Source organism: Sebastes fasciatus, chromosome 23 (genome assembly GCF_043250625.1).
Source record: "Sebastes fasciatus isolate fSebFas1 chromosome 23, fSebFas1.pri, whole genome shotgun sequence".
Classification (NCBI taxonomy): domain Eukaryota; kingdom Metazoa; phylum Chordata; class Actinopteri; order Perciformes; family Sebastidae; genus Sebastes; species Sebastes fasciatus.
The window spans coordinates 17,223,007-17,350,892 of NC_133817.1; the positions used below are offsets into that span (position 1 = coordinate 17,223,007).

The window sequence follows — 127,886 nt, forward strand, 5'->3', positions numbered from 1 at the left end:
AAGATTTTAAACTACATGTCACAAAAATAACCTCAAAATAAAGCAATGCAATGGAGGGGTGCAGAGATGACGGATTTTTGTAGGCCAACCCGGAAGTTCAAATCACCCTGGGTTCCCTCAACAAAAACCCAACATGGTTGTTCAATTGGGTTTTGGATTATTGCATTCCTGTTTATGTAGTTGATTGCTTCTGTTACAGATGTTCCCGAAGAACCGATTTAAGTCTGATAGCTGAAGACATTTCTTGTTTTAATGGTGCAAAAAGATTTTGTAAAACACTAGCTATATTTCTTTACACACAAACTTAAAGTTATTTAGGAATAGCTGTTGCCACCCAATCCTGGACCTTCATGAATATGAGGTTACAGTCAAAAAATGGATCATATCATCAAGTTAAAAGAGGGGCTAAGAGGCATGACGAGTTGGGATGAGAACGTGTTGTGACGTGTTTTTTAGTGACGTTTGTGACGTGTTTTCCGACTCCTTTTACATTGTTTCTATACGTATCTTACGTACTTATTTTAAGCCCGACCATCCTAAACCTAAATGGTTTTGTTGCCTAAACCTAACTGCGGCTGTTACTGTAGATCTTTTGTGTGACGTAAAAATGATGCGAAAAGAGACGTACAAAATGCGTTCTCATGACACGCGGTATGTCGTTGTAACATCGTGCTATTTATACGCCTTCCCATGAGATCAGGTTGGACAGCCACTGTCCCTCTATCAGATCAGTGTCATTGACCTTCTGACTTTTTTTAAGTCCATGTTGCTGTGTGCTGATTGCCATCAAGTCAAAAAAACCTGCTCTTGACCCGTCTTGTTGTCAGGACCTTCAGTGTAGAATCCCTCTTTTGTTCCTTTTCCTTCTCAGCACCCGTCACAACACAACCTCCTTGACCCCAATCAGTCACGAGTCAAGCCAGCAAGCACTCTTACTCTCTGAATTTCTAAAAGAACTCCACACACACACACATGCTGCCTGCCTTTTCACGGCCCTCATCCTCCTTGACCCGTCTGCTGTGCTTGGCACCACGGCGGCCCATGAGATCAACTGCATATGGTGTCTTTCTACCTGGCTGACTGCGTCTATCAGGTTTCATTGCTGGAATCCCTCTCAAGTACGTGCAGTCCTTGGCTGCCTCCAAAACATACTTTCCAAGTAGTGAAGTGATGTTGTCTCCTCTATTTTATGTCTCATGCTGACAGATTTTTACTTGTAGAGTACTTGACATTTGCTTCACCCTGAAGACACATGGGACATCTGAAACTACGTGTAAGGGGGGAGAGGAACCAGGTACATCAAATTAAATTGAGGTCTACGCAAAGACTCAAGGACTACTGAAAGTTGTTTTCCCTATAACAAGGAAACACTTGTGTCTCCTTAAACACCAGTAATGCCACTATTTGGTCCTCATTTTTTGTCTTTGCAGTAGATGAGGACTTTCAAAACTGGTTGAAGTACCAGGATTTAGTGGTTACAGACCTTGTTGTAAAGCAAAATCAGATTTATCTGGAAGGACTTCAACTTTGTGCTCATGACACAAATGTCGCTCATGACACAAATGTCTGTTATCTGGTGAACACAACATGAACTTGTCAGATAAACGTCAGGATTTCTGTCGCCATATCTGTGTAAAAATTACTATTCAAAGGGACAACATGTAGTATTTTATGGGCATTTTTACTTCAGCGCTGTAAGGAAACATCCCGTTCATTTTTGTGAGTCTTTTTAAGAGTTGATCTTTACTTTACGAGTGGATACATGTGCTAATCTTGTGGTTCCCGGCCTTTTTGGCTCATGATCCCCAAGTGATTTTCTCTGAAGTAGTAAAATGATGTAGTGATTCAAAAGAAAAAATAAATAAAGATCAGAAGAAAGCCTGAAAAAGTAAGCATAACTTTGAACAAATGGTTTTCAGCTTTGCTTTTTTTTTGCTTATGATCTTGCAACCCCTCAGATTTGTTTTGCAACCCCATGTGGTGGTCCTGACCTCAAGGTTGGGAATCCCTGTTCTACATTGCTTACATTTATTTTGTCCACCCTTTCGGAGTTAAAAACAGTTTGTCACAACCCAAAATGAAACGCTTGGCCACAAATCCCAGCTCTTTCATTTACTTGATTTGTTTGTTTTCATTCTACTCTCATACGACTTATTTTTTGAATGTCGAACTTCAGTTCAGGCATTTTGCAAACTTGTGTCTGCAGCCTCGGGAGGTTCTGCTTTGTCGAGGGAGGGTCTCACTAACTGGTAAAACCTTTGTCCCACTTTCATAAAATCTCACTGCTCTGCCTCCTCTAGGACTCAATGATTGCTTTGTTTCTGCCAGCTGATGACTGAATATCAAGACGCCTGTTATCTGGCAAACTTGGGTGTTTTTAATTAGCTGTGCTTTGACCAAGTCCTCCGCTGCTCCCCAAGACAGGGAATAACTCCAAAACACTGACAAAAGGCGAGAAATTAACAGGGCTTTAGGGAGGACATGGGTTCTCTAAAAAGGAGGTGTTGAGCCAAAAAAGAAAGAGGCGCTTGCTTTTAGGGCCAGAAATCAAAAAAGGGGGGAAACAAAAACACACAACACACAACACACAACACACCCTCTCAGCCACAGTACTAGTGACCGTGTGCTCCAGCAGACTGAGGCCTTTTAAAAACTACACTCAGCTGAAGGCAATGTTTGGTTTCCATCACTAACGGGCAGCCAGCTGAGCCCGTTAGTGATGGAAAAACTGAAGGTTTTAATCCTCTAAAAGTCTGCTTTTTAAACTAGTATGATCGCTGGAACAGGAGGCTTTGTCATTTTGATTATTGCTTTATATATTGCAGACAGGAATCAATAAATAAAGTGATGCTTATTCATATTATTCAGCCACAGGGATGGAAAATGTGCAGCACACAGTAAAAAAAAAAAGAGGAATAAATAATTAAAAATATGTATAAAATATATTAAAAATAATTCATATATTTATACATATTTTATTGTTTCTGCTGAATTTTTTTTGAGTATATGTATCTGTTTATTTTCCAATTTTTGTTATTTATTTTTGTTTGTTTTAACCCAAATAACATAAATAAAAAACAAAATAAATTTCAATATTTTTTTTAATTCACTACTCAATTAACTCCAGTTTCATTCTCTTTTCCGAACAGTTCATTGCACAGCTGTGTCTGCGTCTACTTCTGAAGCTCTACTGAGCTCTTTACTTAAAACCGTCTGGTCCTGACTTACAACACGTACTGCGTCTGACTCTGTGACATTACAGGGTGGTACGTCTTCATTCCAGACATTCTCAAAAAGATCAGAGAGGGTAAAAGCACACGTAGTCTCAGGAAACCATGAAAATGCTGCGGAGTACTGCAAAAAAAAAAATCATTTTGGATCCCAAATGTTCTTGACTGATTATGTCAGTGGAAAGCAATTTGAGCGCTGACACCCCTGACAATGGCGTCAGTGTACAGAAAAAAAAGTTCCCTCTTAGCCTGTTTTCCACTGCTGCTGGTCCTGAAAGAATCCTTTCTTTCTCTCTGTGAACTACTAAACATGTTCAGTCATTATTTGACAGCAGTCTACTTCACTCCACTCAACTCTAGTAGCAAACAAAACCATTCGCATGTGTCTTCACACCTGTTATTGACATATAATATGTCTATTTATCTATTTTTTAACCCAGAATCCCCATTAGTTACTACCAGGGTAGAAACTACTCTTCCTGGGGTCTGTACAAAAACACTACATCACACAAATGTGTAATTAAAATCCAAATTAAAAGGGAAAAAGGGAACAAAAGAAAAACAAAACAATAAATCAACAACAAATAAAACTACTAATGACAATGGGGCTGGTGTTCTATGCAATACGGTATTTCTTTAAACTCTTTATAAAACAGTTTTACTTGTTAAATGTGTGATGGCAAACCCTTCCATGCATTCATTCCTCTGAGGGTAGTTAATCCCTAACAAACTGACAAGGAAAGGAATTTATCTTTGGCACTTTTGAGGGATTATATATTATATATATCATGTATGTGTAGATTTGAATCGATTAATCCCATGATGCTTTTGTCTTTAAATCTGGTCACCTAATTAATTCCATTACAAGAGAGCGAGGCTCTCCTCGTCAAGTAAGAAACCTGACCAACTCTCAGAGCAACATAAGCTGTGCAGAGTACAAGTAGGCTATTGTTAAAAAAGGATTTGGCTTCTTCAGAGCTTTTTTCCCCTCAAAAATCGAGGACTTTGTCACCAAAATAGTTCACAAAGTGGGTGAATTAGAGATTATGAGCTGAAAAAAAGAGGAAAGAGCAGAGTTTAGTTCCTCAAATAGAAAGGCTTAGGGGTTTTAATCTGAGGGCTAAACCGCTTTGAAAGATGTGGAGTTTATGAATATGAAAAATAAATGTTATGTTGGGAACAAAGTGGCACAATTTTCACAGATCAGAACTGAGTCTTTTCTGGGCTCCTCATTGGGGTGACTGAGGATCAGTTGTGTTAATGCTACACCACTGCCATCTGCAGGATATATACGCAGCAAACCTCTGTTTTCCTTATTTTACTGACCTGAAAAACATCTTTAAAGGAAACATAATCACATCTGAAAAGTGAATTACTTAGTATTTTCTGTCTTAGCCTTGAATTATATGAAATACACTTCTAGATATATAAAAAGGCCAGAAAACAGGAGAGAGAAAATCATACGAGTTGCTCAAAAGCAATTTCCTGTCACGTCATGCTACATTATGTAGTTGCAGATGCAGGCTGGAGAGCACAGGGAGACACGGGGAGAATCACTGACACAAAGCTGTAATTGCTCGCTTCATTAATTTGATTTAGAAAAATTCAACCACCGCCTGAAATCAAGTGAGGCCTTTGTAGATTTCCCAGTTGGGATCGGCTTCATTAGACAAAGTGGATCTCTGGGGGAATTTGCCTTTTTTAAATAAAAAAGTGTTTGAGCAAAGACCACCGAGGCTCTGAGGATGAGATCCCTGTTAGTTCCCCGCTGGTGAAATGTAATAAGTTCATTCACTCAAGTACAATTTTGACATACTTGTTTTACTTTACTTGTGCATTTCCATTTTATGCTACTTTATACTTCTACTCCACTACAATTCAGAGGAATTTACTGTACATTTTACTCCACAACTTTTATTTGACACATATAGTTTTACATTAAAAAAACACAAGATATGATGCAGTACTATACTACTAATCTACACAGTAGTATGCAAAGTATTTAAAATTGGCTCCACATTGACGAACTACAACATTAAAATGCTCTTACACGTATTTGTTAGTGATGAAAACAGAATAATATTCTATAACACTGTGAAAGGAGCCATTCTGTATAATGCGTGTGTTTACTTTTGATATTTTAAGTACAATTGCTGATAATACCTCTGTACTTTTACTAGTATAATTTTGAATTCAAGACTTGTTTCTTTTGTAATAGAGTATTTTTAGGCCATGGCATTTCTATTTTTACCTAAATAAAGGATCTAAGTACTTCTTCCACCGTTATTAGTTCCTACAGGAGCTATGACTTCACCTGTTTTTCATGTCATATATCTGACACACACACACTGTATCGTTGTGTGTCCCCTCTGCCCTGGCCTTTAAAGCCGTGTCTGGGAGGAGTGATTCTGATTGGCAGCCAGCCTCCCTTCTCCTCCCCCCTTCAGCTGTACCGCAGTGCAGCTCGTCCTGCCAGGTCCCCGCAAGGTTAACGCCACTCAAGGGCCTCAACGTCACGGAGAGGCCAGCTGACGGGTGAATGTACAAACCAAACATCCACCGGAACAGACCTCATCTCCCACACTTGATTGTTTAATTTGGTTTTAAAGAGGACCTATTATGTTTTTGTGCTTTTCCCCTTTCCTTTAGTGTGTTATATCGTTTTTTGTGCATGAAAAAGGTCTGCAAAGTTACAAAGCCTAAAGTCCACGGCAAAGGGAGTTACTCTCCCCCACAGAAACACTGCTCCTGAACTGCCTGAAACGCCTCACTTGAAGTCCCGCCTTTTCTTCCGTAACGTGGTGATGTCACCAGGTAACACTTTTGCATAATACCTGCCTAGTGGCTAGTTTGACAGGCCCTCAAACAAAGCTAGTTAGAGCGGAGCTGGAGCAGAGTCTGAAGAGTTTGTTTCGGTTAACCAATCAAAACAGAGTGAAACAGCTGACCAATCAGAGCAGACTTGGCTTTTCAGGAGGGGGGTAATGGGAGAAGAGGTGCTGCAGCACAAAGTAAAGCATTTTTTTTAACATAAAAGCATGTAAACATGTTCTAATAAAAAACCCAAATACAAGTATGCACCTAAAAAATAAGCGACATAGGTCCTCTTTAATATTGCACTCATGCACAGTAAGTTGGGTTTTTCAAAGTAAAAGCTCCAAAATGATCTTTAAACTTATACATATTGATCTTTGGCAGTTGCGCTAGTTTTTGATGAATGAGTCAACCTTTTCTCACACAGAAATCTCATCCACTGCACCTGTAGCATAGAGAGATATTTAAAGTATATTATTAGATTTTGCAAAACAGCAATTTGTCATCATATAAACGCCTGACCTTTTTTGTACTCATTTTAAAAAGGTAATAGTGATTTATTAGGGGGAAACAATTTATTACACATAATAATCAAGCAGTTTGTCTTCCTTTTTTTAAATCATAGCTGTTATATTTTGGCATTTTTTAAGTCATTTATTAATAAAGTTTCCCAGAACATAGTGAACAATAAGTTTAATTCAAAACAGTTTATTCACTAGCTCAAGTCAGACAGCAAGAAATCAGCTTGTTATTGTGCGTACAGTAGGAAATCACTCTGTTTAAAAATACATTTTATATACATTTATATAACAGTTCATTGGATTATCAGAAATAATGCGGTTGATTTGATTTTCATCCTTCACAATGTCTTTAGTGTGAATGCTTTCATTGTGGTTCTTTGTTTAATTAATGCGTCGCCTGAAGTGTTAAAATACACAAAACACACAAAACAGTATTCTCAACTGTTGAGCTGCCGCTACGGTAAAAAGCTACACAAACATAAAGAAATGCTTTACATTTCATTCATTATCTTTGCTAAAGAGACGTTTCTACATTCATGTCCGGTTTTCTGACCATGTTTGTCCACTAACAGCAGCACTAACAAAAACAAAATAAATGTACAACTTTAAAGCCATTTCATGGGACCTTTAAGAGAAATGTAGGCAGTGTTCACAATGTTTTATCTGCAGCATTGAAAAAACTACAGGTGGTCCATTACAGGAGGTGCATAAAGTGATTGTTGCCGTTATTGTCAACAGGTGAGTTAGTTTCAGATCTTCGGCTCAGTCGCGTCCAGAGTTCACAGCCTTTGTTGTCCTTGCATTAACAAAATCAGTTTTCCTGTAGCCACACTGTTGAGAAACAAAGTGTTGATTATGGACACTATATTTATGATGTATTGCAGAGAAGTTCTTGAAGCTGATATGTAATAGATTTGAATTTGTTTCACTTTAGTGCCCCCCAGTGGTGGTTTAAAAAAACACACTGTGACAACAACAACAGGCCTAAATAACAGATGACTGATTAGTTTTCTTCATGAATAACCACATTAGTGACTGCACACTGTGAACAAATAGAGTCATCCTTTAGGCTATTACTTATAAGAACCACCCTTATAATGCAACCTGCACCAGTCCAGCCTGTTCTCATTCCCAGGGCGTCAAATACCGAGGCTTTGTCATGCCCTTCGGCGTGCGATACCGACGCACAAGGCACACAACAGTCAGAGAAAGTCACGTGTTTACTGTGGCCGTAAAGTGACGCCAAGGGGTCCTGACAAGGCGTAAGTATGTGACAAGTTGGTATGAGAATGTGTTGACCAAACTCACAACGTATTGTTCAATGTATCGATATTTTTCATGTTGTTATGCTGTACAAAAATCTTATTGTCTAACTGAAGCAACTTAAAAGACGAGAAGAAGCGCATTAATTCCCTAGACCTAAAGAAAATCACTTTACCGCTACTATGTGTGCCTTGACACTTGCAAAAAACTGAAACTGTTTATTAATGCAGGCCTCATAAACAGCGCAGAGCAAAAATATGAACATCAAAGAGGCTGCAGGAACACATGCAGATAGGACGGCAACATGATGCGAGCGGCGTCTAAAAAGATGTCTCCAACTGTGCTCAGTGTGTGCAGACAACATCGGAAACCCAGATGAGTGACAAATACAGGAAATAAGAAAAGGAAAACGCATGTGTTGTACTGTAATGTGTTGCATGGATACAGTACCTTCTTGTAGGCTCCATGGAGATCGCTGTGTTTCCACATGGTGTGCAGCAGGACGCATGCTGCATGACCAGCTCTAGTTGGTCCAGAACTAGGATATTAGAAGTTGAAATTATTCTCTCCTATTTATATATATTTATACTGTATATGAAGAAACTACACATCAGAAGTTAGAGATTTAAACGTTATTACATTTTTCATAAGTCATCAAACAGGAAATTATTCCATTTCATAGAAGAGTTTTTCTGAGGAGTGGTTACGGTGAGCGCAGACTAACCCGTTGTCCTTGCTGCTGATGTTGATGATCTTCGGGAGGGCTCCCTGGTTGACGATGGCTCTGACGTGCTGCTTGTCACTCTGACTCAGGTTGGTCAGGGTTTGACACAGAGAAGCCGTTACCTCGGTCGGCAGGTCGGTGCCGGAGTCGTCGTTGGGGAGCATCCCCACCACCTCTGGCAACACCTGCTTCACTTCAGGAGGAGGAAGCAAATTAAGAAATTAAAGGCACAGTTCAGAGTCCAAATTGGAAACAAAATGGTCCGCAAACAAATCCTTTGTTGAGGGAAGTCTCTGATTTGAATGGGAACAGTTACCAATGTCAGGGTGCAGCTCCTGGTAGCGCGAGAGGTTTCTTATTAGCGATATGGCCATCCTCTTCACATTACTCTCTCCCTCCTCTAACATCTTCTTGACATGCTGAAGCCCATTTTCCCGTTGGACAATAGTGAAGGCGATGGCTTCAGTCACCTGCCAGGCCACAGAAAGTGTATCAAAAGTGTGTAATATATGTCTTAATACATGATAATAATAACTGATAAAGGTTGCTTTACGTCAATATTTTTTTGTAAACAGGAGTAAAACAGTGGAGTTTTGTTTTTTTAATTATGATCAGTTTTTCATCTACAACTCCTTTCTTCAGTTAACCATGTGAATCCCTGTACATATTGTCAAAGAAATACTCATTATGCTTTTACAATAATTTACTAAATTGTTGATTGAATTAGTAAATTAGTAAATTAGTCACAAACTACATCCACAAGTTTTAGATGCTTCCAACTCATGAATTCCTCATAATCCAGTGCTGAAATGATTTGTTATTGACAAATCAATCAACAGAAAAAGACAATTTTGTAAGCGTCTTTGAGTTGCTGAAAAGCGCTATAAAAGTTGAATTTATTATTGTTATTGTTAAAATGAATTGATCTTTTGAGATTTGCTTACTTTTCTTCATTTTAGATAATTATGTATACGTTCATATCCATAATTTTCCAAATGTCCCCACTTGTTTTTGTAATATCACTTCAACTTAGTTTCATTCATCAGTCAGAATGAAATGTAATCCACAGAGCAGGTGAATAAAATACAAATACAGTAGTAACATTTCTCAATAGCAGAGGGAATAGGTCTGTGAGTTCACCTCTAAAAATAAAACACAAAGCATAAATCTGTCCCGTCTCACCACTCCGTTCCCAGCTGTGATGTTCTGCAGCGCTCCGATGGCGGCCTCCTGGGTGTAGTGACGCACACTGCGGGCCATCAGTGACAGGTACATCCGGATAGTGATGGCGCTCCACAACCACTCTATGCCACGGGGGTTAGCCTTCTCCTGCAGCAGAGGGCACTGTCGCTCCAGATGCTGGGAAGAAGAAACAGATGATGAGCTGCAGCTGATTTTGTATCAGTGGGTTCTCTGGGTTCATATTGACAACAAGAGACAGCTATTATACAGCAGATTAACAATGACTGCTTTACATAATTTGCTTTGGTCTCATTTTGTTTTTCTTGCTCTTATACTATACTCGTACTCTGACCCACACACTAATAGCGTTGTCGTAGTACACGCACTTTTATTCCTTGGCTTTTGGCTCGGCATGAGAGTTGACTATTTTAATCCTTTTTCCTTTCCTATTGGTCTTAACGCTCTTGTTATTTTAATGTCCTGTTGGTTTTAAGTTGGTCTTAGTGTTTTGTTGTGTTGTTTTTATGTTTTTATATATAATTGTACAGCACTTTGGTCAACTTTTGTTGTTTTTAAATGTGCTTTATAAATAAATTTGGATTGGATTGGATTGGATAGTAGCTAGCAGAGCAATATCATAGTAGTAGGTTGGTGTCTGGATCAGCAAAAACATTGTTTACATTTCCAAACATACTCTGTAATGTGACACATTTCACTCAGAAATACAATAAATTACAGGACACAATCAAGTGGCATTATGGGAAGTGTAGGATCCAGTGTTTTTTGGCAATTGACTCATACTAGGGACTAAAAGTCAGGATATCTGCTGCATCAATTCTGACTGTTCTGTTTTTGTTTCTAGTGGAGTATCCCTTTACAAAAACTGGATTAGCCAGTTGGACAAAAGCTCCACACATCAACTACACTATCTGGCCAAAACTATGACAACTTCCACACACTTTGGTCTGGGACTGTTTTCATGGTGTCAGCTTAAATCCAAGTAAGGGAAGGCTGGTGATAATTCTCCGTGGGTCATTTCATATTACATGTAGTCATTTAATATGTTGTTAATATAAAACTATTGACTATATCAGCTGTAATGAAGCACTGCAACACTTAGTTCATAACAGCCGGTCTTTTTTGCTGCTGGCACAGACGCACCCGACAAAGCAGGAAATGTATCATTTTGCTTTGATGTTTCTCTCTCCCCGCTCATAATATAAGAGAAAGATAAATAAGATCGGCTTCTAAGAAGACGTTTTATGGCTGATTAAATCTGCAGCAATGCAGCAGTCTTCACAGAATATTGCTCTCAGATATATTATACCGCAAGAACATCTTTTGTATTGCCAATGTGGATTACTGTCCGGAGGGATTACCTCTGTGATCTTGGCACTGCGCTGGGCGAAGCAGCCGACAGCCTTTTGCTTGGGAGCCAAGTCTAGTCGAGATCCTCGGAGCTCTAAGGTGTACTTCTTAGGAAGCTCTGCCTCGACCTGATAAGATAGGTTGTGCAGGATGCAGGCGCAGTTCTCTGTGGACTTCAGAGCAAGATATGTAGATATATATCACATTAAATACAGTATGGCAAGTTGTTTAAATCACATAGATGCAACATGCTGAGACTCGAACGGGAGTTAAAGGTATAGGTCACTATTTATGTTTGGATTTTGGATCTTTTTAATCTAGTGAGAAGCAACATGATTTATGTGAATGACTTGACATGCACTACAAAATAGAAAAAAAGTAAAAAATACTATATATGAAGGCATCAATATATGTACATATATATAGAAATTCCTATGTTGCACTATAGATCAAATCACTGAGCAGTTTGTTGTGAAAGAGACTGTGAAGATAAATGTTTTCTCTGGATGGCGTATCGTTTTCATTTCACCTTGTCATCTGTTTTATAGTCGGCTACGGCTCCCCGGATGTAGTAGACCAGAGAGTCAATAAAATTCTCACACTCCCTCATTGCTTTCCTGCCATCTGGACCGGCGGAGCTCAGATTTCTGGAAACAAAAACAGTCAAAACAATCAAGGTAATGTGACATTTGTGTGTGTGTGTTTCAATCACATACGCAGTTTCCATTCCCACTGAAACCATGTTAGAAGAGTCAGCAGTGTTAATAGCAAAGAATTCCCACATTATAGTGAAACAAATAAACCCATGAAGTCCCCTTCTGTTAGCTGCATAATTGTAAAAAGTCAATGGATGCACTGTTTTGTGGATGTCAGGCCTCTCCAAAACCAACAATCATGACAAATAACAAAACCATTTTGATGTAATCCAACTTCCCCGAGGAGAATAAATACAATTAACATTCTGACTCCACACAACAGGTTTCTTTGTGCGGTGCTGAAATCTAAATCGGAGAGGAACTCATCATTTTCCTCCTCCGCAGGGACCTCACAAGGTTTGAGAACATGATTAGGAGAACTTGATAACATTGGGCCAGCGAGGGCTGAGTGATTTCAGTTCAGCAGAGCGGAGAGAAGAGAGAGCTCCATGAATAATTCAGTCGTTCACTCATTTGACCCGGCTGCTATAGTTGCCAGGGGAGCGGTGTGTCTGATATCTCCTGCTTGGTAAACAGAGAGATGATCTTAACAACTAAGCCGACAATATCATGCATAATCTTAGACCATAAATTGTGTGGTTTAACACAATGCCATGATAGTAGAGATATTGTATAAAAATAGGATTGGTGATTACTTCTATCTATTTTGGGTGACTAGGCTTCATGAAGCAGTGTCAGTTTTCATTTAGGCTTTATTTGATGCTGTAGTTAGTATAAAGTGTCCGGACGTCCCTGTTTGTCCGGGATTGTCCCGGTTTCAAGCGGAGTGTCCCGAGTCCCAAAAAATATCCGTAAAAAACACTAAAATGTCCCTGTTTTTAATAGTTACTACCAAATTGTCCTGGTTTTCACCAGAATTTAAATAATAGTTATAATATTACACTTGTTCAGCACTTACATAGATGTTTATCATGTTCCGTCCCACTCATTACTACCTAACCCAATATAAAAACATAATCAATGCATCCATCACGCGTCTCAATTCGATATTGATTTGTCTGTATGTGTGTCAATTAATCAATGTGTCGTTGTCAAGGCTGTTGCTATGATACTTGCGTCGCTTTCCTCGCAAACGGTTAGCTGTCATGCTGAAGAGAAAGTCGATCTTTGCTAAAGAGCTGCAGAATGCTCAATCCTTCCTTTATAATGTACAAGACAATGAAAATGCTGCGTTCTGCACACACTACAAGAGTGCATTTTCTGTCGTGCACAGTGGAAATGCCGATATAAAACATCATATTAAGATGGCCAGATACAGTATAGCAATAGCTGAAAGAGAATGTGTCACAGTCGACCATTTAGCCAGCAGCCTATTGCTTGTGCACAATGACAAATACCTTGTGTTTAGTTTGAAAAGGTATCTGACAATCAATAATTATATTACGCCAATGCAATCCTTGTGTTTTGTGTCAACTAGTATTATTATACAGTTTTAAAATAAACCATGTTTTGGTAGATTTTTGGGAGACAAAACATAATTTTTCGTCTGTTGAGGCGTTATATATGGTGTTGAATGGTGTGCTCAGTAGGTTTGCTAAGCATTGAAATAACTGTCACCCATTCTGATGAAAACGCCTCTGGTATGCAGAAACATACCTGTATACATGTGCGCATGCATGAACATGCGGTACCGGACTGGGGGTTTGAAAATATGCTCACCCTTAGTTAGCAGCCACTGAACTGATCATTTGTGGCTCATGAGGAACAAATTGCCAATATCACAAGCAACTAACAGGTATGATGAGCACAAAGGTTACATCTGCGGTGGCGACGGATGGATTAAATTAGTTGGCATTTATGACCGCCTTTAATATATCAGAAGACCGTAGATAGTTGTTTTTAGCAGGTTAACATTTATGATTTTGAATGAAATATCTTGACTATTGCCAATTACAATTAGTCCAATACTTTGGTTTATATGACCAAATACTGCAAAACTAATGACATTCCCATCAGTCTCAGCAGTACTTTGTGTTTATGCTACTTGATATGTTATACTAAACTGGATATTTCTTTAACTCATCTTCAAGTAGCGTCCCTGTTGTTTGTTTTCTTCTTTAAAGTATCTTTATGGGGTTTTTGCCAACAAGATTCGCCATAAATCAGGCAGAGTAATAGCTCTTTCCACAGAAAACGCAGTCAGTATTTCCTGCTTCTTATTACAGCAGGATTCAGATGAAAGATGATAACAGTTTACACCATGTTGAGAAACTGTTTATTCATAACTCAGCTTGGCAGAGACTGTATATTACTGTAGCTCTGCCATCTGTTAACTCTTGCCCTTTGAGATATCATAAAATGAATGCCTTATGCTGCACAGTGACCAAAACACGGGCTCTACTGTGCTTCATTTCCACTGCTGATGGACTGTAAACTTTTAACTTTCTTCATACATGCCATTCTGGTTCAAGAAAGTATGATCATTTATTTAATGTCTCGCATTGTAGAAACTCTCAAATTCTGTATTTAGTTTGGTAGGAGCTGTAGGCTATATGTGACACCAGTAGAGGTGTCCGTTTACTTTTATCTATTAATCTACTACAAAAGCTCGCTGGGTATCTGGTGTCGCAGCTAACAAAAGGAGCCTACCGGAGGCAGCCGGTGGCATTGTGGAAAGCCTCGTCGTCAGCGAGGAGCTCGTCTTTTGGGTTCTCGCCTTCAGAAAGGCCAGAACTGGGTACCAGGACTGACTTGGTGAGGACCGATAAGGCCTCTTTGGAGAGACGCTCCTTCAAAAGGTCATGAGAGGAGAGGTTCCACAAAAGACCTACGAAGTGAGATGGAAATAAACTTTATTATAGGCAAAGACATTTATCTCAACATTTTTAGCCAAAGGTCTAAAAAAACTGACCAGTAAGATGTCGTCTGGTCTCCACATCGCGGCTGCTCTTCAGCGTATGCAAAACGGTGGCCAGGCCATCATTTTCCTTCACCTCCATCTTGTTTTCGCTGCTCTGGTAAACAACATTACGTAGAGCCCCGGCGGCGACGCGTTGCACCTCCTCGTCGTCATTGCTCAGGAGCTGCAGGAGCTTTCCAATCCCACGGAGATAGTACACCTTAAAAAACAAGAGCGGATTACTGATTGACAAGATTCGGGATCTACGTAAGCAGTGAGAAGTGTTATACGATAATCATTTACCACAGCCATGTCACATATCAAAGACAGAGATATCGCTTCCAAAGCCGTAGCCAAATTAGATCATCTATTTTATTGTTCCAGCTAAACCCTCTCCAACTGAATCTACAACCCCATTCAACGTGTCTCAGAGAGGTCTTTGCCAAATCTAATGTTATGAGGTCGGACTGGGAAGGAGAAAGGCTTAAAACTGTATATTTTAAAGTCAGTTTTGGAACCAAAGTTTATTTAGTTTAAAACCCATCTGGATATACTATAAACAGTAGGATTTTATAATAATTCAACGTGGCTTATGTCTGTTGAAATGGAGCAGTAACGCCTACAATGAACAGTATCTGCAATATGCTGCAATAAGCTTCACCTTATTAAAGGCTTTATCATGACATTGTGGTCCAGAACTTAATCCTTCAGATCTTGTCTCATCATCTTGTCTTTTTTGGGGTCATGGATGTACGAGCTTCCTTTTCAGCTGATGCACAAAGATTCCCATGTTATACTAACAAAGCCATTTTGATTTTAAGGTTATATCCCTTTGATTACCTCTCTCATAATTGCTGCAAACTATAATTTGGTATATTTAAAATGTACAAACAGAAGCACGGGGGCTAAAAAAATGCAAATACTACCCCAAAGAAACACACTTTAAACCGTGAACAAATCTGAAAAAACCCAGTTTGAGTATTTCTATATCTCTCATGTGGTAAGCAAAGTTGTGTTTTACATATTGTTATCATCACTATAAAATGATTCCATGCAATGCATGTGATTAAAACATACCATCTTTTTAGCATCGGCGCTCTTGAAACATTGATTCTGTATGTGGCTGGCTGCACTTATCAGCGTGTCCTCGTTATCCTGGGTCAGCAGGTTCACGGCCCTCTCTAACGTCATCTCTGGAGGCTTGTTCTCCAACTTCCTGTGTGAGAGGACAGCCATGAATTAAAAAAATAAAAAATGCTCCATCGTCAAATGTCTCAAAAATAGGGTTCATGGCCTGAATAAAACACATCGAGACTAGAATATATGAATGAAATGATCTTACGGCATCATGAGTTTCTGTGCATATATCTGCTGAATGGGGGATTCTACATCCATCTGCCTCGTCATGTCCACCTCCATGCTGGTGACCGAGGGCGGGTATGAATTCAGTCTGCGGAGCCCCTGACCCGCCCTCCTGACCTGAGCCAACCAGGCCAACCCCTCCTCGGGCTGGACAGCACCGAGCATCATATCACCATTTTGTCCCTGCGCCGTTTGTCTCTCCTGTTTGACAAAACTTTGGTTATGATTCCAGCGAGAGCCATATTCACCACTTTGCCGAAACGATGCATTTGCAAGCCCAAGCTGTTGTGGTGGTGGTGGTGCTGCTGTCAGTCTGACTGACCTCCGGCGGAGGGTCCCGTGTGCAGTTGTGGAAGTGAGCGGCCGCGTCACTCGGGGTGCCTCTGAGAAGGCGTAGCGGTGAAATGTATCAAAACCAAGTGAGTAGTCCAGCAGAGGGCCCACCCTGTGTGACTGACTCGGTCCTGGGTGGGTGTACGTCCCATAACGGGAGGCGCTGTAATTGAAGCGTTGACTGCGAGGAAACTCTGGGCTCGGCGGTGGAGACACTTCCACCCTCCTGGATGGTCTCCGCAGATGGTGGCTTGATAGAGAGCGGTTGGTGAAGCTCAATCCATTTACCTGTGATAAGAAAAACACAATCCACTCTTCAATACAGCACATTGTGACCTCTTTATTCTGCTGGTACTCTCACTTTAAAGTCCTCTGGGAGGATTTTACATTTACACGGCATAATAGTCCAAAATGCACAGTATTGCCCTCTAGTTAACTGTACAAAACGTCATATATATGATGTATTAAAGTCTACTGTGACTGCGCTGCATCACAAAAACTGTGCATTTTATCAATAATATTATAATGTTTTTTTTGCATTTACACAATGGAAAACTTTTAGGATATATATATTTTTTTATTTAATCTTTATTTAATCAGGCAGTCTCATTGAGATTATGATCTCTTTTCAAGAGAACAGGAACACAATCAACAAAACAGAAACAAAACAACTACACAATAAAAAACTGATACAAGAATCATAAAAAAACATCAGATAAGAAAGCTTTTAAAATCTCCAAGGAGAATGCAAGACTCTAGTTTGAATGCAGTTTGCATTTCATTTAAAAACGTGCATAGTATCTAAAACCAGTTCTGCCAACATATACAATAAACACATCTTGCCACATCTATATGGGGCCCCGAAACTGACAAAATGTAGTAAAAGGTTATCGGACGAGTCAAAAAATATAACAATACATCAAAAAATAAAATTGTTAAATAATTAAAATAGGGTGTAAAAAGAAATGTAAAGCTTTATACGTTTCCTTTAACCTCCAATCAGTAGGTAAAAAAAGAAAAATTGTGTTCTTTTTTTTCCTTTACTGCTAATCAGTTGATAAATACATCAACTGATTAATGGTTAAGGAAAATTAAATACCCTTTTATTTCACCATTAATCAGCTGGCAAAACAAATAAAAACTTAATTTATTGTATTCTGTCAGTTCCCGGGCTCCATACATCTTGAGCTAACACTGTTAAAAAGTCACAAATTATCTATAATGTCAAGCTAAATGTGAGAACACGGTGATTCATTTGACCGGCCTGGTGGCTTGAAGCAGCAGCAGACTATTTGATTATATTCAAATTGAGGCGTACAATATGTCCATGCAGTTCTTTTATAATGAACAGGTACAGAATTCAAAGAGAGGACGACTTCAATATGGAAAGTATTGAACTGACAGCAGTTTTAGAGTATTTCAAAAGCAATCAGAACTGTTTTATCAGGGGAAAAGGACAATACGATCATTTTTTACCTTTTAGTGACACCTAAAGAAGAAGATAGATGCCACTAAATTGCTTGTGTGTGTGTGTGTGTGTGTGTGTGTGTGTGTGTGTGTGTGTGTGTGTGTGTGTGTGTGTGTGTGTGTGAGTGTGTGTGTGTTTGTGTATGCATGACTAAAGAGAGTGAGGTAAAAGAGTATCTTACCTTCATGTTTGGTAAATGTCCATCCGAAGCATCAAAGCTCTTTGCAGTGTTTTTCTGTAAATGGACACTACCTGAAACAAGTTAAGGGGGTTTTGTTAGAGTGTACTGTTTCACACTGTAATTACCTAAACGCATGGCAACACTAACATTTCCTCAGATCAGGGGGAATAACTCTCACCCTGCCTGAGCTACCAAAGTACAGTACACAAAGCACACAGTGCTGTGGGCGTTTGTAAACTGATGCGAACCAAATGACATCATTTGCATTAAGAGGGATCGACAAGAGGAAGGCATAGGGAGACCTAGGGAAGCAGAGAAGTGAGATAAAACAGATACTTTAAATGTATATTATTGATGCTTATCATTCATTGACATAATATCTAGTATTTACAATGTGAAGCATATTACCTCCCCAAAGGCCTAACAAAACACATTATTTCCAGACTCTATCTACCCAGCGTGTATTGTTGTTACAGGATGCCACATAACAAAAGAACCACAAGAACTAATTCAAATTAGTGTAACACAAATATGTTGTTATGAAACAATTAGTTGATTAGAGGATTAGTCAATCGACAGGAAATTAATCGACACCTCATCATTTCCTGGTTCCTGCTGCTCAAATGTGAGGATTTTATTTTTATTTTTTTACTTTTGATTGGACTAAACAAGACATCTTTCACTATTTTCTGTCTTTTTTATAACCAAACGATTAATCCAGAAAGTACGATTTTGCCCTCAACAGAATAATCTCAGACTCGTTGGCCGTAACATGATATATCCTCTTGTGTAAATACATAGAACATGCCTGTTAATAATATGCAGTGACAAGACTGAAATCAATGCTGTCCGGAAAATATAATTTGTTTTTAGGTTGTACTGGATTTCAAAGCTGACCCACATCTTTATTTAGGCTACCAATACATCATAAATACAGACGTGGAAAGCAGGCCAGTGGGTGACATGTATTAAATTCAAGCTCTGTCAGCTGTCACGTCCATCTTCCTTTAGGCGGATGAATGAAACTGCAGAAAAACCTGTTGGACAAGCAGAGACTACTATGTGGCATGCATTCCAGTGATGAAAAAATGCCTGCATTTAGTTTGAATGATAGTAGACAGAGGGCATATGCTGTCAACCGGATAGAGAAGGCCACATAGGGGTTTGGTAGTAATTAGCAGTAGGAATTAAGACCCCTTGAGAGAGTCACTACATCATTAACAGGACAGGAAATAAGAAAAATATTGTTGTGTAGTTTCACCTCTTCAGGCCTTCAATTCAAATTAAACAATCTGAGAGGTTTATAGGAGAACTGCTCAACTATACTATATTCAGATTTAACAGTTTTCTTAATCTCCTTGTATCATACTTTGCACTACTAACTTTTTTACTGCCTTTTTACTGACATGTTTTGCACTATGGAACTGTGATGCTGGAAACTTGAATTTCCCTCGAGATCAATAAAGTTACTATCTATCTATCTATCTATTAAACTATTGTTTAATAATATGGCTTGATTGTGTAATGAGACATAATTCAAGATAATTATGCTTTGTTGTCTATATGAATAGTGGGAGGTAGACATGTACCACACCATCTTTTGTTATTATCCTACAGGCAACAGGCTGATGATCCTTTCAGGTGTACAAGATGTATGAAACAGGAGTGTCCTGGTGCACATCTTTCTTGTTCATACCTGTGTTAAAATACCTGTGTAATTATAATAATCATGATAATAAGAAGAAAACTTCAAACTTGAGCATTACCATTTGATGACACAGTCCTTCTTGCCTTCCGTGCCAGTGTGAGCTGAACCTGCTGCTGAACTCGCAGACTCCTCTCGGTTGAACTCACCCTCGTCTCGGCAGGTAGAGCCAGACTGGTGTCATCCAGCACGAAGCAGTCCTGAGCAGGTAAAGCTGATTTAAAGAACAAACCGTCCTCCATGGTGGTGGACGAAGAGTCTAGTAATCCAGTCGCTTCATTGATGTGTAGCTGTTTCATCTGGGTTACTGTTCAGTGCTGCTTTGTTGTCCCTCTGATCATGAAAGGTGGGTCTACCTGCTGACGCTGAGGACGCTGAGCGGGGCGGAGCTACAGGTGACGCACCTGTCAGGTGTCAGGTGACGCTGCTGGCTGCTGGTATCGGTTAAAGCAGGGGTCAGCAACCTTTACTATCTAAAGAGACATTTTGGGCAGAAGATAAATAAATAAATCTGTCTGGAGCCACAAAAACATTTGACCATTGTGATGAAGGGAACACAGTTTATAGTCTAAGTATATAGTATATAAGTCTAATGCAGTGAGGGCCAAAATGCAAATGTACTACGGAGTATTAGGGCCACATTGAGGGAAAAACATCTGAGATTTACGGAATAAAGTAATAATTACGAGAAAAAAGTCGTAATATTACGAGAATAAAATCGTAATATTACGAGAATAAAGTCATAATTTTACGAGAAAAAAAGATAATAATAAAATTACTACTTCATAATATTACAGTTATTCATTTCCATGTTTATAAATCCAGAGGGAGCCACTGGAGAGGAGCTAAAGAGACGCATGTGGCTCCGGAGCCGCAGGTTGCAGACCCCTGGTTTAACGTCACTGAAGTACATTGTACTCAAGTACTGCACTTAATTTTGACGTAATTGTGATTTACTTTAATATTTTCTGCTACTTAACTGCATTTCAGAAGGAAATATTGTCTTTTTAAACACTTTTACATATATTTAACAGCTGAAATGAAAGATTATTTCACAGTTAGCTATAGGTACAATACAGTTTAAAATACCGTTATAAATTAATAATAAAGTACTTTTTTAAGTACATTTTGAGGATACAACTTTAGTACTTAAAAGGTTCTGGAAGCAGGACTTGTTACACTGAGTAATACTACAACTGTGTTACAGACTGTTACTTGTATTAAATATTACATTTTTAATTATTTTTAATTTAAATATTGTATTAAACTGTGGTATTCCTACTAATTTAACTTAAGTACAATATCAGAATACTTCTTCCACATCTAATTACAATGCTTTATTATAAACACCTAATTTGTCTGAGGCACACAAAGTTGACCTTTAACTCCTTTTGTGTATCAATATTTATTAAAAATTTTGCAAAGCAATGACTTTGGTGATCATTTAGGGGCAATATGGGTAGGTACTTCAAATGTTTTGTAAAAGCAACCACCTCATTTTGTAATGTAACACCTGGTAATGGTGATAAGATCAGATAAGATAAGATGAACCTTTATTAATCCCCGGGGGGAAATTCAGGTGTCAAAGCAGCAAAGCGCAGATACAGAGGTACAGGTGTACAAAAAGATTATAAAACAATAATTAGAAATACAGAATATACATAGTGAATGAAATTAGTGAATGAAAATAGTGAATATACATAGTGAATGGACATAGTGAATGGACATAGTGAATGGACATAGTGAATGAACATAGTGAATGGACATAGTGAATTGACATAGCGTGTACCGTCCGTCAATAAAAAAATTTAGTGTGCAATAAATAGATATAATATGTGCAGTCTATAAAATGGTATATGGGATGTAGTGTAAAGTAAGTTTAAAGTTTAAAGTGCATCAGTGGTTAGGAGAGGTGGTTGCAGATAGATGCAGATAGTCCAGATGTGTTTACTTTAGGAGTCAGTAGTTGCCTACATGATTAATTTTCCACACTGGACCACAGCACCGCCCTCTTTGGCTTGGGAGACAAGAGACAGTTCCCACCAGGTGTGTCTTCCCAGGGAAAGGAGCCAGTCTGTCTTTACACAAGTTGTGAAATGTTATTAGACCAACTTTTACTGCCAGACATTTATGATAGAGTCTATTCTTATTTGGCTAAAGGCCTCCACATTTGCACTTTGTGCTGTTGACACTTCAGCTGCTTGGCCTGTTTTTCATTTAGATGAGAACAAAGACTAACTTCTTTTCTATTATATTCTATTGTTAAGATGTTACTTCCAAACAAAGGCAGGAAGGTTCATGGTCAGTGTGTGTGTGTGTTGTACTTGTGGATAAAATTTAGTGAAATTATAGGAGGGACTCTCAAAATGTAGTTTTCCAGCTCTTGTCATCTGATACCGTGCAAACTCTCCAACACATAAATGTCAGCCAATAAACGTGTAACATCACAGATGCTAATCCCTGCTGAGAATGGGGAGTGTGGGTGGGAAGTGGCACACATCTTCACCCCGGGGCCCTGAAGCAGGTTAATCTAGTCATGACTCCAAAGCGATTGAAACACTAAACCTTTACATGTTTTGTTTGGCTCATCAGCTGCTCATTTGACAAGCTTTCTTTTTCCACTTTGCTACTTCTATAAACAAAACCGCTGAATCATTTTGCCAAACAATGATCCTTGCCAGTCATTTTTGCCTCATAGACAGTAGATTTCAAATAAACGAGAATTCAACGATAAGATTTTTCCCCTTTTAATGCAATCTTTTCTCAAAAACAATCTTTTTCCAGTCTTCAAATCACTTTCACGTTAAAACTTTTCGGTGCATAATATTCAAGACAGAAATGGTGAGAAATCTTTAGTTTGCTTTGAAGTAAAATGCTCTGGATAGATATCCGTGTGACATTACAGTGTGTTCAGTAGACAATCAAGCTGTCCACACATCCAGCGGTCATTTTAGTGGACGCTTGTGTCCAAGACATTTTTGTACATACATTTCATTTGTGGGATTCTTTATTCTTACTGTCATGCTTTACTCATAAATGGAGCATTCACAGATCAACATAGACCCAAGCATCAAACGAGGGTTTCAATAAGAAGAAGAAGAACTGAGCAGCAAAACATCAAGATGAATGGGTTTAAGTTAAATTGATGTTATTTGGACTGGTATAGTCTCATATGCTCAGTTTCATGATAAGCGGATATTAAAACCAGTATGGGGTGAAAAGAATAAGTGCCTGTGGTTCATTATAGTCATAATTCCAACAATGACGGATGCAGTCAATCTCTAAAAACACACTTTTTTTTCACATTATAAATGATTATATTCTGAAATTACATAACCTCTCATTAAAGTTGATCAAACAATGTTTAAGATCCTTATTCTTTTTCACAAAGCAGTTGGCCTAAAAATCGATGTAATACAACGTGACATCAAAGATTTATCCACCTGAACACCCAACTAATTTTTTCAATTTGGCACATCATATTTCACGTTCATCAACCCACAATAAAACACTTACATACACACACAGTCACACAGAGGTTTGAGGTGGTTGGAGACCTTATTTTACCCATCGAACAAGGCTGAAAGTATAGCTGGATTGGTGTTTTCAGAGTTTATGGTACTGGAGATAAGACTTTGTAATGGAGCGGCAAAGTTTTGAAGCATTAGTCTGGGTCACCGGGGAAAAGAGGAGATGTGTTTTACTCCTTTAGAACAGCTGGAATAAACAATAAATGAAACATTTGTCTGTAAAAAGCGTATGACAAACTATTTTTCATTGTCTTACCGAAGCTTTCCAAAACATTTCCCTGATCATTACTGTCCTGCCTTTATTGAAAACTGCATTTCCCCAAAATAGATGTTATAAAAACCCAATTTTATAATTTATGTCTATACTCAGTCTTGTGTATCTGACACACACAAGTTGATTAGCAAGATGCTTTATATATTTTGTAAAAAAAAAAAAAATGCATTTAGTTTACCCGACATCTCTAAAATGTTCCAGTCTGTAATTTCTTTGCCGCTCTAAACTTCCATACCGCCCTGACAAACACGTTGATTTCACCAGATCATGATTTTAAAATGCGTTCAATTCAACCATCTCTATTCCAACCAACCATCGCGTCCTAAACCCGTGGCACATTGTCATCGATACAAATATACTGTACATACTGTTCTCAGTGGGTTTTTTTTTTTTTTTCTGCCATTTGTACATTTGTTAAAAAATATAGAAAATATTAAAGAGAAATTTTACAGGTACATTCAGGTTAAAAACACGTTTCTCTTCAAAGCTATTTACAAATCTCTGTATGGTTACGAGTCGTCATTCAGCTGTCAACATAGGAGCGAGTGGGTGTCTCTTTTTACATGAGCAGAAAATAATGATCTGAAATGGGACAATTCAACTGACAATTTTTAGCCATTTTTCTTTGGATTTCCATCTTCATACTCAAAATGTAGATTCATTTAGAATATTTTTGAAGGAGCTTTTTTGCCTTTAATTGACACTAACTAGTGGAGAAGCAGACTGTAGACATGGAGAGAAAAACCTACAGGCAATGCCGATATTACATGGTATCCCACGATGCATCAAAAATTGCAATTGGAAAATATTGAAATTATCTTTTGAACCAGTAAAAGATGTGATGACCAAACCAATAGTAGATTATTCAAAAAAATAATCTGCAGATTAATCCATAATGAAAATAATTGTTAGTTGCAGCCCAAGGCGCAAAGTAATCTCTATTACAAGCAGATGGTGTAAAAACAATCATATCATACATGGATAATGATGTCATTTGGTGGTCGTTTTTTACCAAATTGCCTTGCAGCACCATGAGAGAACTTCTAAGTATTAATTTAAAGGAGCAGTTAACCCTGATTATTTTCATTTAAAGAAAATTCTTTAGAGATGAAATCAACTCAATTGTCCCTAGCAGCACGTACAGTAATACCTAAGGCAAAGATATCCTTTACACCGTTAAATACTTTCACTTTGACAACGTGGGAAACGGTAACAAAGGTATGTGGCTTTAAACAGTCAACAGAGCAGTTTGTTGGATCAGTCAAGGTCAGTGGAGTCGTAACGTCGGGGGCATTGGCTGAAGTTTAACTACGGACACAGCAGCGTCGTGTTAAAGGATATATCGAACGCAGCGGCAAGACTCAGATCCAGTTTTGACTTTAGTGAGGTATCAACTCGCTGACAGCTGGTGCACGTCTTTGACCTTTGACCCTGCCATTTACGACCACAAGCTATTTCTGTCATTTTCTATCTCATTTTGCTCTCTTATTTGTTTAAAGTAAATATGTAAAATATTTTGACTTTAGTTACTTCTATTTCAACGCCACCATCCATTTTTTTGCTTTATCATTTTAGGCCAATTTACTTAAAAGGTACAGTGTGTAGGATTTAGCGCCATCTAGTGGTGTGGTTGCAGATTGCAACCAACTGAGTACCCCTCCGCTCACTCCCTTTCACAAAACCATGGTAACGCCGTTCGCCTAAATCCTACACACTGGCCCTTTAAAGTTTAGAAAAATTATCAATAATTGATGATTACATGATGAAAAGAAAATCTGACTTTACTTTGAAACATATCTATGTTCAGGCGTCTGTTCTTTTAAATGAGATCCATGTAGCACATGACCTATGCTGTTATCATCATGGGTTGATGACTAGGACATTATTAAGTCTGGAAACATTCCCCATGTGGACGTGCTTTGGGGTCAATTCACTCTTTTATTGACTAGAAAGCATATCCATTCTGCTAAAAAGAAAGTAAAAATGACCGTTGGTGAAATAAAACGACCCGAATATACTGTAACATTCATACAAAGTTTCCGTAAGGCATTCCTTCACCAGCTGAGTCTGCAGCTTCAGCCTCATCCGTCTGGTGTTTGCCAGCAAAAGAAAAAGTGTTTCTTGAGATATCCACAGTTTTTTTCTGTTCAGAGACGTCTCCTGCTCCGTCACACCGAGTCTTTAACACAGTTCTGGTGATGGCTTTGGTCTGTCCTGCAGCTAAAGACTAGACATTATACATACAGGAGAGCCGACGACTCTGAAAAAAGTCATTAGATTCATGCAAGACTGTACAGACTTTCAGTGAAAAGTCCAAGCTTCAAGGACGAGGTTCAGGGTGCAGTCCTATCTGCGGGAGGAGCCCAGCACGTTGCCCGTCGAGGGCGTGGTGGCGGTGGCGCTGTAATGGGGGTAGTTGTCGTTCGGCGGCGGGCTCGGGAGGATGGAGTTCCCGTTGGTCGGGGAGCAGCTGAGCTGGAGCCTCCGCAGGTACTCGGCGTGGACGGGTTTGTGGCTCTGCAGCACTTTGATGGCCTCGTCCACGGTGAACCACTCCCGCTTACGTCCTGCAGAGGGAGACAGAGCGCAATGGATGAGTTCAAAAAGGAAGCTTTCATGCTGGGTCATCCTCAGATAGAGAGCCATAACATACAAATTCTATCCATTTTATGATTATTATTATACAGCAGACACACTTTTGTCCTCTTCCACAGGTTGATCTTACATTGGATCGACGCCATGGCTTCTAGTATAGATGCAATAAAGATAATAAGCTTCAACATGTTACTCTCTTATCTATAATAGGAAGAATTGGTACACTTTAATAACTGAAATTGGGAAGTGTAATGTAATTTTATCATATGCACATGAAAACATGGCATACATATAGTAGAAAATAATGAATGTAGCAGGCTTGTACAGGTAGAGGATGCTCTCCACTGAGGACATAACGTATTAAGGCTGGATAGTGGCGTCCAGGCTACTGACAGCTGTAATATACTGCAGCTCAGAACAACTGCAGCTACAACCAGTGGCCTAGATTTATAGGCACCTGTTGTCACCTCATACCCCAATACCCATATAGTCTCCTGGCCCTCACATAAATAAAAAACATTATGCTGTAAAAAGGTGAGAGAATGAAGAAAGACACACCACAGCATCTGCAAACATTCACAGGAAGGCGAAGGGAAAGTGTTACCTATATTGACAGAGTCCTCCCAGGCCTCCAGCGTTTCCGTGACCGTCAACACATAAACATACGTCCGGTGTTTCCGATCCTGGTTTTGCTTTATGGATCAGAAAGAAAAGGAAACTGAGTATTTAATGATCATACAAAACCATAATATGGTAATTTGTGCGTCTTATACGCTTTAATGTGCACTTGCATATGTATAATAAAGTGCCTGAGTGAGATAAAGCCGTGAAAGCTTACCTCAAACACGCCGAGCAGACGTCCTAGCTTGCCCTTCACGCCGGCCTGAGGAATAAATGAAAGAAAATCGTTCCAATTTTTTAGTGTACAGAACAAAACGGACAGCAGAGGACATTTCTTTGTGCGATTTTCTTAAAGTTCTGAGTGTCCTCTATTCAGTCACAAAGAAGAATAGAGGGTGGAAAAGCAGCGTTCAAACCACAGACTATATTCTGTGCCAAAACAATGGGTATTGTGTATTACAATCCAGTGTTTTTAAAGGGCTCTATGTACTGAACTCCACGGTAACCTCCCAGGCTTTGTTTTGATGTAGAGACGCTTGTCAAACACGTACCCAAACACAAGAATGTTCAGAATAAATCCCTGTGCCCAGACGGACATATTTTTGGAGTTGTCCTCTGTGACCTCACAGCTTCTTCGATTTATGTAGAAACTGTCAGCCGAGCTACAATCAGTGTATTGATTTCTATTTGGAAGCACGTATTGATCAAGACTTCCAGTAATTCTAATATTATCAATCCTTAGTGATGTCCCTTCACCTGAAAAAAAAAAAAAAACTGGCACGAATCCTGAAAGGATATTATAGCGGAAATGTAATTATATCACTTTCATAACACTTTAACAGTTGCTTTATCAATCCACGGGAATCAAATTACTGTCAAGAGGTATATGACATCTGTCCTTTCCCCCCTCGACATACTTCAGAGGTGTCACTCTGCCCCGCTGATGTGTCCAGCGGGTTGGGCTGCTGGGTCCGCGAATGCACTGGAATCCAGCGACGAGCCAAGTTTAGACCGCTGACGTGTCCGAGAACACAAGGTTCTCAACCAGAGGGATCTCTGGAATACCAGCGGGCTCCTCCGTCAGCCAGCTACTGACACCGCGGCCTTTCAAAAATCTCACCCTTAGCATGCACACTGCAGCCAACTGTCTGAACCATGCAGCTCCACTTCTGTCTTTTTTTTTTTTACTGGAAATGGACAACTGCAGTGACGTGAGAGAGTTGTGTGACCTCATTTGAGCTGGATTTCTAATAAAAAATAATGAATGGAATGACCTTTCACTATCCAAATTGCCAAATTTGCCATGTCACTCTCTGTAAAAATCATAGACTGTATATGAGAAGTGGACGTAGTCATCATGACGTCAGCCATTGGTTTGTGGACTGCCGTTTTGAAACCTTGAGTTCGGCATTTTGGCTGTCGCCATCTTGGTGTTTTGCAACCAGAAGTGACACCAGAGGGTGGAGTTAAGTACAACCGAACGCTGAATAAGACGTTGTTTAGTTGACCAAAATGTTACAACATTTGTTAACTTTCATGAACTGAAAACCAACTGTGAAAGGGTTAAAGTTGTAAGACGAAAACGCGGACAACTCCCAGACCGGACAACGTCGTGGTAGCGACCGGTCAATCACAAGGTAGCCACGCCCTAAAGCATCCCCTGCTTTATGGTCTATTTGACTCTAAATGGGACCTTAATTTACTAAATGAACATCATGCTGTATTGAAGAAGACTTGAAACTAGCGATTGAGACCATAAACTCATGTTTACAATGTTTACTGAGGTAATAAATCAAGTGAGAAGTAGGCTTATTTTCTCATAGACTTCTATACAATCAGACTTCTTTTTGCAACCAGAGGAGTCGCCCCCTGCTGGCTGTTAGAGAGAATGCAAGTTTAAGGCACTTCTGCATTGGCTTCACGTTTCAGAACCTGGAGGTTGCCCACTGGTAATACTGTATATATATATATATATATATATATATATATATATATATATATTATGTTTTTACTAATTTCACTTTTTTTATTGACACATATATAGATGAGAACACCCTTTAACAAAATCATACATCTTGGTTGAAACTATAGCAGAATGGGACGTTTTGTAGCAATAAATTAAAAATGATTCAGAAAATCCTGCAGTTTGAACATAGACAGTTGCAGGGACAGAGGACTTTTGCAACAGCTGCTATAATAACACCAAGACATTTCCTAAGAACAAATTCTTTACATGCTGTTTTGAATGCCTGTTATATAACGGACAGGTGGTCTTTGGATGTAAAAAGGGATATTTTCTGGTAGGGAACTGCTGTGTTCAACCATCCTTGAAGACTTCCTTTTTAATTCTCACCATGTGCTCATCATATTCATCTCACACAAAAAAAATGACCTCACATAGGTGTCGAGAGACAAAATTAATTCTTAGGTTTATTCACCTCCTCAAACACCTCTCGAACCGCGGCACCACACGGCTCCTCCTCCGGCTCCATCCCACCTCCGGGGACGATCCACTGGTCCGGGTGCCGACTGCTGCTGACCAGCAAAACCTACAAAAGAAAGCACAAGTTTTAAGAATTGTACAACATGTTAATTCCTTTATTTTTACCGTGAAATAAGGAGCGTGTGTCTTCATACGCCCCTTTAGACACAAATAAACATGTCACTGCAGGTGGAAGCAAGAAGTCCCTGTCTTTTCAGAGGAGCGTTCAATCACACATTGACATGAGATGTGACCTTTGACCCTTTAGACTCAGGTCTCAAGGACAGGCGGCTGATGATTGGTTGGCGCGGCCTCTGCTATTTATTCTCTGTTGCTGCTTACAGGATCCTAAATCCATCACAGCCTTCATAGCTTTAAATATTGAATCCTGACATGGTATAAATGGTCTTCGGATATGAAAATATGAGAATGATCCACACTAAAAATGGTACTTTACTTCATTTAAATTTCAACTGGTAATTTCAATTATTGTAAAATATCACACACAAACCTGGATAACAGTAGTTAAAAATAATAAAAAAAGAAGTAAGCTCATTCTAACTAGAACAAACGGAGGATTTTTGGGGACGACAGCATGTATCCGTTATATTTTCAGCGAAACATTCTCCTGTTCAATCATTTTTGGTATTTTCTTTCTCGGAGGCTTCACGTATCCGTCTACTTTGCCCACTGGTGGACTCAGGGGTGGGGGTGACCGCACCCCTTGGTGGCCTCATGGTAAAAACATGCAATAAAAGTGCCCTCTTGGATGCCCTTATGGTAGATAAAACATGATTAGGGGCCTTTAGGGTGCCCTTAAATGGAGAAAACATGAGAAAGTGCCCCCTAGGGTACCTTTCCAGTGGAGAAAACATGATTAAGTGTCCTCTAAGGTGCCCTTAAATGGAGAAAACATGATAAAGTGCCCTCTAGGGTGCACTTAAATGGTGAAAACATGATAAAGTGCACTCTAGGGTGCCCTTAAATGGTGAAAACGTGATAAAGTGACCTCTGGGGTGGCCTTAAAATGGTGAAAGCATGATGCAGTGTCATATAGGCTGCCCTACATGCTATAGAAAACTCTCTGCGCACCAACGCATGCAGCTGGTGCCATTTTTATTTCTTACGCCCCTGTCCCCTCAGACAGCCCGGGTCCGCCACCGAGTTTGCCAATAACATTTTGGTGATTTTCACAGAAGAAGCTTAATCAAAGCCGGCGTTGAAGCGGTGCCAACACGAGCAAACAATGCATGTAAACCAAGCATGAGCCACTCAAATGCTGTCGGTGCTCCCCCTAAGCGGCCTTGAATGCTGGGCTTGAATTACACTACAGTTGCAGTGTACACGGATATGTACAGATCAGATGCGCCCGTGTCTGCATTTTCTAGCCGTGTCCATATAGCAACCACAACAGACGCACGCACACCAGCTGTAAACATTACCACATTTGTATGGAGCGATTTCGCTCATTATTAAAAACACAGTCGTAATGATATCAACAGCTGATTATTAGTGGTTCAGAAATGATTTTATAATAATCAGCAATAATCAGTGAAGGTAAATGCATTAAAGAGAGAAAAGTGTGTTAAGCAGCTAGTGCGACATATGGTGACATTTAGCTCTGCCACCCATAATCTGCCAAAGGAGTCACTTAATCCGAACACAGCTTGTGTATATCTTCCCTTACGTTCTCTAATGGGATTGTGGCTGCAGCTACCAGGGCCAAACCGATTGGACGCCGGCACATGCTCGGGGGTTTTGACAGCGAGCGCTGTCGGCTGCCGTCTTTCCTCACGTGCTCGTTCACCCAACTCGGTCACCTGCTTCCATTCCAGACGACGTTGGTTAGGATGAAGGGCAGTGGGGTAGCTATACGGCGCGTATGTCAGGCATGGTGACGTGGATTAAGCGCCTGCACGCTCAGTAAACGTTTCCTGTAGATGAAAAGCTTCAAGGCTAACACACAACAGGTGTTGGTCCCATCAGACAGGTGCATGTCTGATATGGTGTACAGTAAGGGACGTGTGTTACTTAGAGGAAGGGGCATTTACACTCAGAGTGCAAACAGTGCTGGTGCAGAACATGACGTCTTCTCAGTAGAGTGCAGACTGTAAAAAATGTGCAAAGTCGGACCTTGTAACCTGCTCGAGTGAGCTCTTTGATGAACAGACTGAAGAGAGCTAAAACAAACTGAACTGTTGTCCTTTAAATCTGAGAAATTCAACTAAGAAAAAAGATGGTAATTATTCTATTGTCATATGCAGCTAGGGCTTATTTGCCGAAAGTCTGTTTCCATACAGGCTATTATTGTATCATGTACTTCCATGCGGGATGAGCTATTTCAGTGGTATGACATAATAAAAAATTAATTCTTTGTGTTTTGGATGAGATCTCCATCTCCATCCAACCCGCTGCCCTCGCTGTCTGGTCGTGTGTGTTGAGCTGCAGCCGGCGAGGATTAAAGGGAGATCGCTGTTGTCAACGTGTCCTAAGTCTAAAGTATGTGATGTATACAAAACAAAAGCCACAGAGCCTCCCGGACAGCGAGGACAAAAGCTGATTTCTGCTCTGCTTGTTCCATTTTTATCTTTCGGTTGTTGTTTGTCCGTCCTCAGACTATACACAGCACAGGCCACATTTAGTTTGGGTTTAATGAATTTAGGAATGTAGAGCGCTGAATCGACATATTACAAACAGTGTATAATTAAGAATTTGTTTCTTCACATGTGCGTCTGAGATGAATAACGTTCATAAGAGGGAGCGGCGATGCCTTTAAGCTTCAGCAGGACGAGACATTTGTCGTCACAATAAAAATCAAGCCTGCAAGCTTCTATTCATGTCTATAAGCACCAAATAACTCGGACAAGTTTAGTCAATTCATTGAAATGCAAGTATTTGAAGTTCATTAAGAGGTCAGCGCCCAGTCAGATGCACTGAAGTACCCCTTTGACACCTCCCATTGCTTTCAAATGAGCTATTTTGAATCGACTTTAAACTGGACGTTAACACTATTAATTATATAAAAGTGGATACTACAACGTTTTTTTCCATACAGTGAAGCTTTTAGCCATTTCAACCATAAATACATTGCTTTTAGTTGGCCATTTCAACTGTTAATCCATTATTTAGATAACTATTTTTTACCAGTTATCTGAGCTGCAACGATAGTCGACCGACGGGAAAATTATCGCCAATTACTTTGATAATTGATTAATCGTTATAGTCATTTTTCATGCAAAAATGGCAGAAAATTTGGTTTTCAGTCTCTCGAATATGGAGATTTTGTGCTTTTTTCCCCCAGTTTTATGTCAAATTAAACTGGATATCTTTGTGTTTTGGATTGACAGAACAAGACATTTAAAGACATCACCTTGGATTTTAAGAAATGGACATTTCTCACTATTTCCGGACATTTTAACCGGACGATTAATCTAGAAAATAATCAGCGGATTAATCGATAATGAAAATAATCGTTAGTTGCAGCCCTACCGTTATCCTTTTCTTTTATCAACTGTTTATCTATTACTTTTAGCTAACTTATAGAATACTACTTCAACCGTTTTTACACTACATTTACCAAACAGTGTATTCATTCCTTTTGGATATCTATTTCAACCATTAATACTTTTTGCTAACTGTTTATCACTTGCTAACTACTTTTCAAGCACTCTCAATCCTAACATGTAATGTTCAGGTGTTGAAGCCCACTTCATTTGTGGATATATATTTTTTAAAACAAATTGTATTTTCCATTTTGTCAAATTAATTTCACTACTCAAATACAAATCTTAATAAGAACCCCTCGTTGGGAATCACTGACTAAGAAGACGACACATACCCAGGACTTTACTCTCTCTGACCTTTCCTATAACGTTTGACTCCAGAAGAGCAGCATTGCCTTGAACTCCATAGGCGACAGTTGAAAGCGTGACGAAAAACCAAAACAAAATACCTCACACCGTCATGATACATAGGTCAACGGTCAGGTGACAGCTGAACTCTGAGCACAGAAACCCACTTATATTTGGAAAGAGTGGCAGGGTGAAGGCGAAACCCCACGAGGTAGGGAACGCTGCAGTGGTTCCCCGTGACATTTTACCGTTTTGCAGCTCACATCACTTCCCAGGGGGCCCCCCAGTATGCAAGAGGAGTCGGGCAAATTCTTTAACATACAGTAAATCTCCTCTGGAGTAATGAAAACCACTATGTCAGACTCATGTGACGTCAGCTAACCTTTCTCCGATCCAATAATCAGTCTTAGAAAAGATCATCCTTAACTCAATATCACAATTTGAGGTATCAGAATCTCCACTGGTAGTAAAACGCAGGCTGTCACGTGAGTCCTCTGGCATGGCCTCAACCAGGGACAGCAGGCAGCGATATTCTGGAGGACATTAACACCACCTCCTCCTCCTCCTCCTCCCCAATGAGGAGCGCCTGTAGCTGTCAAATAAAGAAGGCTCCAAATGCCAGGCCAGGTCGGGAGGAGAGAATGGTGGGAAGTCTAAGACACTCAAGTACACAAGTGTAGGGGGCAGAATCAATAGTGCTAAGACAGTAATATAGTCGTCACCTTATGCAGGTATCAACAAATAAGAGAGGAGTCGTTAACAGGGACTGTAGCAGGAGAAACTGAACACCTACGTTTCTGACTTTCTGCTGAAGCATCCACTCACACGGACATCCTCCTCCTCCTCCTCCTCCTTTCACGTTCTTACGTTACCTGAAGGCCACCCTAGTTCTGCGACATGCTTGAAAAGGGAGGGGGTGAGTTGAGGGGTTTTCGGTGTATTGCAATCCGCAACCTCACCACTAAATCCTACACACTGATCCTTAAGCATCAACACTGCCAAGAACAGTATGCAACACATAAGGTTGCTCCTAGATTGATGACACTTAACTTACAGGATGCTTGGTGTAAGTGGAAACAAGCTGCGAACATCGAGTCATGTTTCTGACAAATGTTGAGTCCAATATTCACTCTCTTTTTAGCTCTGTTTTGGTCTCCACCAGCTCCCAAAAGGGAAAGAATCAGGCTCTTTAGCTGCTAAATGATCCATTATGTTCAACTGCTAGGTTTTGTTTGTCTGTTTGGTGCTGAGGCCAGTAGTGCACAGTTTAGAGTTGCAGCTAACGATTACTTTAATTGTTGATTAATCTGTCGCTTATTCTCTCGATTAATCGATTACTTGTTTGGTCTACAAAATGTCAGAAAATGTGTTTCCCAAAGCCCAAGATGACGTCCTTAAATGTCTTGTTTTGTCCACAACTCAAAGATATTCAGTTTACTGTCATAGAGGAGTAAAGAAAATATTCACATTTAAGAAGCTGGAATCAGAGAAAAAAAATACTCAATTAATCAATTATCAAAGTAGTTGGCGATTATTTTAATAGTTGACAACTAATTGATTAATCTTTGCCGCTCTAGTACAGTTATTTTTTAGAGCTTTTTGATAAAAACAGCTGCCTGCCACTGCTGGAAACAACACTGATGAGAGCGGTGAGAGTACTGATCTATTGTTCATATACAAATACAAATATTGAAATTCCAGCAGCTTTAAAACCATAAAGCTTTACTTTGTTTTTACCGCATTCTGATTATTTCTGCGCAGCAACCAAGTGAGAAAGTTGTGATGGAATAATTTCACATAAAAACACACCCACACATTTCACTGTGAGCTTCACAATATCCAATCAGAATAGCTTTATATGTTTAAAAACACAAAGCCAGAAAAAAGATATAGGATCACTGAGTTTATTTGTGTTAAATTTGAATAAACTTATGAATTAGTAGACTTAATTTAATCTTTCAGAAACTCTAGGATTTCTTATTCAACTATTGGTTTCTGCAACCTATACCACTGCACTATAATGACGTAAGATAATTAAAGAAGCTCTCTTGGCACACACAGAGGCCCCGAATAACTCACATGCTGTTAATTTACCCAGGTGCCCTCCTCGGCGAACACCGCCATCCCTCTGCTGCTGCACTGTCAGGTTCCTGCTTTCCCCTGTTGGGAGTTTAATTGCTGTCATAGAGTACCTCGCCCTGAGGGCTCAGCTTTCTCCTTTCCTCTCCAAAACAAAACCGTCCAACAGCATGTATGGCTCTTATTTCACCACAGCTAGGTCTCCTGTGTCCAGGAACTGATTGTTAAGTGTATAGTCATGTGTTTAAGGGAAGTATTGATGACACAAAGCACCATATATCAAGCTTCTTTAGAAAGAAAATGACCATTGTTAGCACCCAAAGAGCACCAGATTGGTTTTCTCATTCTTTAAGCAGTGCCATCCACGTGAGTGCATGAGCAGACATGCCTGTCAAAGCCTGAAAATCCTGAGGGCCACTGTCACACCTACTCTCTTCTGTTGTCACAATCTGTCCTTTTCTGTGATTACAAGTCGTGAGAAAAGAATCACAGTGTTCAAACAAAATCTGCGGGCCAGAGCGCAGCAGTACAGGTACTAAGTTTTATAAAAACAAATTTAAAATCTCTCATTTTATATCACCGATTTTTAGATAATCTGTCATGGTCTTCACACGTAATGATGACATAACATCTGCACATGTGTGAGGGAGCGGATATACTTGTGTAAATCTTCCGATCTGTGTGTTGTCCAGCCAAACACTGGAGGGCTCAGACAGAGTGCCTCTCTGTGCCAGTCCTGGGCCACCAGACTGGGCTGTTTTGACTGTATATTGTGTAACAGTTTGTTTATGCTAAACTCAAAGAGGAGGCTAAATTTAGACGTGCAAGAATATGCCACAAAAACAGAAATATAGTCCTGATGTTTGGACTAACTAGTAATATGGATACATGACTAATATTAGTCCCAAAGGGGAACCAGTAACGTGGATAGTGCTGCTTGATCCAACCCTGGTCTAATGCACAGTTGAAAACTGCAGAACTTGAACGTGTAATTTTATATTAATTATATCAATGTGGGCTCTCTGGATAAATATATGTGGTCATTACTCTTAGCATCCATGTCTTGAAGACTGTGAGAGAAAGGATTTTTGATTGTGTGTGTATCCATTTGATAAAGTTTTCAGACTCACTTAGACTAACCCTTTTTTAAAGGCTGATTTTATTTATTTAGTTAATTTTCTGTAGTTTTTGCACAGTTTTGATTTGGCATGTGCATTTGTTATGGGTCACTGTTTTTTTTATTATTTATTTATTTTGAAAATGTTATTGTGTAAACTGCATCTAAAATAATGTGTGTAAAAATAAAAAATAAATAACTAAATACAGTGACTGAGCAAAAATCACATAAAATCAAACAACATATCTCACGTTAGCTCTTGTAACAAGTTATTATCTTGGGAATATCACAGCTAATGTATTTTTAATTAGGTTTAGGGTGGAAAACACTGCTTAAAAACGAACGGATATCCGCTTTAAACTGGATCTACAGTATTGTATATCACAGAGAAAAGTCTTTAAGACACAACAACAATAAAAGCCTGTCACCCATATATTCATTATTTACATGTGGAGGGCCCCTTTAAATCCTCCTCCTCCTCGTTGCTACGCAGCTGCCCGCTCAAGGCTGAAGGCCGGCGGGATGCAGCAGATACATGAATGGTCATGGATGATTTTACCTCCATGTCGTGTATTAAATGTGGTGAAGTGATAAATACATTTAATAACAGACTTGTGGCTCTTATTTGTATCTCTTCACGCAACACACTTCGATGTTAAAGCCGCTAAAAACGTGCAAACCTCGCCCCCTCGCTCTGTTAGTTTACAAGCCAGCAAGAAAATAACAGGAAGCTGGGCGAATGTGTCTTCACAATAAGAGCTTTGAGTTAACCCCAAATGCAGTTTTGTGTAGCACATGTGAAGAAATTAGGAAAAATGCTCTACAAAACTTAAATGTAAACTCCAAGATTTTGATTCCCTCTCTAACCAAAATAAATCTACTTGGAGAAAATAGTGTCATCGCCATAGAAGCCGCAGGATACGTCAGTGCATGTCACAGCCTAAGAGACAACCACAACTTAAACAACACATAATAGATGTAACTCACACTCTGCCTTTTATTTACCCTTCTACTTCATGTTTTTTGTTTTTTGACATTTATCCTTTGATATTGCAATATATTGTTCTTAACTGTTTTTTATTTGTTTGTTTGTTTTATTGGACACAACAAACATTAATGACTTCTTTATTGTTTTCTTCCATTTACATGCAAGATCTTTTTAAATATCTATATATTGTAATTTGCTTAATGAATTGTGTATATATATATATAAATATATATATATACACAATTCTCCCTTCAGGAGGAACTCAGGCTAGTAAACTCTGTTTCTTCTTTTAAATCACGCCTCAAAACCTACCTTTACAGGAAGGCCTTTTTATAGCAATCCCTTGTTTTAAATTTCATTATTGTTGACTTTTTGTACAAAAGTTTTATGTTCAACATTTTATTTTGGCCTATGTTTTTATTCTGTATTGTTTTTATCTTGATGTTTGCACTATTTTAACTTATGTAAAGCACTTTGTAACTATGTTTGGAAAGGTGCTATACAAATAAAGTTGTTCATTATTATTATAATATATGTTTTTTTTTCTTTTTATTTATCATTGAATTGACGCTTTGGCAATATTATTCACCTGACAGTCATGATCAATAAAGCAAATTGAATTGAATTGGAGGTTCTTAGCCAGGGTGTTTTACTTTGAAAGTCACCACCGGTACCGATTGTTATTAACGACGGCTACCTTGACAACAGCCTCTTTTTTCCTCCTCTTTCTCTAGAAGCTCCTCAAACTAGCCTGAACTGGATGGCCCAAAGGCGCATCAACAGCGGCAGCAAAACCAAAACCAAAACACTGTGACAGACAGAAACAACAGTGTAAACGCAGCTACACGTAGAAAGAGACGCCATACATCAAAACCCAGACGTATTATTAAACATAACTGTCTATTTTAATTATAACCATCCCCTGTAATAGTATGAATGACTGGAGATGACTATAGGCCACACAGGCATACACCTGGATACTCTTCATCCTCTCACCTCTTCTTCACGTTCATTCTTGAAGCACAGACACGCCGCTCGTTTCTTGAAGCCCTCTCCGTCGTATGTCCTGGTCTGGTTCGGTTTCAGCTTCATTGTGGGTTTATTCTGCCTCCTTTTTTAGATAAAAACCGGCAAAAACAAGAGAGAGAGAGTCCAACAACGCGTTAACAGCAGAGCCGCCGCATCGCTGCTGCTGCTGCTGCTGCTGCTCTCTGCATCCGAGATGGTCAGTGAGAAGAAGAGGAGGAGGAGGAGGAGGATGTTGGAGAGATCCCAAGGTACCCCGTCACCGGCAGACTATCCTGGATTTATGTTTTTCCTCGTCCAAGTCAAGGCTCCGGCTGCTGCCTGTGGTTTCTAGTGTGTCAGTGCAGAGAGAGATCTTTATGTAGCCTCCAGCCTACACAGCTCAGCCCTCCTCTGGTCACATCTGCGCATGGCCGCTGACTCAGTACAATGAACAGGCGGTGCTGTGAGTGTTAGATATACAGATCACTCCTCTGAGGCAGCACTGAGCTCATTGGTTGGGTTGGTCTCTCAGAGGGTGGAGCTACACTTCCTGGTTCAAAACAGTGAGAATAATAACAACATGCGTAATTTCTCCATCAGACTGGTGCTGCAGGGTTGGGATAGGTCAGGGGTCAGCAACCTTTACTATCAAAAGAGACATTTTAGGCAAAAATCTGTCTGGAGCCGCAAAACATTTGAGCATTGTGATGAAGGTAACACAGCTTATAGTCTAAATATATAGTATATAAGTCTAATGTAGTGAGGGCCAAAGAGAAAATGAGTATTAGGGCCACATTGAGGGGAAAGAAAATCAGAGATTTCCAGAATAAAGTCATAACTTTACGAGAAAAAGTCGTAATATTACGAGAATAAAGTCATAACTTTACGAGAAAAAAAGTCGTAATATTACGAGAATAAAGTCATAACTTTACGAGAAAAAGTCGTAATATTACGAGAATAAAGTCATAACTTTACGAGAAAAAAAGTCGTAATATTACGAGAATAAAGTCATAACTTTACGAGAAAAAAGAAAATAACACATCAAATTAATACTTTATAATAATATGACTTTATTCTCGTAATATTATGACTTTATTTTAGAAATCTCAGATTTTTTTTTCTTCCCTCAATGTTTTCCTAATACTCTGTCGCACATTAGACCTACAACAATGATAAATAAAAATGAAAATGTAAACAAAAAACAGTTATTCATTTCCATTTTTAAAAATCCACAGGGAGCCACTGGAGAGGGGCTAAAGAGCCGAATGTGGCTCCGGAGCCGCAGGTTGCTAAGAGACCCCTGGGATAGGGTGACCAGGGATGTCCCACTTTACGAGGGATTACACAGAATTTTTTTATCCTATTTGTTGTTGTCCCACATATTGAGATAATGTCCCCCATTTCATTGGTTCTAGTTTTCTACAATTTTATTTAGCAGACGCTTTTGTCCAAAGCGACGTACATCCAAGAGTTCGTACAACACAAGCAAGGATCTAGATAGGAGGGAACAACGTGAATAAGTGCCAACAACAGCTTCAAGTCTGATCAGTCACAGGCGCCGACAGGTAGTGCACAGAGGCAATGCACAGGGTGTTTAGAGGCAGATTTTTTGTTGTTGTCATCATCATTAACAACATCATCATCAATATCATCATCATGAATATCCTAATCCACATCAACAACATCCTCAATATTGTCATCAACATTATCAATAGCATCAACGTCATCAATAGCGTCAACGTCACTAGGTGCAGAGGTGCTGAATATGATGGAAACTACCACAAAGAAAAAGAAGAGCAGCTACAAGAGAGACTACAAGTGGGTGAAAAGCGACACAATTCATGTGAGTCTCAAGAAACAGAGCTCAAACAGGAGGAGCTCAAACCCAGCGTTTCAGACAGAGGGTGAAAAGAGGTGTTGCAGCACAGCCGGTATGAGAAAAATGAAGCGTTTTTTGAACATTAAAACATGTAAACATGTTCTAGTAGAAACCCAAAATACAAGTATGCACCTGATAATAAGCACAATAGGTCCTCTTTAAATAGACAATGTAACAATATGTATGCTACCAAGACCAAGCTTTACAGTCCAAGCATGAAATGTTAGTATTGCTAGAAAAACACCTACAGTCACACCTAGACTTAAAGCCAAACACATCAAGGAAGAAGCAGAAAATTAGTTTTCAAAATGTCACAGTAGGAAAAGCATAAATGGTGTAAATATTAAAGTTAATGATGTCTGAATTCCAAAATATGTTAACAATGCAAAATATAAATCATCACCGGGCCTCACCTCTCCTCAAGCTTTAAAGCCTCAGACTCAGCTCAATATTAATGCCATTCAAGGTTAACAAATAAAACCAGCCTCATGTATTTGTCATGATACAGTCAGACCATTACTTTTTTATTGTATTTTTATGGGAACTTTGTTTTGGGAGTTCCATGTTTGCACCTGCTCCAAACACACGTAATCGTGCCTCCTTTTATTTGCTAAAGGAAAATGATGGTGTTTTTTTTTATTCATTTAATAACTTAAGTCCACTGGCTGCTTAAACTGAGCTTTACAATGTTACTTGTAACACCTCCTGGATTCATGTTTTTGTTTTCTTGGGTCTTGGTTGTTTTTGGTAAAAGTGCACACAAGATCACGTACTACATGTTCTTCAGGTCATGGGATAGTTATATCTTATCCAGCGCGTTGGGAAATCAGTCAGCAACTCCCATCTGTCATTGAATTTACAGCATAACTGAGGTCATTTTCTGAGAGTGTCAGTGTGGAAAAAAGGTATTTACACAATCTTTTAATGTTCAAATGTATTTTTTAAATAAAAGCTGATGTTTTAACTAAGGGTCAGAGGTCCCAGTGTTGTAATGCAGCCTGTTTTAGGGGAAGTTGTCAGTGTGAATAAGCACCACTCCTAACTGCTCCCACTGACTAAACACATTAGAGGAAAATCTGTCTCAACTCATATCTGATGGCGCTCCCACACTGTCGCTGGTTTCATGTTAATAAACTCATATAATGTAAGGTGAATGAATAAAGCCATCCCAATATGTAGCTATACACAGGTGGGGTTTTAGAGACTGTGATTGCGCTGCAAGCAGCTGTAACTTATTAACTGATTGAACTGTTCACTGTTTCAGTGATGTAATTAATACGATGACAATCAAATGACACAGTGGAGCGTGTGCTTCTTCACCCTCAGTTCACCTTTGACCTGCAGGCTGAGGAGGAGCCACGTGTTGTAACTCCACAGATAACATCAGAAGCCAAATGAGCTCCAGGAGACAAAGATCGACCAGAAGAATGGGATTTGATCAAAGTGGGTCAAAGAGCGAGACAAGCTACTTGTTTGTGAAGATTATCAAGTGTTGTCGCTCAGCAGTTCTTTGTCTTATCTGACCGCCTTTCAGCAACTTTTAGACAGATTGCCACCAAAGGGATCAAAACATCTGCCAACTTATCTCCTTTGCACCAAATGTATTTTCTCTGAGACCTTCAACAGAGCATGAGAGATATGCACCGAACATATTGGTCTCTCATATCGAGGAAGGGTCATCAATTAACAATCAACACAGCTGAGGAGCTTGGAGATCTCTTAGATTACAACACGCTCAAGAAGGAAAACATTGAGTGTATAATTAAGGGGCAGATTTGAAAAGGGCCTAGCGGTGAGACATTTACATTTCCTATTTCTGATCTGCAAAGCTAGGAATTTAAACGTGGAAACAATACACCTTTTTAATCGTAGTAGATTATTGTTTTAAAGGGACTGTTTGTAAGAATCAGAAATTGGTTGTAACAGCGACACCTGTGGCCGTTAAGTCAACGAAAGTCAGCGTCCTGTTGCTCGCGCTCGCCCGTGTGCACGCGCTACCTGAATGTGAGCGAGCATCCGTCAAAGCAGTGAGGCGACACACGTCAGCTAAAAAAACACAATATCACTCTATATTTCACCTGCTTGGCAGCAATGTTAGCTGACCAGACTAAGGTTTCTCCATGAATCACTGTTGATCCTAGTGTTGGCTTTTCCTGCTTCAGCCTCCCGACCGCGGCCGGAGACAACAGGGGAGACACCGGCACCCGGTCGGAGAAGATAACGTAACTCGTTGCGGAGCCCCGTCACTTCACAAGACACAGGAAACCTCTGTTGGCCTGGAGGAGCTGCAGCAGTTATTTCTGCACAAACGTCCACTGTACATTCACTAGATATTCTCAGAGCTACGAAGTCTTCATGCACGTGAGGTGGAGCGAGCTGAGTGAAGGCAGGCAGGCAGAGGAGCAGAGAACAGCAGAGACTCCGGTCCTGGAGACCAAAGCTACGGTCTCCTCCGCGTCCTCCGACCGCGGCCAACACTGTTTAGCACACGGGCTTCACTAGATAGAACTTTGCGGTTTTGGTGCTTCCGTGTAGTTTGTGTTGGAGTCTGAGTCTGAACAGCGTAGCCACACGCGAGCGCGCATGGGAAACCGACCCGGATTGATGTATACGTGTAAGAAGTTACAAATAGTCCCTTTAATATTTCAATTCAATTGTCAATCACCTTTACCTAATTTAAAGAATTTTCTACAGACATTCATGATCCCCAGAGGATGAATCCTACTAACTTTACTGATCCCCTGACTTTTCCTCTATAGCGCCACCACGTGGTCAGCATTGGTGGCTTTTATTGAAATATCTCAACAACTACTGGATGGATTGCCATAAAATCTGGTTCAGACATTCATGTCCCCCTCAGGATGAATTCTAATAACTTTGATAACTAAACTTTGCATCTAGTTTCATTATCAGGTCAAAACTGTGGAAAAAAAGGTCCCCGCATGTTGACCCCAACCATTTTTCACTTTCCCCCCCCACCTGGTTGCACACATATCTTGAGTGAATGGTGGAGATAATTGCTCTCCAGATCAGCGTTGATGAAAAAATCACTACTCGCACAAGTCAAGTCATGTTATCACTTCAACAACAGCGGTCATCACGTGAATGTGATGGAAACACAATAAGCCTGCAGGTCACTGTGTTACTGGAAGTCATGCAGCATCATCATGTCGTTTTAGCAGGGTTATACTGGCATTACACTGATCTAAAAATATAGTAATCAAGTTAAAAAATACATCAAATAACAGATTACATGATGTAGAAAATTTATAAAGGGGATAAAGAATATAAAAGATAACATGATGGGCAAATGTTTAAATGAATAGAGGTAATGTTAGTCCAAAAGGAGATTGAAAAAATCTTATTATATAAGTGAGTCTGAATATTTTTGAGGGATTATTACGGGATTAGTACGATTTTAGAGGGTTGTAGTTTGTATCAGTGCGCTCAGGGTTAGGAAGAGATGTTCGAAAATTAATGTATTTATAGAATTGTAATGTCGTTTGCATATAATATATGATGGCAAGAGATTAATGACGGACTAAAATTAGACTCTTGCTCCCAAATATTACAAGTCATGTTACTAGCATCAGTCACCTCAGAGGAAAATAAATCTTAGCTGTCATTGTGCTACTTGAAGTGGTTTATCATCATCTTCTTGCATAGCGAAGGAAGGCAATTAAGCGGTCCCCTTATAGCCGAGGTGTGAGGGGGCTAGAAGTATCCGGTTTCTCCTGGCTCGCATCGGGACAGATGGAGGAACGACGGAGCCAGGACTGAACGGCTGCTTGTAATCGCTGTCTTCACTTTATCAGGAGCGTCACATGACATCTGCTCTCTGACATCACGACGGGCGCAAATGTAACACAGACTATTCACACAAATATGTATCCAGTATAATATACGGAGAGATCTCGAGTAGTTACATCTATCCAGATATCCTACACATACAGAAACTCTCACAGATGGAGTCTAATCTGCCTCTCCATTTGCCCGTGATCCACTCAGTGTTTGCAGCCAACTCCGATTACACGTATGAGCTGATTAGCTTACACGTAAGTCGCTTTTTTGACCTCAGCTCCGAGCCTTCAGACATGAGGCATGTGAGGGAATGGCTTCTTGCCAGACAGGGAAAATTTAGAGCTACAAAAAAGCTGTAATGTGTTGTAGAAATGACCTGTAAGCACTCAAACACACACAAAATAATGTACAAAAACACTGATGTGTTGAAGAAAAATATAGTGTATACAGTATATTGGAGACCAGGTCATCAACAGGTCATCACTACCTTTCTGCTCTGTCTATATCTAATGTACAACAAGCTCTACTGTGTATGTCTTACAGCTCATTATACATTAAATACAGACAGTGCTTGCCTTTGTCTAAAATATGGATGATACCTATGCCATCTTTTTGACTTTAGCCCCCACACACACACACACACACACACACACACACACACACACACAGGAGAAATGACTAAACAAGAATCAGAAGCTAATCACAAGTCGTGACCACAAGGATTCTTCCCAAACATGTGCTAATGCATATAAAAAAACAGAATACATGAATAAATGTCAATTTACTTTCACAAACGCTTTCTAACACAAACAATATAAATGTTCCAATCAAGATATAACGACGATGAAGCATCATTTATTCCCTCCTAAATTTAGTGCATGGATACTCATGGAGTAGCCATCAGGCTAATTTTAGATTGGGACCATCTGTTTTCCTGTAATATCTCCATTGTTAAACACTTCAGCTTAAAAATAAGCTTTAGTAAACTCAGCCTCCCTTTATATAGGCTATTTACTATGACAAACAAAGCAGCTGTTTGCAGGTGCTCGGGTTGAGGTGAGTGCTCTCATGGGATGGAGCTCATCCAGTGATGAAGTGAGCTCCTGACAGTCGGCCAAGGCTGCTAAGATGGATGTGAGCTGCTGTCACTGTTGAATATAGCGCCTGTGACGGGGCTTCTGCTAATGGATCTATGCCGTCCACTAACGTAGCAACAGAGTGCTCGGAGAACCTTTCTGCTTTGTCCTGAGACTCGTGTTAGCTTCACCACAACTTCAATTTTTAAGAAACGTTAATATCTTCAACGTTACTCCATCGTTGGTAACCCAATAGGCTGAGAGAAAGCAGTTGACGTTAGCTTACTAGCTAACTGGTAGCTCTTATCCAGGGTCAAAAAACCAGTAGGCCTATGACAGTCTTGGGTCAGGGCCATAGACTGTATATAAAGATGGACGACATGACAGCTCCCTAAAAGTGAAGCCAAAACATCTCGGTCGCCCCCTGGTGGCTGGCTGCAATATAGGTCATAAAGCCCACCTCCTCCATGTTAGCGGATGGGACATGGGCCAAACTAAAAAGTCAAAGTAGACGTCATTTGACGCCATAAAAAGGGGAATGAGAAGTCATGATTGGCAGCTGTGAGTCTCTCTCGCTAGCAAGCTGCGGCCGTGCTCAGCTCGCAATTGGTTCAGATGGGTGACCTCGATACCGCGGCTCCACTGCCCGATCACTACTGCACAGACTCTGGTACCAGATGACGTCAAAATCTGGCAGCTCCCGTATCCAGGATATTTTTGGCTTCACTTCTGTACAGTGGGAGGAAGTGGAGATGCGTCGTCCATCTATATATACAGTCATGGTCAGGGCTAGGGTAGACTAACTAATCGTTAGATAGCTATGTGGTGGCTACTCCTTCATGAAAAGATATACAGTATTTAGCTTTTCTCTGCACGTAGGACAAAGTGTGAAAATCTCATTTCAGCACCAATATTGGTCCATAAGCATTAAAGAGAGTGCAAAAGATACAGTTTGAATGGCAATAGTTGTCGAAAACCTTTCTTAGATGTTGAGTTTTGCCTATTATTAAAGAAAGACAAAAATATGTGACTGTTCAGTTGGCTAAAGTTTATTATTACATTATTAAATTTTTCAATTTTGTTGCTTAAATTCAAAGTCACAGTATTGTCAGTATTGTGCGCATAATGGTGACAGGTAGGTAGTAATAATTAAAACACATTTTCATTATCTTTATCATTACACATGGACAGGATTTTCAGTGTTTAGGAAATCATAAATACAACTATAAAAAGATTTTGTTACCAATACATTCATAGTATTTGGGATATTATTGTGCACTACTGTGGCCTCTCTCCTCCCGGACTATTTAAATGGTCAGCTCACCCAAATTACTACTAAAATGACTATTTTCTTCAATAAGCTTTGGTGGTATCTATCCATCCAGATAGTTCGCTTTTATTTTGTCCAGGTTTTGTATGTTGAATGGGTGACGGATGATGGTCACAGCATCTCTGTGAGATCACTGTCGAAAACATCTCACATCAACATCTCTTTTAACAGTTTATACAACAGAATAAATACAGGTGTCAAGGCTGCAGATGCAAACATGACAATAAGTTGGTTGTGAGGGCTGAAAGGACACAAAGGCTGCCTGTTGGTGCATATTAAAGCCTGTCATTATGAGAGCTGTGGATAAAATAGACTCAGCGTGGGTAAACATCACTTAAGGATGAATTACCTGGCGCAAACCAGAAAGAAAGGGACAAATAGGGTGGAGGTCACAGCTATCAGCAGGTTAATATACAAAAAGAGAATATAAATAAATAGCATATTAAAGAATATATGTGCAAACGTATGTTTTGATGACTTTACTATGACTACTATACTTTACTATTGTTAACTGCTGCTGCTCACACTGTTGAGGCAAATGTTACTCTAACAATGATGCCTCTGTCTCCATGAGGTAGAACAAAAACACAGACACTCTATAATCATGTGAAGATTAGGCTTTAAGGGGCATAAACAAAACCAGACAGTGACAGTGTGATTGCCAGAATGTGGGAAAGTTGTCTGAGACAAAACCCCACAGTGATGATGACACACGCAGGCTGAAAAAGATGTCATTCACCTTAACAAGTAGCTTAAAAACTGACTGGAAATCAAACTTCCACGCATGTATGACGGCTGCTCTTAACAACACTGAGGAGGAAGTGCCTTGATTGAATAAAAACAGGACATCTCTTTCCAATTCCTCTAAGAGATTTAGACTGCACTGCTCCAGTAAGACACTTATGAGAGACGAGGTTAACCTTGGGGTGTTTAACAGAGGAAACAAACAACAGTTAAGTGCTGCTGTGGGTAACATGAATGAAAGGTTTATTGTTGTATGCCAAAAGCTTTTATAAATAAAGTGAGTAGTCAGAAGGTGAAAGGAAGTTCAGTTTTACACCTTGTAATGTCTTAATCTGATATAGAACTTCAAAAAGAGGCCAACTGTACAAAAACATAGTTTACTCACATATAGGAAGTGACAGAAAATGTGAGCAGAAAAAGAAAATGTTTGGCTCAAGAGACCATCATCAGTTCTGACACAAAAGCAAATGCGGGAAAAAAATCTATAAGTCAATCAATAATGTGTGTTCTGACAGGCCTGATGTTGTTTTTGCCCACACACTGAAGGGCAGGAATTAAAGTAGATCAAACAACTACTTTATATCTGCCCTTACGGCATGTGGGCAAAACAAACAGACCTGTCAGAACACGCGCTATTGAACATCTTATTGCCAACAGAAGGCAAGTCTCACATGTAGGATACCCAGACAGTTTTAAGGAGCTTGGCACCCAGTCTCAGTGTGTCTTCTGCTGTCATTCAACAAATTCATATTCGCGTCACAGACTCAGCCATAGTAGGGATACTGTACCTGAAGGTACTGCCATATATGACCATTGCTGTAGTCTTTTTCCCTTTTCTCCAATTGAATGACTGTTTGTTGGCCCATGGGGACTCATTTGCTCTAGTTATTTTAGTTTATATATATTTCATGGAACTACTTTTTATGTAAGCAGAACATATGATTTTTTGTTTTCTGTTTGTGTACTTCTTAAAGTATGTTATTGTATACTTTTTTGCCTCTTTTTGGAGTTATTTTTCTTATAATGTGCATGTTCCTCAGTTTTTTCCTGGCCATGCAAAGCATATTATTTGTATATTGTTGGATTGAAAAGACATATGGTAATTGCTATTTGAAATATCAACTCTCTTTTACCGTGGAGGACAATATTTTATCGTGGTAATGTTAGTGGGGATCTTTATTTTGGCAAATTTAAGTGCATGAAACCCTATACTTATATATATATTTGAACTATTTTTATTTAAATATAATAATCTATGGGGCTAGCTACCCACGGCACAGTTTAGCTGGTAAATAGATTAATTAATTTGTCAATATTATTTATGTTTAAAGGTCCAGTATGTAGGATTTAGTGACATCTACTGGTGAGGATGCAGATTGCAAACCAACTGAAAACCTTTCTACTCATTCCTCCCTTTACAAGCATGTAGGAGAACTACGGTGGCCTTCAGGCTCTCTCTAGAGCCAGTGTTTGGTTTGTCCGTTCTGGGCTACTGTAGAAACATGGCGGTACAACATGTTTGGACTCTGTGAAGAGGACCCCGCTCCCTATGTAGATATGAAGGGCTCATTCTAAGCTAATGAAAATGCAACAATTCTTAGTTTCAGGTGAGTTTTAGTCATCTTTACTCATTTCTAACAGTAATCATTTTAAAACAGAGATAACAGAACCAATGAAACCTAAAACAAGGTACAGTAGAACAGAGTTGGAAACTGCAAACTTGAGATACAGGTTTTCCATCTGACAGTTACAGTAAGAACATTGCACCACAGCGTGACACAACCTCACACAGCTATTTAACACTGCAGCAAAAATCCTCCCCATGTCGACGTTGATATGTCTCAGCGGCCGTCTACAGTCTTTTCCTCATCCCATCCCTTCCCTGAGGTGTGGTGCTGTTTTATGAATGAGCTGTTATGCAAGAAAAAATGACCTGAATACAGACAGACAGAGGGGGGGAGAGAGGGACTAAAGTACTGTATGGCTGCAATTCAAGTGACATCGTTGTGTTGCGAAATCACATGATTCATTTTTGTTTGCTGTGAATTAGGTCACATCAGGTACTATTATAAATATGTGTTGTATTTGTCAGTGTGATCACGCTAAAGCTGGAGATTCTCTGGTGTTTATCAAGATGTTCGAGGCATAATTATCATAATGACCTGATAACAACCAGCACTGACTCTGTGGTTATCCCATCTGTGCCAGACGATGTGACAGCGTGCCAAGGAAACAGGGTTTAGGTGCATGTGAAAATCTATTACTCACCACCTCTCGGGGCAATGCTTGAACTTTGTGTGCAGTTTTCCAAAGTAAATCCACTTAAGCTTACACCGCAGCCAAAAGCAAATTTTTCCCTCTTGACTGATTAGACCGAGAGAGAGAGGAAAGAGTGTGTCGGTCATAAATCTGGAAAAAGGTAAAAACATTTAAAAAGTATATGAGGTAACAGGTTTGTTTACCGACTGAAGGGTATAACCTTTACAATTAGATTGTTTGTGTTTTAAGGATATTGTACAATAAGCTGGATATTTTTCTCCAAATGATTTGAGCACAAACAACTACTCAGTTTAGTCCTTTTTATTTGCCTGATATCAGACAGAATTGTTGAAACCTTAGTGTGAAACCGATAGTACGCGAATTGCATACTATTTCTGGTGAAATATTACAGTATGCAACGCTGGACACTATGGCAGCATAAATATCCCACAATGCAATGCGGTAGGGATGACAACGTTTATAATGGACGTTGACGGACAGCTCTGTAACATCAATAACACTTCAACTGTAAGTATAAGATTTCACTTTGATAGGCGTAATACATATTTTAAATTAATTCAAACTTTGATTCTCACAAACCGTCGTTTTGGTCACATGAGGTTGGCACGGGTTACCATGGTTACGCGTCTCCAACCAGCAAGAAGGCTCTCAGGAAGTGACGACGTAAATTACTGTCCGAAAAGATACATACTACTGTTTATTCACACAAAAGTATGTTGAACGATAGCACACCTATTGAGTATGCAGTGCATGGTATGCGATTTCGGACGAAGCCGATGTCTTGCAATTGCCATTCTGTTGCTAGGGCAACAGCTTTGGTCCAAGTTTACTTCCTGTCAGCTACACATTTAGTATGTTTATGTTGTCAAGTTTGAAAAGGTCTATAGTTGTTGAGGTGTTTTAGTTCGGACCAAAGTGGTCGACTGACTGACTGACGCTGTCATCCATACAGCCAAATTTGTTTTCCTAGTTTTACATGAATAACTTTTAATTTGGACCATCTGTAAAAAAAAACTCCTTGCATGGATTTAATTGGCATTTTTGAAGCCAATGTTCTGACATTTTATACACCAAACATTTAATTGATTCTTGGAGAAAATAATTGGCAGAGTAATCGATGTTGAAAAGTTGGTTGCCGCCTTAATTAATATTTCTGCTGGACCAATACCTAAAAAGAAAGATTTTAGAATTCTCAAATGTACCCTTCATTAACATTAGGAGGTCAAAGGTCATGGGTCAGCACCTCCTGAAATGTGTTGTGCCGTCCATGGCAACCTGGTGTCCCAATGATCAGCCGATCTCTAGTCTGTGTTAAACTAATCTCCTTGGAAACCCACGCGAGCACAACTCAGCCAAACAGACGAGACATATTGAACCCTGAGGGCTAAAACCTCGCTATCAGCACACTGTTTGACAGGTTATTGATCAGCAACGTCAGCACCAGCGTGACTCCCTCCGATACTGTAATCTAGTAGTATTTTCGGGTCTGGGTGGTGGTTTCCCTGCTCGGGTCCCATAAAGAGATCCAATGAATGGAGACTGTTAATTATTTACATTTAACACTGCTGCCTGGGCGAGACTACCACCGTGCCCCTAATGATGGTATGTACAGTATGCGTGTGTGGGTGTGTCAACATATGACATAATGACATCCAGTATCTGATCAGGTGTGCTTCATTTGCCCCATTAGCCTCAACGTCAGCCACGGGGAGCTGTTTGTTAAGAAATAATTGACATTAACATTAATTAAACACATATTTCTGGTTTAGTTACTTAAGGGAACAGGATGTTCCCTCTTGCTTCTTCAACTTGCAGATTGATTTCTAACCACACACTGATTTTCTTATGTGCCTATGAAGCCTATGCCATCTTAATAATAATAATCAACAGAAAAGTCGATAGAAGATGAGGCTCCTGAACGAGTCCAGGCTGATTTCGGAGTGTTTGATTTGGCATGGAGGAGAAGAAAAGTGTGAGGAATGAGGAAGGAGGGAGTTTGTTACTTTAGTACAATAACTTTTACAGTACACAGCGGCATTTAACTTTAAAAAGTTAAAGTGTTAGAAAATGCTACTACGACTATGAAAAAGGACAGAGTGATAGCAGCGCACAGTTATCTATAATATGTGACCGGGTGGCTACTTAAATCCAAAGCACCCTTGCCTTACATACAGGGGCCTCTGCAAACACATAAAGGCGAACACACACACACACACACACACATCTATCCTTCCCTGCAGTGGCTGTTATATATAGAGAGAGATAGAGAGATAGAGTGCTGGGAAGTGGAAGGATGGCCCAGGACAGCCTGTTCTCGCTATGGATGAAAACGTCACAGCAGCAGAAGAGGAGTCCCAGGCATCACCACACACACACAGACACACACACACACTAAAATATATTGTATTGCAAAGGGAATAATGCATTATATATGGAAAATGTATGGAAAATGTAGAACAAATCTAGTGTTATGTTTAAACAAGACTAAAGCTGCCTTCACATGCTAAGAAATTTGCTCTTCTCTCACCGCAAGGTAAAGCACAGGTATTATATATGTCATCACAAAGTGTGCAATGAACGGCATTCACTGTTTCTAGGCAACAAAAACAACAGTTGTAGCTGTTATCTCATTGGTTGCGCTTTGAAAGGTCAGCGGCAACTGAGGTCAAATAATCTGAACTTTGGGTGCAGCGCTCGGTGGCAATTTCGCCACGCCAAGGGTAGCGCTTCCGCCTAGTGGGGCGGCACCACTCTCTCCATAGGAAAACAATGCAGAGCGATTGTACCGCTGATCATGTGGGGGCACAATGTAATGTCAGCATGCCAACATGCTCACGGTGACTATGCCAGCATGCTGATGTTAAGACGGTTTGACGTCTACCATGTTCACCATCTTAATTTAGCATGTTAGCATGCTAACATCTATCAACTAGCACTAAACATGAAGTAGGCCTACAACTGAGGCTGATGGGAATGTCAGTAGTTTCAAGTAGGGGTGTCGCGATTTACCAGTATTGACGAGAACCGGGATATTAAAAAAAATTAAATATAGATATCATGTTAATAATACTCATGATATTGTGTAAATAATTCAACGCCTCTTAAATCACCTTTTTGTACAGTGATGGTTACAGACTCTCTCTCCTCCCTACACTTGTATTTTGAGTGCAATTAATTTTCTATAGATATCAAGATTATATTATCGTGAATTCTTTTGGCCACGATAATCGTGTAGTAAATATCTGATATAGTGACAGCCCTAGTTTCAAGTATTTTCTCAGGATCCGAAGTACTGAACAAACTAAAATTTTGACCTGATGATTTCACCAGATGAAAAGTCAGAGGATCACCAAAGCCAGTAGGATTTATCCTCCGAGGACCACGAATGTCTGTACAAAATTTCATCGTGATCCATCTTAGATATTTCAGCCTGGCATTGATTAAAAACTCCAACTCATTCCCATTTCTCTATAGGGATGCAACGTTTGTTCTCAACAGTGCCGACATTTGTGTACCTGATTGTTCCTAATCCCTGCTAAATATCTATTCCTAACTGTTGCATTAATATCCTTTGTACCTCTATAAAGCACTTTACCTTGGGTGACCTTTACGAATGAATTTGAGTGGATTAACATAGATTGGGGAGAAACCATATCTATATATAATAAAGAGAGTAAAATATGTACAAACTGCCTCAGGCTGTTCAACAAGGAAAATGTGAGTTCACACCACAAAAAGAATAAGAATTTCACTCCTAAACTCCTAGGCTCATTCCTAATTTACATTAGGAAGCAAGCGAACTAAGCACTTCCTGCATTAGTATTCCACTGCAGCTGTCTTGTATAATAGCTGTGAGAGAGAGCGACCTTTACCTGATCAAACTCTTCATAGAGAGACAGAAAGAGAATGACGTGGTTCCAGGTAGCTGCCCGAAGGAGGGATTCCCTTTTGGCTCGCTGGCTTTTGTTTTTACGCCTGGGAGAGTAATCTTTGAACTTTATTCAACTTTAATAAGGATGGTTATATAACAGCAGGAGGGTACAGGTGAGAGGGTTCTAACTGCATTCCCCCTCCTCTTCATCTGCAGTGGGACAGAGAGGAAGAGGGAGAGGAGAGAATGAAGAAAGGAGGAGAGAGGGAGGAGAGGAGAAGGAAGATGGAGGGAAAGAAGAGAAGATGAGAGGAAAGAAAGAGGAGTAAGGGAAGCGTAGGGGAGAGGAATGAAAGGGCGTGAGGAGAGGAAAGGAAAGAAACTAAGAGAGGAGGAGGAGAGGAGGGTTAACGAGAGAAAGGAGAGGCGTGGGAAGGAGGGAAATTAGAGGAGGTAAAGAGGGGGAGAGGAAAGCGATGAAAAAGGACAATGAGAGTGGAAGAGGGAAAAGTGAGGAGAGAAAAAGGAAGGAGGGATAGAAGAAAGTGGGGGAGGAGAGAGACGAAAACGAAGAGGGAAAGCCGGAGGGGAGGAGGGAAAAGGAGTGAAGAGAGGAGAAGAAAGGGAAGGAAAGGAGAGGAGAAGAGAGGGAGATAAGAGGGAAAGGAGAGGAGAAGAGAGGAAGATAAGGAGAGAAGCAGGAACAAGGAAATCAGAGGAGGTAACTGGGGAAGAGGGAAAAAAGAGGAGAGGAAAGAAAGAGGAGAGGAGGGGAAAGCAGAAAGAGAGGAGATGAGAGGAGGAAGAGAGTGAGGAGGAGATGAGAAGAGGAGAGAGGGGGAAAGGAGAGGAGCGGAAGAAGGAGGGAACTTAGAGGAGGTAAAGAGGAAAGGAGATGAGAGGAGGGAAAAGTGAGAGAAGAGGAGAGGAAAGGAAAGAAAGGAGGATAAGAGAGGAGGGAAAGGGGGAAGAGGAGAGGGAAGAAATAGGAAGATGAGGAGAGGAAGAGGGAAAAGGGAGTAGAGAGTAGAGGAGCTCTCATAACCACACCATTTCAACACGCTCTCCACTTCACATACCGCCAACACAACTACTGACCACCGCGGGGCGTCGGGTTTCAAATAAGTGCTGATGCCGACGACACTCGACCGCCGGAAACAGGATGTTTGTCATCAACTGTCAGTCCAGCATCAGCAGCATGCGACGAGAATGTTTTCACCTGCAGTCAGCAACCGCAGCGAGAGACGATCTGTCAGAGGAGCAGGGCTATGTTTACGATGCTGGCTGCACATCATCATCATCATCTCTGACAGCCATCACTGTACTGCAGCTCGGTGTATTGTCAAATGCTGGCATGATAGATTACACTGGATTGGAGGCAATGTGCCAATTTACCTTTTATGAGTATTTTCAATGCTGCTGCTTTCCACTATATATTCATGTGCTCTGTATATCATGTCCTTATATCTTCTTAGAACGGCATTATAGTGTACAACTCTACAATTTCATTTAGCAGACGTATATATCTGAGAGTTCGTACAACACAAGCAAGGATCTAGGTAGGACGGAATAAGGTGAGTAAGTGTGCTATAAACCATTTGTTTGTAGACTGTACTACTGTTTATATACTTATAATATAAAATAGGAAGGTTCAAATTAAGTGTAGCCGTGTTGATTAAGTACTTTGATTTGAGTCAATCTTAAAAACAGGTCTTGAATAAAAAAACAATTAATTTTTACATTATACCTTAATCAAAGCTATCCAGATTTAAAATAATGTAGGCATTATATTGTGGTATTTAACAGGCAGATATTTATATTATCATATTATTTATATTACACACAGCAGCCTGTCAGTGTGGAGACAGCATTTACCTTTAGACAGCTTCCTTATTGTCCCAGAGGGAGATTTGTTTTCACAGCCGGTACATATTCAGTTTATGTTGGGAAATGAATTTTTTCAGAAAACATTTAGTTAACTGAACAAATAAATGACGGAAAATCCAAGTATTTAAAATCATTTTGGGGGAGGTTGTTTTGTTTCGGAATATTTCCTGGCAACAGCTCAGCATTTGGGATTCCTCTTGCAGAAGTGCAAAGTATTTATGGGTTTTGTATTGACTCTGACCCAGTTAGTCTGGTGAGGGTTTCAGGCCATCACTCAGATCTTACTTTGAAGTGACCGTCTCATGTCTCTTGTTCAACAGTCACTCTGTTAAAAAGGTCATTCATTGGTCGTATATAGTTGGCAAAAACAAACCATAAAATGTGAGGTCAAACTCTATAAAAGCACAGCCCATAGTCTGAGTAGATAACTAACAAACTGAGACATTATCATTATCAAGCCAACATGTTTTTGTATCAGTAGTGGCTGACATGAGCTCATATTTATAAATATGAAATGCATTAAGTTATATTGACTGACTCATAAATATCATTTCACCCAGCGATTTCCTCCGGATGGACGGTGCAAGAGAGACAACAGCCTGTGAGACTAGTTAATGTTTGGTCAGATATTTCAGATAGTGAGGGAGAATCATTTCCTGCAATTCCACTCAAAGAATGGCTGCATACCAGCCTGAATGACTCACTGTTGCCATATAAACCGATCCATGATCATAAAACATTGTGAAACCTTCGTGTCTGGTGAGAAGACGTGAAAAACAAGGACAGGTGCCTCCTGCAGGAAGGCAGATGCTATAAAACTGTTGCCAGAGTGGAGAGATTGTATTTGCTCAGGTATCCAAACATATTGACGGGACACATGGCTGTGACTTCATGAGATGCTGCTGAGAATTTAAAGACACCTAACAGAAATGAATATAAACCAAGAGGAGGAAGTACACATCCTGATGCTATTTTCATGAGGTACCTCAGTTCTAGCAACCAACAGGTGTCAAGTTGTTTGATCAAAGTAAAATTTGCATGTGGCGCCATCTGGTGAAATTCTACGGAACAGCAGGAGAAAAGGACCTTTCTCACAGCACACATATTGACATGACATAGCAGGAAAAACACAGGTTTGTGTGCAGTCCTGACAATATTTAATTAAAAAAAACAACATTAAAATGTGTTTTTCAAAGTAAAATATTGAAATTTTATAAATTTAGTGGTATTTAAATACAACAAGTAGTGATTACATTTCACATTTAGGTATTCATTTGCTTATAAGATTCAAATCTTAAGGCCTTTCTTAGCCTTCATATTCCTACTATGACAAGTCAAGAAATGTGCTGTGAAAAATGTTTATTTATTAAAAAAAAAAGAAGGGAAATATTCCTTTATGCTAACAGTTGTTAACCAGCTGCTATCAATGTTATTACAGCAGCTGATTTGAATGATTTCTTCTTCTATTTAAAAGTGTGAATCTGTTAACAGAACTACTGTAGCATATCTGGGAATCCTCAGATCCTGTGGGGAACTATAAGGGGCCGTTTTGCAAATCCCCTTTTTGACAGACAACTTTTTCTGTTCGCCGGATTAATATGTGGAACTCCTTATCCACAGAACTTAAAATGGATTATTAATGGGATCATTACACCAAAGTAGGGCTGCACAATTAATCAATTTTATCGAAATGGCAACATGGTCTACTGCAACTTTCAAATCGCAGGATGAGGAAGAAATCGCAATATTTGTTTAAAAGGTGAAATGTGCATCAAATTACCATTTTAAATTAAATATTGCGGCTTTGCAGAGATGTCCTGGCCTACATATCATATACTACAGACTTAGGAAAACATCTTTGCTTGGTACAGATCCCTGCAAAAAAAAAAAAATCACACCATAATCTTTTTAAATGAGATGAGAATAATGATGTAAAAAATATTCCCTTGAATATCGCAAATCATACCGCAATTGCAATTCTAGTCAAAAAAAATTGCAATTAGATATTTTTCAAAATCGTGCAGCCTTATACAGTCAAATTGAGACGGTTTTTAAGAGTTTTGTATTAATTTATTGTGGAGTTTTAGTATGTATTTTCATGTTGACACGTGTTTTTCAAGAGGTCCCTCTAGGGATGGATTAAATTAACCCCATAGTACACTGATGTGCCATTGGTCCATGCTATATACTTGTCCCTAAAATAAATAGCAGCATGTGCTGTATTTTGTGTGACTCACTACTGTTTAAAGCGTCAGTGCCTCCCTCAGTTGGACATGAACGGTGCTTCCTCCTGCAAATAAAGATGCAATGTAGGTTTTAGCACCTAAATCTGATTCTAAGGGCTGTGATTTGAAATTTATAAAATGGTTGTGCCTCAAAAAGCTGTCCAATTGAATAAGATTCATTCTCAGAGTGCTAATTCCTGCTAGAGACATATATGCATGAAATTCATAGCACCGCCAGCCTCCATAAATTAAATCTTTGCTGTAACATCCCTCCTTTAGGGGAACACAAACTCCACACATACATAAACCAGACGAGCCTCTAAGTACTTACTCAACTCAGTTTATTTACAGAGTATTTGAAGAGCCATGTATGCAAATGTACTGAAATTACCGACAGAACTTTTTCTTTTTTTTTTACACATAGGGAGCTGATTAATCAGTTTGATCTCTCAATATTTTGATCTAGATGCTTCAAAAATCCAGTGAGTGACTGTTTCTTGGTTTAGATTACTGTCAAGTCCCTCAAGGAAACAATAAATTAACTGGGTTGTAAGCCGTGCTCCATCTTCCAGACTTGAGTAAATGTAGCAGTTAGAAACAGTTAGTTAATAATTCTGGGCGAGGACGGGACACAAAGAGATCGAAGCAGCAACACCAAGCCTGCGATAGTCCAATAAGAGAGCGAAGAAAAGAGATCAACCTAAAAAGAACGCTTAACAGAAATGGTTTTACTACAATGTAACGTTACGGTCCTCCCTCAGATGAGCCATACATAAAGCTACGGGGCGATGAGCCTTTCAAATCACCGTCTGTTGATCTTTCTAACCACGAATAATTAAAATGAAAGGATTTTTTTGAAGTCTTTTCTACGGGTCAAAAACAAATCCCAACGTAGAATTTGACACAAGAGATCAGGTGTAATTTCTAGCCGGCAGGAGATCTGTGTTAGCCTTTAATTTTAAATACTTTTTATTTGCAATATCACTTTTTTTGCCACCACAATGACCCAATCAATTCAATGCACTTACATTATCATCACAGATTGGTATCATCGAAAGAGCAGAAAATCACGGTGAGAGACAACTTCGTAACCGACGACAAAACCTTCAAAAACGTTCCCTTTAAAGACGACTCAACTCTCGCAAACACCCCGAAGAAAACTAGTCTGAACTGTCCTGACACCAGTCTGGTTATGGTACATGCCTTTTTAATGAACACTGAAAATAAAATAGAGAACAGGCAACATATAGATAGCATGGACAGACAGTTAAAAAAGGGAAATAAAAACAAAGACAGCTCCCAAAGCGTCCCAAACCCTTAAAAAAAAAAGGACATTTTCAACACATCTCTGCTACTACATGCAACTGCTGTCATTCTACCTTTCTGAATGTGTTGGAAATGGCTTTTTATAAGCATGTGGAAGTAACCTGCTCACCCTCCCCAAACTGTCCAACTTCTACGGAAACTTGTACAGATGTGAGAAAAACTGATCAAATTTCACATTACTGCCGCACAAACCGCTTGATGCAACGTTGAAAGAACAAAACATCACATTAAATCATCAGATTTTGGATTATTATAAAACACAGTCCTCACCTAATTGGGCTCAGGCATCTAATCACACAATAATCTGCCCTTTTCTATCAACCTAAAACCAAGATGGAAATAATTAAAAATAAAATTACATCTGTTGGGGCCACAAATCGACACTAGCCATGGACTAAATGCTTTTAAATATTCGCTGTGGCTGTTCAGTACGGTGTATTCTCTACCGGCAAATTTGGCAAGTATACAGCAACCGCTGAATTTATTTTACATTAAAAATGCTGGAATGAACCTCCCTCAGTTGTCTGCGGATGAAAATGACCCTCTCGGTTTGTCTGAGTGTCTTTTGAAGGTTTACATGTTAGTATTTCCTGTGTGGAACCCTCTAAATTTACTTGTTTTTATGTCCAATTTTACAAGATTGTGAACATATTGTAAAGAGTTTCACCTCTGTGCTCAGTATTAAGTGCCCCGTGTGCTCTTGAGATGATGCTGAACTACAGCAGCTGCACCGCCAACTACATATTCAGTGTTGTGACGTGTTTTGGTGTGCACAGACACACAGGAGTGTGAATCCAACTAACCTTCTTCTTGTTGAATGTAAAGGGCTACTTTCCAATAACTCATCGCTTTCCCTAAAAAGAGTAAAGACAAACGTCATCATTCATATATTCATATATTCATATTTTCCGTCCGCTTACTACTTGTGGGAGAGAAGACAGCTTATATCAGTCATCTCTCACAAAAGACATACAGATGTGTTGACAAATAATGCATGTGTTAAAAGGAGAAACAGCTTTAATGCATGTATATTCTGCAAACGTACCAGTACGTGCCTTGTTCAGGACAACATATTGCATGTTATGTTTAAGACTGTCGTGGGGAGGGTGTCGTTCTCTGTCCATGCATTTAAATAGCAACACAGAAAAAAAAAAAGGCTAACACACACTTAACGCGTCTTAGAGAGGAAAATAAGTCACCCGGAGGTCTGCAGCAGTAACTCTTGTCATATCTTTCAAATAGATTTGGACTTATGATCTTTTTTTTCTTTTTCTCTTTTTTTGTGTCCGTTAAATTCGAATGTTGACAGAATAGGAGTACATTTTGTGGATCACATTCAGAAGCCTCGTCTCTTGTCTTTTATACTTCGGTGTTGCCCGCGTAGAGCCTGGTCCATGATCGGGCTGTGGGGGAGAGAGAGACGGGAGAGATTAAATGGTGTGAGGAGGATACGGTGCAGGACTGTGGATAAGGACAGTGTTGCAGAGTGAACACAGATGAGCAAACAAACTCCCAGAGCAACAAGCAGCTGGAAGTAACTCAAATGTCCCAGGATTTCTAAATACAAAACAATTAAGTCAGTTTATCAAATCAAAAGAAAATTAATCACCAACAGTTTTAATGATCATGTTATCATTTAGAAAGTTTATGAAGAAAACATACAGTTTTGTTGGTTTCAGCTGGGGCAGCAATTGAGGATTATATTCCTTATTGACTAATCTACAAAACGTTTTCTCGATTAATGACTAATCGTTTTAAATTCTTAGAAAATAGTTTTCCAAAAACCATGTTGACATATTCAGAATGCTTAATTTGTTCCACAAATGGTTCAAAACCCTAAGGGTATTCAGGTTTCTGTCATAGAAGATAGAAACATATTCACATTTACTGGAACCAATACGTATATAATACCATAAAATACCATATGGTATTTTTCCTTAAAATAATAAATGATCAAAATAGTTGCGTATTAATGTCCTGTTGATTAACTAAGCTCTAGTTCCAGATAACCTCGTCTGAGGGTTTGCTGGTTAGAAAACAAGCAATCTGAAGTTATCACAGGGGGCTCAGAGATTGTGACGGACAATATATAGGATGAACTAATAATTGATTAATTGAAAAATCATTGACGGATTAATGCAGCTCAATCAAATCAATCAGGCTTGCTCCCGAACGCACAGCAACACTGCAGCGTTCCTTCACCTTCTTTGTTGGTGAATGTTCAATTTTGATGAAATTAAATTTAGATTATGTATTACATGGGAGCAAAAAGCCACGCTCAATGAACAGCAAACTCAAGAGAAATGACAAGACAGGTCTGTATACACCAGCCGTACAATACCAATTAAAAGCATACGTTACTACATGTAGATGTTATTTCTTAGCCTGATATTTAAACTGAATTTTAATTTTGTTACAACTTTATTACACAGTGTGAACCCGGCTTCATGTTAGCCATTTAACACTGTTGATTGTAACACGTCTAACAATGCCCATTCATCAAGATAAGCCTCTAAGCTTCTTTTACATGATCCTCCAATACGGAGATCACCGGACAGACAACTGTAAGCACTCAATACTCTCAACCCATCTTCTCAAGTACCACAGGGACCAGTTGAAAGATTATACTATACTGGGAGAATGTCTTTCATTTGCAAAAATGTCTACAATGGACTGTGTTGCTCTGTTTTGAGAGCCGTTATCTCAGTCAGATGATTTACAGACTTGAAAACTGCATCCATTTCATTCATGCTTATTTACTGCCATATTTGACTGTATTTACAGTCAGATTATGTTGTCAACTACAACAGCACTGATTGGGTTGTTTCACATTCATGAGAACACCACAAGACAAAACGAAATCATACTGGAAATCTGTGACCACCTGTAGCGGTGGTGGCAATATCGTTTAGTACAGCTGATCCCGACTGCTTTAATGAGTTAATCGGATCCTCACCTGTTTCAATGGCACTGCTTTCGTTTTTCTTCCACTGCTCTGCAACATCGTTTGCCAGGGGATCATCTGGATTGGGAGCACTTAATAACGCCTGGATAGATAGCAACACTGTGCGGATCTGCAGGGCTGGAGACCACTTATCTGGAAGAAGGAAAGTTCAGAAAGAGATGCAAAAAGAGAATCGGCTTAAAAAGAGGGAAACTTCAGGGTGAGACGGCACTGGTAAAAGTGGATAAGGATGGCCACAACATTCCAGTGACAGAGAGAGACGACAAGCAGCAACCACCATGAATGAGAGCTGAAGCCGATCGGGAATTGCTCTGAGATCCATGTTTCCCTAAGGCTACTTGATAATGGAAAACCACTCTAATAAATCTAATGAATCCAAACAATAAAATAAGAGCTAGTGACAAACTTTAAGTGCACATCAGAGTGCCCACAAACCAGTCTGTTCTAATATTTCCATTATTGCCTCAGAGCGAGTTTAGCAACACAGCTGCTGTTGTCTGTTCGGCTGTTGCCAAATAAACATGACCATGGCTTTGTTTACCTCAAAACTTGATTTAATGGTTGTAATCGCTTCGGCTTCCTGAGGCTTCATCCCACAAGATTGCTTTCTGCAAATACAACCAGATGCTTTTCAGCCGTCTCATATTATAAAAAGGGTAATTTCAGAGATGCGTAAACCTCTCAGTCAGATGTAAGGTCACCATCAGTGTATTGCTTGATTCGATATTTGAGTTACTGTTTCAGCGCAGTTACTAAGATGTGACATGATATTTAGAGAATGTAAAGCACTACAGCCTTACAGTGAATGAAAGGTGTAATCTATATTATATCATGTAACAATGTCAGTAATAAGTGCTAATTTGAATTTCTATTTCCCCTATCTTAATATTTACTACATCCAGAATATAAAAATGTCAGGCTTTTACAGAACTGTCCAAATTGCCAATTAAATAGCACTACGTAAAATGCAAATATGTTCTATTTTAACATTGAATTGTTATTACAGATTTGCACTGTGGTTATATATTGTAAGTTTTAATGCAAATGTTTGTACATATTACTTATATTCTCATTTCTTATTTTTATAATTTACTTATATTTCTCTACATATACTGTGTTATATATTGTAGCATTATGTACATAATTTACATGTTACATGCTCTTTTATTTCTATTTTCTTACATTTTTATGTTTATATAAGAGCAAGTATTTCTGATTCTGAATGAATGGGCTCTGTGCTGCTGAGAGCAGCAGCACTGTAGGCAGTCATTTCCCATAAACAAGACCTGGCAATCCTAGTTTTTGCTATCTGTCCAGCACAAAACAGCATGCAGCTAAAAATCCAAATACTTTTCTCTAAAAGACCAGTTAGACTTCATTTGTTGTGTGATCAGAAACTCCATTGGGATGCCTATGATGCTCTGTCTCGTTGGGATATTAAGTAAGCAGCTGCTTGCAAACCCATTGGGAACAATAACTTGATCACTCGTGCATGTCAGATGGGCATAAAAGCTATCGCCAAGAGGTTTTCTTCCTCAGACTCGTCAAAAATCTCTAGTTGTAGCGTTGATGTTATTTATGATGCTGCTTTTTTTTGGTGCTAATTTCCAGGTTTAAAAGAAAACAATGCAAACAAAAAGGGCTACCTTACAATCCTGCAATATGCTGTGTGTGGTTCCACAGTGATGCCACCCAGGGAACAAAATGTACATATCAAAAAAAGTCTTGCAATTTACTTACGATCATGCTTTCTTACCTTTCAAAATGTCTAAACATATTCTTCCCAGTTTGTCAACATTGGGGTGGTAGATTTTGGTCATGAATCGCACTTTGGGAGCTGCCATGGGATACTCTTCTGGAAGAAATAGTTCAAGTTTAAATGTGCCTCCTTCAAAGGGAGAGTCTTGAGGCCCTGCAATGATCACATGGAAGTAGCGTGCGTTCCCTTCATCTGGCATAGCCGTGATCCCTGGAACAGGCTCCGCCAACAACCGCTGGGTCTCCTGAGAGTGGTCACAATGAGAAATACATAATATTATTGACATTTCTGAGTAGGTGCTGACTTTCAAGTGTATACTGGATGAGGATACACACTTTCACCCTGCTTAGTCACACACACACTTCCAAACTCCCCCACATACAAAACCACATTGCAAAAGCTATTGTTTAACACAGAAACTAAAATGTGGCTGCAGGCAGGAGCACTTCTGACATACTGCACAATGATTTTCTTAAAGGAGGTTGAGCTTCAGTAATAAACATAAAAATATGATAGGGTAGCACATCCCAGATTTAAAAATCAAGGAGGACAAAATACTAGCATTTCACTTGTTTGATTGGCTCACATCACAATAGACGGAGCCTCAACGCTCTGAAGAAGGCTTCATGCCGAAATGCGTAAGCGTATGTCTGTTGTAATGTGAGCCAATAAACAAGTGAAATGCTAGCATTTTGTCCTCCTTTATTTTGAAATCTGGGAAGTGCTACCCTATCATTCTTTTATACTGCATAATTACTTACTTTAATTAAAAAACGCAAAAAGAACTTCCCACCACATTAACCTGCTATAAATAAATGAAAAAAAATATTTAGGAATGCAGCTAACATTATTTTCATGATAGATTTATCTGTTTATTTTAGGGATGCGCCGATCCAACTCAGTCCTGATATAGATACCTGGGCTTTGGGTATCGGCCGATACCGAGTACCGATCCGATACCAGTGTTTAATTAATAAGCTGTACGCCTCACCATTCTTTTATTTGTAAAGCAACATCAGGCCTCCTTTAAACATTAATTTCCTAAATTTATAAAACAAAATGTAACAAATAAATACATAGATATAAATTTAGTGAATTGTTATTTATTATTAAAATAATAAATTGTACACCATCAACATGGTAAAAAAATCTTCAAAATTAACAGGAATTACAATTCAAGTGTAATCCTTTTTAAATGCAGTAACAAATTGGTCAAACAGGAATTAAAATTCCAGTATATAATTTATATAATCATAGAATTAATCTATTAAATCGACTCATTGTTTCAGCTCCAAGTTTATTTTATGATCCATTTAATTATAAGAATTGAGTAAATTACAGTTTGTCTGGTGTGTTCATATACATTTTCTATTGCTATTAGTGGAGAATTAAGAGTGGTACTGCAAATCAATAAAGTATTGTGCGACCATAAGAGACAAACAACAATGGAAATCAAAAGGAGGAAGTCCAGTATATAATGTATATAGTGTACAATCATAGAATTAATCTATTAAATCGACTCATTGTTTCAGCTCCAAGTTTATTTTATGATCCATTTAATTATAAGAAAAGAATTGAGTTCACAGATTAGTTTGTCTGGTGTGTCTGAATGAATTTTCTATTGTTATTAGTGGAATTTGAGAATTAAAGAGTGGTGCTGCAAATCAATAAAGTATTCAAGTAATCAAGTAATCAAAAGGAGGAAGTGGAATATTTCATATTTCTGCATATGTCATAAAGCAGGTGCACCAAAAACATCTGCAGGTGACTTGGTGTCATATTGTTGTAAATACTACTTCGTTAAGATTGGAAAACAAAACTGCAGATTTCCATAATGGAAAGCTTGTGTCGTGTTTTCACTTTAGTCAACGTGACGTTTACTGGCTGTGAAAAAAAACCCTGCTAAACCTGAGAAAGAGACTAATTGTTTCAGCTCCAGGTTTATTTTATGATCCATTTAATTATAAGAATTGAGTAAACAGATTATTACAGTTTGTCTGGTGTGTTTATATACATTTTCTATTGCTATTAGTGGAGAATTAAGAGTGGTACTGCAAATCAATAAAGTATTGTGCGATCATAAGACACAAACAGCAATGGAAATCGAAAAGTAGGAAGGGGAATATTTCATATTTCTGCATGTCATAAAGCAGGTGCACTGAAAACATCTGCAGGTAACTTGCTTTCATATTGTTGTAAATCATTTCTTCGTTAAGATTGGAAAACAAAACTGTAGGTTTCTATAATGGAAAGCTTGTGTCGTGTTTTCACTTTAGTCAACGTGACGTTTACTGGCTGTGATAATAAAAACCCTGCTGAACCTGAGAAAGAGCTGCTCCGTGTTGCGGAACAAGGCTGATCGCGCCCACTAAAACCGGGCCTGGTGGCACACTGGAGCTGACGCACAACGACACAAGGCCCTTAAATATACCCCTTTCATTTTATACAAAAAAAGCTTTGGGAACATGTTTGCTTTACTACAATAAGTTAAATGACTCAACTACACGAGAGCAGCGTTTAACATCACGTGTGTTCCAATCACCGAAGCTAATGGTAGCTAACGGTTACGGTTGGCTCGCTCACATAGCGGACCCATTCATACAAACTGTCATCATTCTATTGCTCCATACTACTAATTAGCAACCCACGTGATGTTAAAAACTACAATTATAAGCTCGACAACAAATCTACTCGATCAAAAATGAAAGCACAGCTAGAGCAGAAGCGGAAGTGGCAAACAAAACACGGAGCTAAGAGCTAACTGTGCTAGCCGCGCTGACGTCAGGCTACACGCTGCATGTTGCAGTAATCATTGTACGCACATATTACCACTTAATTACATGTTATAATACAACACACACAGCCTCGTTAAGATGTATATATATATATATACAACGTGTAAAGTGTACCTTTATAATCCTACGAGGCAAACCGGCCATCTTGTGTTAGCTCTTGTATTTTTAGCCTGTAGGACTCTTCTTCTGTCTTCAGCTGCTGGACTGAGCTGCTGCCGGGCGGGGACAAGAGACGCACACAGGAGACGCACACATCCGGTGGCTTCAGATGACGTCAGGGAGTATGCTGGTGTTTATTGAAGATAATTAATTTACAAACATTAAGGCATTGTCTAAATTTAATACTTCTAACATACAAGTCACAATTGGATAGGAAAGATAACTTAAATTATAAAAAATAATAATATAATAGCAAAAATAAAAGAAAATAATTAAAGGAACAACAAAAATAAATGCTTTAATAAATTTCATTTTCCTCCATTTGGATGCATGGATGTTCAAGATTGTCTATGTAAAAAAAAATATAAATAATAATTGTAATATTACTTCTAGATTTTGCCCAGATTTTTTAGGTGTTATTTTTAGCGTTATAAACACAATTTACTTACTTTACTTTATACTTTATACTTTATTGTCAGACAGGTCTGAAATTTGTTTTGCATAACAGCAGCTCCGTTTGCAACATCACAGAAAGGACAAAGACAATAAACAAGGATACAAACATTTAAACATTACAATCACAGAAGACAATATTCAGGGCCCTTTAACGCACATTTGATCTGGGATTAGGCTCCATATTTAGTTTAAGGATTGACTGATGCAAAAAAGAGTGCTTCAGTCTAACCTTATTAAATCGTGGAACCCTGTATCTCCGATTCGATGGTAACAGTTGATATTCACTGTTCAAAACATGATTGGGGTTAGAGACGATGTTGTTAGCCAGCCTTAAGATGTTATTATGATAGGCTGATTCATAGAGTTTCTCAAGGGGTTGACCAACAATCTTATAATTCTGTAAATTTCTCCACTGTGGAACTAATAAAGGATTATTTTATTTTATCTTACACAATATAATCTGCCTTTATTGCATTTATTTCTTCTCACCTTGAAGAGTTCAGGTTGTTCCCGTCAGGCCGCAGATACAGTCTGCCTAAAGATAGGACCAATAGGCTCAGAAATTCTTTTATTCCGACTGCCATTGGTTTCCTAAACAATGCCCTGTAATGTTGTATGTTGTAAGCTTTCGTATTTATTGCCTTTAATGTGTTTATTGTATTCGTTTGCCCCTAAGGGATAATAAAGTTTTCCTTGACCTTGACACTTATACTTTTGTTATGGTACAGTATGAGAAGATCTTTCTGTGCAACCACGTGTGGGGGTCAATCTCTTTCAGTTCAATTTTGTCGAGACCAAACTTGTAAAATACACCAGCTTTTGTTAGTGTTTGCTCATCTGAAGATATCCTTTTGTTGTTTTCTTTTATCTCATTGTTGTAAACTTGTGTCTGTCTTGTTGTGGTGTGGAGGACCTTGAGAACTCTATGTAAGACTCGACTTTACTAGTCTGCTAAACACGGTCAGCTCTGTGAATGCTCAGGTGTTTATCAGTGGACCCCTGCCGCCGATCAGAAGAGGAGTCGAGAGATTCAGCAGATTGCTGGGACTGAACACATGGCTTTCAACAGCATGCAAATCCCACTCAGTGCATTTTATTGACAATTTAAACTTTTTTTGGGACCGCAGACATCTCTTCAAGGCAGATGGACTCTGCCTAAACAAGTCAGGAGTAAAATTGTTCAACTCCAACCTATTCTACTTCCTGCGTCATTCATCTGTTCCCTCTGCCAAGGACGCGAGACAAGAGGAATCACCACTGGAGGAAGACAAAACACAATGTGCCAGGGGACCTCAAGGAGAATCATTTCACCCCCCACCACAAGCCAGCCCTGGGATACAGCAGAGACAAGAGGAGGCGTCCTCATCCTCGCTTATCACCCTTTCTCCCTCCTCCCCCCTCTTGGAGTTCACTGACCACATGAAGGAGCTGGTCAATGCTGGAACTAAACTTACTCCCCGCCCTACACCCATTTTCTCTCCCATGATCCCCCCACGAGGTCGACCTCGAACAACTTTGGCACTATCTCCACAAGCACGACACCCACAACCTCCATCCCCTCCACAATGGAATCAGCCTCTGTCTCCGCAGCCTGATAAGGATGTTCCTTTACAAAATGTTGCAAGCACAGATTGATATGTGCTGGGTCCAGGCTTCAAGGCGAATGATACACGTGACTGTTTCCAGGATAAGCTGGGGCCCTGTGTGATGAGAGCTTCTTCTATCTCAGTTCTAATAAGTAGTAGAAAAAGAATGGTGAATCTGCAAAGAAACAGGAAGATTTTTACTGATTGTGCTAATTTATCAAATTTAGCATTGATTCCTTGCCAGCCAAACCATGTCCCAAAAAATAATAATAATGCTTCTAGCACATTAAAGCTAGCCCTGTTAAACGTCAGGTCTTTGGCAGGAAAAAGTTTTTTAATCAATGATTTTATTATTGAGCACAAGCTTGATTTTATGTTTTTAACTGAAACTTGGTTAGACCAAAATAACAGTGCAGCTGTTCTTATCGAGTCAACTCCTCCCAACTTTAGTTTTATGAGCGAAGCTAGAATGCATAAGAAAGGAGGTGGAGTTGCCATACTGTTTAATGATTCCCTCCAATGCAAACAGATATCTTATGGACATTTTGCTTCTTTTGAATATGTCGCTCTTCAGCTGAACTCCTCTTCTCGAGCTTTGTTTCTCAATATCTACAGGCCACCTAAATACTGTGCAAACTTTTTTGATGATTTTACTGAACTGCTGTCTGTAATTTGTGTTGACTTTGACTGTGTAGTCATTGTTGGTGATTTTAACATCCATGTTGACAACCAACAGGACAGAGGGGCCAAAGAACTGTGTCAGGTTCTTGATTACTATGGAATGAGTCAGCATGTGACAGAGCCCACACACAATAGGGGACACACTTTGGACTTAATCATATCAAAGGGCCTGAACATTTCCAAGGTTGTAGTGATGGATGTTGCTCTGTCTGATCATTCATGTGTATTCTTTGAGAGTACTCTTCCTGTGCACAGAAATGATAAGACAGAGGTAATCACAAAAAGGTATATCACTGAAAATACCAGTGATCAATTTGTTCAGGCTTTCTCTTCCACACCCACCCTCCCCTGGACCTCTGTCAATGAGCTTGTAGATAATTTCAATTCTAAAATGACAAATGTTATTGATACCATTGCACCCACCAAGGTGAAGATTGTCTCTGGTAAGAAAAAATCTCCATGGAGAAATACCATGTTGGTAAGAAATGAAAAAAGAGTGTCGAAAAGCTGAACGCCAGTGGCGGAAAACAAATCTACAAGTTCATTATGACATCTATAAAGAGAGACTTTGCATTTATAATTCAGAACTGAAAAATGCAAGGCGGTCCTTCTTCTCTGACATCATCACCAAAAACAATAACAATGCACGTGCCCTGTTTGCTACTGTCGACAGGCTAACAAACCCTCCTGTGTCAGTAGCCTCTGAACTTTTATCCTCCAGGGCCTGCAATGAATTTGCTTCCTTTTTTACAGAAAAAATTCACAAAATCAGACAAGCAGTCACTTCCTCCATAGCAGGTACAGGATGTTTGTTTCCCCTGCGTCCACTTAAACCTGGCGCAAATACCATGACACAGTTTTATCCAATAAATCAGACATACCTGGAGGAAATCATACAACATCTAAAATCCTCCTCATGCTGCCTTGACATTCTGCCAACAGGCCTTTTCAAAAAAGTATCAGATTGTATGGTCTCAGAGCTTTTACAGATTGTTAATGCATCTCTTGTTTCAGGAGTCTTCCCACAGGCCCTGAAAACTGCTGTCATCAAACCACTCCTCAAAAAGAACAATCTGGACTCATCAGTAGTAAATAATTACAGACCGATATCAAATCTTCCATTCTTGTCTAAAATAATTGAAAAAACAGTTTTTCAAAAATTAAATAGCTTTCTGGCACTAAACAACTCTTTTGATGTCTTCCAGTCAGGTTTTCGACGAAACCACAGCACTGAGACTGCTCTTGTTAAGGTCTTCAATGACATCCGATTGAACACAGACAGTGGTAGAACTACGGTTTTAGTTTTACTGGATCTCAGTGCTGCATTCGACACGGTTGACCATAATATATTACTAGACCGACTGGAAAACTGGGTGGGTATTTCTGGCATAGCACTCAGCTGGTTTAAATCCTACCTAAAAGACAGGGACTTCTTTGTGTCTATAGGTAATTGCAAATCTGAGCTGAACAAAATCACATGCGGAGTTCCCCAAGGCTCCATCTTGGGGCCTCTTTTGTTTAACATCTACATGCTCCCACTGGGTCAGATTTTTGAGAACAACAAAATAAATTACCATAACTATGCAGACGACACAAATTTACATAACTCTATCACCAGGAGACTACAGTCCAATACAAGCACTGAGTGAGTGCATTGAACAAGTCAATAATTGGATGTGCCAGAATTTTCTTCAGCTGAACAAAGACAAAACTGAGGTCGTAGTTTTTGGAGCCAAAAAAGAAAGATTAAAGGTTAGTGCTCACCTACAATCTGTGATGTTAAAAAGCTCAGACCAAGCCAGAAACCTTGGTGTAGTCATGGACTCAGACCTGAGCTTTAACAGCCATATTAAGACAATTACAAAGACAGCCTTCTATCACCTGAAGAATATAAGAAGAATTAGAGGACTGATGTCTCAGCAGGATTTGGAAAAACTAGTCCATGCATTTATCTTCAGCCGACTTGACTACTGTAACGGCGTCTTTACCGGTCTTCCTAAAAAATCGATCAGATCAGCTGCAGCTGATTCAGAACGCTGCTGCTAGAGTCCTCACTAAGACCAAGAAAGTGGATCACATCAGTCCAGTTCTGAAGTCTCTACACTGGCTGCCTGTCTCTCAGAGAATTGATTTCAAAATACTGCTGCTGGTTTACAAAGCACTAAATGGTTTAGGGCCAAAATACATTTCTGATCTTCTGCTGTGTTATGAACCATCCAGACCTCTCAGGTCATCTGGATCAGGTCTGCTTAGCGTCCCCAGAGTCAGAACTAAACATGCAGAAGCAGCGTTCAGTTTTTATGCACCAAATATCTGGAACAAGCTCCCAGAAACCTGCAGGACCGCTCCAACTCTCACTTCTTTTAAAACAAAGCTTAAAACTTTCCTGTTTGCGGGTGCCTTTTATTCTGACACTGCACTATAACTTTTACTCTTTTGAGTTTCATGCAATTTTAGCTTCTATCCTAGCTTTTATTTTTAGCTTGTTTTTATTTTCTAATCTTTAATGTTTTAATGTTTTTATAACTGTTTTAATTATTTCTTAATGTTCTTTTGCATTTTGTCGCAATGTTCTTGAATGTTTCTGTAAAGCACTTTGAATTGCCCTGTTGTTGAAATGTGCTATACAAATAAAGCCGCCTTGCCTTGCCTTGCCTTGCCTTGCCTACAGTTTTACACTGTAGACGAACACATCTTAAAGCTCAGCAAACTCCAGTATATTCTTTGATACCGTAAGATACAAAAATCCTAAGGATGCACCATATGATATCCCTCTTGTTTTGCATACAAATATGAAAATAAAAACTACTTTTACTCTCCAGCTAAAATCTGTTCACCAGGAATTTGAATTATGCTATACTGGTACCAACCATTAGGTTTATATTTGCAGGAGAAATTATAAAAAGTCCCTAAAATCTAGAGCAGTAAATATATACTGTACATTATCACAGTAGACCAAACAGGGCTACAAGTATGATTTCAAAGCCATATAATTGTTCAATTGTAGCAGCACTGGCTCAAAAACTCATGACAACCTACGTAATATTTAACAGTTTATTACACATCATTTTGACAATAACACAAACAAACGTCTTTTGTAGTTTTGTAACTTTGGCCTTCAACTATCTGTCCTTTGGAGGGTCCTTCTTTCTGCGTCTCATGTGGTACCTGTGAACGATGACACAGAGGGAAATTCATTTTGATTGATATCTATCAGCTCTTACACTCTGCTTCACGATTATATACTACCATTATATATATATATATATATATACACATTTATGGTGCAGTGGAAGAACAAAAAAAAAAAGGACTACAAGAAGTCACCAAGTGTCCATATCAAAGTCGGCAACTGATATAGTCCTGATAGGCCAGCACTGTATCCGTACTAAGGCAGATACATTTTTAAAATGACACATTTTTGTGTGTTATTTGTGTACTTACTGTCCTACTGGATACCACCGGTGCTTGGTGGTGAAAAACATCTTGCTCAGCTCCTCTATAGTGGGACCTTTTTTGTCCTTCAGCACCTCCTTGCTGAGGTGGGCCTTTAAAATCTGGTCATGGGTCTCAACCGGCCTGGTCAGGGGGTCTGGCCATTCTATAGGCTGCAAAGATTTACTGTTATGAACAAGGCGCCCTCTTACATATTTTTTAAATGATATGCTAATTTCCAGCAATCCTGAAACAATCTCCATATATCTTTTTGTACTGATATATGGAAAATACTGTTATATTTCTAACTGATGCACATCTGTGGCAGCAGTATGCAGTCATGTTTACAATTACAAGACTTTAAATTTGTTTGCAGTTCTATGTTGCATCACCCTGAGCCAAAAATCTCACCTAACACGTATTCATGAACAGGCTTTGATTTCTCTCTTCGGTGCTACTCAATAAGGTCATGTGACACATTGATTTTTAGGAGGTTAGAAAGCCCCCTCTTACCTGAGTAAGCTCATAGGGAACGTCAACAGCGGGATGGTAGCACACTATGGTTTTCCCATCTGAAGTCACACCGATTTCCACATTACTACATCCAAGAAAGAGAGGTTATCGTTCTGATCACATAACAATGCACATTTAACATTTTCTTAGTTACTATTCTGGGTAATCATTTTTTTACATAACTTTTAATGTTTTTTCTGTATGCATTTGGTTCACAATACTGTAATCATTTACAGACTTTACACCCAGAGGCCACGTATACAGCCTGCATCTATATCTTACAAAACTGCCAGTGTGTCCCCACAGTTACAATTACACAGCACAACCAACAAAATAATGAGAACCTCCTCCTGAACACCAAGTTGCAGCATCTTTTGCTCAATCTCCAACTTGGCTGCCTCAAATCTTAAAAATGCTTCCATAACGGTGAACTGCTTTATTCTTTTTGTTTACCTATAATTAATGTAATAAAAGTTATTAATTGAAAGTGTTTCTAAAAATGTAATACTTATTCATATCAGAGTTATGAATGCAGGACTCTCACCAGCAGACTGAGGAATAGCTTTTTCCCCCAGGCCATCAGACTTTTAAATAGATAATTTATACGACACCTTCTCACACAAAAAGTACCTCAATCATATATCTTATACTGTATATGTTCTTAATATGCCTGTATATGTTCTTAATGTATATATTCTTAATATGCCTTGTACAAAGTATTTCCTTTTATAGTCGTAATTTAACTTATTATTTTTAAGGGAGCTTCCCAGCAAAAAGCATTTCACACGATTGTACCTGTATAACCGGCGTGACAATAAACATCTTGAATCTTGAATCTTAGAGCCATAGACTAAATATTGTATCACTTTTAATTCAAACAGTTAAACTTCTTAACATACCAGTTATGGGCATCAATTGAAGGACCTCGGACACTGGACTTCTGTCGCACTGGCACCAAACATGCTGCAACAGAAAGTCAAACAGGTGAGACACACAGACACTATGCACTCGACATACTTAACAGGGAACACTTCAACTTCTTTAGCTAGAAATTATATATCACATTTGAAAGCATAAATCCACAGACCACCGTTAATGTTATCTATATGATATTAAGACAGACCCAAGAAGTTCTGACACATTCAGTCTTGTGAAGGGCTCATTGCATGGGTGGAAAAAAAGTACAAAATGCAAGTTTGACCTCTGACCCTTCACCACATTTATTTTTATTTAAATGTATTTATTTATTTTACTTTATTTCATTTTAATTCTTTGGATTGTTTAAGTATGTGTCCTCCCTTTTTCTCTGAACTCAATTGTAATTACAGTTTAAGATGAAGTCTTGTTTTGTTTTTGTATGTTTTCTCTCTACCCCCCTTGTTTTAAGTTGTGACATTTTGTGTAAAAACAAAGAGACAGCTGTAAAATGAAAATACAGTGGTAAAGAATGTGTTGATTGTATAAGTTGCTGAAACTGCAATAAAAACTAAGTTAAAAATAAATAAATAATAGTAATCCAAGGCACACTGTAGTGTTTGAACAAAATTAAAATGCCTTTACCATGGTCATTTTGTAAAATATGTTGTTCAAACACTACAGTGTGCCTTGGATTATTTTTGAGGGAGACTTGCATTTTGTACTTTTTTTCCACCCATGCAATGAGCCCTTCACAAGACTGAATGAGCCCAATACACCTGAAGGATCCAAAGAGCACCTGTATGTGATAAACCACAGAGACCCAGCAGCACTTCTACTCCACTGTCCTCAAGTAAGGACACATTGTTTCATTTTTATTTACAGATAACACATGTTTTGACAGTGAAAACACAATAAGTGCTGGCTAAATCCGAGTGTTTACCTACAAGCTGAACATACTGTCAAGGTGAGCCTCTGTTATCTCAGCTCCATATAACATGCCAGCTGCTGATAACAGATATAAACTAATACAAACCTCAAACTAATATCTTGTTAAATACATCAGCAACATAACTTACGTTGTACATGTCGCAGTGTGGCGCCGTTAGAGAGTCTCGTTAAGAGACTGTGAAGTTTACACAAATGACCCGACGCCATGCTAGCAGGATTACTTCTTAGCTGTGCAACACTATAATAGTTCCGTCAGAGCGCTCAGGCTGACTCTGACATCTGTTCCACTTTTCAAACGACCAGTCCCACCATTTTGCATTATTTTTTGACAGCTGATAAAGAAACTATTCACTTGAAAGAAACTATTCACTTGTTGTGTATCTTATTTCAAAATTGTAATTCTTCCTGCAGCTGTCAAACTCCACAACCGGCACTGCTCCCAGTAGACCACTTACGCACCTAAAACTCACAATAACCTGATATTTTCAGGTGGAATTTCTTTCATTCATTCATTCTCACTGTGCAATATCATTTTCCACTTGTGCAATTTTGTTAATAGTCTGTTTATGTCAATACTGTATATACTGCTCCTATTTTTATGCTTCCTTCTATTTAAATGGTTCATATTTTGTTACACTTTGTTTAGCTCTTTTTTTCTGTGTTAGCTGATGCATCTTGTTTTTTTGCTCTATCCCCTTTGCTGCTGTACACTGCTAATCTCCCCACTGCGGGACTAATGAAGGAATATCTTATCTTATCTTATTTAATCAAAACACATTCAGGAGTTTTGCCTACTCTTATTTTGCAGGGCTAGATAATGTTACATGTATCCTGAAAGACAAAGTCATGTGTCCACTGAAATGGTCACTGATTGTTGAATATAATATATTGTAACATCCTTTCCAAAGGCCAATCATTTTATTCAGATGGAAATATTTGAAATGGTATACTTTTCCACAGTGGCTTCCATTTTCACAAAACACAGAAACAGTAGGATTCAAACTTTAAACAATCACTGGTTTTGGTGGTTATGAGGGAAAAACAGTGTTCGAACAGGGTTAAGCTGTTTAGATTGTCATAATCTTTAAGAAACTGACTCCAAAATTCCATCACAAACAACTCTATATGTAATTGCAACTTTATCAATTTGACCTCATGTTTGATCCATTTTAGACAGAATTACCATGCACATTGTGCATCATCCACTATGACGAGATGAAGACCATCTGAGGGTCGCAGATCCCAAAGAACAAAAGGTTACACTTTTTTTTTAATAAACTGTATTTATTTATTGAATATACATCGTTTTAATGAGTATTCTTTTTCAATACTTTGGCCAGATGTGAGTACACAGGCTTTATTATTACCAGGAAACCCAGTTATGCAATATCACAATGTAAATGACACATATTTATGTGAAAATAGTTTTAGTAGCATATTACATTTGTAAATGTACAGGGAAAGTTTAACTGAAAGGGATCTCAAAGTATCATAAACAATTCCAACAGAATAATTCAAATATTTGAATCGCTGCTTCCACCTAAAAAGCCTCAATAAACTCTTGGAAATATTCACTAATGTGAATGTAAGAAAAGAAGGTCTTGTCTTTTCTTAACACATCTGTGAGTGAGCAAAGCTGCAGTTGTTATCTGCGCAGAGAGACAAGCTGAACACGTTTTTCAGGTGTTTCAGGTCCAGTTTGCATTCTGGCCAACCTTTCAAATCCTTCAGGAATGCAGCTTTGTTTATTCCAATCCTTTTCCCATGAACTACTGCACTATGAGGAACACAGCAACAAGCGGAGCAGCTTGATGTTTCCAGGGATGCTCAGTTTTATTCGTGTTTACAGGTTGTTGATGACGTCCCGAGCATCACTCTGAGACTTCCATGTCTGCTGCGGCTGCAGTGCTGGTAACCTGTGATCCCGTGTTCGGCACCAAGCGCTCTCGCTTGCCAAAGACCTCAGCCACTAAAGACAAACAATCATAATAACATGTGAGCATTATTAATTGAACAACCGACTTCATAAATAAACATCAGGCAATGTATACAGTGTTGGGGAATAACTAGTTACTGTACATGTAACAGTTACGTAATTAAATTACAAAATAATTGGAATCAGTTACCGAGACTGAAACAGGTAATTAAATTACAGTTACTAATCAAAATGTTGATGATTACATCCAAAGGGGTTACATCCCAATGTATTCTTTATATAGTATAATATTCAACTTATTTTGAAGATCCTTTTATTCAGTGTTCAGCACTGTTGTGAGGTTTACACTGCCTGGTTTAAGTTGATGTTTTTAGGACTTTTCAGCTTTATTAACCAGTTTAAAGCATTTGTTAGAAAAAGGAATCAAATGGAATAAGTTACATTACTTTGATGAAGTAAATAAAATATTTACATTTCATTTTTAACAGGGTAACTAGTAATCTGTTACCTATAATATGTCTAAAGTAACGTTCCCAACACTGACTGTATATTACCTAATCGCTTAACAGGAAATATACAGTATTTGGCAGATTGCAATCAACAAGTTTTGCAATAAACATATTTCTCTAAGAATAAAAGTGACAAATTATTGTGTGATGTTAAAGTGTGAAGAACAAAAGAAAGAAAGTAACTATACCTGCTGCAACATCACTTATATCCCAAACCCGCAAGCCATCCTTCTGTCCTCCGAAGGCGTAGGCGAAGGGCTGGTCAGGGCAACATGACGCACAGAACAGAACACCCTGTCCACAGGAGGAGAAGTAAGTTGTTATAACTCCTTTAACAACCACAAACTTCATGACTTTGACGTGGCAAAATACTTCTACATTTGGGAGGATTTGGGTGAAAGAATCTGAGATCTACATGCGTGTATGTGTAAGTTCTTACCATTTTCATATCCCGTGTGTGCACCAGGTTGGGCTTGTTGCCCAAAATGTCCCAAATCTTAACGTGTTTGTCAGATGATGATGTGACGAGGCATCCTTTAACCTGGCTGCTGAGGTCCAAACCTGCAGACATGATGAGAACGTTTAGATGGGATTATTAACTGTACAGTATGTTTAAAAACACATTAATTCCACCATGAAGTAAACCTATAATCAAAGCATGAAGAAGGCTGTTTGTGCCAATATGCGTGGGTTGTAACCCATCTTAATATGTGCCAACATTGCCTATGTTTTTAGAATTTCACAATGAAAAAAAAGAATCCATCTGATTCTTTAACTTTTAGCTAGAAGAGTGCCTTGGACGTTCCTTCTTTTGTGAACTTTAGTGTTCCCTACCAAAGAGCCCCTTCATTACACTTGCTTGAACTTCCAAGCACTCCAGATCTTTTCTCTTTTTTTCATGAGCAGGGTTAGTAACCATCAACGTTTCACTGGAGCAGGTGTATTCAACATTTCACTGACAATTCCTCCACCCTCTCAATACACCTAAATGCAAATGACATGGTGGAAAACATAGAGGGCCCCCTGCTGGCTGGATTGGGTGTTACACAATGGGGTCATCAAAATGTTTTCAAAGACTAAAAATAAAATCAGCCACAAGTTTTCCCACGTTTCTCTGGTATGTTCCAACATTGTGAACCCATAATTTCATCCTTCCTGAGTGACTCACGATCAACAGTCTCACCGCACAGTGCAGAACAACAAGTGCCAAAAATACCGCACCAATTCAACGAGTGGAAATGTATAAATAAAGTAAACTTTTTTTTTTTGGATGATGAACAATTCTACTTCTTTGATTGCACACACTTCTTCGTACCTGACACTTCTCCGTCATGAGCCCTTAGCGTGAAAACAGGTTTATCTGAGCGTGCGTCCAGACAGTAGACGAATCCATCCTCTGTGCTGGCCTGAAACACAACCACAAACTCAAGTTAACCGCCGAGCTTGTGAAAGAAATAGCACAAGAGGGATAAACAAGGCTTATTGCACAATGACCAAAAAGCATACACACGAGCTATATTTATAATTATCATTTACAACCGTTAGGAATGTGAATGGATTATTTCCTTTGAAATAGAGCAGAAGAATTTGAGCACCAACCAGGAAGTTGCACGGTGAAAAGTGGTCCCAGGTCAGACGCTCCACCTGACCACTAAACCTCCAGGTCCGGTTGGTGTTGTCCGGACTACGGCAGTCATACAGGACCACTGTCCTGAAAAGAAAAAAAGATGTTTGTGTCTCAAACTCCCTGTTAAAATAAAATCTGTTTATTTCCTTTCACCTCATTCTATAAACTCACAATACTAAAAAACACTTACTTATCATATGATCCTGATATCAGAGTCTGAGCCTCAAATGGGTGGAATGATACCGTCTGAACCTGAAAGATTAAAAATGTTGTTTTCCAGAAGCTGAAGCCTGCATGTTTTGAGAATGTAATACCACCAATACACTGTGAATTACATCCAGAATCGTTATTTTTCTCATTAAATACCTTGTCAGTGTGCCTGCGCAGAGTGGTGGCTGGTTTGCCTTGAGCAAGATCCCACAAGATAACGGTGTCATCTGCTGATCCACTGGCCAACACGTTCCTGAGTACGAGAATTTGTTTTACGGTAAAAGAATGATTTTGAGTTGCATGAGTGTACACAGACAGTCATGGTATATTAATATAATATGTATACAATTTCAGCACACCAAACAAGAAACAATTTTAAAAAGTCTATATAACTATGTTCATTTGACTAGCATTAGGTTCATTTTTATTCCCTTTTTTCCAGCACTATATATGTAGTGATAATGTACAGCGAGCCGTTCATTGTTGTGAAATAAACCCCGACAGGGCGATGCAAGACTTCTCCACTTTGCGTCGACTAGCTGTACATTATCCCGCTTATTACACAGCTACTTATTTAAGAAATCAATAATTTGACACAAAAACGGTCCGCCAGAGTCCGAGATCAGAACTGCGTCCATAGCAACGGTCTGTTATACATAGCAACGATCTGCTATAAAGAAATAAGAGACCGTAGAACGCCATGATTGACTTATCAGAATCGAGTACTCAATAAAGCTGAGTAATAAATAAATATATCAGCCTCAGAATACTGACCTGACCAGTTTGTTCCAGGATAAATCCAGCACTGCATCTGTGTGTCCCTCGACAGGCTCTGCTGCTGCCCCCTAGCATCAACGACAACAGGCAGCAATGTGTTAACGATATCTAACAAAGCAGGAAATAATTATAGGGGAGCAGGACGAACATGTCTACTATCAATGGTGTCAAAAATGTAAAACATTTCTTTTAACACATCCTAAAAAATACAACAAACCCTTGCAAAATCAGATCCCCACTCTCACCATACGGAGTATAAGATAGTATAAGAACAGGCTTGTACCTTCTTGCTCTTCTTTTTCTTCTTGGAGGCCTTTTTGCTCCCCAGGGAGAAGGCTGGCTCTAAGCAGTCCACCACATCCAGGTCCCACACATCTATCTGAGGAGTCATGTTGCCCACAGCGGCGTAGTTACCTGTAGTACGGACACACAGAGCAGAGCAAGGCCAGGTAAGTACACTAGTGCACATTAAATAGATCTTCGTAGTTTTATTTTAGCTCAAGATTAAATATAACGCTGAGAACTACTGTTGATAGAAATCCATCACCGTCAAGTTAATACAAACGGAGGCCTGGTTTGGAGAGAAACAAGATGTCTTAAGGTTTGTCAGAGAAAAAACTTTTTCCTTACCGGGTCCTTCTCCAGGACTGGGGTCAAAGTTCAACCACTCCACACACAGCGGGTAAGCTGGCAGCAGAATATCATGATGAACATACAGAGAGTCCTCCTCAGAGTTATAAACTGTAAAGCAAGAGGTCGAGTGTTAAATATATATTGAGATTCTCTAATATTAAAGATTTTAAATAGTTAATACAATAGTAAAGGTTTGTTACTCTCTTTTACATTTACATATGTCATGCATTTAGCTTATATTCTATGCTAGAACAACAGTATCCAAACAAAAGAAGATGTTTTCCCTTGTCTTCTGTCATCTTGTGATGTCACATATGAGGATATTTACCGTGGATCTCCAGATTGCAGATGTCTTTCTCTGCCCTGCCTGACAGGATGAGATTGTCACCGGGCTTGATTTGGAAGTCTTCTCGTTCATACTGGTCCTAGAGGGAAGAACAAAACTAAAAGTAAACTTAACATCAGAGCTAAAATTCCACAGCTTTTTTCTCGGGTTTAATGACAATCCTGCACTGGAATACAAATTTTCACAGCTAGATATTCATGGTTGATATCAGGCTTTAGGTACTACTTGAAGTATGATTATGCTGAATCTGTATGCGTGTGATCATTGAGGGCACTCACTGTGTCTTTGATGGTGATGTAAGGATCCTCCTCATTAGAGCTGAACACCGTGAGTCCAGCCAGACTGTCGCCGAGACTAGCGGTCACTGAATTGAAGACAGACAAACAACAGATACAATGTCAGTCTGAACAATACTCTGTTACAAAACAGACACAAGTGTAAGACAGACAGAATGAGCATAAACTAGTTAAATCTGTACACACATACTGTATATAAACAAACTCCCCCACTCACCTGCATCCTCTTCATCATATCTATCCAGGCCGTACTCTGCTAGCTCGTCATCTTCCTCCTTCCCTTCTTCATTCTCATCCTTTGGAACTCCAGGAACATCCGCTGTATTAATATCAGTCTCCTCGCAGGCTATACCTTCATCAACATCTTCTTCATCCTCGGCTGCTAGTGCCCTGATTCAGCAGAGTCGATAAGAAACAAACAGACAAAGAAACATGACACCAGCTTCAGTTGTTAGGGGAAGTAACATAATATTTTGTTTATTTTCAGCTCTCGCTGACTGGCAATGCTTACACTGACATTAGAACATTTTGACAATAGATCACTTGCAGTAATGTGTGTTTTATTCCAACATACCCCAGCTCCTGTCTTGAGTCAGTAATAATGCGCTGTAGCTCCTCTTGGCTCAACTCAACCTGAAATGGAATAAAAAAATGTGGCTTAGATAAGTTGATATGCTCATGTGTCTCTACCTCTTATCAGACGCAAGAAAATAGAGTGTGTTATAAACTACCTTTATGGCATTTTTGGTGAAATCTCTAAATACACAGTAACAGTAAAAATGAAAAGCTAGGAGTATTAGGTGAACTAAGACAAATTTGATATTTCATTTTATTTTGAAAGTTACCATTATATGTTTTTAGAATTACATTTCCAGTGAACCTGATTTTAATGAAACACTAATTAAGATTTCATTTTGTGAGTAAGGCTTTTATTATTTTAGTATAGTAAATATTATTTACACCCCAAAAACACCATAAAACAGTCAATAAGTACATCATGTAAAAAAAAATACATTAATGAATTCATAAATAAATTAAAAATTCTATTTAAAAATGCAGTTTTAAAAAAGAGAAATAAATATTCACAAATTGAATTAAGAATACAAGTCATCCACTACTGAGTGCTTCACATGGAAATTAAAATAAAAACATTAAGATAGAAAATAAAACCAGAAGAAAGTAAGAAACTTATCTGTACTAGTGCAATAATAAGATACACATTTTAAATGGATAAATGGACTAACTAACAAAGTAATTAATTACTGTGTGCATTATTATCTGTCCTGCAGACCGTCCTCTTTTGGGCCAATTTCCCATTTGTAGCATTGACTTACTGAGAGTATTTACAACTATACTGACATGTGCAATGATCCTGACATTTAGCTGTAACTACTCTTTCTACATGATAGTCTGACAGTCTAAGTGACATATTATCTGTAAAGCCACCTAGAAATGTAAATCAGAGCCAAAAGGCTGAGAAGTTGGGTCATTTAAACTAGTATAGTAGCAGAGTGTTCGTGCTATGTTGACATATTAGCCTCCTGTCGGCTAACTCTAGCTAGCTCAACACGTTGGCTACTTACCTTGTCTGGTGTTTCCTTGGCAACGCCTCTCCTAACCCAGCCCACACAAGTAATCTGAGCACTCATTCTGGAGAAAACCGTGTGGTTTAATCGATTAATCACAATAAAATAGACTATTACAGGTTGTCACAGCTACTGTAGCTCAGGCACGCACACTGTGGGCGTACATGTGAGTTAAAATGGGTCCTCTGACGCATCTAGATGACGTCCACAGAGCCTTTACCAACCTGCCTGATCACAAATGTAGAGACGTAAACAAAGCACGTTGACGTAAATCCACCCTAGTCTTAAAGGTCCCATATTATGCTCATTTTCAAGTTCATACTTGTATTTTGTGTTTCTACTAGAACATGTTTACATGCTGTAATGTTCAAAAAAAACTTTATTTTCCTCCTACTGTCGGCCTGAATATACCTGTATTCACCCTCTGTCTGAAACGCTCCGTTTTAGCACATTTTGACTGACAGAATTGTGTTGCTAGGCAACAGCTTGGGTCCATTTGTACTTCCTGTCAGCTGATGACATTCACATACACTGCAACAGGAAATAAACTGGGACACATTTAGAATGTTTAGGTTTAAAACTGCATAAAGGGTCTAGATATTGTATATTTGTGACATCACAAATGGGCAGAAATCCTGACAGCTTGTTTCAAATGCAAAGATTCTGAATATGGGCGGTGTGTATTTCCCTGTGGATTGAGTGTTTCCATACTTTCACAGTATTTATATAGGACTTAAGCCTGCTTTATAATAAAAACATTTTTTTTTATAATATGGGACCTTTAAAACCGACAGTGCTGCTTTTATGCAAGATATATTTTTTTAAATATTGCATAATGTCTTAATTTCAGTTGCAAGTACAACACCAAGCAGCTTCAGCATGACAGCGCCTGAGGTTTGGCCTTGCCAAAGGGCACCTCGGTAGTTTCTGTTCAGGGATTTGTGAGTGTAAAAAAAACAAAAACACTAAGTGTTAAAAAACTAACACTGTTTCATTGTGTGCTCTGTTTCTATAGTTTCTGGCATGTGTGTCTGCACCAACCAGGTTTTGCATATTTGCAGAATGCATCTGGCAAGTTCTGGAGATTGTAACAACATGACATCATATCAGGTTTCATGAAGGAGACTCGACAGTGAATCTCTGGTTTATTAGCTTCATCTGTACACTCATGCAATCCAAAACAACAGCCCTGCTATAGATGCTGACTTTGTGAAGCTTTTCATTATATTTTTGTCACTGTCAGAGAGGTGTAGATTCAAACATATGATAATTTTGTTGATACGTTTATATGTTTCAAGATCTAATCAGATTCATGATCAGATGAGGAGAGAAACTGTGTGTAGCAGCTGGAAATCTTGGTTTTGCTGACCACAAGTGTTTTGAATTCTCATCTTGCTGCAGTGTAGGAATGTGCCCCAGGCATTGTCAGTACACTGTGACATCACTGTTGTGTTTTATTACAGGTGCAACAGAGCACAGGGAAAGGTCTAGAGCTAAAATCAAATAAAACATACAATGGTGGAACATTTTTTTAATCTTTAAAGAGTCTTTAAAGTAAGACTTAATACACACGAGGGAAACAATTTCATGGCACTGACAAGATTAAACAAAAAGACAAGAAAGATATGCATCGTCAGATATTGCTGGTATACGATACTGTTTGCATACGCGGCGATTATAGTACCATAGTTTAAATCACAAGGCGAGGCAATAATACAGCAGAGGTATTGAGCTAAGATTTCAGCAATGACACAGGAGAAGATTAAAATACCGTGTTGCCTATAACACAGGATATAACATGCAGTCAAAATGTTGCGCAGTGCAGTGGTCAAGGCACAGGACTGGAACTCTGTAAGTAAAAAGTGCAAAACAGTACAGTAGATGGGAGTATATGAATAGAGAAGACAGACTGTACTCACATCGTCAACTAAAGCACTTCACAGGGCTGTGATTAATCCATTTAATTAAAAATTAAACTGAACTGCATTCGCAAGAGCGTCCGGTTTCAAATCATTCTTGTGGTTTGTAAACATCAAACTTCAAAATTTACTTTCTGAATTGAATCCCCTCGTGAAAAAAACATAACAACAACTTTTAAAATGTTTGAAAGGCTTACAGAGGTAAAGATATTTGAGGCACATTTAGTCAATTTATGTGGCTACAGGTTAGTCCGTGTCTATACTAACTCCTGGTATCTCATCTCTTGTGTAACATTGCGAGCTGTTTGACTGATCACCTCAGCTCTTTAGTTCTAGTAACAGAAATGGAAGTGGAAAAAACACTCTCCATCGATCATCAACATTGCATTCAAAAGTGGTGCAATTTTTTGTCTATAATAATACTGATATTTCTGTGGCACTTGTTGGATACATGTGTGTATGTGTGTGTGAGGCCCCACCATGAAGCTCAATGGACGGAGCGAAGTGTCGCAGTGCTGAATGTAAACATTCAGAATGTGTCCCAGTTTATTTCCTGTTGCAGTGTGTGTGAATGACATCAGCTGACAGGAAGTAAACATGGACCCATGCTGTTGCCTAGCAATTCAATGCTGTTGAAACGGTCTATAGCCAAGTTAAAATATAATGTAGTCTAAAGCTGGAAAATATTCATCAAATGTTTTGACAAAAAAATCCCAACTCAAGGTCTACACACAAGCTTTTTCCAGAGATTTCAACCATACTGTCCCGGCTGAGCAGATTTCCATCTGCTAAATGAAGACCATGATATGACTGAAAGCCCTGGCAAAAAAAACTAGTAAGTGGACATTGAGCTTGGTTGTATTTTTCATGCTTAATCCACCAAATGGTTGGTGTTATTTAATGTGAAGCTTCAAAATGTGAGGCACTGATTTGACATCCCTGCTTCCCTTTGCTGTAACATCCAAATGGTCGTGTCTAGAAGGTAACCCGCAAGTTGCGAAACTCTCGAGAGATGCTTCCGGTTCAGCTTCAAAGTTTGAGGCACTGATTTCACTGCTTCTCTTTGCTGTAACATCCAAACCAGATTGCAAAAATCAATGCGTAAAACATCCAGCAAGTCATTTAGCTTAATATGCATCATCCTTTCTGAGTTTTTTCTCCTCAAATATTAAGTTATTTATAACTTTTGTTGTTTAAAAAAGTTAAAACCTAAATCTAAATAGATTAAATTTCCATACTGGATTCAGATTTGAACAAATAGCACTGAACTCCAAGCCTAACCCAAAACAGGGACACTTGAGTTGATAAGGTGGTGCAAAAGACATATCACTTGTTTGTCTCACACGTTGTTTCTGCACTGGTGCTGTCAGCTACAAAACTTCCTGTCTGTTACACATACAGTCTGAGAAAAAAGACACTTAGAGGTGATAGAAGACAGATGCACTGTTTTTTTTCTTCCTGTTCCATGCTTTCACCTTGACGGGAGTCCAGAGTGTGAGGACAGCAGACCGGGTTGAAGACTATACAACAGTGGTTTCTCCTTTCTTTGTTCAACAGCCCCTTAAAGTCCACACCTTGTTCCGGGTCTTAATCTTGTCTCTGGTTCACAAGGTGTTTGTCAGTACTTAAACAGATGTGGGTAGGTGCTGCTAAAAACTGGGTAGTCATGTATATACAGTATAGTCTGTATGGTCTTTTCTTCCATACATTTTACTTTCAGAAATCAAGTTCGTCCATCTGCTCCTCTGTCAGGTCCACCCCCACTCGCTTGATGACCTCGTCGTCGATCGGTTTCAAACGTCTGGTCACCAGCTTGAGGTTGGTCTCGTGGAGGATCACCTGGGTCAGGTACTTCTCTCGTTTGATCTGTTCTTTGACAGCGTACGGGACGTCTGGGATCACGTAGGACAGGATGAACTTCGTCAGGTAAACAATGTGCTGCGAGGAGAAGAAGAGGACGCCTCCATTAATATGGTTTAATAATTCATGTTTTAATCATATTTTTTTAGTGTCAGAGAGACTTCCTGTTGTGTTCATAGACCCACCTCTACAACGATTATAAAAGCCATTTTGGCAGCGATTACATGCCAGTAGTAGATACTGTACTCGTACTGCCTGTCGTGCCCAGGAGGATACCGGAAATCTCGATACCTGAAGAAGAAAAATTCATACTCAAATATGCTTCTAACAACAGTCATTTATTGAACTTACCATCTTATATTATTTCTTTTTAAGTGTCTGTATGTGATGAAGTTGTATTTTGTCCAGAAGTTTCGAACACACCGTTATCTCTGGTCATGTTTGCAATTTAAAGAAATATAGCTGCTCAAATGCAACATATTACTGTGAAATTCAAGGGTTTTGGCTCTCCCAATATGTTATACATACGGTATATCTAGAGAATAATTATTTGCATGGATAATATCAATAAAATCTTTAAAATTAAGTGGAATCTGTATGTGTCCTTTCGTGTATGAAAAAAAATCATAATTTTGTCTAGAAAAGACTTTTATAACCAAACTTCAAAGAATTCACATTTGTTTTAGTTGTGAAAGCAAAAGTGTTTTAAAACATTATCTAATGGATGATAGTTAAAGAGGACCTATTGTGCTTTTCCCCTTTCCTTTAGTGTTTTATATAGTTTTTGTGCATTTAAAGGGTCTGCAAAGTTACAAAGCCCAAAGTCCACACTAGAGGGAGTTACTCTGCCCCACAGAAACACTGCTCCTGAACTGCCTGAAATGCCTTGCTTGCAGTCCCGCCTTTTTTTCCTGTAACGTGGTGATGTCACCAAGTAACGCATTTGCATAATACCTGCCTAGCGGCTAGTTCAGCACGCCCTCAAACAAAGCTAGTTAGAGCGGAGTGTGAAGAGTTTGGTTCAGTTAACCAATCACAACAGAGTGGGCCAGCTGACCAATCAGAGCAGACTGGGGGCGGGCAGGAGATACAAGATACACCTCGAAATTAGCATAATAGGTCCTCTTTAAAGTAAAAACTACTGTTCTCTTTATATTCCAACAAGGGAAAGTTGAATACAGCACACTGAGATGGCCCAATCTTCGTACCTGCAGGTGGTGATGTTGTAAGGCGTCCTCATGGGCTTGCTAAAGTTGCCGAAGTCGTTGATGTTGAATACAGACAGCGAGCTCTCGATGTAGCCCTGCATGGTGTTATTATAGTGATCTCCATACGGGTAAACAGAGAAAGACCAGTAGTAGACCAACCGTGGAATCATGTCGGATGTAAAAGCAATGATCATGGCCTGTTGAGACACCACGACACCAAGTAAACATATCAAATTGATAATCAATTGTTGTCACAATGTGGTCAATGTACCTAATAACTCAGTGTAAACAGTATCTTACATTTGTTGCAACAGCTAGTATAGCGATGCCTTGCAGAATGGGTTGCCAGGCCCCGATATCCTGAGCCTTCTCCGGCACAATGCGGCGAAACTGAGTGGTGATCTTCCAAGCATCAACCCGGATCTCAAACAGGTTGTTGACCAGAGCCAGGACCGGAGCCAGAGGGAAGGAGGCCACGAACAGGGTCACGAAGCCAAACTGGATGACTGAGAGAGACAGCACAGGTACTGTCGAGACTACCCACGATTCAGCGGCACCAGGTATTTGTATATTGATTACTTATTGTGTGAATCCCCTCATAAGTTCTTAGTTACTGACTAGCTAGTTTTAAACTTTTTTACTGAATTGGGCTGCACCATTAAAACTTAAAGGGCAACTTTAGTATTTGTCAACGTGGACCCTATTTTCCCATGTTTTTGTGTCTAAGTGACTAATGGGGACGACAGTTTTAGTAATTGGTCCTGTAGCCATGAATGTATTCTACTGTTCCACCGTTGTCTTCCGGCAACACGTCACCTCGCCAGGTTTCAGAACAACGACTTCTCCTTGAACGAGACTCTTTCCATAATGTTATCAGACACTTATAATAACAATCAGAGCCTATCATGGCATAAACAAGCACTTTTAATGAGCTGACGGTGCCAGCTTGCCCCAATAGGATTACATTGCATCTTGTGAGCAGCTGTCATCTACAGCCCTCTCCCTCAATACTGGACCAGTTTCAGAAAGTGTTGTCCCCATTAGTCAGTTAGACACAAAAACATGGGAAAATAGGGTCCAGGTTGAAAAATGCCAAAGTTACCCTTTAAGACAAAAACATGAGAGTGGTGTTAATCTTCTCATCTAACTCAAACTATTCTTTAAACATCATCATTAAAATACATTTGAATATTTCAATTGAATGCCATGTAAAATATCTCAACTATTATCCATATTCCCACATTCAATATATTTGCAAGCTGGTTCAGTTAGCTACGCAACACTTAACCCTAACATTTAGTAACAGTTAACCACTGCTGTATGTAAGAATTAGTTTGTGTGGTGCAACCTGTTTTGTAATTTAGAGATACATAAATCTCTGTGTAGTAAACCCTTGCATTATAATTAGTTTTGAACTTAAGAACAGCTTGTGCAACCAGCTTCGGGTATGCATTCGAAGCCGTATGCATTCGAATGAGGCTGACGGGGACTTACCCATCTCCAGATATTCGTGGAACAGTCCTAGTTTTGAGAGGGGCTGGAGCCCGTAGTCCTGCTCCCAGCGAGGAATCACCTTCTCCGAGGTCACACGAGTGCAGTAGCGGGCAATCAGATTTTTCACCCACCTGTGGAGAGGTGGAACAGATCATATACAGTAACAGTGGAACAGTTGGTGTATGATTAGCTATTAGTCTTGTAGCCTTCACACCTAAGCAGCAAATTCCCTTGCGTTACTCAATTGTATTACATTTGACATAAAATTGGTCTTAGATTCTCTCTTCTTACGGTAGCAAGACCTCTTGGATGTTGTTCCAGATGGCTTTTCCCCCCATGATGATGGAGAGCTGAGTCGTCAACTCAATCAGACATCCACCAGGATCACACTGCAGGACAACAGGACACAAAGCAAGAGTCAAGAATAACAAGCGAGTATAAGTGAGACATGCGACTGTAGCTACATGGACGAGCTGTACCTCTTCGTTCCGGTATTTTCCCAAGAGATAAACAGGATCTCCAGGATAGCCGACCGCTTTCCCTTTGGCGAAGGCGATGTAGAAACAGGAAGAGTAATAGTTGACGAACTGAAAGAGGAACATCTTCAAGGTCAAGCTGTTCTCGTAGTCCGTCTTGGTCCGTGGAAGCTCTGTTGTTGAGTCAGATAAGAAAGGGTTTCAGATAAAACCACATGCAAGTCAATACGAGGCAGAAGTATAAATTCAAACTCACCAAAGTCGGTGATCCAGATGGCGACTCGCTCATAGAGGATGTTGAGGATCATGATTACGACAAAGCTGATGAGGGAGGCTGTGACAGAAGTGGCCATCTGAGGCGTCACATACTCCTTCAAGGGCTCCAGTTCCTTCAGGTCCTGAGCTCGGAGTTTTGCCGAGAAGGCAAAAAACGCAGCCAGGCGGTAGACAATGATGGCCACGATGGACGCCAGGATCAACAGAATCTAAAGGACAAGACACAGTTGAAAAGTATATTCTGGTTTGAAATGAAAAAATAGGCAATGCTTTATTTTGAGTCCGTAATTTCTGTTATTATGTCCTAATTATTTCCAAGAATTTTCCTGGAAAGAACTATGAATTTGGTACTAATTATAAGCAGCGATAATGTTCAATTAGTATACTTCCAATTAATACATTTAATAAATAGATGTCAGCTACATGCAGAGACAATTCAATATATATAGAGAGAGTTAAGTTTCCAATAATAATTGAGTAATGAATGAATATTTACAAGGGTTTAAACTGATTTTTTCTTTCAAATAAATTTGTATTTTCCTTATAATTAGTACCAAATTACATATTTATTCACAGGAAACTCTTAGGAATTTGTTATTGAATTACAGACTGGTAAAATACAGTGTTAGCAGGAAAAAAGAATTGAGATAAAAATGACATTTATTTACATTACCCAGAATAAGACTGTCCCGATTCCTATAGACACCCGAACACATCGTCCACATTTTGTATAGGGCACTTTTTCTTTCACCTAAATCACACAAAAAATACAGTGAATTACTGGGCTTTAACGACAATGTGGCATGACTTAAAAGTCATTATGTCAACATGGTATTTCCAAATAGTTCATACTTTTTGAACAAAACTGAGAAAACCTGTTTGAATCCATATTTTAAACCCATCTTCATGGTTTAGTTCTACATTATTAAAACAAAATAAAAAAGAGTCTGTGTGTGTGTGATTTACCCCTGTGATCGGGTTTTTCCTCTCGTAGATGCACTTGGCTTCATATTCTGGGCGAGGTGGCTCCTCCTGCTCCAGAAACTCCACAGTGTCCCACGTGTACTCCAGCTCCGCCTGGTAGCGCTTCCAAAACTCCAGGAACAAAGTCACTGCAGTCAGGAAATGAACATGAGGCAGGGCAATAAAGAGAGAGATGGAAACATCTAAGTATTCACAGCATTGTCTGTGTCTTCCTGTGTCTGCTTTTCCTTTAATAACGCCAAAGATGAGGACAAAATAAACATTTCAAATGGTCAGTTATAAATACAGCTTCTCTCTACCTTAGTGATATTAGCATGCCTGCATACGCTCTATGGGAAACTTGTTTTTCAAATTAGTTTTTGACATTGTATACAACTTACCCCAGATTGACATGAAAACTGCAAACACCAAGGTTCCAAAGTTATCAAATATGCAAAGTTTCTAAAAGAAAATGGAGAAAACAAGAAAGAAATTGTCACAGTTCTGCCCTGCTTACATGCAAATCAGTTCCAAAACATTACCGTTGCTGTGTGTGTAAATAGCAGTCACACACCGTGAAATATGCAAAGTATATTCTTTTTACATTGAGCGACATTAGTGGGAAGACAGAAGGGAAAAACATTCACATTTGCTGCCGAAGTAAAATCAAACTTACTTTCGAAGCTTGGCAGGTACTATTCAGCCGCCAGTAACTGCATTCTCTGTCACACTGCGGACACATCACTATTCTCCCTCCAATGTCAGGGTCGCACACCTCTTTGCTGCGGTCGTTAAAACACAGAACAGAGATCATTAGATGGGGAAATCTCCAAAATATCATAAGTCATTTAATAATTAACAAAAGGAATGTACCTCCAGGTGCTGGTTTCTTGAGTCCTGTATCCATAAATGAAACAACCCAGTCCCACAACAGCAGCAAAGGCGAGCATTATTGTGTAGAAACCCAACCAGGCAAAGTAGATGCCAATCTTCTCCCCGTAATACTTCCTGTGAAAAAAACAACAATTGTTCTTTAAATGACATCTACTGTGTCTCTACTAAAAACTCTGCAAGGACAAAGACATAAAAAGATGTTGTTGATTCCTGCTTGAACACAAAGGGAATATAACCGCAGTCCAACCCTTTTTATTGACAATACACAGGACCTTTCACACATTTCCGTTTAAGCTGCATTGAAACACTGTCAAGTGCCATGGGAATTGTGATATTAAAGATGTATGAAATGTGATCTTATAGTAATCTTTAAAAAAATTAAAGATGAAATGCGTTTATAACTCTGCAGAAAGAAGCTAGGTGTTTGTGGGTGACAGGATATGGGTCTGTGTGAAGGTAAAATCACCCAAGTCACCCCTTTGTAGCCCCTGCAGTGTAGGTGTTTGCCATTTCCTGCTTATATGGAGGGCACCTGGTTCAGGAATGTTTTTTTATGGCATGTAGGTGTGAAGCTGTACTTTATAAAGCTGTATGTCACCCATTGCAGGGTGTTTGTGCATTGTGTTTGTGCATTTTGTTGCCTCAATCTCATCACTAAAGAGAGCAACTGATTTTAAGTTGCCACGACACATGAAAGAGTCCTTCTAGTACTTTCAGTTCACTTTTGTGACGAGAAACATAAAAGATTGTGTTCACCTAATGAGGTTTAGTGGTTGCATCTTGTAGAAGCTTTTGGGATGAGCCCATTCTTCATAGAGCAGATATCTCTCGTTGGGGCAGCCATCCTCTTCAGACTTGACATTGAACCTGCACTGAAATAGCCAACAGGGGAATAATACAAACAAAGGGGATTTTCAGTTAATTATTAGCTCACTAATAGCATAAAACCATGCTAAATATGACCATAAAAGGGCATAAACCACACCAAATATGACCGTAACATGTAACTTACGTCATGGAGGGGATAGGCAGCTTTGTACACTCCTCCATCCAGCAGTTTGGTGATGCCAAACTTCTTTCTGTTCCCTCGTATTTCATAGGGGGCTCGACTCAAGATGTAATAAGCCTGCAAGCAGAAGAAGAAGAAGAAGAAGAAGAAGGTTTTATTTGTATGCTACCAAACTGTTTACACACTTTACAGTATCATCAAACAACATCACAGAGTATAATACAGTTTGGAAAACATGATTCTTGAGCTGCTCTTGTGATGGTTTTTACACGAAACTGATTCATCTGTTGAGCACAGGATGTTTACAACTTCATCCTTCAAAATAAAACTTGAGACAACTTGCCATCCTGCTCCTCATGGACGCAGTGAAGAAGACATCTTTGTCCCTCACGTAGAAGTACTCCAGACGATCTTTCTCAAAGGGGGCGGTGAAGTACTCCGCCTCCTTGGTGATCAGGTCCTCGTTGGGGTAGAAGTGCTTGGTGATGCAGGAGAGGAAGCGCCACGGTGAGGGCCGGGAGGACAGGTCGTTGGGCTGGATGGGGACCTTGATGTGCAGGACCTCGGCGTACGTGCACAGCACGTCCCACGGCATGTGGATTTTCAGAAACAGCAGTTTGTCATCTATTACCTGCAGAACGCAAAGATAGAGCATTTTTAGAATGAGATACATGTGGTACAATCAAAAATTGTGCAACTACTTTTGTGTTCATTTAATTTAATTAGATGAAAAGGTATTTTCTTTTATTTCCAGGGTTAAAATATTGTCCCTAAGAATATACGTGACAATCACGTGATTTTATTTTTCATGTATTGCGGAAAAAACATGATGAATGTAACCAGCACCCAGGTGGAACTTTTGTCACGGGAGGCGTTGCGCCCCGGGTCGTCTCAGGTGGGACCTTCCGCCCACGCCGCAGATGCAATCTGGATGACGAACTGAGCGCTTCCGTGTCTTCATTGCTGCTGCACTTTATTTGTATTTTACAGATTCGTACTTTGTTGCTGTGGTATCATATTCTGGGACCCGTAACATACAGTCAGAGAAACATTCAGAAAAAGTGTAATCTACTTACAGATCGCGCCGCCTCCAGCTCCATTTTCATCTTCATCAGGCTGGCTTCAAAGTACTCCCGCCGCCTCTACAGAGAAGGACACAGAAAAGGGTTTCAGAGAGCTTCCTGATTTAATTCTCTCTGGCCATTATCATTCAATTTATGTACCGGATGTACTGAAGTTATATGTAGGACTTAAGCCCCGTTTCGACTGAATGATGCTGAACTTTCCCCCAGAACTACAGGGCCTTTTTACCCCCAAAGAGTACTTTCTGAAAGTACAGGAACTTTCGGGCTGGGGTTTGCAGGGAAAACCGTCGCTGATAGTTCAAACACACACACAGCGCCGCTGCTTCAACTGGTGTACCGCTTCATTCATAAATCAGGGAAATACTTTAGCATCGATTTAGGACTGAGATGACTGACTGAATGAGAGAAAAAAAAGTTATTTTCTGATTATTTCACGGTGGTTACGTTCTAAAGCACAAATAAATAATCATCAATCGCTCAAAAGATGATTTACTGTGGAGACTTGCTTTTTCATACATCAGCGGACTAATTGACCTAATCTTCGCAGGGCTTTAGACTACTATGGAAACACAGACAACAATGGGCTGAAGGAACCTTTTAGTTCCTGGAGAAGTAGTCCCGTGACTAAATTTACCAGGAACTTCGCAGCTTTATGTGCCATGCCTGCACTGTCAATGATGTCAGCATTTCTCAAAGGACTGCCAAGGGTGAGCATCTGTATGTACACAGAAGTCCATGATTTATTTATATTGTGGTAATATTTTGGTGTGCTTACACAATATCACCTTGATAACCTTTATGTGATCCAATTTGTCAATACTGATGTTTAAAGATGACCTTTAATTGAGGTTATTTAAAGCACTGACGACTCATTTACTTGGACATGTTCCATTTCCATAACAGGCATTATTTACACTGCACATACTGTAGCGGCAAGCAAGTCAGAGCAGGTTCCTGTTGGTGGCATAATCATCAGTGAACGGAGTCCTGGATTTACTCTGAGTCTTTAAACTGATTCACAGCTTACCCAAAACCGAAAAACACCCGAAAAAGCACTGAATTAGTATGAAAAAGTATTAAACATATACAAATATTATAGAAAGTAGCTCATCAAAGTGCAATCGAATTGTTCCAACTTCTTTTTTATTTTATTAGTTAGGATCATCCAAAGCAATCTAGTATTTCTGTATGAATGTGACACCTTCATACATTTACACATTATATCAGCCCGTTTCTGAGGAATACCTTCAAGAGACTGTCGACAAAGCAAAAGTCTAAACATTCACTGTGTGTTTTTGCCAACCCTGCATTCAGGTGGGAGTTTTCATGACACACAGGAAATACAAGTGTATGAAAGACAAACATAAAATATTTAAAGCATCATTTTAAGATAACAATTTAGCTATCTGAACGGAACCACGCCCTTCAAGAGCAGCCAGAGTCAGAGCAGAAATAAGGTTTTGCAACTTGTGTGTGATCCAGGGTTGGCTCTGGAAAAACAAGGCAATGGGAGTGCCTGGTAGAGACTGTTGCACTCCTCATCCCTTGTTGGCGTTAGTTTGCTTTAGGATGATCATGCATGAGGAATTGCATCAGTCCTAGTGGATCTGAGGTGAAGAACCTCATGAGCTCTGACTTGCAACGGCTCTACCTGGCGGCCTTTTCCAAGGAACTGGCTGAAACTGGCTGATCAGCTTCTACAGGGTATTACCTTACATTACCTAAACACATTACATCCATTCACTGCTGCAGAAAAACAACATATCCATCATTTATCTAGCTTATCAGTACGTTTTTGTTCACCCATTAGAGACCTAATCTTTTCTCAATTGTTACCAAACATGATTTTAGCCTCAAAAGGGCACAGTCTCCATTTCAAAACAGTATGGTTGCAACACTGCAGGTAACACAGTCTGTAATGTCTGTGGATCTTCAAGCATTAGATTACACATACCTCACTATTGTGAAAGACACTGGTAGCAACAAACAACACACCTCTGTATGTAATCACGTCTCAGTGTCCCGACTTTGTGCACTTCAATCCCTGAAATCTACATTTGTCATGTGTAAAAAAAGTAGTTGGCATGTTGCACCAACACTTTGTTTGCTTTTGTGAAGGTTTAAGATTTCTGGACCAAGATAATAACGTTAGACGAAGTTCAGACGAGGACGCTTAAAACCAGACTGATCTTATTTTAGCTTCTTTGGTAGTCAAAGTGAAAGAGTAACGCTCTTCATTTCCCCAACGTCCCTCAGGGAATCCAGCCAGTACATGTACTGAACAGCTCACAATAACAATGTGTGTTGAATGAATGGGAAGTACAGCAGAAAGGCCCCATCAAAACAATGTTTGCTAAGTTCCTGGTTAATTAAAGCGTCATTTAAGTTCCTGTGCTGAATATAGTATACTGTCACAAGCACTTCATTTAATCCTGCTGCAAATAAAAACTCCCTGTACAAACAGGCAAGAAACAATAGAGTGTATATGTGTAATAAAACACACAAGGCATATCGTATTCAACCACATACTGTCATCCATCGACTTTTACTGAGTGAATAAGAATTTGAATTAAAAGTTTTATGGGAAAAACAACCACTTCCATTAAGAGAAATAGTATGTTATTCATTAAGACAAATGATTTGCTACCGAATCTTAATTTAAAACCTCCACGCCTATAAGGATTTAGGATGTTGACTGGTTCGAGTCCGGCTGTGGACCTTTTATTGCACGACATCCCCTTCCTCTCTCTCCCCGAACTTCCTGTCATCTCTCTACTGTACACTATATAATAAAGGCAAATAAATGGCGCAAAAATACTAAAAAACAAAACAAATATATCACCTTTTACAGATGTTTTCTTTTTGTGAGTAGATTACTTTGTTGTGTGAGTACCACTTGCAATACTTAAAATCTGATTTACTGCACTGAACCACCCAGCTCAAACAGATTTAACGAAAACAAATTTACCTTGCGGCGCTGGAACGTGTGCCTCTTCTCGAAATCCTTCATATCCTCATCTTCGTAGACCAGGATGAAGTCGATCCTCCTGACGCCGTCGTTGAAGAACAAGGAGTCGGGTTTGTCATTAAACTCTGCCTGAGGGCAAAAACAAGGCTCATCAGGTAAGTCTATATCCTGAAACTCATACTCCTCTTCCTCCATAGTGCCGTACATGTTGTGCACACACAGAGAGAGAGAGAGGAGAGGAAGGTCTGTGTGCAGGGAGAGTCTGTTTGCAGAGATTTAGTTGAATACTGACCTTGACCAGCCTATTTATTGTGTGATGTGGGTAATGTAGGAGAAGTGGGAAGAGTCAACAAACAATACGATACCCGCCCTTCTTTCTCTCTCTCTTTACCTCCACACAATCACACTTGTGACACCGCTTGGTATTAATAAAGCTATTGCAAGAATATGTAATTACATGCATGATTTCGTATATTAATGCGTATACATAAATAGATAATAGATATAAAATCTAGTATTTTGGGTGTGGTGATTTGGATGTCTCATGGTCAAATGACTTCAATACCAGCCATCTGTTAGCTAAATAAGTGTGCCTTGAAAAGAGCTTAAGACAACACTATTCATAATAATCAATACAAATACAGGTATATATGTAAATGATATTAGAAAAATAAAAGTGACATGTCTTCCTGCATGTAGGCTATGCACCTGGACGGCATGACAACTTCATTAAAAGAATCAAATCAGTCAATCTACATCCCATAAACTGTAGCTGACACCCCCATTATTGTGTTGTTGACTCACCAGTAGAGCTCTGGTGACTGTTGCTCCTTCTTTAATGCTTTGATAAGTTGGTAAAAACTCCTGGGGATAAACTGTGAAAAAAAAGAGCAAACACATAAATGGAAATATAGACATGATAATAAACAAAGAAACTCAAAACTAGACAGATATTTATAATATTATTATTATTATTATTAAATATGTTATCAGGGATGCATCATTATCAGCATGTATGTATGTATGCAAAAAGGAAATCAGCACCAATAAAACTTTTATTGGCAGCAATTTTATGCACATTTGGTTATTAGGGGTGTCACAATATACCGGAATTGACGATATGATATTTAAAAAATGAAATATTGATATGTTTATAATACACATGATAGTATTGTGTAATCCCGCGCCTCTTAAAGAGGACCTATTATGTTTATTTTCATGTGCATACTTGTATTTTGGGTTTCTACTAGAACATGTTTACATGCTGTGATGTTAAAAAAAACATTTTATTTTTCTCATACCGGCTGTGCTGCAGCACTTCTTTTCACTCTCTGTCTGAAACGCTCTGTTTGAGCTCCTGCCCCGCCCCCTCTTGAAAAGCCCAGTCTGCTCTGATTGGTCAGCTGGCCCACTGTTGTGATTGGTCAACCGAACCAAACACTTTGGACTCCGCTCTAACTAGCTTTGATTGAGGGCGTACCAAACTAGCCGCTAAGCAGGTATTATACAAATGAGTTACTTGGTGACATCATCATATCACGGAAGAAAAGGCGGGATTTCAAGCAAGGCGTTTCAGGACTTTGGGCTTTTGCAGACCTTTTACATACACAAAAAACACACTAAAGGAAAGGGAAAAGCACAATAGGTCCTCTTTAAATCACACTTTTGTACACTTACAGTTACAGACCCTCTCTCCGCCTCCCTACAATCTTATTTTGAGTGTAATTCAGTTGTCAAAAAAGAGACAAAACGCACAATAAACTAAATTAAAGATGAATTTGACTGATAGCATTATTTATTTATTTAATATTTTCTATAGATATCGCGATAATATTGTCATTATGAATTCTTTTGGTCATGATAATCATATAGTGAAAATGTGATATCGGGACATTACTTTGATGTAGTTTTGTTTTGCGTTTTTTATTAAAAGTTATTTAATATAGTAATAATTCCGGTGACATTTATTGTTCAAAGGCTGGTCTTAACTGAGTTCAGTTGAGGTCTGTTTGTCAGTAGTGTAGGCAGTTGAGTCACCTGCGAACTGTTTACCCACCTGAGGCTATAAGTCAGAGAAAAACTGATGTATTGTAAAACTTATTACCACTGCAATTTTATCGTGAACATATTTTAGAGATTATTGATATTGCACTAGATTGTAAAAAGTTAGTATTATTGTAGAAGGCACACTCAGTGGTATTTCTAACTTCCTTTCTTAGAAGTGAATGATATTGTATGGTCAGCTGAAAATCAGAGAGATGACAGCTGAAGCTCATTACCTTAATTCAAATAATTTTCTGAGAAGTGCATTATAACGTGTGAGACAGGACTTGCATCATCATCACACATCCTCTTTAGCTGACATTTACCTGCAGTTCAGTTCCTGAAGCTGTGCGTGTTACGACAGAGCAACCGCTTCCCACTCAGCACCCAGCTACGTTTTAAACCCTCAAACGTGACACCACAAGTATAACACAGTTATGTGTTTACCTCAATTAAAAAGAATAGTAGCTGTATTGTTATCAGACCAGCACTGTGCCTCAGTAGAGCCTCACAGAGCTGCTGGTCTTGTTTTATCTGTATTTGCCAGTGAAGTTGCCGCTGATCTTACGAGTTCTTCACATCGCTGCCCTGCTTCACATCCATACAAACACTCACAACAATATTCACGTTCCACCTCGGCGATGCTCACTGAAGCAGGACAGACTGTTACTCATTTAACAAACAGTGTGAGGGTTTGAACCAGTGGCCTTCATAATAAAAGCCTCACCAAACCTCATGCTGTTGTTGCTGCTTTTTCTACTACTTACACACAATTTCCCACTCGCCACAATGTTATATTACTCCCTGGAAAAAAGAGCAGAAATAGGTCACCACTTACTGCAGCGTGGTCAACACTCTCTGCCCATTTACAGTATGTACTCCAGTGTACAGTATGCCCTCAGTATTCACACCACTGACCACAACAAACAAAAACAATATCATCAACTTCTCTGCGTTGATACATGCCTCATAATTATATTATAAATTTACAAAACAGATGCCATTACATCCAATAGGGAAAGTCCTGTAATCTTTCCACATAAAGCAGAACGCTATGACAAAACTAACTGAAGACAGATGTTGTTTCCCAAACACTGGCCATAGTAACACCCTGGGAAACTTCACTGTGGTTCATCACAAGACTTTCCTCTGACGAAGTCCTCTACTAGGGTAACCGTCTGAACTCTAACCAGGCTTGTTACACTAGAAAGTCTGTCACTATTTTGACATAGGACCTGCTGGTGAACTTGTGACAAATGAATCACTAATCCTTAATGACTGTGCCTCAGGCTATTCTTATTTTGATGCAGACCAATAAATAACTTGCTGGAATATAACAGCCTGGTTTTTAATATGCGACTCCTCTCACTTGTGAAAAAGAAGGATAGATAGAAGAACTTTATCAGCAGCTGGATAACTGTTTCTCTACCTTTTTACAATGACGGCCTAAATCCTCCCGGTAAGCTGTATCATCACTGTAATATCACATGATGGTTTTTAAAAGGGAAAAACTTAGTTGTTTGCTGGAGGTCACACTGCACCAGATTTTAATTTTCCATTGTCACTACTTTGGTGTGCAAAATTAATAAAATGTGCCATGTGTCACTGAGTCATTAAACCTGACAGAAACTAGGTTACGAAACCCCTGCCACCTAAAATGAGTCAGTAAGTATGATTCTTTTAAAAACCATGCTGAATGCCCACAGGCTACAATGAAGAATCTGCTTTCTGGCCACAACCCACCCACCCCATCGCTCACTTCCTCTCTAGAGAACATCTTCCATGACAACACGCAAAATAATAAAGGCAGAACAAACAAACAAACGGGGGGAAAAAAGCATCACTTTTTTTAAATTCCAAACTTCTGATTTTGTACATTTTATCTGACCTAAAGGTTAACACTTAAACACTTCAAGTTTAATGCAAGCCACAGCCAAGTGTCTTCACTATCTAGGAGACAAACAATGGAGATTCATTATGACATTTTGTAGAAGTCGGGGGTAATGTTTTTCAAAGGAAAAGCTTCAGTATTTGCAGTTAGTGCCTATAATTGTGTGTTTTGCATGCAAAATAACATTACTGATGATACATTTTCACTCTAGTTCTCTCCCTATGCACTGACCTGATGTAACCCCATCAGTTCTGTGTCAAGATAGACATCAGATTTACTGCACCAATGCGTCGGGTGCATGTTAAAAAATTGACTTCCTGTGTCACTATGCTGCTCATTTTGCACATTATCAAGTTGAAACGAACTACAAATGTATTATCTGAGTTGGTGATTTTCTGCTGTAATCACAGAATCACAAGCTGCAACAAAGTGTGGCCGTTAATAATTCATAACTCAGGCTCCATTAAATAGAGTGCACTTCTTTGGCCTGCTGCCCTTTGCGAACCAGAGAGAAAAACATTGGTCATTTCCATATGGTCAGAAGCCTTCTAGATATTTTTCACAACTATTAAAGTTAACCCAAAGGACCATTTGTCTCTCAGAGGGCTGTGAGTAAAAAACAAAAGCATGCAATAACAGACAGTGTGTCATTATGAATGGACAAAACCAGACTCAAAGGAGCTTGTACATTGGGAAATCTTGCGTGGGAGCTAGAACAGCTGTGAAGACACTGCAACGTATACTGTAGGAATCCAACACTATATATACTCAAGTTGTTGTTTCACTCTGCGCTATCAGGAATGTAAGAAATGTTAGGAACAAAAGAGTGTGGAGAGATGCCATCAGTTCTAGTTTGTGGCCTTTTCAAAGAGCCACATGAGACGTGAAACGAAACAAACAGGGACTCTAGCTGTTTCGGGCGGTTTCTTTGGCCCAACATCTGTTATCTATATTCATTTGTAATGGTGGTTTGAGCTTGTGCCCTCTTAAAAATGTGTGCACCACACCCCCACAGTTGTCCTGCTCCACATGCATGATCTGAATGTTGAACACGCTCCTCTACTCTGGTATTATCATCGACTACCCTTTAAAGATGACAATGCATGGACAAACATTAATGTATTTGCAATAGGGAAATAATACACTTCACATACATTTCAAGCAGAAGTAGAAATAGTACCAAAACTGTTCAAATATTCTACCACAGGTAGAAGTGCTGCATTCAAAATGTAGTTATTAGCAGCAAAATGAACCAAAAGTAAAAGCACTCATTAGGCAGCAAATGGTGCATGCCAGTGTTATATTATCATAAAGTATTGGCTGAAGCTAATAGCCTACTTTAAAAAGAGTAGTAGTTAATAAAACTGCTGCACTTTTTGTTAAATTGAACATATAATAATAATAATAATGCACACAGTGCACTTTCATAGACTAAGCTACTGGAGTTACCCTGCACTATAATCACTTTTAACAGTTTTCTTCATCTCCTTGTATTTTTATATCTGGTATATTTTTTTGTACTTTGTACTACTAACTTTTTTACTGCCTTTTTACTAACATGTTTTGCACTATGGAACTGTGATGCTGGAAACTTGAATTTCCCTCGGGATCAATAAAGTTATTATCTATCTATCTATCTATCTATCTATCTATATGTTTTGTTTGTAAAATGTGTGTTTCTATATCAGTAACTTAATTTCAAATAAATGTAGTGGAGTGAAAAGTCCAGTATTTTCATCTGAAATGTAGTGAAGTAGAAGCAAGTTGGGGAAAATAAAAATACTCAAGTAAAGTACAGGTATCTCAACCTTTTACTTACATATCATAAGAGTAAATGTACTTGATTATGGTCCATCACTTTTAAGCAAATTTTAAAGATGTGGGGAAAAAGTGATTGATAGATAGATAGATAGATAGATGGATAGATAGATAGATAGATAGATAGATAGATAGATAGATAGATAGATAGATAGATAGATAGATAGATAGATAGATAGATAGATAGATAGATAGATAGATAGATAGATAGATAGATAGACAGACAGATAGATAGATAGATAGATAGATAGATAGATAGATAGATAGATAGATAGATAGATAGATAGACAGACAGATAGATAGATAGATAGATAGATAGATAGATAGATGGATTGATGGATTGATAGATAGATAGATGGATTGATAGATAGATAGATAGATAGATAGATAGATGGATTGATTGATAGATGGATAGATGGATAGATAGATAGATAGACAGATGGATAGATGGATAGATAGATAGATAGACAGATAGATAGATAGATGGATAGATGGATAGATAGATAGATAGACAGATGGATAGATGGATAGATAGATAGATAGACAGATAGATAGATAGATGGATTGATTGATAGATGGATAGATGATCTAAACCCGAGTGGTCGTTTGTTGTTGGACTTCTGTGCTAGTCATGGATTGTCCATAACGAACACCATGTTCGAACATAAGGATGCTCATAAGTGTACGTGGTACCAGAGCACCCTAGGCCGAAGGTCGATGATCGATTTTGTAATCGTATCATCTGATATGAGGCCGCATGTTTTGGACACTCGGGTGAAGAGAGGGGCGGAGCTGTCAACTGATCACCATCTGGTGGTGAGTTGGGTCAGAGGGTGGGGGAAGACTCTGGACAGACCTGGTAAGCCCAAACGCGTAGTGAGGGTGAACTGGGAACGTCTGGAGGAGGCCCCTGTCCGAGAGATCTTCAACTCACACCTCCGGCGGAGCTTTTCTGGCATCCCTGTGGAGGTTGGGGGCATTGAACCCGAGTGGACGATGTTCAAAGCTTCCATTGCTGAAGCTGCGGCGGTGAGCTGTGGTTTTAAGGTCTTAGGTGCCTCAAGGGGCGGCAACCCTCGAACACCGTGGTGGACACCGGTGGTCAGGGAAGCCGTCCGACTGAAGAAGGAGGCCTTCCGGGATATGTTATCTCGGAGGTCTCCGGAGGCAGTTGCAGGGTACCGACGGGCCCGAAGAGCAGCAGCCACTGCCGTGACGGAGGCAAAGCAGCGGGTGTGGGAGGAGTTCGGAGCAGCCATGGAGAAGGACTTTCGGTCGGCACCAAAGTGCTTCTGGAAAACCATCCGGCACCTTAGGAGGGGGAAACGGGGAACCATCCAAGCTGTGTACAGTAAGGATGGGACACTGTTGACCTCAACTGAGGAGGTAATCGGGCGGTGGAAGGAGCACTTTGAGGAACTTCTGAATCCGACCAATACGCCCTCTATGGTAGAGGCAGAGCTGGAAGCTGATGGGGGACCATCATCAATTACCCTGGTGGAAGTCACTGAGGTAGTCAAACAACTCCACAGTGGCAAAGCCCCGGGGGTTGATGAGATCCGCCCAGAAATGCTGAAGGCTCTGGGTGGGGAGGGGCTGTCTTGGATGACACGTCTCTTCAACACCGCGTGGAAGTCGGTGACAGTGCCTAAGGAGTGGCAGACCGGGGTGGTGGTTCCCCTTTTCAAAAAGGGGGACCAGAGAGTGTGTGCCAATTACAGGGGTATCACACTGCTCAGCCTCCCTGGTAAAGTCTACTCCAAGGTGCTGGAAAGGAGGGTTCGGCCGATAGTCGAACCTCAGATCGAAGAGGAACAATGCGGATTCCGTCCTGGCCGTGGAACAACGGACCAGCTTTTCACTCTCGCAAGGATCCTGGAGGGGGCCTGGGAGTATGCCCATCCAGTCTACATGTGTTTTGTGGACTTGGAGAAGGCATATGACCGGGTCCCCCGGGAGATACTGTGGGGGGTGCTGCGGGAGTATGGGGTGAGGGGGGCACTTCTCAGGGCCATCCAATCCCTGTACGCCCAAAGCGAGAGCTGTGTTCGGATCCTCGGCAATAAGTCGGACTCGTTTCCGGTGGGGGTTGGCCTCCGCCAGGGCTGCGCTTTGTCACCAATCCTGTTCGTGATATTCATGGACAGGATATCGAGGCGTAGTCGGGTGGAGGAGGGTTTGCAGATCGGTGTGCTGAGGATCTCATCGCTGCTTTTTGCAGATGATGTGGTCCTGTTGGCATCATCGGTCTGCGACCTCCAGCACTCACTGGATCGGTTCGCAGCCGAGTGTGACGCAGTCGGGATGAGAATCAGCACCTCTAAATCTGAGGCCATGGTTCTCAGCAGGAAACCGGTGGTTTGCCTACTCCGGGTAGGGAATGAGTCCTTACCCCAAGTGAAGGAGTTTAAGTATCTCGGGGTCTTGTTCGCGAGTGAGGGGACGATGGAACGTGAGATTGGTCGGAGAATCGGAGCAGCAGGGGCGGTATTGCATTCGCTTTACCGCACCGTTGTGACGAAAAGAGAGCTGAGCCGGAAGGCAAAGCTCTCGATCTACCGTTCAATCTTCGTTCCTACTCTCACCTATGGTCATGAGGGTTGGGTCATGACCGAAAGAACGAGGTCGCGGGTGCAAGCGGCCGAAATGGGTTTCCTCAGGAGGGTGGCTGGCGTCTCCCTTAGAGATAGGGTAAGAAGCTCAGTCATCCGTGAGGGACTCGGAGTAGAGTCCTTGCTCCTTTGCGTCGAAAGGAGCCAGTTGAGGTGGTTCGGGCATCTAGCACGGATGCCTCCTGGGCGCCTCCCTTGGGAGGTGTTCCAGGCACGACCAGCTGGGAGGAGACCACGGGGAAGACCCAGGACTAGATGGAGAGATTATATCTCTACTCTGGCCTGGGAACGCCTCGGGATCCCCCAGTCAGAGCTGGTTAATGTGGCCCGGGAAAGGGAAGTTTGGGGTCCCCTGCTGGAGCTGTTGCCCCCGCGACCCGATCCCGGATAAGCGGTTGAAGATGGATGGATGGATGGATAGATGGATAGATAGATAGATAGACAGATGGATAGATAGATGGATAGATAGATAGATAGACAGATAGATAGATAGATAGATAGATAGATAGATAGATAGATAGATAGATAGATAGATAGATAGATAGATAGATAGATAGATAGATAGATGGATTGATAGATAGATGGATTGATGGATTGATAGATAGATAGACAGATAGATAGATAGATAGATGGATTGATGGATTGATAGATAGATAGATAGATAAATAGATAGATTGATAGATAGATGGATTGATAGATAGACTGATAGATAGATGGACGGACGGACGGACAGATGGACTGACGGATTGATGGATAGATGGATAGATAGATAGATAGATAGATAGATTGATTGATAGATAGATGGATTAATGGATTGATAGATAGATAAATAGATAGATAGATAGATAGATAGATAGATAGATAGATAGATAGATAGATAGATAAATAGATAGACTGATAGATAGATAGATAGATAGATAGATAAATAGATAGACTGATAGATAGATAGATAGATAGATAGATAAATAGATAGACTGATAGATAGATAGATAGATAGATAGATGGTAACTTTATTGATCCCGAGGGAAATTCAAGTTTCCAGCATCACAGTTCCATAGTGCAAAAACATGTTAGTAAAGAGCAGTAAAAAGAGTTAGTAGTGCAAAATACAAAATACAAAAAAATATACCAGATATAAAAATACAAGGAGATGAAGAAAACTGTTAAATCTGCATATAGTGCAGGGTAACAGCTGTGATACACGACTATTAAAAAAGTGAATATAGTGCAGAAGAGATTGTTAAAAATGAATATAGTGCATTATTATCTGTCCTGATGGACCATAATAAAGTACAAATATCTCAAAAATGTTACTTATCATAAGAGTAAATGTACTTGATTATGGTCCATCACTTTTGAGCACATTTTAAAAGTTGTAGTGGAAAAGTAACACCTCTTAAAGTCTCTCTGTTCAACCTGAAAACAAACTGTAAAGGAGAGTAGTGATGAATGAGTGGGTGTTAACTCTCCCAGAGTTAACACCCACAATGTATGATTTTCAGTAACTGTTATCACGTGTACAGTAACATTACACCATAAATCACCGCTACAACATGCACACCACAACAAATCTCTATGTGAAAAACAAACTTACCACACTCCTCGTCTATCAGCTCAGCTTCACCGTCCAGATCCTCCGTCTCACACACGGAGTCCATCTCGTAGATGTCGTTATCGCTCATAGTCCTCTTGTCTGTTTGGGTCCACTCACATCACAGAAAGCAGAGGAAACTGTACTTTACCGACAGACTACTGTATATCACTACTATGGCTTTAACGAGCAGACCCTTCCCACAAGCATTCTTGATGTATTTCTCAACACGTTAAAGTTTTGCTCAAGTTGTGACTTGAGAGAGTCGGAGTTACTGACGGGTGGGGTCGGAGGAGGAGGAGGAGGAGGAGAAGAAGGAGGAGGAGAAGAAGGAGGAGGAGGAGGAGGAGGGTGTTGTTCGGCACATTTGACAGATCAAGTGACGCCCACTTCATTCCTGAAGTTAGTTGTTGTTTAGTATGCTAATTAATGCGTGAACACGTGTGGCATAAGTGTATGTGGAATAAAAGATGAGATGTTTGGCATTCAGGTAGCATCAACTATGCCAACGAACCATTGCTCCTCTTTCATCTCACTACTTTATACGTTGCCTCGGCAATAGTGATGGGAATTACGGCTCTTTTTAGTGAGCCGGTTCATTTGGCTCAGCTCACCAAGAAGAGCCGGCTCTTTCGGCTCCCAAACGGCTCTTCATTTCACCACTTCTGCGTTTTTATAGTTCAGCCGAATTTAGCTTTAGCTGTTTTGACCTATGATTAGTATGTGTGCACATATATCACTTAAGTTATTCAATATAATTATACTAAACCTTATAATTTCCAGAATACCGTAATTTGACATGCTGCTTCGTTTCCGACTGTCACTCATCTTGTCTGCTATTCTCACACCGCACTCCTCTCTCTCTTTCTCTCCTCCTCTCCCTCCTGCTCTGTACCTGTAGACCGTCAGCGCGCCCGCCCCTCCCTACTTGATGGTATGATCCTTGTCTGTCATCACCTGATTGGTCACACGGACGTCATTAACACAACATTCAGTCACAGTCAGTGCATGGAGTGCCCGTGGCGCGGAGACGATCGTCCTATCATTCTGCCTTGAATTATTAAAAATAATAATAATCTCGGACGGGAGCCGGCTCTTATCGTTCACTTAAAAGAGCCGGCTCTTTGAGCCGTTTCGTTCGTAACCGACACATCACTACTCGGTACTTTGTACTTTGCCTCGGTAACTCATTCCATTCAGTACTAGTGATGTGTCGGTCACGAACGAGCCGGTTCAAAGAGCCGGCTCTTTTAAGTGAACGATAAGAGCCCGCTCCCGTCCGTGAGCCGATTTTTTTTTTCTTTTTTTCTTTAATTAATTCAATTAATTAATTCAATTACATATATATAATATATTTATATATTATATATATGTATTATATAATATGTAATAATATATATGTAAATATATTATATAATATATATATAATATATATGTAAATATATATATAATATATTTACATATATATCAATATATATATATATATATAATATGCAATTCACGTACTAATGGTTTCATACTAAGGTTTCAGACATACATATGAAACCATAAGTACGTGAATTGTATATTATATATATGTAAATATATTATATATATAATATATTTATATATATAATATATTTATATATATATAACATATATATTATATATATATATATATATATATATATATATATATAATATGCAATACACGTACTAATGGTTTCATACTAAGGTTTCAGACATACTAAAACATCTCGCATACTCTTTTAGCTACTAAATAGCATGTTATAATGGAATTTCGGATGCAAATAATATTTGAATTCAATTTATATGGTTGTAAAAGGTGTAAATATATTGTTTCGTAATCACAAAGGTGTATGTCCGTAATGATCTAATAATAACATATTTGTCTGGTGGCGTGACCAACGTTTAATTCAATAAAAAATATATAAATTGTGATTTTTATATGTGGCTGAATCACATAAACAAATGAAGGTTAGGAAACATTTAACAATGCGGCTCCAGGAACCAGGGGAAGGAAAACGGTGACGGACCACCACCGGACATATATCCGCCAATAACAAAGCTGCTAGCTTGACTCGGCTTAAAGAGTATTGTTTGTTCTAGTCACTCTAAAGTGTGTAAAACAGTTAGATAATGGTCCTCTGGAGGTGGATTGAATAGAAAACATTCAGTTTATTATTACACAGATGCCATGAAGGGTAAATGTGTGTTTAGCCGGTAATACACGTGAATCAGCAGACAAATGATTGCGGCTAGTGTTAGCTAACAGGCTAACAGGCTAGACAGTCAGTGACATGCTCCTTTAGCATGTTGTCATGGTAGCCTGCTGTATGTAACATGTCCTGAGTCTGATTGGCTCTCTGGTTTGGTAGTCAGGTAGTTTATTAGTCCAAACTTGACCTAAAGAGACGGTTTCAGATCATTTCCTAGGTTTCCTCGAGGTGAGTTGACAACACTAATACATGTTAAACATGGCAGTGTATGAATATAAAAGGAGATCGCCCTTCACACAACCAGTAACAGCGTCAAATGATTATGTTTATAAATGTTAATATATGTGGTGGTAAAATAGGAAGATACATATTCATATAAGAGGTGTTGTGTTTATAAAGTTTGTACATGTTTTCTGTTTATCTAATTTGAATGTGATGCTGTCATACTGATGTAACATTATACTTACTGTATAACACAGGCATTGTTTTGTTAGTTTATATGCATCATATATGTAAGGCTGTGTGTATGTATTTATTTAAAATCTTATTAAACGCTTATTTATTTTGATTGTTTATTTGTTTTGCACAATTTAAGACTATACAACATAACAAAAAAATGAATAATATAAAGTGCAAGAAGAGGCAAAAAAAAAACACTGGGCTGATCTGAAGCCTCCACCTAGAGACAATATTAATATAAAGAAATAATATGACTACATAATAGTGATAAACAATTAGGACAAGATATATATAATAACAACAATAACAATACAGTGAATATATAAAAAAAGACAGGTGTGTGTGTTGCGTGGAAGTGTATGGTTAGTGTTTGTGGGGACGATATTGATTTAAATATCTATAAAGACTTCTGGGCAATCGTAACCAAACAACTTCTGTATTTATCCTTTCAGATCAGCACACACACTGCAGATTTGCAAAAATGAAGATGTTCTCAGTGTTTCACAAGACGGTCTTCGTGGTGGACCACTGTCCCTACATGGCAGAGTCAAGTCGTCAGCAGGTGGAGTGTGATGTGCTGACGAAGAGTCGAGCTCAAGGGGTTATTCCTTTGGCCCCCGTGTCCAAGTCCCTGTGGACCTGTGCTGTGGAGTGCTCCATGGAGTACTGCCGGATCCTCTACGATGTTTATCCACTGCACAAGCTGGTTAGCTTCTTGTTTTTTTGTTTTGTTTTTATCTTTACTAAGTGAGGAGAAACCTAACGTATGAGATATGCTTAGAAAGTTTTAATCAATGTAGTTAGAGTGCACCAATGACGTTAACATTTTCCACCACCTTGTTATTTTACAGATTAATTACATTGTGAGTGATTCAGAGTTCCACATCTTGAATAGCTGGAGGCAGGAAGACCAGAGCACTCATGAGGTAATCCACCGCCCACAAAAACCTTTGTCATACTAACAATTATAACTTATATAATATACCTGTTGGTATACAGTAGGTCCTACAGTAGGTCCTATAGTGACTATCGTTGCATTTTCATGCTGTGTTTTCAGCAGCTCCATTTTGGAGAAGTGCAACATTTCTAATAGACATAGGTAACCACATGTTTGCAGAAGTTTTCTTCAGAACCAGATTTGCAATACGATTATGTCATTTCTCCTCCTCTCTGGCAGCTCATGTCAGCTCTGGCAGCTGTCGGGCCTCCTAACCCGCGTGAGGACCCAGAGTGTTGCAGCATCCTGCACGGGCTGGTTGCCGCGGTGGAGTCGTTATGCAAGATCACAGAGTTGCAGCACGAGAGGCGCACCAGTATGATGGACACAGCAGAGAGAGTTGCCAATAGGGGCCGTATTATCTGCCTAACCAATGCTAAAAGGTAAACACATACATGTAGGGTCTTATCTTATGGTCGTCATTTACCCCATTAGTTTATATTTCTAGAAGAAGCTCTTGGTATGTGTCATATCATTTAAGACCATGCTAATGTAGTGCTCTTTTTGTGTTCTATCGCAGTGATACTCATGTGCGCATGCTGGAAGACTGCATCCAAGAAACTATTTTAGAACAAAACAAGCTGGCAGCAGGCTCAGACAGGTCAGTATCAGATGACGTGTAAAGAAATCACTCTTTTTTTAAATGATTTTGACATCATACCATTCATTCATACATACATACACAACAGTGTTTTTGTAGCGATTTTTCACTTTTGAGAGCACGATAAATGACTCATACATTTGTTTTCTTATTTTCCAACTCATTGTTGTGTGTTTTAGGCTGATGGCCATCCAGCAGTGCGACCTGGTTCTAATTCACATCCACCCACAGGGTGAGGACACGCTGGTGTCCGACCGACCGAAGAAAGATGTAGGTGCTAACAAGGAAGACTTTTACGTGTAAAAACATGACACATAATGCTAGATTTAATACCACGCCACAGCTGTTCTCACTGCATCTTCCTCTCTTGTTGTCTCAGATCTCCCCTCTGCTCACCAGCGAGGTTCACAGTGTTCGTGCGGGGCGACACCTGGCCACCAAACTCAACATCCTGGTCCAGCAGCACTTTGACTTGGCCTCCACCACCATAACAAACATCCCCATGAAGGTAAGGGGCGTCTTGCCCTTCGGCTGGCCTTGCACACACCTCGCCAAAATTAAAACTCACATAAAGTTTAAAATAGTTTTTCTTTTGTTGTACAAAAATGTTGACATGTCTAGAATGCAGTGAGCCACTCCCTCTTTTCACTTTTTTTTTATTTTATTTTTCCTTTTCTCTCACAGCCTACTTTATTTGCTTGCTTAATCTTTATGTACAAGCCCTTCCTCACTGATAATTACTCATGAAACTTTACAGTCTCATCTTTTTGTTTATCTCATCTGCATGTTGATTTGACTGTGAATCTGCTGCTGGTTTCATGCTGTATTTTCTGTTTTGCTAGCCCACATTAAATGTTTGCGAACAGGTTAGTACTCTTATCATACACACACATCCAAGTGAGGAAGGGTCAGAGTTTTACACCACGTAGTGTACTAGTCTACTGTTGCAACAGGCTTACCGTGAATTTGTTTTGATGTGACAGTTGGTCTACGGATTTGCTGGTGAGGCTCCAGTAAAGGACAGGCAACTCTGGTCTCATGTGGACACCCAGAGTTGGGGGTCTGCTGGAAAAGAGTAAAACCTGCACACCTGAAATTAACTTCTTTTTTTTTTTTAAATTAAATTATCTTATAAATACATTGACAAGGAATTCAAATTGTTCTGGGAAAATCATTTTCTTTTGGCTGTTTTGACATTTTTTATGAAAAAAATGTAGAATATGAACGTCACATTCAGCTTTTTTTAATATCCAAACATCTTTGACCAGCGTTGCCTCTTCTGAGTTATTAAATACTGTCAGTGTCCAAAAGTTGTCCAAACTTTCCCCTGGTCTCTGTTTCCCCCATCAGTTCCCACTCATTCCCCCTTTAGTGTCTTGGTGTGGTCCATTGTGCTGTCTGGATAAATAGTTTTAAAATGTTTAAACACGATTCCACCTTTAGCCGTCCCAAAACTGCTATTTTTCCAGGTGTAAAAAGTCATAAAATTCATAGCTTGTGATTAAAAAGTTTGTTTTAGATCAGCAGTTGCCAGACCCCATTTTTGGGCTTAGGGCCCAAACTACATAAAGATGGCTTTGTCAGATTGAGAATCCATGATTTATGTCAAGCAAGTGTAGGCTCAGTATTGTGTGAATTTAAGGACATTTGTGTTAAACATTAGTCTCTTATGTGGATAGAAGAAAAAACATATTTAAAGTCACCCAGAGAGCTTTTTTTCTTTTACTTTGTTCATTATCATTTACCCTTTGGAACATGAAATCAGCAGTGTTAATGTGTGTTTGTGCCTGTGTGTGGGTGTGTGTGCGTGTGTTAGTTTGCACATTGTAAGAAGCTGACTTCACACTGACCTGTATCTGTTGTCTCTGCGGATGGACAGGAAGAGCAGCACGCCAACACGTCGGCCAATTATGACGTTGAGCTCCTGCATCACCGAGACGCTCACCTGGAGTTCTTTAAAAGCGGTGAGTACTGAAAAGAAATGAATCAAAATGAGGCATTCGAGTAGTCTTTGAGGCAAAATCAAACTTTGCTCTATGTACTAAAATGAATACATTGTGCTCAAAGTAGCTTTCATTGTTTACATTATAATCACCGTGTTAGGAATCCAGTCTGCGGATTCTTTCTTGATGAATTTATGCATGCTTAATACTTTATATCATCAGGAATTAACAATTCATATGTCATCTTTGTGTCATGTAGGAGACTTGCATATGGCTGGCTCCAGCACTCGAGAAAATGGACTCAAAGAGACGATTACACTGAAATGGTGCACACCACGAACCAACAGCATAGGTGAGTATAAGTCTGCTGAAATTCTTATTTGTCATTTATTATTTGATTTGAAGGATTTTAATCTTTAAACATTATCCAGGGGAGAATTTTTCCCTCTTTTGGCATTACATTTTCAAAAATGTTTAGTTAGTATTTTATTTTGAAATGCTGAAGCCTGATTTAATAGTATTTATTTGTGTTTTTTTATTTCCCACCTCAGAACTGCATTACTGTACAGGAGCCTATCGCATCTCCCCCACAGACGTAAACAGTCGTCCCTCGTCATGTTTAACAAACTTTCTCCTCAACGGTAAGCTGGATAAACCTTCTTTTGTAATCTGTTATTTATCTAAGCGCTTTCACTTGGACATTTTCTTGTGACCACGCCAAGTTTCCACGCCCTGAATTGATCTGCAGACTAACCGTTTGGCTTGTTGGTCGACTGCTTCCCTTCTTGATCGGCCCACAGGTCGATCGGTGCTGCTGGAGCAGCCGAGGAAGTCGGGGTCGAAGGTCATCAGCCACATGCTCAGCAGCCACGGAGGCGAGATCTTCCTGCACGTGCTCAACAGCAACCGCTCCACCCTGGAGGACCCGCCCTCCATCAGCGAGGGCTGCGGAGGCCGAGTGACAGACTACCGCATCACTGTACGTTCGGCTCACGCCAGCTGTGTTGCAGTACACGTCAATAATCTTCAAATAATAACTCTTTTTTTTTTGTCTGTTTCAGGACTTTGGTGAATTTATGAGGGAGAACCGGCTCACTCCTGTTTCAGAGTCTTCCCATGATCCTTCGGGGAAGCTACCAGTTGAGAGGGCCAAAGCTCAGCTGGAACGCTACACTCGATACTGGCCAATGATCATCTCCCAGACCACCATCTTCAACATGCAGGCGGTGAGTGAGCAGCATGCAGCGATACTTTAGTTCTTCTAGATTTCACTCTTGTTTACTTCTGTCAAAATGAAGTTTCCGTCACACTCCAAAATATTTGGCTTGTTTTTCCTGCACTTGTTTACCCACATCATCATCATCCTTCATTCCTGTTTTCCTCCACTAGGTGGTTCCATTAGCTAACCTGATAGTGAAAGAGACTCTGTCAGAGGAGGACGTTCTGACCTGCCAGAAGACAGTTTACAACCTGGTAGACATGGAGAGGAAGAACGACCCACTCCCTATTTCTACCGTGGGATCCAGAGGCAAAGGCCCCAAGAGGTATTTATTCCACAGTCAACATCAAAAATCCATGAAGAGAAAACAGCAGAGTCACTAATGTGTCTGCGTTGTTGTCGTTATCCCCAGAGATGAGCAGTATCGTATAATGTGGAACGAGCTGGAGACATTAGTGAAAACTCACTCCGGAGCCACTGACAGACACCAGCGGGTGCTGGACTGCATCATCGCCTGCCGCAGCAAACCTCCCGAGGAGGAGGAGAGGAAGAAGAGAGGGAGGAAGAGGGAGGATAGGGAAGACAGGACGGAGAAAAACGGCAGCAAGGAGACAGACGACAAAAGCTGGCAGGAGTCGGAGAGGTCAGTGGTGCTGGGATGTAAAAAAAATGACCTAAATTTAGTAGCAAAGAGAATCTTTACTGTGGCTTTTGGATGGGATGTGTCAATAAACTTTCTATTCTCTCATGCCATATTGTGTTTTTGTTTTTAACCTGAAGACTGAAGGGTTTGGTGGATAAAGAAGAGCCAGAGTCTGAGGTGATCAAGGATTCCCCGGACTCTCCGGAGCCGCTCAACAAGAAGCCGCGCCTGTGCATTGAGGAGGTTCAGCCTCCGGAGAGAGCAAAAGGTAACAACCCTCATCATCATTTTTCTGCTTAGAATAGAAACCACCTCAAAAAATAATTGACAAACCGACAGAAAAGTGTCAGAGAAGCACTGATAATTATGAGGCTGTGCCAGTTAGAGCTTATTCCAGCTGATGACATCCCTCAGGCCCTACCGAGTATGTGTTTTTATCTGTGGTTTTGTCTCGCTGTTGCTTCAGGTCCTGTCTCGCTCCTCACGATGTGGAGCAATCGCATCACCGTAGCCAATTCGAGGAAGCACCAAGAGTTTGTCGGAAGAGTGAGCTCCGTCAACAACAAGTTTGAGTTGTACCAGCAGCTCAAAGACGAGAACGGGTACGTGTCACTTTATGGGCGTAACATTCCTCTCATATTGAATGTGTCCAAATTGCTTCCGATGTCTTAATCAGACTTGTAATTTTTCCCCTTTTGACAGTATGGACGTTCACGAAAACGGCAAGTCCTCCAGATGATGTTTCCACGGATCCATCGCTTCACCCCTGCCACGGATGAGATTTTTCGGACCACAGTGTGTTTTTTTCAGAGTTGGGTGTCAACCTTATCCTCCCAAAAAACAAAGGACATCAAATAAAAATAGAACTCTTAACGAGGAATTTATACATTTTTTTACTCTTCATTTTGTAGATATGCTGTTCACATATTGTGTAACACAATAAAAGCTGTCAATAGAGAAATTTTGTGGTTGAATATGGAAGTGATGTTTTGTGTCATTAACTTAAAGTAGGATGAAAAAGCTCTTTATATATGAATTACATTGCATTTGAGTGGTAAAATAGTATTATTGCTGTTTTGTTTAAAAAATATAAGAATAACTGTTCTTAAAATTGGAAAAATTGCAGAATGATTGACTAACTGGTGTACAATTACAGCAGTTTGTAATAACTTTACACATATAACTGCCATGATGGCATCTGAAAACATTTTAGAAACTGAACTTAATGCAATAAATAGACTCATTTAATAGTTATGATCCTGAATGGGACTGGAACTCTAAGGTTTTGTTACAAACCATCTATTTTTCGATACTTGAAAAGTCATATTGTGGACGACGAGGCTGTAGCGCCTTGTCAACAGTTTTCCTTCCTTGCTCATGCGCTGATGGAACTCGCCCCTCATCGCCTTGTGAAAGGTTAATCCACAGTCTCAGCGGTGGTGGAGGTAGTTCAGGTTGGAATAGCGGAGGCCGCCTCGGTCTTATAGCTCTCAGATCCCTGCTTCGAACTGAGAGCACTCTGCTTGCAGGCCAAATGGCGACTGTTCTTGACCTCCAGCGACCTTTGCAGAAATGGAGAACTGCGGCGACGAGGAGGACGATCAGGATGAGAAGGCAGACGACGAGGAGGGCCGTGATCATGCCAGCCATCCGTTGATAGTGGGTGATCTGTTGTGAGGTGGCAGTGATAGCTGGAGGTGTGGAGACGCAGGTATTAGAGGGGAGACTGAGGGATGCGTTGGTGGCTAAACCTGGAGTAAGGGTAGTGTGGACAGCAGGGGTAGATCCATCAAATAAGGGAGTAGAATTAGTGGAGAAACAGTCTCGTCTGTAGCTCACGGGTCCAACTTTAGTGATGGGGAACTCTGGAAGCATTGCCTCTCTGAATGCAGGGCTGACTGATCCATCTGCAGATCTCATCGCCAGCCACATGCTCCGTATTTGATCAACACGGCACAGTGTAACTCTACTATGAGCCATCCCACACAAGCTGTAGTTGTACCAGGACACCACAGTGGACCCAGGCCTCATGGAAACAACGGAGAGGTGGCGGCTGCTAGAGCTGTTAAAGAAGCGAGACAGTTTTCTCAGCAGTAGTTCCACCCTGCGGCGGTGACGGAGAACAGAGTGAAGACTGCGTTGAGCCGTCAGGGTGAAGACGTGACAGGGGTCGACGGGGCTACGACGGAGATCCAGGGTCAGAGGCAGCCCGGTGCTCAGGCCTTGTCCGTCCCGGGCGGCCAGGAGGAGGTGCTGAGGAGCAAACTGCAGGTCCACCTCCAGAGGGACACCATGAAGCTCCAGACCGTCCAGTGCCAACCACGTACCAACGCTGAGAGGAGGCCCATCAATCAACCTGATCTCCAGAGAAAGAGCGTCTGCATCACCATCTTCTGGGTCTTGGAAGGTTTTAGGTGGGATTGAGAAGTGGAAGGGGAAGCCAACAGTGGCCATCAACACTGGAATAGACTGCAACACTTCGGGTCGGAGATTCATGGAGCCTGAAATATGAAATACAATGTTTAAATTATTTATTGCACAGAAATATTAAGTAAACATTACTGTAAACAAAAAACTTAGGGCTGTAAATTAATTCAAATATTTAATCACCATTAATCGCAAATTAAATGCCCATTTTTTATCTGTTTAAAATGTACCTTAAAGGGAGATTTGTCAAGTATTTAATACTCTTATCAACATGGGAGTGTGCAAATATGCTCGCCTTATACAAATGTATGTATATATCTATTATTAGAAATCAATTAACAACCTCAAATAATGACAAATATTGTCCAGAAAGGTACTGCATTTAGCATAAAAGATATGCTCAAATCATAACAAACTGCAGCCCAATAGGCAACAACAGCTGTCAGTGTGTCAGTGTGCTGACTTGACTATGACTTGCCCCAAACTGCAAGTGATTATCATAAAGTGGGCATGTCTGTAAAGGGGAGACTCGTAGGTACCCATAGAACACATTTTCATTCACATATCTAGAGGTCAGAGGTCAAGGGACCCCTTTGAAAATGGCCATGCCAGTTTTTCCTCGCCAAAATTTTGCGTAAGTTTGGAGCGTTAGTTCCATAAGTTCCTTGCTCAATGGTAATGGTACCCTTGATGGTACTTACTTGAGATAGAAGCTGAGGAAGGTGTTGGCTGGACTGAGCTCTCTCTTCTATATGAGGAAAAGCCTACAGCCTGTAGTGATGTTAATAATGCAGTTGACATCTCATAAAATCGACTCAAAGACGTGCTCAGAGTCTGCAGGGTGATTAACCCACTGCTGTCTGTAGCGGACGGTTGGCAGATTAACAAGGAGTTTTCTGAACTGACACAATTGCCACTGAAGGCAGATTGACTGATTTGTGAGAAGCCAGTGCCCTCTAGAGCAGGAAGAGTGTCTGAAATGTCCATTTGTAGAGTAGCTGTTAGGTGGTTTATTTCTGTAGTGGCAGACAGATGCATCATTGACACCAACAGCAAGGACGTGAATTCATTTGACTCAGCTTGTTCTCTTAAGACATCTTCTGAGGGAAGGGGATGCGTTGACAGATAATTCCTGGACGTCTGGGTCGAAAAGAATTGTCCGCTTGACTGTGATGGAAAAAAGGTCCAGTGCTCCTCATTTTGTGAATAACTGTCCAGAAAGTGCTCCACTGTGTTCTCAATGTAGGTACTTTTGATTTGTGGGGTACAACCATTTATGTAAACATGATCCAGCATCACAGATTGGCCACATGATGGAAACGAGGGATCAAGATCCTGCAGTTGATGAATGAAGGATGTAGTGTACTGCTCCTGAACAGTAGAGGGAGCAGTTGGATCAAAATGGTCCTCAGACACTGGTACTGGGCCTGCTGCTGTATTTAAATCCATGCTTGCTGTCATTCCAGTGACTAAGGACATGTGGTAAAACTCCCCAAACAGCAGTGTATGGAGTGTTTGTTGCACAGATGGCATGAATTGCTCATGAGCTGACTTGATAGATGGTTGTTCTTTAGAGGGCTTGATCATAGATAATGGGACTGAAAGGGTTTCAGTTAAAAGAAGGCTCATGTGAAGAGCCCAAGATGTTGGTTGTGGGGACATCAATGAAACGTCTGAGCTTAACGTCTGCATGAGTGTCGTTTGACCAAAACATAATTCTGTGCCTGATGTTGACTGTAAGTCTGTTACAGGTGGGCTTTCAAGATTATCTTGCAAAGAGGAGACGCCAATATCAGGAAGCAAGAATGTAAAGAATGTCTGCAACAGTGGTATCGTAGAAGATGAGGCTTTGGGAGACTCTACTGTAAATACAGGATTTATAATTTTGGGTGTCTCGGAGGGTAAAGCTGGTGTAAACGTCATCACTGAGGGCTCAAACAACGATGTTGAGAGAGAAGACTCCAATTCAGTTTGCCCAGACAGGGTCAGCTGACCCGTTATTGAGGTCGATGACGTGCTCTGAGTTGTTACATCTAGCAGAGACATTACATCCTGATTCAGAACTGAGAACAGATGTTGGATTGTTTCAGAGTGCTGAATCGTTGATAATCGCTCGGCCGTTAAGCATGAGTTTGGTGACACATCTGGAAACAGCTGAGTAGACGATATTTTGTTTGATGGTGGCGGTGACTGTATTGTCTTTAATGTGGGGACGTCATTATAATTCTCTGTTAGAGGTGGATGAGAAACAGATGGGAGAAGTGTTGGTTTGGCAGTGTGGTGGCCTTCAATAGGCCCTTGGTTACAGATAATGTGACCTATGAAAGAGAAAATGCAACAATTCAGTACAACGGAAAAACACAAGTTCCATCAATGCAATAAATGATCAAATTAAACTAAATTAATTAATTCATCCAGCCATCCTTTTTACTGATATGCTGTCACATTAGTTGGTTCCCTCAACACAAAAAGACAATATTCTAACTATTCATTGTATTCAATCATCAAACTTAAAGCTGCTATACTCTTTTTTTTTTTATTACCAATACTGAAAAGGGGTCGATCATAGTGATGAACCCACGGAGAATTATCCCCCAACTCTGCAGTTCCCCGTCTTTCAGTTCAGTGTTTTGGTTTTACCACTGCAATGATGCGGTAATTATGGTGTTTACCAGAGATGTGCTAATAACTTTCTTGGAAATTAGTCATTCGGCATGAAAAAAGCATAAAAAATGACTAATCGACTAAAGAAATCTTAGTCAACTAAGACCAAAACGACCGATTAGTCGACTAATCATCTAAGAGGGGGCAACCCTAGATTCAGCATCCCACTTGTATGTAGGTAGGCTATGTATGATACAGAAATGTCACTGACCAACAATCTATAGGGCATTTGTGCAGCATTCATGTGGTGTCGGAATAATCTGAAAAATTTGTTTCCGATCATATTTCACGGTTCACGGCTCAAATACTGGAAACAGCAATCAATGTGTTGTTTAAATGCTAAGTCTGTTGGGTCAGTGTACGCCGCTTCCTATGATTTGAGCAATAGCACCACCATAGCAGGCAGCGTGAGCAGTACCCTGCGATAACAGCGAGTGTGAAAGGTCTGGGATTCATGAGTACTAGGACACTAAAAAAAGTCGTGATTCGTTAGTTCATTTTTGGACACCACTACACAGTGAAGCATTAAGTTGCTTAGGAGCCACATATTTCTCTCAGGAGTTGGTGGAGACCAAAAGAAAGCTAAAAGGGAAATAAATATCGGACTTGTTGGTGACTGTTTGCTAACAAATTTGCTATAGCAACTTAAAAGTGTAATGTGCAGCTTGTGTCCAATATATAAGTTAATGCAGGTTTAAATTAGTTTTTCAATTTATTTCTTTACGTGAACCTCAACATAACATACAACTCTAACATAGTCATTTGTTTTCCATGTCATGCGTGCTTCTCATATTTCCAGCACTACATATGTTCTATTCATTGAGCTCCATTCAGCTGTGGGCTCCTTTTCAAACAGGGTCAAGTCATTACAGAACATGACTTGAATGACTAAGCAGCCACAACAATCCCATATAGTCATATAGAAGTCAACAGGAGCAGACTTACCCATTGAGCCCTCTGTGGGTTGGCAGTCTGAGTCAGTGTGGCCGGCTCTATAAGATCCAGTCCACAGGGGGGTTTCCTTATGGTGGGGTCGGAGGGTCAGACGAGTGGGGAGCGATTTTCTCTCGACTACCTCATGTGTCAGCGTGGAAGTGACACTGTAAGAGGCTGGGGTCAGCAGCAGTGAGGGGGAAATACTGTGCAGTAGGCATGATGGTAACAATGTTGGGAGAGCGGTGTCAGCTGGAACTAAAGTCCTGACTGTTGATAAATGTTCAGGCAAAAAGGTTAAAGGATATAATCCTGTGGTTCTGAAATACTCAGAAATTCTTTGTGATGTGATTTCTGATACAGTCGCTTCAAGAAGAGGTTTTGTTTTTGAGGTAGACAGCCCAGCTTGCTCAATATGTTTCTGAGAAGTGTGAACTGAAAGCCAGTTTGGATGACTGCAGCCAAATTCTACACAGGTTGACGTGTGCAAAGTGGTGAAACATTTTTTACCGGTAAATACTTGACTCTCCAGGAGATCATTAACATCCTTGCTGTATGGGTACGTGCATGTTGTTTGCTTGATAGAGAAAGGAGAATTTGAGGAAATCTGCATGTTTTGCATGTGATTTGTCTTTAAAACAGCGATGGGCATCGCTGGATTTGATTGATACTCATTTGATTGATACTCAAAGGCTTCAGAAGTAAACTTGAAAGCCTTTTCAGGGGAATCTGGGAAAGTATTAACCTGTGAGCCAGAGACCTGAGGTAATAATTGTTTGTTGCCAGAGATGAGAGTATTTTCAGTTGAATCATCTGTGTGTGTTGGCTCCAGCCTTGTTTCCACATTGTTCATATCCAACAAAATAGTCGACAAACTTGGTTGCATCTTGGTCAAAGGAGGAGAATATATGTGTGAATACTCAAGTTTCACATTCACAGTTCGAGGAGGAATAATCATATTTGGAGTAGGTGTAAATTTCAGTCTTTGCAAGTCTCTCTTAACTTTATGTCGGACCCCTCCAGGTGCACAAAGCACCCTCCATCCCAATACAGGAGCTTCCAGCAACTTGGCCAACCCTCCTGCCTTCACACTGTATTCCAGTACTGTGGCTAAATCAGACTGTCGTTCCTCTCCTTGACAACCAACAGGCCACAGAAGCTCAGCAACATCTCCCGAGGAATCTTGTTTCTCATTACCACCAGTCATTTTCTCAGCAAGACCACCTTGCCTACAAACTCTGAGCTTCTCTTGTTGTAGGAAGGAATTTCTTCTTGAAAATAGGTAGACAAAGCGCAGTGGCAGGCGCAGGTAGTCAGCCATGGCGCTGACCAAACGAACACGCTGGTCGGCATCAAGAGTCACAGGGTTCAGCTGTAGTAGAAGGTTAGCCCAGATGGTCATCTCCCCCTCAGAGCAGGACAAGGTATCCCTATTAGACACAGAGAGAGAGAGTAAAATCAGATTTTCAATCTTTATAAAGGATATTGACATTCTGTATTTTTCTTTTTGTTAACAAGTGGAAAGTGTGCTCAAAACGTCTGCGAGAGAACCCTCAAGTACTTGACGATTTGACAGTCAGACAGCCCTAAACCCTCACGGACTTACAGGGAACGCGCCTCAAAGTCTGTGAGTCTGTGAGTGTGGACATTGGTATTAGGCCATACATTTTTAGACACCAGCTTATATAGTCTTGGAGCCAGACAGGTGAGCTGAATCTCCCTAATGACCTGACCTCACCCACCAGGCTCATACAGGGAGAGGCCTGCTCAGAGAGGGTTGTCACAATGGAAACATTACAGGATAAATATTTAATTTGGAAATTGTAAAATCAAGATAGATTTATGTGAGTTTAATTTGTGTGCTTAGTCAAATGTATTCATGTCAGTGTTCGTACCATTTGGTCATCATTAGGTTTACTCAGGTCTAGTTTGGTATCATTTTTCTTGTTTTGAAGACTTTTACCATAGGCCCTGATATACTCTAATGATTAATTCTGGTACTGCCTGGTCAAATAATGATATTTATTAAGTAAACTGATGAGTAACAGTGGTGACCAATACTCCACATACTGAACATTGTTGTTTTTCTACTAATCTTAAAACTGATATACCAAACCATACACATCTCTTGCGTTCAAAAGTAATGTTATGCCTTCTTAAAATCAAAGTTTGTCTTCAAATGACACACACTGTCATCTATAGGAGCCAATTACACACTGATGTGGTGACTGAAAAGCATTATGATGAGTGGAAAACACTGTCATTGTCCTATCGGTAAGTGCTTTTAGCATTTGTTTGTGTTAGAAGCCAAACTACTAAGGTACTCAAATACAAAACAATCAAATGCATGAACAGATTTGTTTTATTCTATATATCTCAGCACAGAGGTGCTATCCATAAAGATCAAGAAAACATGGCTACATACAGTACATTCACCCCAAGTATTTCCTGCCCTCTTACCTTGCTGGGTTAGTCACTGTTCTGTTTAGGATGTGGAGGTAAAAGTAAGCAGCACACTGCTCTCCGATAACAGACACTTTAAGGTGGTATATCCCACAATCCTCAGTCAGAGCCAAGCCAGCCAGACTGCCAGTCTGTTGCCTAAACACCATCCAACGGGGCAAAGTACTGTCAGCATCAGCCAGGGATAGCTGGGAGGGAAAGTAAAGCTGATATTAGTAGAGATTTCATGTATGCTTGTTTGTGTGCTTGTGCATGCTTGTATTTAGTCAAGGAGCATGAGTGACCAAGATTACAGACACATCACTTATTGGCCTGCAGAGTTACTAAAGTAAGGAGGGAACTGTTCCACCAATACATCACCAGAACATGATGCCATCATCTAAAACAGTGACAAATCCATCTGCAGCAACAACAAAGGTATCTCTCTGATTCACGGTTATAAGTGTACTGTCAGCATGAAAGGACCCTCTTTCGTGCAATGCTGCTCTCACCTGGTGATGCTGCGTGTGTCCCGGGGTTTCAGGGATGGGCAGCTTAAAAAAGAAAGGGGATCCTGCCTCCGACGTGAAGTTGGGAAACGCACCAAATTCTGTCCTCATTGGACAATGTTGCATTAAACTTTGATTGTGCTTCACAGTCTCCAGCAGCAGAAACAGTTTGAGGTAGAAGTCCAGGGTTTTACATGACATTTTGGTAAAATGGACCAGAGTGCTCGACTGGGAGGTCATCCATGTGATGATGTTACAGGACTGATTTCGAGGTAACGTTTAATCTTACTTCCATCTTTTTCAGTCTTGGAAGGTAATTAAATCCTAAAAGTGCTGGTGTTTCTCTGAAAGAAAAAACCAGTATGTTAATCTCATCACATATCCAGAATGTCATTTAGTATGTGACAAAATGCATCAATTATTCTCGCTAGGAAAGGCTATGATTTGACTTTAAGTCCACTTAAATGATGCGCAGGAAAATGTAGACTCATCACTGGTGCCATCCATGATGTAATGTTCATAGGTAATGAAATTTTTTTCGCAGACTGAAAGTTTTCATTGTGTTTCCTTCTGTCCAGCCTTTTTCATTAGTCACGTCTGTATCCTTTCTTACCATTACACTGTACTGCTGCTCACTGAGGAAAGCACCCAGTAGTCCCATAATGTTTCTGTTGTCCGGTCAAATCACCTGTCAGGTTAAAAGAGATCAAAAACTCCAACAGACTGCTTGTAACAAGGTAGCATTGTTTCATCTTCACACAGACGACGTACAACGAAGCGGCGCCACCAACAAACAGTGTTTGTTTACAACAGGGCAGAACCTGATCCTCAAAGCAGCAGTCATTAACTGAGCTCGTTCTCTGCTGACATTTTATGTCGCCGGAGGTCCAGTTACAAGTCAGTAGTGGTTACTAGGATACCTGCAATGCTACCGGAGACTCTTATCAATGACTTTTGCGACTGAAGGTCACACATGGCTGATCTCACGTCAGCCTCTTGGTGCATCATATCAGAAAGTGCAGAGTATTTACGTGTCAGGACAGGACAGGAATGGCACTCAGGCATTTCACTGATAATTGTTAAAAGTCACATGTTTGGCTTAAATTGTGAGAACCTTGTGAAAGGTTCTATATAAGACATTCAGAACCGCTAACATCTCAGACCAAAAAAATGGGCGCGTCAGCCACACCTCCACCGTCCCTTCAGTTTTCTTCAGTTCTGACTTGGATGAATGGAAAAGACTCGAGCAATTATCAGGCTGGAGGCAGCAACTCAGGATGGTTCAGCAAGGTTTGCTAGATGCCTGTCTTCGGGGTGTTGTTTCGAGCTCGGGGGATCCACCTGAGGTCAGAGCGCACAGGTCAAACAGGTCAAACAGGGCCGGCTTGGGTAGAAAAGTGGGGTTGCGCAAGAGAAGCAGGGGAAGTACGAAAAGAGGTTGACGAGATGAACAGGAGGAAGGTTAAACGGAAAAGAGAGAAAAAGAGGAGGCGAAGGAAGAGATGGCCTTTTCGGAGGCTAGACACTGGTGGTGGTGGGGGTGGTGGTAAAGGCAGAAGATCTGATGAAGGGATGTGGAGCAGGACTGGGCACTGAATATGATGACTGAAGACTGGAAGTGATGAGGTCGAGTTGACTTCATATGTCAAGGGAGGTCACATAAAACCAATACATGCAGAAAGTAAATTATTACATTGATAAACATGGCAATAAACACTCACACCTCCACACAGAACAGGTTTTTCCTTATCCTTTAACTAAGCATATTACTAATTAACTACATACTACTGTAAATGAAAAATCAGTCCCTTTTTTTGTTTTAGAATCAAGCCTGTCCTAGATTAAGCAAATATCAATCCTGTTATCACTAGTGCCGTCCATGTTCCAGCTGGCTGAGTTCACTCGGTCCAATCTTAGGGGGAGAAGGGAATCCTGATCTCCACACTAAATCCAGGTGATTCCAGTGCGCAGACGATTCACTAGACAACTGAAGAAAAAGCACCCGAATAAATGAGACAGGATTTTGTATGTCAAATGTCGGACAACTTCTCAGTGGAGCTACGGTGGGGCAATTGTAATTCTTGGTGGAGCAAATAAGCAACTTTAACCCCGAGGACCGTCGGTGTAAATGTACTTTTCAACTTTCAGTTACCAAAAGGGTTAAAACTACACCCAGTCTCTCCTACAGAAAGGTGTTCACCACTCCTCCACTCTGCTGTGACAGCTGGCTTTGAGGATCTCTACTCAAACTTCTACCTGTGATGGAATTTTCCATCAGTTCCTCTCTTATTGGTAGAAAGGTCAGAGTGTTTGTCAGAGTGTCCCTCTGTTGACATTATTGGGTTGGAGTCCTGTCTAGAGGAGCCACCGTTATCTGTACAGCTGTGCCTGTAGTGGAGACCGTAGAACCAGTCGCTAGGGCAACCAGGGTCAGAGATGCCAGAGGAACGGAGTAAGTCATAACATGATAAGGGGTAAGACACTGAGCACCGGGGAGGAAGGACAGAGTTGTGAGGCCTTCACGCAGAGAGCATCTATTGTGGAGACCTGACAATTCTCCTTGATCAAGCTTCAATAAACCTTCTTTTGTAAGACATCATCAGCTCCGGACCTCTTCCTTCCAAAGATAACTTGTGTATCAATTATTCCATCACACTACCCTTCTTAACATTTTCCAAAGGCAATACAGGTAATTCAAATATATAATTTTGATTACTATTATTACTGTTATTATCTTCTCTTTTTCATTATGTATTTGCTGCAAGTTTAAATTTAGTATTTTAGGGGTGATATTTTATGGTTGATGGAATAAGTTCATACCAATACTGGTATAACAATAAACCCAAGCAGCAGAAATGCAAAAGAAGTGGGCAGAAATGTGTGTCATTAGAAACTGAATTTGAATCATTTATATTTGAATTTGAAGGACTCAACTTGCATATTATCGTCAGTATTAACACACATTATGTTACCAGCATAACACAATTTTTTTGTGGTTCAAACTCTGTAACTCACCTGCAAAGTGAGATTTATATTTATTTATTAGGGCTGTAAAAATGAACACGATAATAACGCAAATAACAAATTTGTTTTAACGCCACTAATTTCTTTAACGCATTACACAACTTGCGTGAAGTGAAGATACTGGCATCATATGAAACTATAAAACCTAAGGAATCTATTGGTACCAACCATGTCAAACTGACTTGTCACAAAGAAGGCTAAATAACACCCCAAACTTTAGCTACATTTTGGCAAGGAAACTGGCATGTCCCTTGACCTCTGACCTCAAGATATGTGAATGAAAATGGGTTCTATGGGTACCCACGAGTCTCCCCTTTACAGACATGCCCACTTTATGATAACCACATGCAGTTTGGGGCAAGTCATAGTCAAGTCAGCACACTGACACAATGACAGCTGTTGTTGCCTGTTGGGTTTGCCATGTTACGATTTGAGCATATTTTGTATGCTAAATGCAGTACCTGTGAGGGTTTCTGGACAATATTTGTCATTGTTTTGTGTTTTAATTGATTTACAATAATACATATATACATACATTTGCATAAAGCAGCATATTTGCCCACTCCCATGTTGATAAGAGTATTAAATACTTGACAAATCGCCTTTTAATGTACATTTTGAACAGTTAAAAAATGTGTGATTAATCGTGATTAACTGTGGACAATCATGCAATTAATTGCGATTAAATATTTTAATTGATTGACAGCCTTATTATTTATATGACTGTATATTAGTTGCAAGCAATGCATGCTCAATGTACAGCATTTGCTGAAAAGAGATACAGTATATGAATTTGTGTGAGTTTGATGTCCTTTCCCCACAGACACTGAGGATGGCGGTAAATTGGCCAGGACTGCTGTCCATGGGAGTGTTTTACATGATTGTACTGGGTAC

At 39.8% G+C, this 127,886-nt stretch overlaps 8 protein-coding genes and 1 long non-coding RNA gene across 9 annotated transcripts in view; 3 read left to right on the plus strand and 6 right to left on the minus strand.

Annotated features, from left to right (window-relative positions):
- Positions 1-6,736: 6,736 nt before the first annotated feature.
- On the minus strand, positions 6,737-20,106 carry pkp2 (plakophilin 2). Its single transcript, XM_074625270.1, has 13 exons — positions 19,768-20,106; positions 18,002-18,072; positions 16,000-16,640; positions 15,735-15,873; positions 14,670-14,877; positions 14,408-14,585; positions 11,632-11,749; positions 11,114-11,275; positions 9,735-9,911; positions 8,869-9,022; positions 8,553-8,745; positions 8,279-8,366; positions 6,737-7,396 (listed from the first exon to the last, which is right to left on the minus strand). The coding sequence occupies exons 1-13, from the start codon at positions 20,003-20,005 to the stop codon at positions 7,328-7,330; spliced, it is 2,436 nt and encodes an 811-aa protein (XP_074481371.1). The 5' UTR covers positions 20,006-20,106; the 3' UTR covers positions 6,737-7,327.
- A 2,331-nt stretch (positions 20,107-22,437) lies between these two features.
- Positions 22,438-38,707, minus strand: nudt4b (nudix (nucleoside diphosphate linked moiety X)-type motif 4b). The gene is made up of 5 exons (XM_074625033.1): positions 38,240-38,707; positions 29,165-29,275; positions 26,944-26,988; positions 26,710-26,797; positions 22,438-26,077 (listed from the first exon to the last, which is right to left on the minus strand). The coding sequence occupies exons 1-5, from the start codon at positions 38,333-38,335 to the stop codon at positions 25,857-25,859; spliced, it is 561 nt and encodes a 186-aa protein (XP_074481134.1). The 5' UTR covers positions 38,336-38,707; the 3' UTR covers positions 22,438-25,856.
- Positions 38,708-50,589: 11,882 nt separating this feature from the next.
- On the plus strand, positions 50,590-53,587 carry LOC141761822 (uncharacterized). Its single transcript, XR_012592643.1, has 3 exons — positions 50,590-51,149; positions 51,272-52,157; positions 53,449-53,587. It is a non-coding gene; the product is annotated as an uncharacterized LOC141761822 (long non-coding RNA).
- Positions 53,588-57,667: 4,080 nt separating this feature from the next.
- ube2nb (ubiquitin-conjugating enzyme E2Nb) lies at positions 57,668-66,462 on the minus strand. Its single transcript, XM_074625452.1, has 4 exons — positions 66,304-66,462; positions 63,392-63,638; positions 61,627-61,767; positions 57,668-60,073 (listed from the first exon to the last, which is right to left on the minus strand). The coding sequence occupies exons 1-4, from the start codon at positions 66,331-66,333 to the stop codon at positions 60,030-60,032; spliced, it is 462 nt and encodes a 153-aa protein (XP_074481553.1). The 5' UTR covers positions 66,334-66,462; the 3' UTR covers positions 57,668-60,029.
- A 3,758-nt stretch (positions 66,463-70,220) lies between these two features.
- Positions 70,221-75,170, minus strand: mrpl42 (mitochondrial ribosomal protein L42). The gene is made up of 5 exons (XM_074625453.1): positions 75,014-75,170; positions 73,919-73,982; positions 73,020-73,104; positions 72,516-72,679; positions 70,221-72,239 (listed from the first exon to the last, which is right to left on the minus strand). The coding sequence occupies exons 1-5, from the start codon at positions 75,090-75,092 to the stop codon at positions 72,194-72,196; spliced, it is 438 nt and encodes a 145-aa protein (XP_074481554.1). The 5' UTR covers positions 75,093-75,170; the 3' UTR covers positions 70,221-72,193.
- A 978-nt stretch (positions 75,171-76,148) lies between these two features.
- Positions 76,149-83,008, minus strand: pwp1 (PWP1 homolog, endonuclein). Its single transcript, XM_074625455.1, has 15 exons — positions 82,803-83,008; positions 81,794-81,852; positions 81,437-81,609; positions 81,202-81,287; positions 80,906-81,002; positions 80,575-80,685; positions 80,228-80,358; positions 79,942-80,012; positions 79,324-79,420; positions 79,148-79,209; positions 78,930-79,041; positions 78,646-78,736; positions 77,770-77,891; positions 77,519-77,624; positions 76,149-76,854 (listed from the first exon to the last, which is right to left on the minus strand). The coding sequence occupies exons 1-15, from the start codon at positions 82,866-82,868 to the stop codon at positions 76,757-76,759; spliced, it is 1,482 nt and encodes a 493-aa protein (XP_074481556.1). The 5' UTR covers positions 82,869-83,008; the 3' UTR covers positions 76,149-76,756.
- A 1,311-nt stretch (positions 83,009-84,319) lies between these two features.
- Positions 84,320-107,195, minus strand: ano6 (anoctamin 6). Its single transcript, XM_074625454.1, has 20 exons — positions 106,916-107,195; positions 97,762-97,832; positions 96,958-97,086; positions 93,981-94,046; positions 93,248-93,535; positions 92,908-93,021; positions 92,652-92,767; positions 91,875-92,009; positions 91,678-91,783; positions 91,403-91,463; positions 91,005-91,150; positions 90,712-90,789; positions 90,019-90,247; positions 89,766-89,935; positions 89,578-89,675; positions 89,287-89,417; positions 88,093-88,298; positions 87,793-87,989; positions 86,770-86,875; positions 84,320-86,662 (listed from the first exon to the last, which is right to left on the minus strand). Exons 1-20 carry the CDS (start codon positions 107,001-107,003, stop codon positions 86,441-86,443), a joined length of 2,757 nt encoding a protein of 918 aa, XP_074481555.1. The 5' UTR covers positions 107,004-107,195; the 3' UTR covers positions 84,320-86,440.
- A 1,757-nt stretch (positions 107,196-108,952) lies between these two features.
- Positions 108,953-115,954, plus strand: ints13 (integrator complex subunit 13). Its single transcript, XM_074625412.1, has 17 exons — positions 108,953-109,359; positions 110,043-110,296; positions 110,442-110,516; positions 110,768-110,970; positions 111,108-111,188; positions 111,368-111,458; positions 111,568-111,696; positions 113,068-113,152; positions 113,391-113,483; positions 113,683-113,772; positions 113,932-114,110; positions 114,193-114,357; positions 114,521-114,675; positions 114,763-114,993; positions 115,131-115,261; positions 115,460-115,595; positions 115,696-115,954. Exons 2-17 carry the CDS (start codon positions 110,072-110,074, stop codon positions 115,730-115,732), a joined length of 2,106 nt encoding a protein of 701 aa, XP_074481513.1. The 5' UTR covers positions 108,953-109,359; positions 110,043-110,071; the 3' UTR covers positions 115,733-115,954.
- Positions 115,955-125,798: 9,844 nt separating this feature from the next.
- Positions 125,799-127,886, plus strand: part of LOC141761607 (high-affinity choline transporter 1-like) — a 15,883-nt gene continuing 13,795 nt past the window's right edge. Inside the window, exon 1 of the mRNA XM_074625049.1 lies at positions 125,799-126,226. The gene's annotated coding sequence lies outside the window, so the exon portion shown is untranslated. The remainder of the gene's footprint in view (positions 126,227-127,886) is intronic.

Coding starts and splice junctions, on each gene's coding strand:
- pkp2 (XM_074625270.1), bottom strand. CDS start 20,005: ATGAAACAGCTACACATCAATGAAGCGACTGGATTACTAGACTCTTCG. Junction 18,073..19,767: donor AAGGACTGTGTCATCAAATG/GTAATGCTCAAG, acceptor AACTTGTTTCAG/GTAGTGTCCATTTACAGAAA. Junction 8,367..8,552: donor ATCAGCAGCAAGGACAACGG/GTTAGTCTGCGC, acceptor CTAATATCCTAG/TTCTGGACCAACTAGAGCTG.
- pwp1 (XM_074625455.1), bottom strand. CDS start 82,868: ATGAGTGCTCAGATTACTTGTGTGGGCTGGGTTAGGAGAGGCGTTGCC. Junction 77,892..78,645: donor TCATGACGGAGAAGTGTCAG/GTACGAAGAAGT, acceptor TCATGTCTGCAG/GTTTGGACCTCAGCAGCCAG. Junction 76,855..77,518: donor TATAAGTGATGTTGCAGCAG/GTATAGTTACTT, acceptor GTTTGTCTTTAG/TGGCTGAGGTCTTTGGCAAG.
- mrpl42 (XM_074625453.1), bottom strand. CDS start 75,092: ATGGCGTCGGGTCATTTGTGTAAACTTCACAGTCTCTTAACGAGACTC. Junction 73,983..75,013: donor CACACTGCGACATGTACAAC/GTAAGTTATGTT, acceptor TTTCTGTTGCAG/CATGTTTGGTGCCAGTGCGA. Junction 73,105..73,918: donor TCAATTGATGCCCATAACTG/GTATGTTAAGAA, acceptor TCTTGGATGTAG/TAATGTGGAAATCGGTGTGA.
- nudt4b (XM_074625033.1), bottom strand. CDS start 38,335: ATGAAGCTGAAACCGAACCAGACCAGGACATACGACGGAGAGGGCTTC. Junction 26,798..26,943: donor GTCTGCTCGGCGTGTTTGAG/GTAAGCTTTCAC, acceptor TGATCCATAAAG/CAAAACCAGGATCGGAAACA. Junction 26,078..26,709: donor GGAGGACTCTGTCAATATAG/GTAACACTTTCC, acceptor CTCCCTCTGCAG/GACGTAAGCGGGAGTGGTTC.
- ano6 (XM_074625454.1), bottom strand. CDS start 107,003: ATGAGCGATAACGACATCTACGAGATGGACTCCGTGTGTGAGACGGAG. Junction 89,676..89,765: donor GAAAATACCGGAACGAAGAG/GTACAGCTCGTC, acceptor GTTGTCCTGCAG/TGTGATCCTGGTGGATGTCT. Junction 88,299..89,286: donor CCACGAATATCTGGAGATGG/GTAAGTCCCCGT, acceptor TGTCTCTCTCAG/TCATCCAGTTTGGCTTCGTG.
- ints13 (XM_074625412.1), top strand. CDS start 110,072: ATGAAGATGTTCTCAGTGTTTCACAAGACGGTCTTCGTGGTGGACCAC. Junction 110,517..110,767: donor AAGACCAGAGCACTCATGAG/GTAATCCACCGC, acceptor CCTCTCTGGCAG/CTCATGTCAGCTCTGGCAGC. Junction 113,773..113,931: donor AACAAACTTTCTCCTCAACG/GTAAGCTGGATA, acceptor ATCGGCCCACAG/GTCGATCGGTGCTGCTGGAG.
- ube2nb (XM_074625452.1), bottom strand. CDS start 66,333: ATGGCCGGTTTGCCTCGTAGGATTATAAAG. Junction 61,768..63,391: donor ATGTTTAGACATTTTGAAAG/GTAAGAAAGCAT, acceptor TCCTTCTTCCAG/ATAAGTGGTCTCCAGCCCTG. Junction 60,074..61,626: donor AAGCAGTGCCATTGAAACAG/GTGAGGATCCGA, acceptor TCTCCCCCACAG/CCCGATCATGGACCAGGCTC.